General features: G+C 40.6%; 4 protein-coding genes and 1 long non-coding RNA gene across 7 annotated transcripts; 4 read left to right on the forward strand and 1 right to left on the reverse strand.

Moving 5' to 3' along the window:
* The first annotated feature begins 2,407 nt into the window (after positions 1-2,407).
* Positions 2,408-21,432, forward strand: spon2a (spondin 2a, extracellular matrix protein). The gene is made up of 6 exons (XM_023277642.3): positions 2,408-2,566; positions 6,704-6,932; positions 9,029-9,249; positions 18,343-18,534; positions 18,902-19,073; positions 19,485-21,432. The coding sequence occupies exons 2-6, from the start codon at positions 6,704-6,706 to the stop codon at positions 19,670-19,672; spliced, it is 1,002 nt and encodes a 333-aa protein (XP_023133410.2). The 5' UTR covers positions 2,408-2,566; the 3' UTR covers positions 19,673-21,432.
* A 14,223-nt stretch (positions 21,433-35,655) lies between these two features.
* Positions 35,656-65,073, forward strand: kdm3b (lysine (K)-specific demethylase 3B). Of its 3 annotated transcripts, none has more exons than XM_023277596.3 (25): positions 35,656-36,164; positions 47,853-48,017; positions 49,225-49,338; positions 49,744-49,849; positions 51,165-51,289; positions 51,374-51,433; positions 51,535-52,227; positions 52,347-53,544; positions 53,631-53,847; positions 53,977-54,191; positions 54,322-54,474; positions 54,671-54,778; positions 54,895-55,022; positions 55,113-55,413; positions 55,510-55,763; positions 57,260-57,532; positions 57,690-57,861; positions 57,995-58,085; positions 58,921-59,051; positions 60,322-60,441; positions 60,916-60,939; positions 63,060-63,199; positions 63,436-63,612; positions 63,742-63,876; positions 64,144-65,073. In XM_023277596.3, the coding sequence occupies exons 1-25, from the start codon at positions 35,955-35,957 to the stop codon at positions 64,222-64,224; spliced, it is 5,391 nt and encodes a 1,796-aa protein (XP_023133364.2). In that variant the 5' UTR covers positions 35,656-35,954; the 3' UTR covers positions 64,225-65,073. The 3 variants fall into 3 exon arrangements, with proteins under 3 accessions (XP_023133364.2, XP_023133365.2, XP_023133366.2); XM_023277597.3 differs by having other exon boundaries at positions 55,116-55,413; XM_023277598.3 differs by lacking the exon at positions 60,916-60,939.
* A 5,230-nt stretch (positions 65,074-70,303) lies between these two features.
* reep2 (receptor accessory protein 2) lies at positions 70,304-88,977 on the forward strand. The gene is made up of 8 exons (XM_023277601.3): positions 70,304-70,572; positions 72,539-72,611; positions 77,027-77,103; positions 78,663-78,783; positions 78,958-79,071; positions 82,831-83,011; positions 85,080-85,246; positions 86,605-88,977. Exons 1-8 carry the CDS (start codon positions 70,541-70,543, stop codon positions 86,674-86,676), a joined length of 837 nt encoding a protein of 278 aa, XP_023133369.1. The 5' UTR covers positions 70,304-70,540; the 3' UTR covers positions 86,677-88,977.
* Positions 88,978-89,294: 317 nt separating this feature from the next.
* LOC111573438 (uncharacterized) lies at positions 89,295-92,827 on the reverse strand. Its single transcript, XM_023277599.3, has 5 exons — positions 92,574-92,827; positions 91,357-91,451; positions 91,077-91,214; positions 90,745-90,852; positions 89,295-90,472 (listed from the first exon to the last, which is right to left on the reverse strand). Exons 1-5 carry the CDS (start codon positions 92,634-92,636, stop codon positions 89,401-89,403), a joined length of 1,476 nt encoding a protein of 491 aa, XP_023133367.2. The 5' UTR covers positions 92,637-92,827; the 3' UTR covers positions 89,295-89,400.
* Positions 92,828-100,324: 7,497 nt separating this feature from the next.
* Positions 100,325-105,146, forward strand: LOC118470813 (uncharacterized). The gene is made up of 3 exons (XR_004847966.2): positions 100,325-100,695; positions 103,400-103,775; positions 104,353-105,146. It is a non-coding gene; the product is annotated as an uncharacterized LOC118470813 (long non-coding RNA).
* The last annotated feature ends 39,033 nt before the right edge of the window (positions 105,147-144,179 follow it).

The following is a 144,179-nucleotide window of genomic DNA, read 5'->3' on the forward strand; positions in this document are numbered from 1 at the left end:
CATTTATTAGGAATTAGTCAGATTCACTGGACCTAGTTGCGGGTATAAGTCTCCCACTCTTCCACTATTTATGGGTAACTGTTTTCTTCGCTATGGGAAACAACCGCAGCAACCACTGGGCAGCAAACTACACCAATGAAAATTAAACTGAAACAAAAGTTTTGCAGAGGATTTCGTACATTCATTCAGCTCTGCATGATTTTTGCGGTGGATTATCCATTTTAATCACAGTGCTCATCTCTCTGCATGCAAATGTTCCACCACAACAATTCAACTTGTCATTGTTCTGCTGCATTGCTCCCTTAGCTCTGCCCACAATGACTGTGATTGTTGTAAAGAAATGCAAACAGTATTTTTTCCCCCTTAGAGCAGGATGATAGTGAGATACAGCCAGACCATTGTGTTCTACAGAAGTGAGATTAATTAGTAATAGCATTGAGCTGAGTGCCACATATGAAGTAAAGAAGTCTGCAGGTGCTGAGAGATGGTCTTAGTCGGTATTATCCATCTGTTCCTAATGCTGCTCTTTCCTCCTGTCTGTCTGTTGTCGGGGCCTCGAGTATTTGTGGTGGTGAGGCTGAGACACCGGAGCTACTTTGGCCCCGGCATAAAGCTCTGTGATTAGCTCATGGTTTTCCTCTCATTGCTTCACTCACTTGGCTCAAGTAACATTGACGTGAGCGAGTGATTGACAGGAAGAAAACTTTCAGCTATCTTGGAGGTTTGCGTCAGTCAGGCTGCCGTATCTGGTGTCCTGATGCTAACCTCTGTGTGTGTGCTGTGGCTCGACTCTGACCTACTGGTGTGCGGGTGTGTGTTATAGTAATCAAAGTAATTGTCGGTTCCCGCAGGCACATGTGTGGGTCTTAACGTCCACTGGCATACCTGCTCATGTGAGTCACGTTTTAGGAGACTTTGTGTGTGCAGGGCGCACTCGCACATGTGCACACCTGTGTTGTTGATAGAGTGTCAGTGACGTTTCACATTAACGTGAGTCAGTCTGGATGCTGAGCTCACTGTCATTAATCAGCGGGTAGCAGCAGGGGAGTCGGGTTTTTCCCGTAACCTACTTTCAACAGCAAAAAAGACATAGATAGATAGATAGATAGATAGATAGATAGATAGATAGATAGATAGATAGATAGATAGATAGATAGATAGATAGATAGATAGATAGATAGATAGATAGATAGATAGATAGATAGATAGATAGATAGATAGATAGAGAGTGAGTGAGTGAGTGAGTGAGTGAAAAGAGATGAGAGGATCGAAGGAATAAAGCAAGAAACAGATGGAGAGGGGATGTAATTGTTTGCTTGATTGTTTATGACTGCAGAACACAAAGTCCAAAACTGTTACCTGATCCACATCTTGCCCTCTTCCTCTGTCTGCTCCTCTTCATCACTTCTCATTCCTGGAAGGTTTACAGGCGAGCCATATAGTGACGTGGCCGACTCTGTTTCAAAGGACTGGCGATCTCCAGTTACAGAGTTGTCTTCTTGATCTGGTTGATGTTTGCCAGATCAAGCAGATAATACAGATCTAATGGTGCCTTAATCCACACGGCCTTGACCAGGATGTATGTGTGTGAAGTAGGAGGATTGATGAAATATAGGCTTTGTTGCATTACAGTCGCGGATATGTATCAGATAGGTTCCTTGAGGTTTTTACACATGCTCTCCCTCCCCTTATTTAGTCTGAGCTTTGACACATTGATAAGTGTGTGGCGGCTGGTAACAGAAACCTCCATGGTTGTCCATGTGCGTACCAGCTGTGGGAACTGGTGACCACTCGGCTCGCTCTCACACACTGACCCGAGGAAATGGAGTTCCTCGGCTGAGATCACAGCTGGATCTGCCACAGCACAGAAGAACTATTGGAAAGATGGCAACAATTTCAAACCCTTTGATTGTCCACAACATCCAATCAGTGAATTAACTGCAGAAGACTCTTCTGTCCAGACTGCACTGATTTGTTTTCCAGGGTTGGGCGCCTGTGTTTAAAGCCCTATTTTTCTCATTTCTCTCTCTATTTTACTGCCATTGTTCAGCACCTCTACACCTCTGCAGTCTGCCGGCATACGCTGAAGAACAGGGGCAAGAAAACACAATGCTGAGCGGTGTATGTTAAGACAGGCCAATGTGGTGTTGATTACCTTGTCAGCAATGAGGTTGCTGAGTTTACACAGCCACTGAAAGACTGGGGAAAGAAAGATAGAGGGAGAGAAGAGAGGTACAGTGGAGGAGAGGAGTGAGGAGTTTAACTGCCTTTCCATACATGGAGAGGTAGGGGGAGAAAAGAGGAGGAGGGGGAGGAGAAAGCAAGAGAAAGAGAGAGAGAATGAGGAGGGTAATATGAGGAGATACAATGAGAGGGAGAGAGAGAGAGAGAGAAGAGGGGAGGAGAGAAATTTGGAAAGAGATAAAGACAGGCGATAGAGGGATAAAGGCTGATAAGGCTGCAGCAGACAACCGGTTACAGCAGAGAGAAAAGAGAGAAGAGTGATTCTAGCTGTCTCCTCTCTGCTGCAGCTTCTCTCTGTCACTGACCGACTGATCCAACACAGGTAGGGAACACACACCGAGGCTTCATTCATTCTCCGCACACAAAGTCTGGTAGAGTTTTATTATTTTTTTAAAGTGCCAGCCAGCTTGTTTCTTTAGTTTGACAAAATGTTGCACTTTTGCGTAGATGCACGCAGTGGCAGAAGTAGTTTTCAGATTCTTTACTAGTCCACAATCTAAAAAAAGCTAGTTGGAAGTAAATTGTTGCTTGAATAAATACACATTGCTGAAAGTGTATTAAGTATTGCTACAAAATAAACACAATCTGTAAAATGAAGGATGCGCTAAAGCAGATTAGCGACTGTTGGGGTTCGTATGTGTAATATTATTGCATTATTATGACTTTACTGATATATATTGAAAAAAGTCAGGGTAATGTAAATTTAAACTAAACAGTAAACGGCTGGGAGGTGACATGTCAAATCTTCATCTGTGTACTAAGTGAAGTACAGTATATCTGTCTCTAGTAGCAGGACTGGTAAAAAGCAACATATATTCCTCTGGCATCTAGAAGATTGGAGGTCTAAACTAAGGTAGCATTGAATGGAAAACATTCAAGTAAAGTACAAGTCTCTCGAAGAGATAAATGTATTTTCCACAGCTGAATTTATGTTGTGTTTCTTCTCATGCAAGATTAATGTGCACAGATGTCTTTTTTTCCCCATCATTTCTCTGAGGACAACAAATATATTGCAACCAAATTTCAACAACCTTTGCAACTGTTTGCATGTTTGAACTGGTAGATATGCATCTCCATCAGCAACAATTTAGACATAATATCGAGGTATGTGCATGTACTGTGCATCCTCAAGGGTCCTTCTGTTGAGAACTTGGCTTTAGTGAAAAGTGCACTCACTTTTCTTTGTGTCTGAACTGCCTGCGCTGTCATGATTCCCCCTCCGACTGCATGAGAAACAGTCAAGTCTCTGATCTCCTGTTGTGATGCAGACCTGAGCGAGTGTCTGTATTTCTGTGTATGTGCATGAATGAAAGAAATTGTGGGAACAGATATGCACACAGTTTGCAGAAGTGTATTAAAAAGGGTAATTCAAGACAGACTGATGCACCTCTTTTTTTTCCAGCTATTGCCCAGTAAAAGGTTCTTGAGAAAAATCTCAGGGAAAACTGCAAATTACCTCCCTGACATCTCCTTGTTAAAAATGAACATACCTCCAGCTGTGCACACGAATCTGTGCTTGTGTGTAAATACCTGAACGCCTGTGTATATGAGCAGAGGTGAACATGTGTATTATCTCTGCATGAAGCTGCTCTAATTACACAGTGTCGGTGCCCATGAGGCGGCAACCGCAACGTTTGGCTCTGTGCCACATCCCCTTGTTTTACTGTCTTGTGCCTGACAGAAAAACTGCTGTGTGTGTGTTTATGTTGACTGACGAGAGCAGTTCTGGGGTGTAAAGTGCATGTATGTGCAATAGTGTCCACAGAAAATTAGCGTGTGCCTTAGTGTGCATGAAAAGAAGACCATATGGGCCTTTATTATTGCTGTATGTGTTTTCAGCAGCCGCAGACATCAGCTGGTTTTGGGTCTGTATGTTGACTGATAAAGCTCAGTGTGTCAGTGTGGGAGTTCATGAAATGTCTCTATTGTCTCTATTGCGTGTTGGCATGTTATAGTGTCCATGTGACAAGTTCAGAGGGAAAGTAAAAGAGTCCACTCAGCATAGAATAGAGTCATCTGATTAAAGGTTATAATTGCAGCAGAGATCATAAGACAGTCAGCCTCAAAGTATCCTCCAAGTTTTTAGATTAAAAGATCATGTTCTGGCAAATTGCTTGCTGTGTGTATCCAGATATATTTTTTTTAAATTTCCTTCTTCGGAATGTGTGTGTACAGTACATGCATGTGAAAGACAGAAAACGGGTAAATCTTTGCAACAGCATGTGACACGACTGACCTCTTTTTCTGTACCAAACATAGTGGAGAGAGCAGACAGGACAGTAGCAGTTAAGTTCACATGCAGATGTGAAAAGCTTCCAAATCCGGGTCGTGAGTTTCCATCAACACCAGCACACAGTGCTCGACTGCAATAATATTTTTGTTTTGTTAAGGAAAAGTTGGAGTTACTTTTTGGAACAGACTTAAGCATCTCAACCTGGAGCTTCATCTGCCTCCAGCAGTGCAGCAACAGTGCAGCCAGCGACGTGATCAGATGACTGGGCAGTAAGATCAAAGCTGGGCTCTGTGTGTCTCCGTAGTCTGAGCATTTTTATGGCTGGCTGTTAAGCTGTGCTGTGGTCAATATACATTTAATGGAGACGGGGAATTGATAAAACACTCAGCGACATATAAGGCTGCGGTCAGAAAAGTGTCAGAGTTGGAGTTTTGCAGCTATATTGGCAGAGTAATACTATCTAACCTCTGGAAATAGACTTCAGGGACAATGTGCAGCAGGACATGAGTGCTGTGTGCGTTGATGGCGTGTGAGTGTGTGTGACTGTGTGCATGCGTGTTTGCGTGCGTGTGTGTGCATGTGTGGCTGACTTGCCCAAATTTAACTGTCTGCATTCTGCAGCTGCTTGGAGTTTTAGTTGTAGTGTAGTAACCCATGGAAACGTCGCTGTCCCTTTCTGTAACAGGCAAACAGAGAAACTCAAATGTCATCTCAGAGTTAAAACTGATGTTTTAAAGTAAATCAGGATACATGTAAATGACATCACTCGCTGCCTTTTTTTGTTAATGTTCAACATTTTGAATGCATCCTTGAGAACGAAACGATATGCAATAATTATGATTACAAGAAGATTCATTTTGCAGTCATTTTTGACAGATGTTGTAATATGAGTCACATTTTTAGTGGGAATGTAATGGGAATTTTCTCATTTATTTTCCACTGGAAAAAAACTATGATGTGATTTTCGCTGCAATCTGTATCAAACAGGCATGTCCCTTTGTGTCTGGAGATCATGATTTGTAGGTCAGAGCATATCTGTAACACCATGTGCTTCATTTATAATGTGACACATTTTACCCGAAAAACTGCAGTTCAACTCCATTGAACTTCCCCAGAGGGGGATCAGTAGAGTTTATCTTTATCTGCGATCTGGATGTTGCGCTCTGCCGTATTGCAATTATATTTCAAGTAACAGTTCAGCCCGTAATCTTGCGTGAATTCACGTAGAGAGTGAATGCACATTATCACACACAGTACTGCAGGGTAATTTCATCTGGCTGTTCAGAATTAGACACAGAAGGGTTGGAAGCAGGGATGGCAAGAGAAAGTAGACGAAGGAGAGAGGAGGATGACATGGAAGAATGTGTGTTTAGAGGTAATGAGTGGAAAGTGGGCTGGTGCAGAAACAACACAAGTGGCATGACTGTAATTCACACTTATCATCAGGAATTAAAATCAATTTTAAAAACACACCCAGGTGCATATATACGAAGAAATAAAAACACACATGGCTTCTTTCTGTTACATGTGAAGCTTAAATGTGTTTTGAGCAGTTATCATGCACGTGCCCTTTTTCCCTGTCTGCCTCCTAATAGAGTGCGAGTCTGACTCAGCAGCTGGTGGTCAGTGGATGGTCAGTCAGTGAGATCAGTAGAGCAGCACAGCAGACAGAATCCCCAGAAATGTCACTTGCGTTGTTTTATTTTAGGGTGGCTTGTGTAGCAGACATTACCGCGAATGTTAACCGTTTTGGCCGGCAGCCAGAGACTGGCTCTGGATCAACACACACTGGGAACAGCCCTGACAGAAAGAATAGGAGGATTTCTTTAAGCGAAGGCTTAAGGGTCAGTGGGTTCAGTAATCTTTGTTCTTAGATAAAAGGGTTGTGTTGTGATATGAGGGAAGGAAATGTGGAATTTCCCACCTTGTGCTGATTTTAGAGGACTGTCTGGGTTTGGTTTCCTAAATGCTTGTGCCTTTCATTTGCTTGATGATGCACAAATATTACATGCCACAGAGACTTCTTTCTTCAGCAGCTTTTGATTTTAAATGTACCACAGATTTTGTAGCATTCAGGGAAAATCTTTTTTTTTCTTTTTTTTTTTCTTTTTTTTTTTTTTACAGTGAACATAATCTGTGTTTGTGAACTGATCCAAACCATGTGCAAACCTGATACATCTCTACCAGGAATACTTGCACAGCCATTTTTCATTCTGTGTCTTTCAGATGATGTCATCAGAACACCTGACCTGTGGTTGGCTGCAGCAGCTCCTTGTCATACTTGTGAAGCTTTGCCTCACTTTTGCTGGACCTTTGCGGCCTCTGAATGGGACAGAATGCACAGCCAAGAGTCCTGCTTCCTACATCCTGGTCTTTACAGGTCACTGGAGCCCACAGGCCTTCCCCAAGCAGTATCCACTGTTCCGGCCCCCTGCACAGTGGTCCAAACTCATAGGTGAGAGAGACTGCTTGGAACAAAGATGTGGATTATTGGAAAATTAGCCATTTGTTATGGAAAATTTAACCTGTCACACTGCTGAATGTGACTATTATTTCAGACTTGCTACAACAGCAAGGAGTCAGGGGATGTTACTTGACCTGCAGTTCACAGATACAAAGATTTTGTATTCACAGGGAGCCAATCAAAAGACAGGATTGGTGATCACAGTGAAATATAGGGATGCCAACCTCTGCTTCACCTTTGTCCTAGAGCCTCATTGTCAGTATGCACACACATACAAAGAGATGTTAATGAACAAAGCAGCGAGAGGCAGAGAGCAATAAGTAAAACAGTCTAAATGCTACCAGATGCTGTTAGTCTTTGTTTCTTTAACTTCTGTCCAACTATAGCTTTAATATTTCTCTATCTCTTGAATTCAATCCTACACTGCTTCCCACATTTCCGCTGGTTTACCACAGTGTTGGCAGCAGAGGCTGCATTGGTGATTTTCGGGGCTGATGAAGGTGGGTGATGATGTCTGGGGTGTGGTGGGGTCAGACCACTCACCTCAGAGCCAGGAGGAGGAGAAGACAAAGTGATTCAGACCCCTCCATTCTCCTTTTTTTCCCAAGCACAGGAGAATGGGATGGATGGCAGATGTTTGCACGTGTGTACATGTATGTGTGCCTCTTGGAGGGCTCTATGGCAGCTGTGGGTTTGTCTGGTTTCCAGCTCTCCCAGTGCTGCCCTGCTGCCCTGCCAGGGGATGATGCCCTACTTACTCCATACAGAGACAGGCACCGGAGATTCTGACACACCCATAATGACTTTTGATGTCTCAGGGTAATGGGCATCGGTGGACGTGCGGCGAATGGAATGGGTTTTGTCCCAAGAGAAGAAAAACACAAAGGCTTCACAATGTGCTGCAGGGGACGAAAAGAGTGTCAGAGATGGAGTTTGTCACAGAATTAAAGAAAACACTACCTGTCAAGGGGTTTAGGGGCCTTCTGCGGTTTTGTGTTGCTTCATTTTGAAGATGTGGGGGCAAAGGACCAAGGACAGTGCCAGAAGGAAGAAGGACTGGAGTTTGTCAAGGCCAAAAAATACACAAGCAATTTAGGAAGGGTGGGAAGTGGGCTTTAAAGTTTTGGTGGGGCTTAAACGTGATGCGTTATCAGGTTTCAAGGTCTTGACGCTTGTGGGAAATTTGTTAGGATGGAAATGTAATTAAGTGTATAAGTAACAGCAGTTTGGGGAGAAACAAGATAGTGTGTGAAGTGTGCTGGGCAGGTTGTGTGTGTGGCTCGGTGTGTGTTAATACATGTGTCAAGAGTATTTAAGTTGAACTGCATGCTTGTGTGTGTGTGTGTGTGTGTGTGTGTGTGTGTGTGTGTGTGTGTGTGTGTGTGTGTGTGTGTGTGTGTGTGTGTGTGTGTGTGTGTGTGTGTGTGTGTGTGTGTGTGTGTGTGTGTGTGTGTGTGTGCAGCTCTGAAAAGTGAGGTAAGGCAGAACCATCAGAGCATTTGTCAGCGTGTTTCTGGCTAACCTTACTCTGCCCCTAAAACCACTGGCCCAGGCCAGCGGCTCTGTGGGTTTCAACATGGAGCTTCAGAACTTGTGGTACAAACCGTTTAACCTAAATCAGTGTGTTGATTCTTCACAGATTTCATAGATAACCAAAACTAAATATAAGAATGTGAGGCAAATGGCTCAGCTGGCTCAAAATGGAAGAAAAAGGCATCAGGAAGGGTTTTCAAAATAATCTTGATTTTTTTTTTGCCTACCATCTGGCTGTCAATTCCAAGATCCTGACCTACCTCCTAGCAGCTCCAGCCTGTATTGTGGTTTCATCAGTGATAAATGGAGAAAAGAGGTAACTATAACCTTGCAATAATGCCAAATACGTACATATGGGCAATTCCTTCAGAATTATCTGTTTAAGTGCAGGAAGTAGGAGGCAGCCGTAGAAATACATACAGGCTCCATGGTGGAAATGATCTCACCGTCTGGCTGAGGCTCTGTGGTGCTTCATTGACATTGATATGCATTCCACTGAATAAGCATCTTACTCCTGTCATCTCCTCTTTCTTGAATTTCTTGTCTCTCTTTAGCGGTCAGCCATAATCGCCATTTTCAACTATGGGAGGAGAGCGCTCCAGCCAGTGCAGGGGTGCAGAACTTTGCTGAACTCGGGGTGACAGTGGAGCTCATGAAGGAAGCCAAGGAGGCCAGGAGGAAGCGCGTGGTCGGCGCCATGTACCGAACGGCTGGCATCCCCAACGGCATCGGGCACAGCTCCACAGAGATGCTCATGCAGCCACGGAGCTCACTGGTAGGCACAAATAAACTTTAATGAAAAGCATTTTTTAAAAAAGGCACATACATCAGACGCAGTAAGTCACAGAAGCCATCTGTTTGACTAAATCTACTCAGTCATCTGGTGACCTTTGCCTCCCCATAACGTCGTCCGTCCGCTCTGACCAGATACTTCACCATTTCTTTCCACTATCCAATCAGACTATGTTTAGCCTAAGTGCCTCAGCCCTGCAGCCACAAACGCCCACATCCATCCTGCGCGGTCTGCACTCTGCCGCCCGTCCCACTGAACTCTGTGAGCTCAGGAGAGAGGGGCCCAGGATGACGTGTTGCAAAGGGAGTTGCTCGACATTTTGGCAAACACTTTTATTTGTTTTCTTACCATTGATAAGAAGACTGATAAAACACTCATGTTTGGATGATAAATATGACTGCAGCCACTTAGCTTAGCATAAAGACTGCAAACAGGGGGAAACAGCGAGCCTGTCTCTGTCTGATGGAGAAAAAAATCTGCCTCACAGCACCTTTAAACAAGCTCATGCTACGTGTTAAATATGTACAAAAACCAACTTAACTTCTAAACTGCAGCTCACTGGTTGTACATTTTACCAGCTGTAGATGCAACATATGCAAATACATAAATTGCACATGTTGCACTGCTATTTACAGGGCATTTTAATATTTTTACTGTAGTGTATTTGTGCATTTTCACTTCATGGTGCATTTTGAAATTTAATAATTTATTTATTTATGTGTATTATGGTAGTGGTCGCTTTACTCTTTCTGCTTGCTACTGGAACAACAGACTTTCCCCTTGGGGATCCAAAAATATTTCTATTCTATTCTATTCTATTCTATTCTATTCTATTCTATTCTATTCTATTCTATTCTATTCTATTCTATTCTATTCTATTCTATTCTATTCTATTCTATTCTGTATTTTGCACACATATAAAAATGGCATTGATTTTTCATATTTCACTATCAGCAATTAGGTAAATCAGTGTATTTAAAATGTCAAATTATTCATTTGCAGGAAAAATATTTGTTTGAAATATCAAGACTTTCTCACAGAGTTGAGATCAGATGTAATCAGTCTGACTCACCTTATGAGTCCTAAAACGAACTCTGGCGGGCAGAATTGTCAGGACTTGTATTGTGGAAAGCTAATATGAGGCTTCAGCCTTCTATCTTAGCCAAATCTTGAGGCAAAATGAGTTTCTCCTACTGCAGCTAACTCAGGAAACATTGAAGCATGAGGACAAAATGTTTACACTAAAGCTGTCCAACCTATACTGCTGAAGTTCCATGCTGGCCCATATTTAAGGTTGTGCCTTTGCTCATCGCTGGACCACAGGACACCTCTGCTGCTGAATGGCGAGTAAGTCCAGGAGCAAAGGTCATGGTTGGACTCTTTTTTGAGGCTTGGGCTAAATCTGGGGCCAGGGCTTAAACAAAGGCAAAGGATTTGAGGTATGGCACAGTGGAAAAATGTGTCATACTATTCACAGAGTTGGAAAATAAAGAATCCCCTTTGTGTCAAGCATATGTAGCTGATGAATGAGAAGGAAAAAGGTGAAAAGGAAGGGTGGAGATTTACTGGAGCTTTGAGAAATAGGTGTGTGTCTGCCTGAAAGTCTGGTGACCTACATTTGTTTATTGGTTGTTCCACCGCTTGAACCCGAGGGCCCTTAAAAATCATAAACAACCATGCCTGAGGGCATCTTTGGTAAGCACTAGTCAGAGACAGCAGCTTAGCAGCTTGTCATCTACAGTAGGTACATGATGGCTGTGGCTGCTTTTAAATGGGTCTGTCTGTTTTTAGATCAGTGGGCAGAACAGCAAACAAAAAAAGAGGCATGACTATTGTGTGTTTCTGTTGAACGTGACTCGTGATGTGAATCTGTTGACAGCTTACTCTGTTATTCTGTTTTTCTCTCTTGCACGCTCATTTATGAATGCCATCCCTTTCCTCTTCTACGCAGCCAAAACACTCATACACAATGCCCCAGAAATCCCAAACACATATGATTCCTATCTCCATATTCATGAGCTGTCTGCCATTGTTGTTGTCAAATGTGAAATTCAAAGCAGACAGGTAACACCAAATAAGTACCATGCTGAGGTTCAGTGTTTTGCATGCACATGACCAGAAAAGGGCACAACAGCAGCTGAGCACTGATGTGACTCGGTCACTGGCCTGCATGCTTTCTAGTATGACAAGTTCTCTCCGAGGCTCTGCGGAAGATTTGCTGTGATTGAGAAAACGTGAGTGGGATCATGGGAGCTTTGAGTAACTGTCTGTGCTCCAGAGATGCTTCCTGCTCTGTATATTGCAAACCACTGTGGACTGATGAAGCCAGTGGCGAGGAAGACCTCTGAGAAGGCACCCTTGCTGAGTGGAGCAATGGATATAGCAGGATGGCTTCTTGGAAAAGCCTCTGTTTCAGAAGAGGCTAAAAAAGGACAAGAGGAGGGAGTGATGTTAGCAGAAAAGGGAGGATGGAAGGAGGGGATCAGTGCAGGATTCTGAGAAGCCACAGAGCTTTTTCTGATATGGTTTGGTGCTGTGCGTCACCAGTTAAGAAGCAGATCCTGTGTGTTATGCTGACACTACCTGCACTCTTCCATCGATCGCTCTATCCAAAGCCAGGCTGGCCTTTCCTATCCATCTGAAGCTGTCCAAGCCCACCCATCCCACCCGGAGACTTGGCAGCTCAGCACAGGTCCTCACATATCAGTCAAATGAGGAGGCGTTTTCAAATGTGCTGTTTTCTGGTCATCTGCCACCTCAGTGTGTGCTGACCCCCAGGCCACTTCCTGAATGAGGTCACCAGCTCTCAGGAAACATCCATCACACAGGAGACACAGTCTAACACTGCATGAGAAACCTGAATGGGCGCATGCACGAGCACACACACAGGTCCCGATTGCTGCATGTATAAGTTACAGCATTATGAATCCTGACATCGACTGTGTTTTCGTGCATGATGTCATGCTTGATGCATTTACTGTCTGGGCTATTGTACTAGGATGACTTAATTTATTCTACACACAACATGCAGTCTACACCACAAGTATGTGGATAGTAATGCATTCTTCTTTTCTTCAGGGTCTGTGTTTCAGCACATTCAGTTTAGATAAAATAATGGATGCTAAAGTCTCAGCTTTCATTTGAATTGGTTTACATGAATACAGAAAGAACTGTGGAGATATTTTAACCCATAGTGTCCAATATTTAGGAGCAATTTCACAGCTACATGTGAAGTCAGACAAAATCATGATATTTATTTTATCTGTCCTCCATGTCATGGTACTCTTATGAGCTTCAGTAAAAAGTAACTGAACTTTTCTATTTGGTTCTTGACGATGTTTCACAACTCATCTAAGATGTTTCCTCAGTTCTGAGGCAAAATGTCTTCAAGAAAGTAAAGTTCAGGTACTTTTTATTGAAGCTATAAGGACAAAATTTTTAAGATATTTTGGAGAGATCTGCAGCCAATGACTACCTGAAGCTTTTAAACATTACCGAAGACTTTGTGTCTTGTCTGGTGATGCTCTGGTGGGATATTACTCAGGATATTACACCTCATCACCCTGAAAATCTCCTTGCTTTCTTAGAGTTTGGGATCCCTGCACTGCTGAATGATGACATTTTGTCCGATGAGTTTAGATTTATTTGCCTGAATGTGATCCCCCAGAATGCACCTGTACACTTCTGCATTCATCTTGTCAACAGCGAAGTCATCAATTAATGTCCCATCTTGATTGGCAGTCATATTTGTTACAGCAGACCCTTCACCAATGTTACAAAGTTCAGGGTGGCTCAGGTGTAAGAAATGAACAGACGGTCTTTGAATGCAACACAGATTTATTTACAAAGGTTTTTAGGACTACAAGCGGAAACTAGGATTTCAACAGGAAACGGAAATAGAGAGCAAAAGGCTCTGGATCGTACAGCGGCACCTAGGGGCCGGGCGGAACTGTAACAAGACAAAATAATAACTAACTCGCGGTAGGTAACACCTAGGCGAGAAAGGCCAATCTCAAGAATACTAAAACTAAACATGAGGCTATCTTTACGAGGATAGCGAGAGGTAACTACAAAAGAAGTCTTCTCAAAATACGGTGCTTCTTTAACGAGAGCTATAACTATGACTGGACTTCAAACTCACGAATTATACTAGGAATGCTCAGAACTGGTTCACAGTGGTGGCAGCCAGGGTTTGGAGCAGCGTGCTTTGGGCCAGATGGTGGACGGCGTGAAGCAGCAACAGGTTAGTGGGGAAGGACGCCAGAAGGAGGGAGTCGGCTCAGGTGAGTGTTTCCTTTTCTCTTAGGTGATAACCAGGGTCCAGTGTTGACGGCAGAACAGCAAGAACAGGTGGGTCTGGAACTGGAACAAAGGAGGACAACGGTGGTTAACAGGTTTGTAGAGCAACAAACAGAATGGCTGGCAATTCAGGCTGTGAACTATTACGAGATGTGTCACGATCCGGCTTTGAGAGCTGGGTGGCATCTGGTTATATTGCAGACTGGGTGAAGCTTGATTGGTTGCACTCCACCTGTTCATGAGCTGGCTAATTGTGGCAGATAGGGAACACCTGTTGCTTCTTCTGCACTGCTGGGCTGCCCTAAAAGGAAAGAGAATGGAGAGGGGAGGGGGAGAGCACTAACTAGGCCTGGCAGCAGCCAGCCTGACAGTACCCCCCCCCTCCCCCTCCCCTCTACGGGCACCTCTTAGTGCCCGAACAGGATGATCTGGATGACAGTGGAAGAAATCCGCGATCAGAGTCCTGTCGAGGATTCGTGAACGGGGCACCCAACTTCTTTCCTCCAAACCATAACCCCCCCAGTCAACCAGGAACTGAAGGCCCCTGCCCCAGCAGCGAGCATCCAACAGCCGCCTCACTGAATAGGCCGGCGCTCCATCAATGACCCTGGGAGGAGGAGGGGAACGGACAGGGAGGGACAGAAACAAAAGTCCAAGAAGAGTCGCGCGGGCGGAGTGGGTGTGGATGGAGGGACTAAAACAAAGTGTCCAGAACAGTCTGGGGTGGCACTAAGGCACGCTAAAACAAACAAGTCCAAAACCAAATCAGACCAGAGGTCAGTTCAAAAAGGCTGGTCAAAAACAAAACATTACAAGGCAGGCAGGCAAGGCACACAAGGCCGTTCCGGAGGACAGCCCGGGTGCTGGACGGGCAGACGGAGCCACTCGGGAGGCCGGCGGCGGAGGAGGCGGAGCCACTCGGGAGACTGGCGGCGGAGGAGGCGGAGCCACTCGGGAGGCTGGCGGAGGCGGACGAGACGAAGACCCTCAGGAGGCCGGGCTGGGGACCGACGAAGGCGGGACCCCTCTGGAGGCCGGGCTGGGGACCGACGAAGGCGGGACCCCTCTGGAGGCCGGGCTGGGGACCGACGAAGGCGGGACCCCTCTGGAGGCCGGGCTGGAGGCCGGGCTGGGGACCGACGAAGGCGGGACCCCTCTGGAGGCCGGGCTGGGGACCGACGAAGGCGGGACCCCTCTGGAGGCCGGGCTGGGGTGGCCACTGCAGACGGAGACTCAGGAGCAGGAGTGGCCACTGCAGACGGAGACTCAGGAGCAGGAGTGGCCACTGCAGACGGAGACTCAGGAGCAGGAGTGGCCACTGCAGACGGACACTCAAGAGCAGGGGGTTTGTCAGCCAACTGAGGCTGAACAGTCTCTGGGCCGGGGATGCTGTCAGCTGACATGGGTTCAACAGTCTCTGGGCCGGGGATGCTGTCAGCTGACACGGGTTCAACAGTCTCTGGGCTGGGAATGCTGTCAGCTGACACGGGCTCAACAGTCTCTGGGCCGGGGATGCTGTCAGCTGACACGGGTTCAACAGTCTCTGGGCCGGGGATGCTGTCAGCTGAGACGGGCTCAACGGTCTCTCGGCCAGGGGATGCTGTCAGCTGACACGGGCTCAACGGTCTCTGGGCCAGGGGATTGGTCAGCTGACGCCAGCACAATTTCTCTGATGGGGGAATCATCAGCTGGCCCTGGCTGGACTGAGGCGGAGGTGGCGTCGATGACGTCGACCCGCTCGGGAACTGAGGCGGAGTCGAGCCGCTCGGGAACTGAGGCGGAGTCGACCCGCTCGGGAACTGAGGCGGAGGCGGCGTCGACCCGCTCGGGAACTGAGGCGGAGTCGACGGCGTTGACCCACTCGGGAACTGAGGCGGCGGAGGTAGCGTCGACCCCCTCGGAGACGGGTGAGGCGGTGGCGACGTCGACCCCCTCGGAGACGGGTGAGGCGGCGGCATCGACGGCGTCGACCCCCTCGGAGACGGGTGAGGCGGCGGCATCGACCCCCTCGGAGACGGGTGAGGCGGCGGCATCGACGGCGTCGACCCCCTCGGAGACGGGTGAGGCGGCGGCATCGACCCCCTCGGAGACGAGTGAGGCGGCATCGATGGCGTCGACCCCCTCGGGAACGGAGACGGGCGAGGCGGCGGCGTCGACCCCCTCGGAGACGGGCGAGGTGGTGGCGACAGCGTCGACCCCCTCGGAGACGGTCGAGGCGGCGGCGACAGCGTCGACCCCCTCGGAGACGGGCGAGGCGGCGGCGACAGCGTCGACCCCTTTGGAGACGGGCGAGGCGGCGGCGACAGCGTCGACCCCCTCGGAGATGGTCAGAATGCAACACAGATTTATTTACAAAGGTTTTTAGGACTACAAGCGGAAACTAGGATTTCAACAGGAAACGGAAATAGATAGCAAAAGGCTCTGGATCTTACAGCGGCACCTAGGGGCCGGGCGGAACTGTAACAAGACAAAATAATAACTAACTCGCGGTAGGTAACACCTAGGCGAGAAAGGCCAATCTCAAGAATACTAAAACTATTTTATTTATTTTTATTTATTTTATTTATTTAAGATGGGACAGTGCATATTAATCAACATGAGTCAAGAAATGTCCACATGTAAATATGCCAGATTTAGCCTCGAGGGCTAATTTTCATCTGTAGTCCCAGGGCAGGTAGATGTTAAAATGACACAGGACAAGGCCACACAACAGAAAAGTTAAAAGGTTAAAAAGCAAAGACAGTGTAGACAGTAGATTGAAAAGAAAAAAAAACTTACATGCAGATAGCAAAGATAGGACATAATCAAACAATACACAGACCTTAATAAAAAGTAATACTAATAATAGGAAAAAAAAAAAAGAGAAAAAAAAACACATAGGTATTAGTAACATTAGATTAATACACTACATGTCTTCGCTATGGCTGCAGGTTTGATTGTCCAGGAGCCACAGTTTGAGAGCTGTACTGAAGGATTTGAGAGTTGATAAGTTCCTAATGTTTGATGGAACAGTGTTCCATGTTTCAGCTGCCCTCACAGAGAGGCTCAACTTACCAATACTGGAGTCTCTATAGGGGATGTTACAGTCTCCTCTGATTTGAGAACGTGTTGCTCTACCTGTTTTTAGATGGATAAATTGCCACAGAGGAGGCGGCGCTAGATAATTAATTATTTTATAGACAGATACTATGTCATAGAATTTTACCAACTAAACACGAGGCTATCTTTACGAGGATAGCGAGAGGTAACTACAAAAGAAGTCTTCTCAAAATACGGGGCTTCTTAACGAGAGCTATAACTATGACTGGACTACAAACTCACGAATTATACTAGGAATGCTCAGAACTGGTTCACAGTGGTGGCAGCCAGGGTTTGGAGCAGCGTGCTTTGGGCCAGATGGTGGACGGCGTGAAGCAGCAACAGGTGAGTGGGAAAGGATGCCAGAAGGAGGGAGTTGGCTCAGGTGAGTGTTTCCTTTTCTCTTAGGTGATAACCAGGGTCCAGTGTTGACGGCAGAACAGCAAGAACAGGTGGGTCCGGAACTGGAACAAAGGAGGACAACGGTGGTTAACAGGTTTGTAGAGCAACAAACAGAATGGCTGGCAATTCAGGCTGTGAACTATTACGAGATGTGTCACGATCCGGCACTGAGAGCTGTGTGGTATCTGGTTATATTGCAGACTGGGTGAAGCTTGATTGGTTGCACTCCACCTGTTCATGAGCTGGCTAATTGTGGCATATAGGGAACACCTGTTGCTTCTTCTGCACTGCTGGGCTGCCCTAAAAGGAAAGAGAATGGAGAGGGGAGGGGGAGAGCACTAACTAGGCCTGGCAGCAGCCAGCCTGACAACCAAGATAAAGTGACATGCTTTGGGCCATGAATTTCACACCATCTTTTTGATTAAAGTTTACTTTTGTTTCATCAGTTCATACAATTACGCTTCAGGATTACACTTACAATTTGTAATTGACCTCATACTTACAATGTGGACTGTATTTCGACAGACAAGCGGCAGCATGTCAATATGATAGTGTAATTAAATTTAGTTTTTTTCTTTTTGCATTGAGGGTGATGTAGTCAGACTTTCAATTTGAACCACAGAAGTAGTCACAGAGGATTTAGTCCAACTTTTGTCTTCTTGTGACTATTAGCTTGATTAACGTAACTGCATTTTCTACATTTACTGTAGTCACAGGTGTCATGTCAACAATGTTCACCATCTTAGTTCAGCAGAAATTTTCGAGAATTACTACCAAACACAAATTACTGCTGAGGCTGATGGGAATCATGTTAGTTTTGCAGGTATCTAGACATAAACCACTACTGAACAAAATTATTTTGTGACAAAGTAATGAAAGCATGACCAAAGCTGTTCATCATGAGAGGGACATCAATGTGTGAAGCAAATGTCAAGGCAATTCATCCAAAGGTTGTTGAGATATGTTGCTGAAAGCTGCAAATGTCAACCACGTGGTGGCACTAAAGGAAAAGTCAGGAGATCACCTAAGTCCTCAGGATCATGGAAGCCTGAACGGAAAAGAACAAAAACTCTGGACCAAAGTGGACTGAGTGACAGACAGACTGACACTGGCATTTCTAGAGACGCGCCGCTAGCATGACTACGTAGACATTCATCTTCTTAATTTAAAGCACTAACTGGCCTTATTTCTCAGTATGGGTACATGATTTTGGGTACATATGCAGTGAACTGTAACCAAATGTCCCTTTGGACACTAAAGTCTAAAGCAATTGCATTGTCTCTGTTGGACTGACAGTTGTCCCTGATGGTGAAGATGATCCCCAGCCCTGATTGGTTTGTTGGTGTGAATAGCATAAATCTTTGCGAGGGCAACCAGTGGAAACAAGAAGTGACCATTGACCTCCAGCCTTACGATGCAGGGACAGACAGTGGATTCACTTTCTCCTCTCCAAACTTCCCCACCAGCCCCCAGGAAAACATCACTAAGGTAGGAGCTCTTGCAATGTTCACAAGCACAAAATTCTCCATCTACTCACACAGTGACACCTTTGTTTGCTGCATTAATTCTATGGTAAGACAAAACAAGGTAGATGGCCCTTGTCTTATTCTTAGAATAAGTTACCAGCTTGGGAATGGGACATTATTCTTAGCTGTCTCCACTGAAATGATTGCTTGGCAGCCCTCATGCCTGACCTGAAGTGATTTGAGTAAAAAGGGCCCCCCTTACATAATAGACCATCTATCCTTTCCCGGCATGTGTTTTAAAGTGGGCTATTGTGTATTTGAAGTTCTGTTGAGAATCTGCTGGCTGTTCTGATGAATTATGCCTGGCTGTTCTTTGCCGACTTGTTCAGATCACGTCTCAGATGCCAAACCACCCGGCCAACTCCTTCTACTACCCACGCTTAAAAGATCTTCCACCGATCGCCAGCATAAAGATCACTCGACAGAGCAGATCACCTGAGCGTCAAACCCAAATGTCGAATCATATTCTGCCGAACTCCATCAGTCCCCAGCGCTTCTCAGGTAAGACCACAGGACTCCCTTCATCAGTGGTATGTGGACATTTTACCTCTAAAGGGCAAAAGGATTGAGCAAGCTAAAGACAATAAGAAAACATGGTATGATGTTTATTCTACTGAAGTTTAATTCTAATAAAGATTTACACACATTTTATTGGCTTTGACATATCAAACTCACTTGACACATGGTGAGGAAATGCTTTCACGAATGGGGAGACATGCGTTTAAGAGTTCTACCATCACTTACCATAACTCAAATGCTATAGTGTTAATGTTGTGCCCCTTTCTGCGGGAAACCTTCAAATGCCAAAAGACAGAATACAAACAGAGCTTCTTTCTACAGTGAATTACCTCGGTACCTTGGTACCTCGTGACTCATATATATTTTCCCCATCTCTCTCCCAACTCGATGTAGCGACACCACTGGACTGTGAGGTGTCTCTCTGGTCGTCTTGGGGTTTATGTCTGGGTCCCTGCTCAAGAGGCGGCGTTCGCCACCGCACACGTTACATCCTCTTGCGGCCGGCCAATGCTGGCACCCCCTGCCCTGAGCTGGAGGAGCAGGCTGAGTGTGTACCATACAGCTGTATGAAACTCCAGTAACCCACAGAGTGCACAAACACAAATACTGCCAGTATTCAACACTGGGACTTTCATGTTGTTACTGCTGGACTGAGAAATGTTGCTGAGCATCTCTTTGCTGAGGACTTGTTTTTGTCTTTGCTGCAGCCAAACTGTGGAAGTTTAAGATGTGCTGCATTTAACGGTGATGGTCGTTAGCTTTAGAAGAAATACTCCTCTGGGTGTATTACAATGGCAGTAAAGTTTGACTCTAAAGGAGGGTTGGTCTCAAATTGTGCCCCTTTATTAGGAAGTTAATCAAAATCTCACATGTAGCTACAGTTTTCTTGTTTAGTTTTTGAGCTCAGAATACGACAAAGATGGTTAATTTCACCATGACCGTGGCTGCGTTCCAAATCCCATAGTTTTTCTTTTTACTTAAATACGTCATACAGCTGCCCTCACAAAATAAATACCATTTCATGCAGTATGCATACAATTGGGACATACTACTTTGTCATAAAAATGCACCTTAAACTTTAACTGTCACAGTCTGCAGTACTCAGGCGAGACACCAAGACATATGTAACATAACTTCACAGAGGATTGTGGGTCAGAATGGCCAGATGAGTATGCTGGCTTGTTGTAGGACATCTGGGTATTTTTAGCTACTTCATTTGACATATTATGTATTGGGGCATACTAAATCTTTTTCTGCCATACTATATAATATGGTAGTATAGATATTGGAACACAGCCTACATGAATGGTTTTAGGGCTACTGTAAAGGTGCTGCTGTTTTCGGCTCTTTCAGGAAGTGCTGCTGTCTGTGTCTGTGATTGAAAGTGCAGTGCTGAAGCAAAGGACTTCATTTTTAAGGCTTAATGCATAACTTTTGGGGATAAAAGTGATTTCTATAAAATTTTCTATTCAATTCAATTCAATTCAATTCAATTCAGTTTTATTTATATAGCGCCAATTACAGTCAAATTGTCTCAAGACGCTTTACAGAACCCATATGCCTGACCCCCAGAGCAAGCCAAAAGGCGACAGTGGCAAGGAAAACACCCTTTTAACAGGGAAAAAAACCTCGAGCAGAACCTGGCTCTTTATGTGGGGGGACCCATCTGCCTGCTGGCTGATGCAGAATATAAATGGATCCCCTCAAAGATCTCTACAAGACTATTTTATGGTTGTTTCATTATCTGCAGCATTTGCATTTGAACTGTGTGCTGACAGAGACAAACCAAAGTCACAAATGTGCATCTTCAAAACATGCTCACACTCTTATATGTGTGTACATGCAAACCTTCACACACAGGTCTTTGCACATGCTGCGCGCCTTTGCAGGCGTGGAGTTTACATAGATAACCTATACATGCTTGGCAGATAAAGACCTTTCAAAATAACTTCACACCCCGATTTATGAATATCACCTCTCATAAGAAACACCTAAGAGCTGACTTGAAGCTTAGAGCCAGTCCAAAGATGATGGCCTATTTTATAGCAAAATGCAGTTTTGTTTTTGTTTGTTTTTTATAAATAAAGATAAATATTTGTATTATCTCTTTTGATATTTCAGTCTTGAGATTTTGTACATACCGTATGATGTATCGTATCTTGTATAACTCATGTATAAATATGGAGGTGTGTTTTTCAAATAGGAAACATCTGTGTTATTTTGTTCCCCTACCTGTTTCTCCAGTTGGATGGCATTTTTTCCTCTTTGTTTCTGTAAAGGTGGCAATGTAAAACATTTAAAACTTTTGTGTGACCAAACAACAATGTTGATTTGCACTGTTTCAGTATGAAGTCAACTTACTTATGTGTGCCAGGGCAGAATTTTACCACACCTCTTTATTTGCGTCCAAAGAACTCGCAGCCTAAATACAAAAATACACAGCCATAAATATCACAGTATGAAAAGGTTATGATGCCTTGTATTTGCCAAAATAGAAGTCATGAATCTACATATTTATAGCTAAAAATTCTACATATTAAACTGTCTCTCCTAAACTTTGACATATCTGTGCTGTTTGGCCAGGGGTTACTTTAATTGTATTTGCTTTGGCAGGAGTTCCCTACAAAAAACCCCTAAACAAAACACCTTACTCTTCTTCTTCTTTGACGTTTTACTGCAGCTGGCATCTGTGTAGTTGCATTACTGCCATCTTCTGGATTTAATTACAACTGAGAATCTTCCAATTCTCTGTAAGAATACAGTCTTCACAAGAAAATCAAACTGGCATCTTCATCTTTGCCCCCCTTTTCACCACAATCCAGTATGAGTTCCAGATCTGCTTCTCTTGGCTGTAATCTCAGCATCATCTCTGATTAAATACTAACGGCTGCACTTTGATGGAGAGTTTGTGACAAAGTAGCATCTCCTAGTGGTCACAATAACAACACCACTACTAACCCTCCTACTGCAGCAACGACTACTAATTAGATTAATCTAATAATTATGAGATACAGTTGAGATCAGTATCACTCACAATCACAGTGGAATAACAGAGAGTGATCAAATGCCCAATAGTACGTTCAGTTCCTCTCAATATTTGGGAGATTTCTCTCAAAACCTCTTACTGGTCTTTTCCAGCAAATTGTGGCACTTCTGTCTAGTCAGTTTCAAAAGGAGCCTTGAACCAGTGGCCCTCTGGACTGAACTATCGATGTTAAAAATCATATTAATTAACTACTGAGCTGCAAAAGCTCTGACATGATAACTAGTCAAACATTAATTCATCCAAAGTACTGCTTTTGGTTTTATAAGTTTCTTCCACATAAACAGTAGCCCACTTTTTAATGACCAAGTTACAGCTTCAAAGGTTTATTCCACTCAAAATACTACTTTCAGTCCAAGTACTTCTGGTTTCAATGGCTTATTCCACCCAAATAGTACTGTCTACCGAACAAGTTGTGGGTTTAAAGGTTTGTTTCACCCAAAATGTTACTTTCTGTCCAAATACTTACAGTTTTAAAGGATTGCTCCACTGAAAATAAAACTTATGGTTTAAAATATTAGTTTCATCCCCAATCCTACTTTCTGTTCAAGTACTTAAAGTTTTAAAGTGTATTCAACCTAAAAATGCTTTCTAACTTACAATTTACATATTTAAAGATTTATTCTACCCTAAAAAAAAGCCTAGAGTTTTAAAGGTTTACTCCATCCAAAATACTTACTCCAAATATCTACGAAATACATCTTGTGTTTTTAAATACAGGTTTCACCCAAAAACACTACTTTTTTTTCCAAGCATTTATCTTTTTTAAAAATTTATTCTACCTGTAACACTATCTCTCCATACACATAGTTTTAAAGTTTCGCCCAAATAGCGCTTTGAAAAGAACAAGTTATGGTTGTAAAGGTTTATTCAACTCAAAATATGACCTATAGTTTTAAAGGTTTATTGCATCCAAAATACTACTCCACATAATAACAGTTTAAAAACTTGGCGCTACACAAAATACAGCTTATCATCACTATTGAAAGTGCTGATTAAATGTGAGCATGTGAAAATAATAACCACCCACCCTCTAATAGTCCAGTTTCAGTAAACTGCACAGGATGGTAATATGTATTTACAGTGTAACATCTCAGCCTCTGGGTCTGCAGCTTGTACAGCTCTGTCAGTCTGTGACCTCCATCTTCCATAAGATTCAGCTGAATTATTGACCATCAGTCATTCCACTCATCCTGAATCACACATGGAGATATGATATTCAGATCTGTGCCTATTGCTCCCTCTGGTGGTCATATTTAAAAAGTGTTGAAAGTGACCTCCAATGATCTCCCGATTTTAAATACACACCTGCACTGTGAGCCAGTGATGGAATAAGTACTCACCAAAGCAACAGCAGGAATACCACAATTTGAAGAAAAAAAAAGTGAAGTCATTGCAGAAAGCCAGTCAGTTAATTAAAAATATAAGATGGAAAAATATGTGACTGAATAAGAATTCACTCCCTTTAAAGTGACTCACAGTTACTAAAATGAAGATCATGTGATTGTGGTGTAAAGACACCTGTATCTAGAAGGTCCAGTCACTGGTGGACCAGTACTCCTGGCTATAAAAGCACCCTGAAGACTAATTAACACCCCAATCAACTTCATGTAAAGGTTATTGAAAAGCATAAGTCAGAGAATCAGTTTAAGAAAGTTTTCAGGTCACTGAATGTCCATTGGAGTGCAGTTATATCCATTAAAAAGAAGGAATATGGCACATGTGTAAGACACCTATGAGTCCTCTGAAGAAGTTACAAGCGACAGCAGCTTCAATGAGGCTCTAAATACAGCAACAGTTGGCCGTTCTTCAGCAGTCAAAGCTTTACTGGAGAGCGGCAAAGAGAAAATCGCTGCTGAAAAAAGCTTATATTAAACCTTGATAAGAATTAACCAGAAGGCGGGTGAGTAAATCAGTAAGTCAGCTGGAAGAAGGTTTATTGGTCTGATGAAACCAAATTCGAGCTTTTTGGACATCAGAATAGATGCTATGTTTGTTGGGCCACAAGTTCTGCACATCATCACAAGCACACCTCGTCCACTGTGAAGCATGGTGGTGGCAGCATTCTGGTGTGGGGAAGCTTCTTGATAGCAGGCCCTAGAGGGTAAAATGAATACAGTGAAGTATGGGGAGATCTAGGAGGACAATGTGATGCAGTCTGCAAGACGACTGCCAGATCCACACAAAAGCGGTTGAAAGACAAGAAGAACATTCTGTAGTGGTCGAGTCAGAGCTTTGACCACTATATAACTGAGAATTTGTGGTTGGACTCGTAACAGGCTGTTACCTCATGATCCCTGTAACATGACAGAGTTTGAGCAGTTTTGCAAAGAAGAAAGGAAAAAGAGGTCAAATTAAAGTGATAAAAGGGGAAAATGTCCAAGGGGAGTGAAAAGTTATGATAGGTGCTGAATTATTCATTATATCCTGATAGGACCTTGTATGCTATGAAGTAACTAATGCTATCAGATTAATGTAGTGGAAAGCAGAATATTTCGATCTCGAATATAGTGCTGTCAAAGTAGAAATATTCACATACAAGCCACTTCAAACTGCATTTAAGGACAGTAATTGAGTACATTTGTTTAGTTACTTTATACCACTCCTTCTGATATGTCAGACAATTCTCTAATAGCTGTACTTTTACTGATTTTACAAACAGTGAGTCCCTGAAAGAGTCCAGTTGTGTTTGGTACTGGGATGGTAGATCCTGTGATCAAAATAAAATCAGTCTTTTAACAGCTTCTTTGTCAAAATGCAATAGAGAACATGTGAATAAATGTGAAGTCATCTGGAAGAGAGTTCATGACAACACAGACTTCTAGTCTTTAATCAGGCAGGTGACAGAATATATGTGACAGAGAACTTCTATGTTGGATGATTCCATCATCTCCATGGTCACCACAAAAACATAATTCTGGCATTTTTTGATGTACCCGGTGAGCCTATATAAAGGCTGCAACATTCTGAAACATCAGAAAACCACTTTTTCACCTGCTCTTGGACTCAGATTGACCTGTTCGAAGATCAACTGCAGAAAGCAAAGACTTGAGGACAAAACTTTTGGAAAGCAAAGATCTGAAGAGGAAACTTTTGGAGAACGAAGACTTGAAGAGGAAACTCTCGGACTCTCAAACAGAAGACCCGAAGAGGACACTTCTGGAAACCGAAGACCTGAAGAGGAAGCTTCTGGAAACCGAAGACCTGAAGAGGAAACCTTCGGCCAAAAAAGACCTGAAGAAGAAGATGTTTTGAAACTGACTCTTGTTGGATCCTTGAATCAGTGTTGGATCCCTGAAGACCTGGAAATGGACCCCAGACTTGTGGCCTTCGAGGGATATGTGGGAGATGCCGTGGAGGTGCACTACGATGCTGCTGGTAAGATTATTATTATTATTATTATTATTATTATTATTATTATTATTATTATTATTATTATTATTATTAGATTATTCATAATGTAGCTTTTTATTGATGGAATTGTGTTATTTGTCCCTCTGAAATCTTTAAAACTGTGTCAGTGTAGAAATCAATGTGATTTTCTAAATTTTAACTGTTGGTAAAAACACTGATTTAGTGATTAACAGTTATTGGATGATTTTTTCCATGTAAAATGATTATTTGATGCATAAAATCAATGCATTTTTTTCGGAAGAGGGTGAATCTAATTTATTAATCATTGGCATAGTGATTTGGAAACTCTGTTATTTTTGATTTAAGGGCATCACTTTTGATAAAATTTTACATGATTTTTTTGGAAAAGAAAACAAAATGATAGCAACTGGACCAGAAATGATAAAATGCCAGATATATGTTTTTGCGGTGACCATGGAGATGATGGAGTCTTAGAACTCAGCAGGCATCTCTGCTATGGAACTCTGAGTCTCAGTTGCTCAACCTGAACTTTGTGTCTGACTGTTTATGAACCTTCAGCATGAACTGTTGTTTTTATTCATCACAAAATTTGTGTTTGTTGAATTTTGTTGAAGACTGAAAAAATTATTCTTTTACACATTTATATAAGGCTGCAGGTGCTCCACCATCTCCATTCAGTCACCATGATTTAAACTGATACATGTGGCGAATAACTTGTTCTGATCTGCTAGTTTCATACTCTTTTTTGTTTGTGTTGTTTTATTTGTAAAGAGTCTCTGTTGCTGGTTGGTTCATTCAATTAAATAGAATTCAAAGAAAAGTAGGAAGAGTCGTGCATAAAAGCGCGCAGAGGAGCCATAAGGGGATCTCAGGACCTGTAGTTTGCTGTTGTAGTTTTGAGGCTGGTTAAAAACTGACAGCATGAGAGTTAAGACATTACCTAGCCATTAACTTTGGTTTCTACAGCTGATGTGTCTAATTGTCTGATGCACACAGACTTAAACAGGTGCAGTTAACATGCTGCTTATCTGAGTGAGGACACTTAAAAACAGTCCAGAGGAAGAGACATTGCTGTGTTTGAGGAGAAAAGTTCACTTAGTGGAAAACATTCAGTTTATTTAGGATTTCATGAATGTGTGATGATGAACTGATCCAGCTGCAGTCATAATAATTAGTCATAAAATGTGACTTCATTGTTGCCTGTTGCCATGTTTTGGTTGTAACATTAATGATTAGAGAGACAAAGTACTTTTGTTGTGTTGTGTTATATTGTGCTGTGTTTTGTTATTCAGTGTTGTGCTGTGTAGTATTAAATTATATTGTGTATATCTGTGTTATACTGTGTTGTGTTGTGTTGCTCTGAGTTGTATTTTGCTGTGTTGTGGCATGTTGTGTTGTATTACATTGATTTGTGGTACACTGCATGATGGTGGGCTGTGTGGTTCTCTGTTATGTTTTTTGTGTAATCCTGTGTATTGATGCTGTCCTGTGTTGTACTGTCTTTTGTTGTACTGTGAGTATTGCTTCGTTTTGTGTTGTACTGCATTGTGTGGTACTGTGTTGTGTTGCGTTGTATTAAATTATACTGTGCATCATTGTGTTGTGTTGTGTCATGCTGCACTGTGCTGCGTAGTGTTGTGTTGTTTTGTGTTCTGTTGTGCCCTGTTGCATTGTACTATGTTGCGTTATCTGTGCTGTGTTATTCGGAATTGTGTTGTAGTGCGTAGTGTCAAATTGTACTATGTTGTGTTGTAGTGTGTTGTGCTTCCCTGCCTTGTGTTGAACTGTGTTGTGTTGCATTGTGGTGTGTTGTGTTCAGCTGTGTTGTGTTGTATTACGTTGTGTAGTGTTGTGTTGTATTGCATTACAGTGCATCATTTACACATTTTTAATCAATAAAACACTATGAATGTGAACATATTCGTCATCTGAATTGTCAGAACTAAAGTTTTTCCAAGTGACCAAAGTAGAGTAAATAATTCTTTTCATAAAGTCTCATACGAAAGAACAGACTGCAGAATCATTGATGTGTTTGTGGCTTTGACACAGTTGTTGGATGGTTATAGTGAACTGTTTGTAACTTCAGTTGTGACTGTAGTTGATTTAGTTCTGACATCTAACAATGTTAGACGTACTAACATATTTAATAATAACAATGTTTAATAACATTTTAATAGTAATAACCTTTCTCACCGTGAAGGCGTGGAACATAGTTCAAAAACTGGAAGGGCGATCTCAACTGAACTCATTATTTACACCTCTGTGTGATAATCCCCTTTTTCCAACTGGAACAACAGACTCTGGATTTTGTGTTTGGGCATCTAAAGGGATCTCTATTCTGTCAAATTTAATAGATGGACCCTCTATGTTGTCCTTTGATCAAATGATTGATAAACATCACATAAAGAGACAGGATTTTTTCCGCTATTTACAAGTGAGAGATTATGTTCAAAGAAAAACAACATTACTTTCGGATCAATCTATCTCTGATTTTGAAAAACAAATATTTTTGCCCAAAGCCAAAACCACTATTAAGTCATCTTATAATTTACTTAGAGAATATCCAACCACCAACAATTCCCATTTGCGAGGACTATGGGAAAAAGAATTGGGAATAGAAATCAGCAATGAGGATTGGGACAATGCATGGAGTAATGCTAATTCCCTAAGTGTTTGTAACCAGGTAAAAGCTCTAAAACTTAAAATTTTACATTGTGCGCATATTTCTCCATCTCAGCGCCATAAATTTAATTCTGACCTTTCTCCGTTATGTCCCAAGTGTAAAATTGAGCTGGGCACCCTTACACATTGTTATTGGTCATGTGAAAAAATAAAATATTTCTGGTATGATGTACAATGCGAATTAGGTAAAATATTCTCACTTTCTGATGTTACAGTGTGTAATCCATTGACTATGCTACTTGGAATAACTGATGTCACCATCACTGGTACATATGAAAGACGACTTTATAGAATGCTTACATTTTGTGCGAGGAAATGTGTCCTTGTAAACTGGATTTCGGATAAAGTACCATGTAAAAATCAGTGGCATCGGACAATATTAGAATATGTATCTTTGGACTATCTAACCTGCAAACTGCATGGTAAAGATGATCATTTTCATAAAATCTGGGACCCTTTTATGTCATACATTGGTATGGACATCTCAGCACTTCTTTATAGAGGCTTTTCGTAAACCTCTACTGTATGTCTATTTGTATATTCCCTATATTCTATTTGTCTAGATTTCCTGTCTGTCAAAACTGTGCCGGAATGTTGTGTTTTGTTTTTCTTTGTAACAAAAACTAAAATCCAATAAATATATTTGGGGAAAAAAGAAAAAAAAATAGTAATAACCTTGTTTTGTCTCAGGGTTTGTGGACTACATTGTGGAGCGTCCCCCTGCTGTTGGCTTCCCGGAGCTTATTTGGATCTTTGATGATGACAACCATGCCGTCAATGTTCCGGATGAGGCTTCTGAGGATGAAGAAGACCCCAAGGATGAAGACCCCGAGGATGAAGACTTTGAGGAAGAAGACTTTGGGGAAAAAGACTTCGAAAGGAACTGGTCCAACCGGTACATCAGTGAAGACTCCGGCTACGGCAGCCTGGACGAGGACGAAGTAGACCTGGAGGATGGCGAAGAAGAGGACGTCCGACTGCCTTCCTCCCTGGTTCAAACATTATGAAAATGTATATTTACGTTTTTGTTAGTTTGTTGAGTGTAATCTAATGGGAAAAATATTAATGTCTAATGTGACAAGTTTTAGATAAACTTTCAAAATATTTTTGATAGGATCCAAATAAAGCCTGACATCAGTAACTTAGTTTAATAGAAAAGCTTAAAAACTGTTATTGTTTATTCTAACACAAGACCGTATAAGACAAACTTTGCAAAATGAACTATTTATTTTGTTTATGTCTAAAATACACTATATTGCCAAAAGTATTCGCTCACCTGCCTTGACTCGCATATCAATGTAAGTGACATCCCATTCCTAATCCATAGGGTTCAATATGACGTCGGTCCACCCTTTATAGCTATAACAGCTTCAACTATTCTGGGAAGGCTGTCCACAAGGTTAAGGAGTGTGTTTATGGGAATTTTTGACCATTCTTCCAGAAGTGCATTTGTGAGGTTACACACTGATGTTGGACCAGAAGGCCTGGCTCTCGGTCTCCTCTCTAATTCATCCCAAAGGTGTTCTATCGGGTTGAAGTCAGGACTCTGTGCAGGCCAGTCAAGTTCATCCACACCAGACTCTGTCATCCATGTCTTTATGGACCTTGCTTTGTGCACTGGTGCACAGTCATGTTGGAAGAGGAAGGGGCCAGCTCCAAACTGTTCCCACAAAGTTGGGAGCATGGAATTGTCCAAAATGTCTTGGTATGCTGAAGCATTCAGAGTTCCTTTCACTGGAACTAAGGGGCCAAGCCCAGCTCCTGAAAAACAACCCCACACCATAATCCCCCCTCCACCAAACTTTACACTTGACACAATGCAGTCCGACAAGTATTGTTCTCCTGGCAACCGCCAAACCCAGACTGGTCCATCAGATTGCCAGATGGAGAAGCGCAATTCGTCACTTCAGAGAAAGCGTCTCCACTGCTCTAGAGTCCAGTGGCGGCCTGCTTTACACCACTGCATCCCAAGCTTTGCATTGCACTTGGTGATGTATGGCTTGGATGCAGCTGCTCGGCCATGGAAACCCATTCCATGAAGCTCTCTGCTGAAGCACTGTTCTTGAGCTAATCTGAAGGCCACATGAAGTTTGAAGGTCTGTAGCGATTGACTCTGCAGAAAGTTGGCAACCTCTTGGCACTATGCACCTCAGCATCCGCTGACCCCGCTCCGTCAGTTTACGTGGCCTACCACTTCGTGGCTGAGTTGCTGTCGTTCCCACACACTTCCACTTTCTTATAATACAGCTGACAGTTGACTGTGGAATATTTAGGAGCGAGGAAATGTCACGACTGGATTTGTTGCACAGGTGGCATCCTATCACAGTTCCACGCTGGAATTCACTGAGCTCCTGAGAGTGACCCATTCTTTCACAAATGTTTGTAAAAACAGTCTGCATGCCTAGGTGCTTCATTTTATACACCTGTGGCCATGGAAGTGATTGGAACACCTGATTCTGATTATTTGGATGGGTGAGCGAATACTTTTGGCAATATAGTGTATATTTAAAACTGTTCATATTTATTGCAAATAAAATTGAAATGTGCTTTTAACATATTTTATATATTATTCATAATTATTAGCATAACATTAAACTTATAAAATAAATATTGTAAAAATATAAAAACTGTGTTATTGTAACGAAGATACACTTTAAAAAACATCTGAACTTTTTAGTATGATCTCATGTTTAAGTATGACATTGAAATATTGTCAATAGTAAGGTATATTTTATGGAAAACATGTTTAAAATGTGTATTGAAAATAAAAGTACCCTTTAGTAACATTTTTGTTATCATCTTGCTGTATTAATACCTGCTGAGTGGACAAAACACAAACTTCTGGACACTTTGTTATGATCCTGCTCCAGCCCCTGCCCTGTTTTCCCCTTCTTCCTCTTTTTCCTCCTTTCTCCCTTGAGTCCTGATCTGTTTCTGCTTTGACCTGTCTCTCTCTGGCTCCCTCTGTCTGTCATCTCTCCCTCATGTCTCTCTCTCTCCCTGTCACTCGCCCTCCTGCTCTCCCTGTTTCACCTGCCTGCATTCTGCTACCTGCTGATTGCTGCAATGAGTTTCAGCTGCAGTAATCAGCTCACTCAGGACACCTGCTCACAACCACCTCTTGCAGTATAAAGCTCAGCTCATTCAGCTACACCTTGCTGGATCATAAAGACTCACTCCCTGCCTTGCACTCTGCTCTCTGACTCTTGAACTCAGTTTTTCCCCCTGGATTTTCACCACCTGGACTCTGTTCTTCTCAGGATTTCCATCTGCCCCGTTTCCAGTCTCCAGCCTGCCATAGCCCCACCTGGACCCTTGTCACCCTCATTCCAGGATAACTGCTGGTCTCCTCTGTCTTTAGCTCTCTGTCTGCCTGTCTTGTTTCCCCACCAACTTCCAGATTCCCCGTGTCTGCCTACCTTGCCCCATTAGTCCTGTCCCACACTGATTTTGTAAGTACTTTGTTTGTTGTGTAGTTTAGTTTATCCCAGTTTGGTTTTGGTAGTTTAGCAGTGGGTTTTTGTAGGTTTTGGAATGTAGTTTATTCTAGAATTAGATTTGGTTTAGTTTCTCCTAGTTGTTTCTCTTTCCTGTATTGATTTAGTTTTTTGTTTGGGCTAAATAAAGACCTGTTTCTGTTGCCACCTGTCTGCCATATCTGTGCCTGGGTTCTCAAACCAACCCCGTGACACACTTACTCAGAACCTTGTAAAATCATTGGATGTAAAGTGTTTGGTGTGAATACCCCAGTTTTAATTTTGAAGAAGGGGAAGGAGAAGCGTTGTGCATTCATATATACATTTTGTCACTGGACATAAAATTACATACATACATACACTGGCAGCCTGCACAAAATACAGCTTTCAAATGTGTAAGTAAGTTAATCAAAACAAACACAAATTTACTATAAATGCACTTTTACTGCCAAAAAAATTTATTGCCATACAATGTGAAGATGACAAACCACTTCCAGTTACCAGATGGACTAATGGGTTAGCATCATATTTACCAAATGAAAAGATCATGTACAACATAAAGGGGAAGCCTGGTTGTTTTTCTACCATTTCTGATCGAAGTTAGCCTTCTGGCCAGACTGAGTAAGCAACAAGAATCTAACAGCCCTATTAAAACCGCTACAGAAGTCCTCTGCACAGAAGGAAGAACCTGCTGTAAGGACAGTCATCCCAGAAGAACTTTCTCAATCTGTTTTTTTTATGGCAGAGCTGAAGTCACTCTTGGGCAAAGACATATGGCAGCCTATGTGGAGTTTGTCAAACTACATTTAAAATACACAAGCAGGACAGTTGTTTGGTTTGATGAGTCAAAAACTGATCTCTCTGATCAGAACTCCAAGCACTGTGTGTGGTGAAAATCAGACACTGCTCATCACCTGCTAATAGCATCCCTAAGTAAAGCATGGTGGTGGAAGCATCATGCTATGGCTGTGTTTCTCAGCAGATGGGGAGGATGGTCAGGGGCAGTGAAGGATAATACAGAAATAAACAAAAAACAGCTTGTGATGATGCTTTACCTTTACAATAACCCAAAGCATACAGTCCAGACAAAAATGTTACTTCATAGAAAAAAAAAACTTTAATAGTCATGTTAACATATTTATAAACATAAGTCACATACAAATCAGATGGTACAACACAAATATTATGATGACTAAGAAATATCCTTGCATACAACAATACCTGTATGGAAAAAAAGAACCACAGCCATGACCAGCTGGTACACAGCTATGTGATGAAACAAATCTAATCTTCACTGTCTTTACAAATGACGTTGTTGAGCCAAAAGTGTAAAGTTCCTTTAAAAACAATTGCAAATGTAATAACTTTATGTATTTTTTAGTTAGTCTGTTTGACATTTAAATGACACACAGACTTGAGTTCCATATGAAACAGCTGGAAAGTCAAACCCAGGGAGTGGTTGTGCTCTGTGGATATGGCATACATTCTTAGAGAGAAGCAGAGACTGAAGCTCAAATCACTGTAAACACCTTGCTGTTGCTAAATGGCTTGATCTTGGTTCACGTACATTCATGACAGGCAACACTTAACCAGCACAACAGCTTGTGTTTTTCTTTGCTCAGATGGTTTAGCTGCTCAGTGGCACTCAAGAAATTCAAGCATGGTTGCCGACCAGCTTAAATGACTGATGTGAGCTATTGATAATGTGGATATTTAAAAAAAATACTTTGCCAAACATCATAATGCACTACTCAGTACATTGCAGGGATGACTGGCACACTTTTCTTAAGCTGTCTCATTTATATATACTATGGCCAATGCAGAAATTATTTACTTATACACCGTCCAATTCAAATCAACTAATACGCTGATGATAGAATTTGCACTTTAAGTTTTAATTTTGATTTAATCTATCTCTTGTCAATTGAAAAAGTAATGTTTCATGGATCCAGTTGTTTAGATCCTACATTTTTCAGTACTTGTGATAAATTGCAAAGGCAAACTCTATTCAAACTACAACATAACGTATGGGTGTAGCATACACGATCAATACGTGATCAATAGTATGCTGGATCAGTTCCACAAAATAATAAACCTCACAGAAGAACATAAAAATGACCAAACAAACTCTGGAACATGAAGCACATCAATATCTTTGTTTGGGCGGCTGATCACACACTTTACAGTGGATTTTTCTTTTAGTGCTGCCTCAACAGCAGATGTTTATGAGGTGACAGCACAAGCTATTTTTTTTGAAGATTAATCATTATTGAATACGGCAGAGAAAATGTTGAGGAGAAAACTCAAAATGTTGTGTGGCTAGTCCGAGATTTCCGGAAGTTCGATTGGTCACCAGAGACAAACTCAAATTTTGCCTTTTCTCAAATAGTTAGGAGATAGCTCAAGATTATTTTCCATTAAAAAAAAATTGCAACAAAATACTAAGAATTTCTGAATGGTACTAAATGTAAATAACAATAAGCATTTTTAACTCCTTACGCTTTAAATATAAGGAAATATGTGTACAGTATCCCGTGTAGACAATTTGTGCTTATAATGTGTCAAAAAATCAAAATGGAAGAGATTCATTGTGGTGGATTTCCCTGAGGGGAGAAACATCAACAAGTATCCTAAAGATTAATCAAACATTACAGACCAGACAGAAGAAGGTTGCCTGAAACAGCTCTGGAAGTCAGCTCGTTAAGGTACATTTTAACAGACAAACGAGGTAGTATGAACTAAAACGTAAGACATGAAACAGTGTGCTGATGTTGTGGCTCTGAAATCAAAACTGTGGGATATATTACCTTTGATGTAAAATTGTTAAACTGATTAAAATGGGGATTTTATTGCCATTTTCACTGCATATGCTAGTGCCATTTCTGGTGCTTTTAATGTGTATATTTTTGATGCCGGTTATACAAATCAAATCTCCAAAAAGCCACTAAAAATCATTCAGTTATAAATACATATCAGTCTGACCTTCAAGTTTGATGTTCAAACAAACACGTGCAAACTTGAATTTACATCAATAAATAATCTTAACAAAAAAATTTGACAAAGCACACAGTCAAAGTAAGTTAAGTATTTATTCTACCTATGATACTACTTTCTCTCCAGGCACTTACAGTTTACATCCAAAATACTACTTTCTGTTCAAGTATTTATAGTTATGAATATGTATTCCACCAGAACTGTTCTCTCTGACAAAGTATTATAGCTTTAAAGATTTATTCTACCCAGACCTTTCTGTCCAAAATACTACTTTCTTTTCAAGTACTTATAATTTTGAGTTTTGTTTCACTCAAATATGGGTTTAAAGGTTTATTTTACCCAAATACTTAGATAGATAGATAGATAGATAGATAGATAGATAGATAGATAGATAGATAGATAGATAGATAGATAGATAGATAGATAGATAGATAGATAGATAGATAGATAGATAGATAGATACTTTATTAATCCTGAGGGAAATTCAAGTGTTCAGCAGCTTACATACAACATAAAATAACAAAAAGGCAGGGTAGTAACATTAACATTACTTCTCAAAGTAAATGCATTTAAATGGTTCGCTGTGCCAAAAATACACTTTTTATAAAATATTTCATCCAAGTTATTACTTTCTGTCCACGTTATGAATAGTTATTGCGCCAAAATGGCTCTCTCTGACAAACAAGTTATGGGTTTAAAGGTTTATTCCATCCAATCCTGTACACTTTTGTTTTTGCTTGTTTTTTACCAATGTCTGTGAGCTAAAAGAGTGGACTCGTGTTTACAGTAAACAAGTGGTCACCGTGTTGTCTGGCCCAATAAACAGGTGATGTAAATTAAGAGTCCAAGAAATGTGGTCTTGAACATGCAGTGCTGCAGACACACGCTGGTCGGTCCACTTCTGGTTCACACTGCGGAAAAAGGTGGTCCCCGGGTCCGCCACTGGAGGCCGCTGTTTCTGCGCACTTGTCCGCGTCTCCGCAGTGCTGCCTGTCTACGAGGAGTGCGTTTGATTGTTGCAGGGCTCAATGGCGGACAGAGCAGGATAGTGGCGTTAACACCGAGGACAATAACGTTTCGACTGGGTGATTCCTGGCGTGACTCGGTCCGCCGGCTGCGTGTCCCCGGGCTGCAGTCGTTCAAACCAGCTCTCTTGCTAACCAGCGTCAAATCCGAAGTAGCCGCCGCTATTTTCTGCTCGTCTGCTAACGTTAGCTTTGAGTTACCATCCCGAGCGGAGAAGTTACACTGTTCATGGTGGCTCACTAGAGGTAGCTAGCGTATGAGCAAACCATGGGAGACTCTCTCGAACTGATAGGGAAGCGTCTGCTTTTGCTCCTCGACGACAGCAGGCCCGCGAACGGATCCGAGCCGGAACAGGCTCCCTGGGCCCGGGACTGGCTTCGGGGGACGGTGCGGGCAGTGAGCGTCATCGGCCTGGCCGCCCCGGAGGTTAGCGGAGGGGAGGCGACGACAACAACAACCACTGGTGCAGGGTTGACGGTCAGTGTTTACATTGAAGTAGTGCCGTTCTGTGTAGCTAAATAACCACCACCAAAAGTGTTTGAACCGCGTACTAGCTGCGAAGTGTGGTTTTCTCCTAATTTACCTTGTTTGCGTTTTTGTTGTACCGCCAGTGCGGCTCCATTTCTTGGCAGTTAACGTTAGCCCGTACGGATGTTAGCTAGCTACAAGTCGCAGGCAGTGAGGCGAAGCTAAACTCGAGGCCGGGGCTTTTCTGGCCTTTGCTTTGTTCGCGTTTTAGCTTCATGACATTTCGATCCAGCTGTACTTAACCTAACCTTGTAGCATCTAACCGCAAAGCTCAAATGCATTAGAGCCATCTAAGTGTTCACGACAATAAAGAAAATTGCCGACAAGTAGTGAATTACAGTGATACCTGATTAGTTCCCATCGTTAGCTAATGGTAGTCTAGGTAAAGGCCGCATAAGTTCAAATAGGGGCGAGCCATGAATATATTCGACTTTGTTGTGGGGTCCAGACTGTTCAATGTTCGGACTGTTGCACGAGTTGTCAGCCTGATAAACACTTGAATGAATGAAACTAATCTTTCCAAGCCATGTTGAGTCCACACTGTGCAAGGCGGCTTCGTCGTGTACAATTGGGTATTTGTTGTAAATGGGAGGTGGTGGCTGACCTACATGACAGTTACAATTAATAGCCAAAATACAGGCTATTAGAATAGGTGGTAGTTATTCAGTTCAACAAATGTTTATTTAACAAACTAACACCAGCACTTCTTTTTGTTGCAGAACTTTTTAAAAAAGCGATTTCAGGACTTAAGCAGAGTAAATAAGACAGTAATTTATCAGTATTGTGTTCAGTTGAATTGTAAATCCGTTTACTGAAAAGCATGTAGAATGAGGATTACATTATTGTTGAATCTCTGTTTTGCTGTAAAATAACCAGCAGTCGAATCCAAATGTACTTTTTAATTAGTTGGAAATTGCAAATTTAAGCAGACCTTTTAAACTTAGTTTCCATTTTTGTTAAATATAATATGTAACATAGTTGCTTTGTATTTTGAATGGCAAGGCTTGTTCTCTCTTCTTATGTGTGCATTCACTAAAATAAATGCTTTCTGTTCGGTTACATTAATATGACTTGAGTGTAGAGTTGAAGTGTCTTTTGACCTGTGTTAGAAATTGGAAATCTTGACAAAATGGTCAGTGTTTTTATATGGATCTTTAAAGGAAGGGAGTCAAAAACAGATTCCCCCAAGCTATCATCGTACCAACAAAACCTATTGCAACTATAGCAAACAGAACAAGTCAAAGACATGTAGGACTATGCACCAGGTCAATACAGTCATCATTTTATTACCTTGCTTTACGTAGCATGTCATGGGTCACCAGAAGGTGCTCCAGTTGGAATGGGTTTTTTGGGGTTTTTTACTTTTCTGACTCCCAACACCCAACTGACATGTGGACAGATTTCAAGCACTCATTGCATGAGCTTCAAATCAAATGAAGTTATTTCTATAGCAAGCTTTAAAACAACCAGAGATGACCAAAGTACTGTCCATATTATGTGACAGCAACAGTAAAATTGTTTGCAAGACAAATAACTAATGTGACAACTCAGATCAGTCAAAAAATATATACAATAGACGTGTTCATATGCTAAAATTCTTAAAGAACCTTTGCTGAAAGGCATATTCAGTGATCTTGTGAAAAATATGGCAGTGGGGATTTAATGTGTGAGGTGTCATGTAAAGTTTTGCTTCCCAGCATTTTTGAAGTTTCACCTCATGTACATTTTGATACTAGTTTTCCTCACACACACATCAGTGCAAAAGGTCAATACCAGAGCCTTTTCATGATAAAATAATTTTTGTTTAGCATGTTCACATTGAAGTGAAATAAAATTGAAGAATATAAAACAAACAAAATATTAGAATTTGCTCAGAGTAGGGGCAGCGCTAGCTTAACTGTTGTGTACTTTATGCCATTAAAGTATTCACTATTTCAAAGAAAGTCTAAACATTTCTTAAGTAACTGCTGTTCCAGCTCATCTTGTGTCAGAAACTCGTCTCTTGGCTGGGTGGGCACCAAACTAATATGAACAAGTGCTCCAAGCAAGACAAAAATTCACTGCAGGCAACAGCCGAACACCCATTGTTTATGGGACAGAGCATAAACATTGATCAAAGATAACAAAGGCACACTGGATTTACGAAAAATCAATTTATGCTTCAGGCAAACTAACACTGCTCTGCTCTATCTCCAATCACTCGCTTTCTCTGTTTGGGAGTCTATTGATAAGATTTACTTATGGTGAAGTTTTTTACTTTACAGAAAGAGTCATTAAATTTATTTTCATTGAATATTGTTCTGAACGCTTTATATTGAAATATGAGTTAAGAATAGCAGGATATTTAATTTTGTCAATATTACCCAGCCCTAGACTTAGATCTCTGCAGCCACCTTGTTGTACCTCAAATCCCTCAGGTAAACTGTTGATGGTTTCTGAGTTGATCTGTTTATTTTACTGGCTAGACACCACTGATGGCCATTTAGTGTTAGATATATTTATATAAAGGAAAATTCGGGTTTATTTCAACTTGACGCTTTTCCAGTTAATGTGGTGATTGTGACTCTTTGGGTCAGGCTTGCTTTGTGTACTCTTCACTCCATTGTAGAGATTGAGAAATGGCAGAGGCAGAGTTGAAGAATATGTACAGTTACATGCAATTCTGTTTTGTAGCTGGCAACACGTATTGTTATCCTGCATGTAGGATAACGTGAACCTGTAGCAGATTTTACTTGCTGCTTGGAGAACCATTCAGTCCTGTGGGTCTTAGATTTTTTTTTCTAGTTTATTTGAGGAGGGAAAACACAATTTTCTTGATGATAGTGTTTGTAGTTCACTCTCATCCATGGAGATATTGAGATTTTCGAGGGATGACATTAACTTTTCCCACTCTTCAAAAGTTTTCCACAAAGGTCGGCAGCAGAGCAGTCACTGTATGATTGTGATGTAGCTCCTCTGCACTCCAGTTTAGACTTAAATGACTGACTGTTGTCTTCTGATTGGCCATGGGGTTGTGAGCCATTGTATTTAACTGCTGAGTTTCCTCAGAATACAGTATCATGACAGTGAAGGTCAGACTTACATGTAAACAAACTGATGTACACGGATGATTATTGGTTGTGATTAGATACCGTTGGATGGAAATTCATAAATGCAGTTTGCAGAACGACCATTCCTGTCATCTAATTTCTATGTTTACCTTTGGTCAGACATTTAAAATGATTCATGAAAAAGTCCTCTTTTGTAAAGCTGCAGGGACCATACTGATATTTTTTAACAGACACACTCTAACATTGCTTAATTTTAATGTTTTTGGTCTCTTCAGTTGTTTAACGCATAAAGCAAAGTGCAGAGATACCAGGTGGAGTTAAGAGAGACTGAATTTGATTTGTTGTTGAATTTGAATGACCATTCATTGCTCAAAGAAACATAAATGGTGAAGTTTGAAGGATTATAGAAATCTAATATCACTTACTTTTTATTCATACTTTCCATATCTGTTGGAGACATGCAGTTATTGTTGTGTGATTTGTTTTACCAAGAACAGGAATTTTTAGTTGCCTGGGTCATTCCATACGAAATCAACAGATTTTAAGAAAATTTCCCACCTGATCCTCTCAGATTTTTCTAAAATTTTACATACTTATAGAACATTATATATGATGGAAAAATCCAAAATTGCAAGGCTTAATTGTAAAGAGTTCCAAAGTTATGACCATTTGAAATAGGTAGGGGGTACCCTACAATTGTTGTTAGAGTGAATGACCTTGTGTCTGAAGAAACTGTGGGAGATTTGTTGCAGCATGATTTGCATCCTGGCCAGTATGTTGCAGCTGTTTTTGATAATTACTGGTACTTGGGAAATGTTGTGGAAGTGTCAACTGAGCAGGCAGATGTGTTCCTAGACTTCATGAAACCGAAAGGCCCTGCCAGATCATTTTCTTGGCCCAAAAGGAAGGACCAGTGTTGGGTGCCAACAGACCATATCCTTACTCAAATTGCGGACTTGAAGACAGCAACGGGTCGTCAGTATAAACTTAGCCAGGATGCAGAAAAAAAGGTTTCTGAACTGTTTAAAAAAATTCTGAAAAGACATAACTGAATCAACTTTGCAAACTATTCTTGAAAATTTGCAAGTAAGTACCAGTAATTATCATAAACGGCTACAACATACTGGCCAGGATGCAGATCATGCTGCAACAAATCTGCCACAGTTTCTTCAGACACAAGGTCATTCACTCTAACAGTTGATGTATAAATTTGTAAGTACTTAATAACATCTTCTTTACTCAGAAATACATACATTTGAACACTTGAAAATCACTAAGTTTTGTTTTATATATGGCTAAAATATGGGGTGAAAACGTGTATATTTAATTTGAACTTTTAACATAGAAGGATTTATAGAAGCAAGTTGTGCTTGGTGTCAAAATTTAGGGCAATTCCTGTACTTTCACATGGTGTCTTCTATTTTGTGATACTACCTATCCCACATGCTGATATTGACCTTTGAATCCGAAGGTCAGACAGATATTTTTGATTTTTAGCTATTCATATATCATACATAACATAACATAGGACCTTTATTTTACAGAGATCCATTCCCTAGGTAGCCAAGATACAGCACATAAAATTTCTAATGAATAGGATGATTAGTTTTTGTGTAACAGGTGGCCAAAAGTAGCATTTTAGAAGTTTGCGATGGATAAAATCTCAACTTTGTCATTCTCTGTAACATGCAATCCTACATTTTAAGTAAATATTTTCACATTTCTTAGTACTATGGATTCCTATGAAATAGGGTTGTCAAGGTTAACCGGTTTTACAATAACCACGATTATAAATAGATATTCGTCACATTTTTCACAACCACGATTATCCGTAGAAAAGCCTCGCGAGAGGTGCAATGCAAGAAGCGTGAGCTGCGCTGAGTGGAGAGTGGAGAGAGAGTGGCTCCTTGGCCTGTGCGTGCGCTCCTGTCTAATCGGCATCACTGCGCGCGCACACACACACACAGAGAGAGAGAATTATATGATCAGTTATGACAGATTCTTTACTCGAAGTGTCCCTAATATCGTGGCCGCTGTGCGCAATGAGGTTGCCAAGATGGGACTGTCCGCCGCACGCGCGGTAACTGTCGGTTCCGAAGTCAGCGGTCCGGCGGCCGGGCCGCCCCGCCCCGAGGACCCCCCGTGCCCCGAGTTTCCTCCCGGAGCCAAAACAACTGGCGGGTCGGGAGCTCCGGTTACCTCCTGCGCTCCCGTTCCCCGCCCGTCGCAGCCGGGCTGCTTCCCTGCGCCCGCAGGCGAGGGGAAGGCGGCGGGCCGTGGCGGGTGGGGAATGGGAGCGCAGGAGGGAACCGGAGCTCCCGACCCGCCGGTTGTTTTGGCTCCGGAAGCCCGTGCCCTCCTCCGAAGATGCTGTCGGCCCGGTCCCCTCAGCAGGGAGTGTGGTCCGGGAAGCCCCGCTGCCCGCTGACAGTGGTAGTGGAGGAGACAGTAACCTCCAGGACAGGGAGGCTGTCTGTCTGCCTGGACCTCCTGTCAGACTCTAGAGTTTTCCCTGGGAAATGATCCGGGTGTTTTGATTAATTGTTGTAAAATTAGTGGTGGGGGGTTTGGTGGGGACTGGGGTGGGCGGGGTTAGGGTTTGGGTGGCGGGTGGGTCCTCGTGCCCCGGGCCACCTGGGTCGGTCTGGGCGCGCAGGGGGTGTCAGTAGCTGCTCCCTCTTGTTCTCCGGGTTCGCGTCGTTCACGGTGGCCCCGGTGGCTCTCTGGGGGTGCCGCCCTGTGGCTCCTACGGCCCGGGGGGAGGGATGCCCTGTTGACTTGGCCCTGCCTTGCCGTGACTGCTGTTCTGGGCTTCGGGGTTCTTCACACTTGCATGTTTGATCAGGTCTTGCCAGCTACTGCCGAGTCCCATTTCAGCGATTGATGGGTCCCGCCAGAATGTGCTGAGAATTTCTCCAGTCTCTACCCTAAACTCATTCTCTCTCGCACTAGTATCCTTTTCTGGCCTATTCTATTCTATTCTATACTATCAAGACACCCACAATTATGGTGCTCAGTACCATTTGTTCATTTATTATTGAATCTCTTTTTCTTTTGTGTTGGTTTGGTTTTCTTTTCTTTTTTCAAATTTTTATTTTTTTTTATTTTTTTTTTTTATTGATGGGCAATTAGTAGTTGGGCATAACACACCACCTTACAATCTTTAATTGCAATAGCAACGCCTGTTATTTTCTATCCCTGTTCATCCTGTTCGTCCTGTTCGTCCTGTCCAGTCTTTGTTTCCCCCACACATCACTGAGGTGTAGCACTGCCCTCCCTGGCTCATAATAGGGAATTCTAATAAAGAATATCTGCTTAGCTTTCAGGGAGGGCCGGTGATGGTCACACACATGCACTAAATATTAAAATATTTGGCTGCAAGACTAAAATATGCATCAATCTCATATAATGTTGACTCCCCTTTTGTGGAGTTAAACAATGAGAACAAATGCAGACAAAAAAAGACAAAAAAAAAAAAAAAAAAAAAATTAGTGGTGAATTGTTTATATAAACGTTTTAGTAAAAATAAATAAGACTCCCATTTATCCTTTTTTCTGTAGTTATATTGTCTAAAATTGTGGAGGATATTTAAAGCTTAAAATGAAGTGTTTTTAGAATCTTTAAATGTATTCTTTTTATGTCTTTTTGTTTTGTTTGATTTACAAAGTAAACACTACGTTATCAACCATACATTAAATTGCAACATTCCATAATACATAAAAGTCTCAAAGAGGCACTTCACTAGAACCAATAAATACATATTGAACATAAATAAGTAGTAATTATACATCATTTACAAGATTCCCAGACTGAATAGTTGCTGTAATGTGCCTGCCAGTTTTTGTAAGCATATTTTTGTCTAAATTAAGGCAGTATTTGCTCATTTTTTTCCTACATCATATAAGCAGCAGCACTCATATATAAATAGAGCATTTAAATCAAATCCATGTGATCAGTATCGGTAATCGGCATTCAAGGATGATCGGTATCGGTGATCAGCAGCAAAAAACCTGATCGGCACATCCCTAATTATTATTAATATTATAGAGAAAACAGCACAGTTTTTAATGCCAATCTTATAATTTTATTTTGTTTTAATGATGGCAGCTAAAGAAGCCTTTAAGTTCCTCAAGTTAATGACTGTTTTGTAATGCAATTTGCACTTTTATTTACTACAAAGACGTGTTGGAACAATTTATTTTATTTTATAAGAACAGTAAATGTTTAAAAGTTTAAGTATTATTAAAGAGTTTATTTAAATACAAACACTGGGTTTTTTTCTTTCATAATGTCGATAATCGTGAATAATCGTAAAATCGCAATATTTCCTTCCACAATAATCGTGGCTCAAAAAATTGAAATCGTGACAACCCTACTATGAAATGATCCTGAAAATTTCAGACCTCTAGCTCTTTTTTGTTCAGAAGTTATAGAAGCTTGAAAATAGCCGAAAATTTCAAGTCTTAATTTTGGCCGCAATTTTAGGGTACCCCCTACCTACTTCAAATAGTCAGAACTTTGGAACTCTTTACAATTAAGCCTTGCAAATTTGGATTTTTCCATCATATATAATGTTCTATAAGTATGTAAAAATTTAGAAAAATCTGAGGGGGTCAGGTGGGGACCACTTGATGAAATGATATGTAATGACCCGACCGTTTGTTTAAAATAAGTCAGGAGAACCCACTTATACGGTTGGTGCAGTTCAGTACCTGCAGGTTAAACAGTTACTTTGATACACTATATTGCCAAAAGTATTTGCTCACCCATCCATATAATCAGTCAGGTGTTCCAATCACTTCCATGGCCACAGGTGTATAAAATCAAGCACCTAGGCATGCAGAGTACTTTTACAAACATTTGTGAAAGAATGGGTCGCTCTCAGGAGCTCAGTGAATTCCAGCGTGGAACTGTGATAGGATGCCACCTGTGCAACAAATCCAGTCGTGACATTTTCTCGCTCCTAAATATTGCACAGTCAGCTGTATTATAAGAAAGTGGAAGTGTGTGGGAACGACAGCAACTCGGCCACAAAGTGGTAGGCCACGTAAACTGACGGAGCGGGGTCAGCGGATGCTGAGGCGTATAGTGCGAAGAAATCGGCAACTTTCTGCAGAGTCAATTGCTACAGACCTTCAAACTTCATGTGGCCTTCAGATTAGCTCAAGAACAGTGCTTCAGCAGAGAGCTTCATGGATTGGGTTTCCATGGCCGAGCAGCTGCATCCAAGCCATACATCACCAGTGGAATGCAAGGCGTCGGATGCAGTGGTGTAAAGCAGGCCGCCACTGGACTCTAGAGCAGTGGAGATGCATTCTCTGGAGTGACGAATCGTGCTTCTCCATCTGGGAATCTGATGGACCAGTCTGGGTTTGGCGGTTGCCAGGAGAACGATACTTGTCGGACTGCATTGTGTCAAGTGTAAAGTAGGGCTGCCACAAACGACGCGTCGACGAATCGCCTGAGCACGATACGTCATCAAAAGCGGAAGTGAGCGCGCAATGCAACAGAAATCACCGTCCGAGTGGAGCGCGGAACACGCATGGACATCCGCGCTGTATCGTGCATATATAGTATATGCACGATGCGGCGCGGATGTCCGTGCTGTATCGTAAACGCGGATGTCCACGCTGTATTGTGCATATATAATATATGCATATACTATATATGCACGATACAGCGCAGATGTCCATGCGTGTTCCGCGCTCCACTCGGACGGTGATTTCTGTTGCATTGCGCGCTCACGTCCGCTTTTGATGACGTATCGTGCTCAGGCGATTCGTCGACGCGTCGTTTGTGGCAGCCCTAGTGTAAAGTTTGGTGGAGGGGGATTATGGTGTGGGGTTGTTTTTCAGGAGCTGGCCTTGGCCCCTTAGTTCCAGTGAAAGGAACTCTGAAGGCTTCAGCATCCCAAGACATTTTGGACAATTCCATGCTCCCAACTTTGTGGGAACAGTTTGGAGCTGGCCCCTTCCTCTTCCAACATGACTGTGCACCAGTGCACAAAGCAAGGTCCATAAAGACATGGATGACAGAGTCTGGTGTGGATGAACTTGACTGGCCTGCACAGAGTCCTGACTTCAACCCGATAGAACACCTTTGGGATGAATTAGAGCGGAGACTGAGAGCCAGGCCTTCTTGTCCAACATCAGTGTGTGACCTCACAAATGCACTTCTGGAAGAATGGTCAAAAATTCCCATAAACACACTCCTGAACCTTGTGGACAGCCTTCCCAGAAGAGTTGAAGCTGTTATAGCTGCAAAGGGTGGACTGACGTCATATTGAACCCTATGGATTAGGAATAGGATGTCACTTACGTTCATATGCGAGTCAAGGCAGGTGAGCGAATACTTTTGGCAATATAGTGTAGTTCAGTCATGCTTTTGACAGACAAATTTTTGCCAGTTGTCTGCAAGGACTTAAGTTGACACCTGTCAATATGGCTAGATTTTTAATTTTGTGAATCAAGCTCGGAAGGGTGTCTGCTACACTGGCAACTAAATGTACAGAAAAGTTTCATAACAAAAAACTGCTGAGAGTCTCTTCTGTATTTTGGTGTAATTCACGGGTGCCTTTTTTCTGTTGTCTGTGACAGAGTTGAACCCACACAGCATTATCTTTTTTTCACAGAATATAGGTAACTTGTCAGTACAGAGGGAGGAGTCTGATTAAGGTCATTAAAATGATTAAGCTTCCAACAGGTTAGCAAAACCGTCAAATCAACTTTTATATTTGATCCTTAAATGCATTTAATATTGAATGCATTCAGTAGAATTTTAAGGTCAAGACTTAAGTTGTATTCAAGCTTGAATTGAATGACCATTGATAAGTATATTAAATAATTTTACTTCAAGTTTTACTCTCACCTCTTCATAGGTTTGTGTTTTGCACAGTGCATTATTATGGCCATTAAATGTACTGAAACAAATTAATAAGTGTGTAGTTCCTTATTTTGACTTGGTCTTTGGAGTTTCTCATTTACCAGTCCCATTGGCCAGTGAGTAGTGCTTGTTTTAAAGTTCGATAAAAATAAGTACCGTCTAAATGTAATTTCCACCTTCAACGTAGCATATCTCTCTTACTCACTTAATCTCCCAGTTCTTTTTTTTTTGCCTTGTAATGTTAAGAAGACGGGTCATTTGTTGATGAGTTGCATAGGTGGTGTTAATAACGTGATGAAATTCTCACCCTGATCTTAAGCAAATATGATTTAACCAGAATGGGAGCAACAGCAGGATTCAGGCGGACTGATAACAGTCCAGTTAAAAGTTGTCACGAGCTTTGAGAAGACAAAAAAATAAGACAAACACTGACTCTAGAGTCCTGTATGATAATGTATGATCACTTTCAAAAACCTTGGTATGAACGTACAGGGTTAAGAAGACGGCTTTCTTTGTTCCAGTATAATGTGTTAAATGTATGCAATTTTCTTTCGATCAAAAATAATGGACCGTTCAATCTGAAGTCAGGAGACAAATGTTGAATTTTAAGGTTGTGCCTTTCATGAGCAAATTGATCATCTACTTTTTTCTTTGAACCAACATAGCCAGACAACAAATGATTGACAGGCACTCTTTCTGCAATCTGGATAGAGGAACTACTAACGTGAGTCAGTCAGTAACATCTTGTATGCAAAATGAAATGCATTGTTCAAACCTTTGTCTTGAAGTACTGGGTCACACTGAACTTTGAGTTGGATTAAATGTGTACAATAAAAGCTCTGTGTGATCATATCGCAGTAGTGACACATGCAAATTTAATGTAGATGAAAATAATTGTTATAAATTGCATGACGTAAATTTACAAACTAAGCAATGACAATGTCAACTGGAAATATTCCTTATCTGGTAGTATATGTGAGAGTAAACAAGTATGAGTTTTACTATTATAGTTCAGACTTGCTCTTACAGAGGGGGTTTCTGGTGCTCACAGGCATTGCTCCGCTAGTTGACTGAATTTTGAGAACTTGTTTAATGAGCTCTTGGTCGTTAAGGAGGATCGATGCCACTGTCTTAATTGGCAATTAGTAGCCTAGTAGCTAAAACAGTGAAGCACATAAAGATTAATAGACTTCAGTTCAAGTTAGTTTTATTTATTAAAGTAACAAATCACAACATAAGTCATCTCAAGGCTCTTTACATGCTAAGGTCTTCACCTCAAAATATCATAAAGACAAACCTAATGATTCCCTTTAAGCAAGCACATGGTGACAGTGGAGAGAAACTCTAACTTAGTGGGAGAAAAAAAATCCTTTTAAAAAGGCTGCAATACCAAAAAAAAGCTGAATTAATTTTAAAAAAAGACTAATGATAGAGCCCCAGCAAGACTGTATTATGGGTTAAATGTACACTGTACAAGGCACAGTGACAGTACTGTACTATATTCAATAACTGGAATTACTTCCATCTTGTACTGCCTTTTTAGTTAATTGAATTTATTATGATTGCTTAATCTTCATATTTTTTGTAAAAGTCTGTGAGCAGTCGAGCACAGTGCGTTTACCTGTCTTACATCACTTCACTGACAGTCTGACAGACGTACTCACTGTATTCTTATCTTCTGGTTCTCTCTGTTCACCGACTGTAGGTATTTGTGGAGTTTGAGAATGCTTCGCAGCGGTGTTCTTGGGTGCAGGTGTATGATGAGGGGGTGAAAGCTGTGCTGGTAGAAGACTCCATCGTTTGGGCCCGCCGTGGTGATGGTACCGGGACAACTGGAGCTCCAGAATCAGCCACAGTTTGGCCAGCTCTGGTGAGTGCTCAGGTGGCAGTGGGAGCAAGCAAAACCTTCTGGTTCATGCGCAGAAAGTGATCACATAAACAATTTAGGCAACTTCTGGAAATGGGGAGCTAGCACAGGTAATCACTATTTGGCAATGTGGTACACGTTTTGGATCAAAGTTATGCATGAATCTAAACTTCCTGAGCCACCAAGACACAGTTTAAAATAAGATCTGCACCTGGGGTCTCCTAATGGACAAAAGAGGTTCAGTGCTAGTTAGCTGTGATGTGGACTCTAGGCCTCACAGCTCCACTTTCTACATCTGCACTGGGCCTAAATCCTTATTTAAACTTCAGCTGCAGTTTGAGCTTTAATTACTTTGCATGGCCTTTGAAATGATGCTTTGGCTCTGTTTGTAGGTTAAGTCTGAAATCAATGAATGCGTTTCTGCCGATGTTGTGAGCACAGTTAGGGCCAGATTTTGGCACTGATCTCCCAAGATTGATTTTTTAGCCACAAAATTACTTAATTTTAAGTGAGTTTGATTCAGTTATTGAGTTCTTCGTTACATTAGATAAATGTGAAGTGGGTAGAACATCTCAGAATTTTTCCTGGAAACGGTACTTTCTTCAAAATTAAACAAGTGAGCAACACTTGTTTTCTAATACACTATGTATGAAAAAATGTTTTTCCTGGGTTTCAAACTGTTGGCCTGTAATTTTTTTTTCTTGGGCAAATGGAAAAGCACTATAACATGGCATATATACATTCTTAAACATATAGATGCAAAACATTTAGCATGAATAAAAAAGACCTGTTCCACATGCAAGAAAATAATATTTTGCATATTTAAAACAATTGGTGTCCAATACACTTATGTTGTCAGTACAAGAATCCACTTTATTAGTGACTTTGACCACAGACCGTGCAGAGACTAGAAGTCTGCATACTCATTTACCCGCACTGTTTGTGTTAAAAAGAAATCAGAAACAAACTTGCTGGCATTAGCTATATGACTGAATAAAGTCCACATGTTGTTGGCTCAACTTCCACAACTTCATACCTATCCTTAACAATATTGCTTTTGTTTCTTTATTGGGCCCCATCTAAAATCCAATTAAATGCATACCTTAAAAGAATTAAAATCAATGTTTTCTTGGTTCTCCTTTGTTGAGCTGAATATTATAATTACTTTCCCAACGTTCAAATATTTACATGATGTTGTCTTTTTCTGCAGGCTTTCCGCTCACTAGTGGACAGAGTGGGTTTAGGATCCTTGGTTCCTGTAGAGTATTTTGGAAACAAAAATTTTGAGTTTCTGCCTGATAACAAAACTGTCCAGAGGTTTGAGGTGTGTATGTTTGTTTTGTGGTCTTAGAGTGCTTAGTTTATTGACCAGTTGATTGACAGAAACCTGCTCATTTTATAATAAAAATAGTATATTTAGAATATTTACTGAACAGTACCAGCAACTTTTTTCTTGAGTAGCATCTCATATGTAATTTCCTTGCAGTTTTCTGCTCTGTGTGATTGTAAATTGAATACTTATATATTTCTCACTATTGATCAGACAAGGATTTTGGTGTTACCTTTGACATTTTGACAACAGCAAAATTAAATAAGCAACATCTGTTAGCTGCAGTACCTGTATATTTTTGAGTAATACTTTAGGGTGAAGTTGCATACATGTGATTTCTACATTGCTGCTTCACATCTTGCACTATTTCAGTATGGTATGATTTGTGTTCTTGTGCAGGTTGATAAAGATATAAGACACCCTTTGCTGTTGGAGCAACCCTCTCTGCAGGCTGCCATCTCCAGCTGGCGCACTGACTTTGAACTGCAGGAAATCTTCAGGAAGGGTAAGTGTCAACCTTCATATGTTATTATGTTGTTCTCCTTCGCTTGTTCTCTGAGGTATTTGTCTTAACACCGTCTCCGACATGATTTAAGTTGAAAGAAGCTCTTCTTTTGGGCACGTTTAAATTGGAGACCCAGGAATGACCCTCAAAAATTCAGTTGAAAGGTTTAAGATTGGCATTTGTAATCAGTATTGTTGAAAGTTGATGTTTAGCAGGGAAAGAATGATGCAGATGACCTAAAAGTTGCTGTGTGTGCAAATCTTTGCATTTCGAGTGTGAAAATGTTAATGTTGAATGTTGTTACTGCACAAGGGTGCACCACAAGATATGCATTTTTAGTAAGCCTCATATAGTACAGACAGACTAGGCTGCAGTTCACCAAAATATTGAAAAATATACTGATACAGTTGCAGAACAAATTTCTACATTGTGATGAAACAAAAATCGACTTCAAACAGCTGATGACCCAAAGCATACCATGTAATTTGTTAACACTGCAGTGATTCTGTTATAGCCTTATTATGTATGGCTGCCAAGGCTTACATTAAATAATGATGCATCAATACTCATTAAACAACGTTTTATGATTAAATGGGACAGCTGTCCTAGATATGCGATCAGAGCAACCAAAGAGGTTTTAAAATCAGTTCTTAAAGAATTGTTAGGCAGTGTCTCACTCTTTTTTTTACTTGTTGAAGTTAGAAGTCTTGTAGCTGCATTCTGTACTATCTGGACTCTGAATGATTTCTGGTTTGTGCCTCATAAAAAAGACTGCATCTGTTCTCCTAGATGTGGTGAGACAGAGTCATGTAGAACAGTTTTTGTGTCTTTAATACAGAAATGTTGAATCTTAGGATTATTATTTCAATGATAAATACAGGACTGTTAAGATCTATTTGTTGATTCTGTTGAGTGCGGTATTTAAAAAAAAAAAAAAACAGACACCTACATTTTTTTAAGCACAGGTGTGATATTTTTAGTGTTGGCACAGACAAATGGCTGAATCCACCCATGCAGGCATTGTCTGCCATCAACAAAAATCAAATTTTTCTCAAAATTTAACTAGAGCAAATTGTCAGACATCCAGGCTTTCACATCTGCTTAACTTTTAACCAGACGGGAGAGATAATTTGGTCTTTGTGGGGAGATATGTCTGGGTTATATTCATGTAGTAATAAATAGCAACACAGTGTCTGCATATGATGTAACCAAGGTGAAGCATGCAATGACAAGTGTGCTATTCATTCTTCATCCCGTGTGTCATTTAAATCTGCCAGAATATAACTTGTCCTTTTCTCATTGTTCCTGTGTTCAGGTTCATACACTGTTCAAGGACGCAGAGTTCGTGTCTACCAGCCAGAGTTTGAAGAGTGCTGGGCCTCAGGACTGGTCTCACAGCACGATCCTATCTCACACATCATGGAGATCACCTTGGATAAGGTAAATGACAAAGTTTTTCCTAGTTATGTTTTGGTGGTCATGGTCTCAAAGGCTGCTACTTAAAGACAACAATTTTTGCTGCAGGGAGAAGAAAATCAGGTGGTAGATCCACGTGTGATACATGTCATGCTGACAGAAGAGGAGGTAAGACTGTCTTATTATATTATAAACCTGTCTAATTGGTTGTATTATGCTGAAGCTTTAGATTTTTAACAAAATTGTTCCTCAATATTTTCCCATTTTAGCTTGGCAAGAATGGGCGGCGGAGGAAGGACAGCGACACAATGAAGGGGGATAGCGGACGCAGGCGTAGGACCGCCTCAGAGGGTGAGGATGACTTGAACATGAAACGTTTTAAAGGAGCAGCAGATACGGGAGCAGACGCACAAAACTGTGGTGACTCCAACAAAACTCAAGTGGAAGGGATGGGAATCTGGGCCGGAGACTCTGGTGAAAGAGTCAGCAGCACAACAAAAAACGGAAGCTCTTCAGAGGGAACCTTTCCTCAGGGCAGAGTGTCGTCCCCCAGCAACAGTTCCTCACTACAGATGGACCAGTCAAACGCTACTCCTCGTTTTCCTGGCCACATCAAAGAAAATGGTCGCACTCTCCCTACACAAGGGGCAGCAGACTCCACTACCACTATTACCCCCACTCCTCCTCCCCTTAAACCAGCCCCTTCCCCTTTCTCCACCACATCTTTTCCCTCACTAGGCCAGATGCCAATCCTGGTCCCTGGAGCTCCAGCCCCTAAGGCCTCCCCATCCCCCCAGCCAGACCGAGAGGAGTCCTGCCAGTCAGCTTATTCCAAAACAGCTGCTCTTGTTTCCCCGGGACCTGTCACCATTTCTTGGTCGCAGGACAGCGGCCCTAGTGTGGCACTTTCTGCTTCTGTGGGTTTTAGCTCGAAAGCACCTACCTGGGGAAGCCAGACTGAGGTAAAAGAGTCCATATATTCGGTACTGTCAATACCATGATATTATGCCTTTTCAAGTAATCACAGGTTTGTTTCTCTTATTAATATCCTTTTGCTTCACCTTATTGTTTTGTTTCTCAGGGCTCCAAAACAGCCTCAGGTTGTCGTTTGTCCCAGCCTGTGCCCTCTGCTCCGGTTTTTGGCGATGTTACCTCTCAGACTAATGGCGCTCCTACTACTACTACAGCCTCCCAGGACACTCCCAGGCCTTTTGGATTTGGTTTTGGTGGAGCAAAGAATGAGGCCCAATCTCAGCAAGACCAAAACCTGTTTTTCCAATGCATGACCCAGAATTCTGGCTCCAGCCCAAGCCTAACTGCTGGTCAGACCCAGTCCAAGGACACCAACTACTTCACTGCAGTGTCTGAGAGCCTGAGTAAAGAGCCCCCAAGCCTTTTTAAGCCAGCAACCTCTACTGAAGGGCTGAAAATGCCCGAGCAGCCCAAAGTGCCTGAGGCCCATCCAACGGGAAATGGTGTGTTCAACAAATCATCATCGGCCTTCCAGGGCTTGGGTGGCTCTGCAGGAGGACGAAGCTCCGGCTTAAGTATTGGTGGTCTTTCTGTGGCCTCTGGAGCTCAAAGTGCTTCTAAGAAGAATAGTAATAATGAAACTTCTGTAGGGGGCTTAGGGCTGCAGTCTGGTTTTAATTCTTCAGATAGCCATCAGAACCTTTTTCTACAGGCTTCCAAAGAGCCTGCTAATCCATTTCTGGCGTATGGGGATAAAACCTCCCACACATCTTTTGCTGGTCTCACTGGGACTGAACCACAGACTCTGGGTCCGACCTTGGACAGCAAGCCAAACCTGTTCACTATGGCAGAGCCACCCAAAGGAATTCTGTCTTCCCCTTTCCAATCACACTCAACAGTTGCTTCAGCCAGCTCTTCCTCCTCTCCAGGACCAGCCTCCTCTCAGAGGTTACAGAGTGAAGGGACTGTGACAAAGGAGGAGCAAGAAGTGGGGGAGATGCCTACATCCACCTCAGGCTGCCCTATGTTTGGAAGCACTGGCCCTGGTGCAATGGAGGATGTGCTTTTGTCCTTTGACCAGAGCCAGTCTCAGAAGTTTAACCTGGAAGAAAGAGGCCAGTTGTCCAAACGTGACTCTGACTCCAGCAGCAACAGTGACTTGTCAGACCTGAGTGAGAATGAGGAGGCCCTGGAGAAAGGCCAGATTCCAGGAGGACTTCCTCATCCTGCCAAGGATGGGGCTATACTGCAGAAAACTAAAGTCCAAGGGGCTGCTAAGAGTCGTCCACGTAACAAGCCTTTCAAAGGTAAGTCATGTCCACCTTAAGGTACTCAGAATTTTTTATGGTCATCTAGATTAGCAATAACATTAACACCAAGTCATCTTTTCCAGTGGGCCAGTCTGTACTGAAAGACCAAAGCAAGGTACGCCGTCTGAAGCAGTCTGGTGAGTCCTTTCTCCAAGATGGTTCGTGCATCAATGTAGCCCCTCACTTGCATAAGTGCCGCGAGTGCCGCCTGGAGCGTTATCGTAAATATCGAAGTACAGACGACGACAGTGATGATGACGACGACCCGAATGTGGCCTGTCGTTTCTTCCACTTCAGAAGGTAGAAATTCTATCCTTTGGGGCACATAGCTCCAATGGTTTCTTGGTTTTACTGTTCAAGTGTCAAAACTTAAGAAGCAAATAATACTTTGTTACTAATTTATACTTTTTTTTTTTTGTCTCCAACCAGGTTGGCCTTCACTCGTAAAGGTGTACTGCGTGTGGAAGGCTTTTTAAGTCCTCAGCAGAGTGATTCAATGGCAATGGGTCTGTGGCTACCAGCACCAGCTGTCCAAGAGGGCCTCGATCTCGATACATCCAAGTACATCTTGGCTAATGTGGGAGACCAGTTCTGTCAGCTGGTCATGTCTGAGAAGGAGGCCATGATGATGGTGGAACCTCACCGTGAGTATAAACACATCTCACTGATATCACCTGAGCCTTGTTTTTTCTCATTTTGTCTTGTATCTTCACTCTTACTATCAACCTGTTGTTGCCATGTATATAATCCTGTTATTTTTGGACTGTCTTGCAGAGAAAGTGGCATGGAAACGAGCTGTGCGAGGTGTCAGAGAAATGTGTGATGTATGTGAGACCACCCTGTTCAACATCCACTGGGTGTGTCGCAAGTGTGGCTTTGGAGTGTGTCTGGACTGCTATCGGCTCCGCAGGAACAGGCCGCGAGAGGGTGAGTCATTACAGTGACATTTAGGGAACCTCAGAGCTAGCCGACATGTTTACTGCAATGTTACTTTGTTACCCTAACTTTTTTTGTTTTATTGCATATTTTTCTGCATAGAAATGTGTTGACAGGGTTACTTATTGAGATTCTTTTGAAGTTAAGTGTGTTTGAAATGCACAAGTCAGTGTGTTCTTTCCTTCAGATGTAGATGAAGCTCCAGAGGATGAGGTTTTCTCTTGGTTGAAGTGTGCCAAAGGTCAACCTCATGAGCCACAGAACCTCATGCCTACGCAAATTATACCTGGGACAGGTAACCTACGTGATTGAATTACAGACCTAACTCATGAATATCAAATTTTAAATACGATCTTGTATTGGTACAGATGACAGCTACATGATCATTGATTCATTGCTTTTCTCTTTCAGCTCTTTACAACATAGGTGACATGGTGCACTCAGCAAGAGGCAAGTGGGGTATTAAAGCCAATTGTCCCTGTACCAGTCGACACACTAAGCCTTTAGTGCGCCCTACTGCCCCCAATGGAATTTCACAGGTACTGTTGTGCTATGTCATTCTTTTATTAACTCTGCATTTTGGAAATTGTTTAACTTAAGGCTCTGCTGTGTGATCATGCTTGTCTCAGCAGTCTACAACAAGCAGTGGGAGTGGTCTCATAGCTGCAGCCTCTGGTATTGGCACCACTCCAAAAGCAGAAGGAGAAACATCAGCGATCAAAACAGAACCTTCGCAAACAGCAGCGCCATCAGACAGTGGGGGTGGGGAAAGTGGGGGCAGCACCAGTAACTCCACCAGTGGTACATCCTCCCCCTGTAACCTCATCCAGTCTTCTGCCAAGGAGTCGCGCTCATCAGGAGAAGGCAATAGCTCTGCTCTGCATTGGCTGGCAGACCTGGCCACGCAGAAACCCAAGGATGACACAAAGGGTAAGTAGGAAATGGAAAATGGTGACTTATTAATTTTGATACACAAAAAGTCTAAATCAATGTCAGATTTAAAGTGACTTCACCATCCTCTTCTAGAATCCGGTTCACTTCGCTCCATGATGAGTCGAGACAGTCGGCCTCCCTTCGGCCTGGACTCACTCAGTGCCCTGTCGAAGCCTTCTGCTTCCAGCCCAAAGCTATTTAACAGTTTATTACTGGGCTCCACCATGGCCCAGTCTAAACCTGAGGGGTCCAGTCTCCGGGACCTGCTCAACTCAGGACCAGGCAAACTGCCCCAGGGCCCTGGAGAGAGTGGGGTACCATTCCCCTCTGTTTTTACCTCATCAGGCGTACGTATAAAGTCTTCATTATTTTGTGTAGCTTTATGAAGTCTTTAAAATACACACATCTGTATTAAAAATAGACAATATCAGTCTCTGAATTAACAAAGCAACAAAGCCCATGTCTATACAAATCTGTAGGGGTCATTTTAATTGTAAAAACATATTAAAATTAGGAACAACCGAATTGATTACCAAATTGTATTACTGCCATCTACTAGTGTAGTAATGGATGACTTGTATGCTGTAGACACCAAGATATGAACTAAATGGTAACAAAAAATTTGTGGCGGGACGCGATTAAAAAATGTAATCTAATTAATTACAGGCTTTGCAATTAATTAATCGCAATAATTGCAGTTTTGTCAAATAGCAATATTTGACACAATAAGTGAAGTTTTTCAATTCAAATAAAATTGTGGCTGACAGTTGAATCAATGAATAGACTTAATAGTTTTTATAATTTAAAATTTATTTTAAAAAAGGAAAATGGGACATATAGAAAACAGTGATTTCGATGACTTAAAGCCTGAATTTGTTTTTTTCCACTGTATAGCACATAAAATCAGCATAAGTAGTTCAAGGAGCTTCAGAACAGTGAAAATCCAGAGATTCATTCTGTTTTCATCTTTTCTGGGTCTGATAAATGGTGTAATTTTGATGGTTCTTTTTATAGGAATACCAATTTTTATTTATGTAATTTTTTATAAACAAAAAGTTTATAATTAAGTTATTAAAAGAGATATTTTTGTTGTTTAGGTTATTCCTCCTCCAAGGAGGCAGAGCCTCGATGGAGTAAAAACTTAAACCACAAAAATGTTTCATTTCTATTTATCTGCATTTTTCATCTGTCTGCTACATTCACAGATTACTGCAAATCTAAGTACAATTATAGCGATTTTATTCAACATTTTAAGACTTTCTGTAAACTCAATCACTGTCTAGAAAAGTGGTCTATTATGGGATGGCTACACCGTTAGCCGTTAGCATGACTCGTAGCTAACTTTAGCTCTGGTGCTAACAGCAACATGTTTTGCATTGAGGTGATACCGTCGACTTGGAGTGACGCAGTGATCAGAAAACTCTTTGTTGTACAATTTGCACACAACCAGGATTTTATCCAAGCTGCCATCGGGAAGATTTTTAAGAGAAAACTTTCTGCCCAACAAGCTCAATCTCGTCTTCCTTCACTGTTCACCAGTGCCTGACTTCACTCAGTGCTTCCTGTGCTGCTTCTTCATGGCTACAGACAGACTTTAGGTTCATTACCGCCACCTATTGGGCTGGAGTGTTCATCAGAGATACCGGTGTGCCAGAAATGAGGGAACTGAGGAGGGTGCAATTAATAGCGTTATTAATTTTTAACGCGTTATTTTCACTGTAATTAATTAATCGAAATTAACGCGTTAAAGTCCCAGCCCTACTAAAAATTTAATACATCCTCCATGAAAGGAAAGATGAAGGTTCATAAGTCAGTAACACAAAACTCCTCTTTGATCTGTCAGAGTGACAAGCTGAAGAGCAGCCTTCCAAACTTCCTGGATCATATAATCGCCTCGGTTGTGGAGACCAAGAAGGCAGAAGGCCGTCGTACTGGAGCCTCTGAAGGTGGCGAACTCAGTGTGTTGGGGGGTCGCAAAGATGGAGTAATGGGCCTTAGTGTTTTGGAACCACATACCTCACATTCCTGGCTCTGTGATGGGCGACTCCTTTGTCTACAGGATCCCAGCAACAGCAACAACTGGAAGATTTTCAGAGAGTGCTGGAAGCAGGGACAGGTAAGAATCACAATTAGCATAATTGTTTTTTTTCCATTAATGTATTGGAATATAGCAGAGCAAGAAAGATGGCTGTCAGTTAAAGATGTGTTGAAATTTTACTGCACTGACTTGTGTTATTCTGTCATGCATCTAATCTCTTCTTCTTTGTGCCCAGCCTGTGTTGGTGTCAGGGATACATAAACGCCTGAAAGCTAATTTGTGGCGGCCTGAGGCCTTCAGTGCAGAGTTTGGAGATCAGGATGTAGACCTGGTCAACTGTAGAAATTGTGCTATTATCTCTGATGTGAAGGTGCGAGACTTCTGGGACGGCTTTCAGGTCATTTCCAGTGAGTATATACACCATTTTTCCTAAATAATTAGTATTTACTGTTCAGATTCATGCACACAACAATTGTTATTCAGTCCATGTTCCTCCCTGATGGAACCTGAATGTGGCTAATGTGTTTTCTGTGAATGCAGAACGACTGCAAGACAGTGATGGGCAGCCCATGGTGTTAAAATTAAAGGATTGGCCTCCAGGTGAAGACTTCAGGGACATGATGCCCACACGGTGAGGAATTTTTTTGTGTCTTGCAGGCTGTCTAAACAGGACGTTCAGCCTCATTTTTCAGTTGTACTGTCTCACATGCGATTATCCAGGTTTCTACACAGGCAACTACAATTTATAAATTACAACTTATAATTTATTTACACTATATCCCGGTAAACACACCTCAAAGTGTACATTCAAGCTTTAAGTCTGCTTTCCTGCTTTTGACGCGTATAAATACAGCTCAAAATGCTTCCAACACACAGGTAACACACAACTCAAAACTGTGTCTGAATATCTCCTGTATAGACACTGATGTGGAGCTATGTGCTGCTTGCACTACACCTTATATGTAGATTTGGTTTCGTAAACCAATTTGTTTCCACAGAGAATATTTACAAATGTACAATAAACTAATTATGTGTAGGTCATGTGATACATATGGCCTTTGGAATATTTGTTCTTCGATTTGTGAGAAATTTTTTGCCGTCATCAATAGGTCAGTTTGCTTTTTACAAGATTTTCAATGTTTGCATTTTTCCATCTTTTTGATTTCATGATGTGTGCCTCATTTTCTTGTCTTGATATGTACACATACATTTTTTAAAATGTGGTATAACCACCATATTTTGGCCATGATAACTTGTACAAATGTTTCAGAAATTTCACACATGCAATAAATATAAAAGGGTTTTTGTGAATCAATTTTTCCCCCCTGTAAGATTGAAAAACAAATCTAGCTTCAGGATTTTTTTTTTGTGAAACCAAATATTAATTTTATAAGGTATAAAACATTTTCTCCAGTCTTTCTTTTATAAGGTCAGTCATTTATTTGATGAAGTTGTACTTTTTCCAGGTTTGATGATTTGATGGATAACCTCCCCTTACCTGAGTACACAAAAAGAGATGGTCGTCTCAACCTTGCGGCACGCCTGCCCAACTTTTTTGTGCGTCCTGACCTTGGACCTAAGATGTACAACGCCTATGGTAAGAATGATTGTCTGATTCAGACTTTTTACTTTCCCTCCCTCCTTCCACTATATATGGGTCATTACATATCATTTCATCAAGTGGTCCCCACCTGACCCCCTCAGATTTTTCTAAATGTTTACATACTTATAGAACATTATATATGATGGAAAAATCCAAAAGGCAAAAAAAATTCAAGGCTTGATTGTAAAGAGTTCCAAAGTTTTGACCATTTGAAGTAGGTAGGGGGTACCCTAAAATTGCGACCAAAATTAAGACTTGAAATTTTTGGCTATTTTCAGGCTTCTATAACTTCTGAACAAAAAGAGCTAGATGTCTGAAATTTTCAGGATCATTTCATAGGAATCCATAGTACTAAGAAATGTGAAAAGGTCATTCACTAACAACAGTTGATGTATAAATTTGTAAGTACTTAATAATATCTTCTTTACTCTGCAATACATGCATTTGAACACTTGAAAATCACTAAATTTTGTTTTATATATGGCTAAAATATGGGGTGGAAAATGTGCATATTTAATTTGAACATTTAACATAGAAGGATTTATAGAAGCAAGTTGTGCTTGGTGTCAAAATTTAGGGCAATTCCTGTACTTTCACATGGTGTCTTTTATTTTGTGATACTACCTATCCCACATGCTGATATTGACCTTTGAATCCAAAGGTCGGACAGATATTTTGGATTTTTAGTTGTTTATATATCATACATAAATAACATAGGACCTTTATTTTACAGAGATCCATTCCCTAGGTAACCAAGATACAGCACATAAAATTTCTAATGAATAGGATGATTAGTTTTTGTGTAACAGGTGGCCAAAAGTAGCATTTTAGAAGTTCACAATGGATAAAATCTCAACTTTGTCATTCTCTGTAACATGCAATCCTAAGTTTTAAGTAAATATTTTCACATTTCTTAGGACTATGGATTCCTATGAAATGATCCTGAAAATTTCAGACCTCTAGCTCTTTTTTTTCAGAAGTTATAGAAGCCTGAAAATAGCCGAAAATTTCAAGTCTTAATTTTGGTCACAATTTTAGGGTACCCCCTACCTACTTCAAATGGTCATAACTTTGGATCTCTTTACAATTAAGCCTTGCAATTTTGGATTTTTCCATCATATATAATGTTCTATAAGTATGTAAAAAATTAGAAAAATCTGAGAGGGTCAGGTGGGAAATCTGTTGATTTCATATGGAATGACCCATATGTGTCTGTAACTTCTCTCTCTCTCTCTCTCACTGTCTCACTGTCTTTTGCCCTCAGGCTTAATCTCAACTGAAGACAGGAAGGTGGGAACCACGAACCTCCATCTGGATGTGTCTGATGCTGTTAATGTCATGGTCTATGTTGGCATCCCTCAAGGGGAGGGAAATCAGGAGCAAGGTCAGTAGATTTAAACTCACTCTTTGTCTCTCTTCCCTTCTCTGTCACACTTTCTCTCTCATTCATGCACTCTCTCACACATTTAAGATGCATTTATTCCAACAGACCCACAATTAAATGAGCAACTAAATGTTATTAAAATCAGGACTTTCTCCCCAAAACACAAAATTTGTTAAATGTAAATTACTATCAATATTACATAGATGTTTATCCACCCTGCCAAATCCAAAGCATTATGTACAGCATAACTACGATGTAAATGGAGGAACTTACATCAAACGCCTGATTATCATTCACTCGTCATTGATGTAGCTCCTCGTGAACAATCTTGTGTATATTTTGCACATCTTTGTCACGAACATCATGACTAGACTGTCGTAGTTGTTCCAGTCTTGATTGACCTGGATAGGACCCTGAAAAGACCCTTAAGTGGGTCTCACTCATTTACATTGTGGCAAAATTTCTCATTCACAGAGGCAGACATCTCTGGACGCAAAGGTCTGTAGACTTTCAGTTGTATCACTTGAGTAGCATGCCCTTCTTCTTGACTAACTCCCCTTCTTCACTCCTCCGCTCCATCCTTCTGTTATTATCGTGCAGTAGGGGCCAGAGCATTAGGACCGCTTCCTTAGCTTCGACTGTTGCATGTTTTATACCTCATTCTAGATATCTATTTGAATGCAACCTTTATTGAGCTTAAGCTGGCATTGAATTTACCATTGTTGGCCTGTGGAGATTCCCGCTTTCTTCTTCTATGTAGATTTCAGGGTAGGGTTGAAAAATGTGTCACATTTGCAGCAATGTGAATTCAGTGATTTGACATGGAGTTCACATTCCATATAGCTACTGTACTGGGAGTACTGTATCTTCTGTTCCTGTTAGTTTTGGGTGCACTGTGCTCTGGTCCTTACGCTGTGGGAGAAAAGTTTGAATGAAGGGCATTTAGAGTTGACATCCCTATTCCCTTGCAGATTCCTTTTAGCTCATCACAGTTTCTCTGGCACATACAGAACTATGGATGGGTATCGTTAGGATTTTATCAAGACAGGTGCTGTTTAAACTTTAATGATATATTGGGATTGAAATTCATAAATTGCACCGGAATTGTGTTGGGTTTAATCTTGAGCTGGTGCTGTAACTTCCTAAACTTGGTAATGTTGAAGTTTGTACATCTACTAATATATTCTGCCTTGAATTGACTTGACTGGTTGGATTAAATAAATAATCACTCTGCAACTTGACCCAGTGGAAGTGGATTGGCTGGAGAATCAAAGCACTTTGTCCAAAGTGTAGGCATACCGTGTATTATTCCAGTAGTGTGCCAGCTTTTTACCTACTTTACTACAAATGCTTACACAGAGTTGGTTCAGGAGCTTCTTTCGCTTTGTTACATTTAATCCTTGAGCTTACCAGTGCTACACTTCTAACCTGTCGTTTACCAGTTTAACACTAATCCTCGGTACCCATTCCTACACATAGCAGTATAAATGTAGGACCAGGGATTTTACACACACATCAAAATACATATGTGCACTGTTTTCGCCTGGCAACTAAACTTTTAACTGTGAATTAATCATTTCTGAGTAACAGGAATGACGTACACACATGCAGATAAATAGGTATAAGTAGGTTACTGGTCACATGGTTGGGTTGCGAAGACAAACTCAGCCTTGGAGTGGTGGAAGTCAGATGTCCACTGGAGCTTACATATATTAGTTATAAATGTTTTTATTTCCACTAATCTTTTTGAATCACTGAGCAATCACTACTAAAGTAAGAGATCACTGGACCTCACAACAGTAGTTTTAGCTGCTTTATAAAGCAACAGGCTGTGGATGTGAACGTTGTGCCAGTAAATGTGATTGTGAAGTCTGTAACTTGTCCTTTTCTTTTCCCGAATGGTTCTCAACTGGTCTGGCCATGGGATTCACACTTAGTAACAATTACATACATTTTTATATCCTTGATTTGTTGAAATCAACATTTAAATAATCCATGCTGTGTTTTTGCACTAGAAATTGTACTTCTGCTATGGCATTTTTGTGCTTTGCCAAAGGCTTTTTTAATTAGTCACATTTGTTTGGAGAAATCCATGAATACAATGCACTGATACTTCAGGTGCTTGTGTATTGACATCCACATTGTGCAGTTGCAAATAGTATTTTAAGAGAAGCACTTGAAAATGTATGCACTTCAAAATAAAACCATTGCAGCCCACAATCCTGCAGTCCAACTAGGATGGACTTGCAACCCACTACTGGGTCATGAGCCACCAGTTGAGAACTACAGCTCTGCTCCATTTTTGTCAAACAGTATGATGGATGTACATTATTGTACTTGTTCAAGAATTATGCTGTGTATTATGGGAAATGTATATTTAACAGTCTTGATCACTGTCCCTGAGACTGAGGCAGGATTTATTTAGTCATTCATGAAAATGGAATATAGAAAAGACTTGTACGTTCCAGTAATGTTAAATCTATCACAGCTTAAAAAGTAATTTCCGAGGCCATTTAAACAAGAAACTTGACTGAAATATGGTGTTGTCATGGAAACACTGCTGATGACTGGTTGGTGCCCTGTATGTGTCTGCCTTGTTGCTTATGTTCGGACTCCAGAGGTTATGACCACCATCGAGGAGGGCGATGTGGATGAAATGACGAAGAGGAGGGTGTACGAAGGGAAGGAGAAACCTGGAGCTCTCTGGCACATCTATGCTGCCAAGGATGCTGAGAAGATCAGAGAATTGCTCCGCAAGGTCAGCAGCCAGTAGATTGCTGTTAGATGTCTCAAGCTGCACTATCATGAGCTCCATGTACTGTGAGACTGTCCTGCACAGATAGTAGAATTATCATTTGTAAATAGAAAAGGGGGTAGAAGCTTCAGTAGGATGTTAGCACGAACAAAAATCAGCTGTGCCTGGTTTGAATCCAGCTGGGGATCTGAGTTACATGTAATCCTTTCTATGCCATGGCCTATTCTTACCTGTGTCAGGTGGGAGAAGAGCAAGGCCAAGAGAACCCTCCAGACCACGACCCCATTCATGACCAGAGCTGGTACCTGGACCAGGTGCTCCGCCGCAGGCTCTATGAAGAATATGGCGTCCAGGGCTGGGCCATTGTACAGTTCTTAGGTGATGCTGTATTTATCCCTGCTGGAGCGCCTCACCAGGTCAGACTTTTTATACAAGTAGATTTTCTGTACATATCCCTTCTGAATACCACATGATTCAAGATACATTGTCTATTATCCTCTTCTTTCATGAACAAAGGTGCTCTTTCTGTGCTTTTCCCCTCTCAGGTGCACAACCTGTACAGCTGTATCAAGGTGGCAGAGGACTTTGTGTCTCCAGAACATGTGAGGCACTGTTTCAGACTGACCCAGGAATTCAGACACCTGTCCACTACTCACACGAACCACGAAGACAAGCTACAGGTTGGCTCTCTTAACAAGTGTTCATAAATACGGAATGATCTCTGTTTAGTGTTGTTTCTACACAGTATTTTACAGTTTATGTAACTCTGTGTTCAGTGTTTTTTAATCTGCTTAGTATTATACACCGATCAGGCATAATTGTTTCGCTATCGTACACCATCTTGGGCACTAATGCTGAAAGAAGTTCAGACAGTACCGAGCTGTAGTCTGTGATAGTTTGTCTGTCTTTGGTTGTTTTACCAGACTCACCTTGTTGTTGTTCCTCAGGTGAAGAACATCATCTATCACGCAGTGAAGGACGCTGTCGGGACACTGAAGGCCCATGAACCTAAACTAGCACGCCCTTAGTTCCTGTCTCCAAACAACCAGCCTCTGAAGACCACTCCGCTACGCACACACAGCATAGATCACTTACCTACATACACAAGTACAAGCTGCAGAGTACAGAGGTAGTGTAGGTTTTTGGGGCAGTGACGGTCTGGGGAATGAGAACATTTGATTTGGGGAGGGATTAGACGGGGAGGGACAAATCAGCGCTTCGATGAAATTCTTCATCGCTGTTACACGTACGCTCAAACTTGTCTAGTTGTTTTTCAATTTTTTTTTCTTTTTTGATTAACTCTGTATTTAAGGTCAGTGTGTTTGTTCTGTTGTTTTCATTGTATATGTAAGATGTGAGAGTAAGGGAGGTAAAAGCTGCCGTGCCTTTGGAGCAGAGGTTCAGCTACAATATAAGCAACTGACAAAATGTGAGTACTGGGCTAACTTTCCTATTTTGATGACATTGATATTATTTTCTTCGATAGGAGCAAGGTTAACCTGTTTTTGTAGATTTTTTTGTTGAAGTTTTTAAACAGCTGATTGTTTCTGCCCTCTGTGGCTGAAATGGATTTGTGAAGCAGCCAGTCAAGGGAAGCAGACCAAAGTTTTGTATTTTTAGTTTTCTTATTTCACTTTTAGAGTAACAAGTCGTTTCTTTTTATACACCACAAGGTAATGATGAGGAGAGATTCAGAGGGCAGTTTTTTTTTCCACCTGTCTTTGTCCTGTGGGCTGAATTAACTACAGACTTCCAACAACGTTGTTCAAGATTCACAACTGCAGCTGAACAGAACTACTGGCCATTAACATTGTATCAATATATATATTGATCTTAGCAGTCTGTTTGATTTTTCACAATAAAGTTTACAAAAACTACTGTTTATTTAATGCTTTTTAACAAAAAAACCTACAAAGCCTCTTTGCATGCACGCCAGCGTGTCTATAAAGTGTGGATGTGTATTGAGATGCTTGGGTTAGGCCTGACAGTTCTTGTCATTAATAATGAATCTGTTGATATTTTTTAGGATTATGCTTCTACAGCCTGATTGCTTATTTTGTGCAGCAATTCAAAATAAGAGATTCAGTTGACAAATACAGAAAACTGAAACTCGGCAAATCATATCTTGAGAACCACATATTTTGAATTCTTTCTTAATAAATGACTCTTGATTATTAAAATAAATGACAGTTTTCTATTGAAGTTCAATCTGCTAACCAAATGAATCTTTAAGCTGTCTGGATACAGTCAAGTGTGTTTTCATCTTCAAGAACCCATCTTAGAAAATTATTTCTTTTAAAAGGCAACATAAGTGGTCTGCTGAGTGGAATTTAGGAGTCGACTGAATAACAGCTGAGTATCGAAGCCAATATTCAGCATTTTACCGATTATCTGTAATGTTTTTCTTTTTAACTGCTTCACAATAAAAGTAATTTTGAAATGAGCCTCTTTTGGCTCTAATGCAGCAGTTTCTCTGTCAGTAGTCAACATTCTGGTATTGAGCTTCATTGTCCCGCCCATGAGACAAATAACAACCAATCAGCACTGAAGGATAAAAGTTTAAAAGTTCTCTTTAATTAAACATAAATGAAACAAAGGTTTTTATTACTGACAATGGGTTTTGTTTTCAAATATTGGTTATTGGTCTCCTTGATTATTAATCAACATCGGCTCCGTAAAAACCATACTGGATAAACCCTGTTGCATTTTCATTCAGTCTATCTTAAAATTGTCATCAATGTTTTAATGATGACAGAAGTGTGATTATTTGCCTGTAAGGCCCTGTTTTCACTCCTCTTGTTTGAATTGGAGATTAAATTACAGAAGTGAGGCTGTTTACACTGTGTACTGTAACATCACGTCACAAAGAAGGAGGCATGAATTCTTTTCCTTTTGTAGCACAAATAAGGTCCCATTTACTGTCTTTAATACAGTCACATGTAGTTGTATCAGTGCAGCGGTGGAGCCAAGGGATGACCAGGGTACACCACACCTACTACAGACAACTAATAGTGAAGCTCACATACTTGAGGTAATTAATTTTTTTTGAACCATTTCTCCACAGCCATTGTACCCATACAGATGCATTTTACTGGCTCAACTACTCTCATCCAACCAGAAAGTTGATTTTTTTGTAATTCAGTGATTTTGTGTTACTGTCACTAGGTGTAAAAAATGCACTTTTTAAATACCATATGTAAATAAATAATCTGTGCTAGTTTTAATTAGCTAATGTATGCATGATTTAAGTTTAGCTGTGGATTTATACGCAAGAATTGAAATACAGGATGTAACATTTACTTAAATTCTTTCCATTCTTTTTAAAATAGGGGACTAAGTGTTGCTTAGAAAACAGATGTTTCTATTGGTTAAAGTGTATATGATTTATGCTCATCTGTGGTTTCAGATGTTCTTGAGGCCTCATATTACAGATTTGTTTTTATGCACAACATTTTTTATTGTTTCTGTATTGTGATATATTAAAGGTAGAACGTTTTTTTGAAGGAACACATTAAGGAAGATTCTTTCTTTTGAAAGAGGGATGTTCTCAAAGCAACATTTACTTCCAAGCTCAGATGACAGGATGCTTTTTATAAGATGTTATTGTACTGAGATGTTGTTGGAGGAACATACTGTAGAATTTGTCAAATGTTCCCTCAATAACAAAGGAAGAATGTTTTTATTGTAACATTCGGTTTTGAGAACATAGTGTCATCACCAAATGTGTTTTGTTGTAAGAAGATTCTGGGAATTAAAAGAAAGCTTTCTGCTCAGTAGAACTTGATCAAAATGTTTTTTGGAATAAATTCCAACTGGGATATCTACTGGTTTCCTCAGACCAGTGGAGTGATTTCAATACTATTTAACGACTAGTAAGGTCACTATCACAGAACAGATCAGTGTTGTGCCAAAAAACGATCATCTGCAAAAACTGATAGCTATAGGAGCGATTATCTTCATGTATCTGCATTATTATACCTGCTCTGTGCTTGCAATATAACTAAATCTACTTGTTTTTACCTGTTAAAATAGCTTTTAAAGATCAATTCGGCTCATACAGTTTTTCGCCTGCCAGAAAAGATTTGCAGCCTCTACACTGTGACTGAAATGTTATCAATGCGTCAAAATGACTTCATGATTTCAGTCGTGAGGGTTATATTTTAAATGGTATATTCCATAGAAAAACTGCCAAAGAGCTAATTTCTTTATTATATGTATAAAATTCATTTGTAAATCATGTTAATCCCAGTCTCCAGATAAAAACAAGGATATTGGACATACCAAAACCCAAATAGCCTAAACATCAGAGACAATATAGCTCTGACAAAATCATACAAACGTTTCTTTGGTCACAATTATTTGGTGACAAGACAGAAGATAATATAAAAAAATTACATGTAACCGCATCTTGGCACAGATGAAGCCTGGAAGAAGCAGGGCAAAAATTACAAAAATCCAATAATGCTAAAAATATGAATATAATGAAGGTTTAACATGTTGAATTTAAATATGGATATGTAGTGATATGACATAATGGATAACAGTACACATGTTAATAAGTAAAGCATTTAAAATTTTATTTTATTTACATTTATAGTGAGGTTGGGTCATGTAGATAATTTTTTTGCACCAATCTGTGGGTCAATGTTTGAAGTGCCATAACTTGAGAATTAATGTAGCTGAAGTCCTGAAATTTTGCAGGTTCATTGATATGTACAAGAGGTATTCAATAGTGCAACCCTGATTTGATAGAATAATACAAACCAGTTGTATGATGGTGCAAATTGGTCAAAAAATGTCAATGTTTCTGTCTACTCTAATACTCCACCAACCATAAAACTTTTATTTTTCACCCAAAGAGTTGGTGAAAAATGTACCAAAATGTACCAGTTGGAGCTTTAAAATTGTAGAGTATGGTACCACTCCAATTGTGGTCCCAGCGGGAAGAAAAGATAGTATTGTTCCTGGTCTGATTGTACCATTGAAGATCTTATGGGTCATTCCACAATTGGAGGACACTTGGGCTTAAAAATTTTTGAAAAATGGACCATCACTTTTACAATTTTCTGCTCCATATTCATCAATAATATGTAATAAACTATCAAAGGCTTGAGTGGTTCAGCTTACATATCAGTGGTACAATTTTTATTCCATGTTTTATTTGTTGTTTGCTAACCCTACTCTAATCATAGTAACAGGGTTGCTAATCCATGTTAATGTTAGCTTCATCTCAGGAGTAGAAGCTAGATATTTAACTACAGTGGCATGAAAAAGTATCTGAACCCTTTGGAATTTCTCACATTTCTGCATAACATCACCACCAAATGTGATCTCATCTTTGTTGAAATCACACAAATGAAAAAACAGTGTCTGCTTTAACTAAAACCACCCAAACATTTATAGGTTTTCATATTTTTAATGAGGATGACATGCAAACAATGACAGAAGGGGGAGGAATAAGTAACTGAACCTTCTGCCTAAGGAGACTTTGAGAGCAATTAATACCAATTTTTACCAAATAATTTAAGTCAGGGGTGTGTCCAATCACTGAGGAGTGGCTTAAAACTGCCCTGCCCACTATAAAACACACACCTGGTAATGACTGTGTCTTGATGAGAAGCACTGTCTGATGTGCACCACGGCTCGCTCAAAAGAGCTCTCTGAAGACCTGCGATCAAGAATTGTTGATTTGTATAAAGCTGGGAAAGGTTACAAAACCATCTCTAAAAGTCTGGATGTTCATCAATCCACAGAGAAATTGTCTACAAATGGAGAAAGTTTGGCACTGTTGCTTCTCTCCCAAGGAGTGGCCGTCCACCAAAAATGACAAGAGTTCAGTGCAGAATGCTCAGAGAGCTTAAAAAGAACCTTAGAATGTCTGCTAAAGACTTACAGAAATCACTGGCACAGTCCAATATCTCTGTGCATACATCGACAATATGTAAAACACTGGCCAAGAATGGTGTTCATGGGAGGACTCCACGGAGGAAGCCACTGCTGTCTAAAAAAAACATTGCTGCACGTTTAATGGTCGCAAAAAGGCACTTGGACACTCCACAGAACTTCTGGCAAAATATTTTGTGGACTGATGAAACGAAAGTTGAATTGTTTGGGAGGAACACACAACATCATGTATGGAGGAAAAATGGAACAGCTCACCAACATCAACACCTCATCCCCACCGTGAAGCATGGTGGAAGGAGCATCATGGTTTGGGGCTGTTTTGCTGCCTCAGGGCCTGGACAACTTGCAATCATTAATGGAAAAATGAATTCAAAAGTTTATCAGGATGTTTTGCAGGAAAAGCTGAGGCAGTCTGTCAGACAGTTGAAGCTAAAAAGAGGATGGATGCTGCAACAGGACAATGACCCAAAACACAGAAGCAAATCAAGAAGAACAAAATACACATTCTGGAGTCACCAAGTCAAAGTCCTGACTTGAACCCCATTGAGATGCTGTGGCATGACCTCAAGAGAGCGATTCATGCCAGACATCCCAGGAATCTGACTGAACTGCAGCAGTTTTGTAAAGAGGAATGGTCCAAGATTGATCCTGATCGATGTGCCAGACTGATCTGCAACTACAGGAAACGTCTGGTTGAAGTTATTGCTGCCAAAGGGGGGGCAACCAGATATTAAATACAAAGGTTCAGTTACTTATTCCTCCCCCTTCTGTCATTGTTTATTGTTATTATTGTCATTTGTTATCCTCATTAAAATTATGAAAACCTATAAATGTTTGGGTGGTTTTAGTTAAAGCAGACAGTTTTTTTCATTTGTGTGATTTTGACATATATATATATATATATATATATATATATATATATATATATATATATATATATATAAAAGCAACCCTGCACAGTTTCAGGACTCTAGCTGCATTATTTCTCACGCTATGGTACTTCAGATATTGATCCACCTTCTGTAAGAAAATCTAACTGAAAAACTAATTATTTCAGGATGTTATTGCATATGAAGAGCGGTAAGAAAACATTTAGTTGTTTTTGGGAGAACAACTGATGCTGTCACAGCATCACGAGACATTTTTTTTTTTTTTTTATCTCCCCCCAAGATAAAATGACACATTAGACGGGCTGACCGTGGCCCTTTAAGAGCCAGTGTTTCCAGCAGCAGAGAGCGGAGCAGCCCGGAGCCTCACACTGCAGAAAACATCCACAGCTGCCGGTACCTGACAGCTCCGCTCGGCTTGGCTCGGCAGACAGGCAGCACCGGGCCGGCTCACCTTACAACACAACGGCGTCCTGCAAGGGGGGAATGGGGGGCACCTAGCCCGTTTGCTAGTCGACTTACATTCTCTAGAAGCGGAGAAGGCTCCAGCAAGATGGTATCCTGGATCATTTCGAGGATAGTCGTGTGAGTAACGGCTGCTCAGACGTTAGCCTCCATTCATCAGCTGTCCGACTAGCCAAGCTGTCATCCATCTTCCGTCCGCGTACAGCCACACTTCGCTAATGTAGAAGCATACTGTGGTTAACCTGGTATTTAAGCAGGTGTACACACAAAACCGTGGCTCTGTTTCTCCAATTAACAGTGATGCAGCACAATCTGCATCCAGCGCTTGCTAGCTGCTGGTAGCTAACATATGCTGGCTAGCTAGTAACTGTATCCACCTGACGGACGGACACTGTGTTGGCACCTTTAGCTAACCACATTATTCAGCCTGCTTAATATGCCTGCCTCGCTTGCAGACAAGAGAACAGACTCCAACTGCCTGCCGTGGCTTTTTAAAATGTCACAGCTGCTCACGGAGCATTTCAGCACCACATGGTAACAGGAGAGGGTAAAATGTGGTGAAGGATGTGTGTCGCTTCATCCATGGCAGATGAGTGATAATAATGATGGTGTAAATGAGAGACAGATCTCTTGCTGTGATCAAACGGGCAATATACAGGCCCCAGCTTCCACCTGTACACACCACATCTCAGCAGTGACTCAACCAAAGCCAGCAGCTGTCATCATCCCTGTCCTGTATGCAGACACTTTGCTGCATCAGAGCTGTCCCATGTCAAGGGATGGATTCCTTTTCATCATTATGTTGTGTCACCTGACCGCTGGATGCACCTGTTTGTCAATGATGCTGTCAATTTACCCAGACTGCACTTATTCCTCAGACAGAGCTATCATGGTCTGAATCAGGTGTAGAAATGTAGCTGGTGTTTCATCCCTATAAATACGCTGAGTGCATGGATTACATAAGCAGGGGATAACACTGACAAACTGTTACTTTTAGTGGCTTCCAGCTGGCTCTTCCACTTCACTACACCTCAGGTAGTCATGCGTCATTTGGAGGCAAACAATGTGACTGGATATACATCATAATGGCGGCTGCATCTTAAACATGAGGCACTTTGAACATGCAGCTGCTTCCTAATTAGCGTGTTTTTGTTTTGTTTTTTAATTTTCCAGAAAATGATTGGTCCTGACCTGAAAATATGAATAAGCAGCATAATTGCAATCACTATATGTCAATCAATCCATATCTCCAAATCTATATGAGAGGACTGGATGGCTTCAAACTCTGTGGAAAACTTGAGATATGGGTACGAAGAGGCACAGGGCGTCTGTTGAGGAAGCCTACAGGCCTCAAGGCCTGCTACAAGTCAGCTCAGCTTACTGTACAGAGCTGAGAGGCACCTGCACACATGACTGAGCAGTTCAGACATTTACTGGGACAGAGGACCTGCTTAAACACTGAGAAAATAATAGATATTCTCAGGCTACCAGGATCTGGGAGCACAAGTCTTACAGGGAGTCTCCGTGTTATAAACAGCCCAACCTTAACTTTAGATCAAATGCTGCACTTATTTACCCTGTAAGCATGCATTCAGACTGATTTTCTGAACTGTATTCTCCCTGCTATCCTCTCACTCAGCAGTCAGTATCCTGTCAGATCAGCACAAATCAGCACAGTGGCAGAGGATGGAACCAAATGCACATCAGAAACACAGCTGTGTGCTTAGTGTCCCAATCTGCATGAGGACTGAGCACATGGTGACCCACCCCGGGCAGACTTTTGTGTGTTTTTCCACTTTATCTTGCTGCAGTCTTCCTGACTACATGACTATCAGTCCACTGTGTTTTGACAAGTCACTGCCCATCAGTTCTCTTTTGTGGCATCACCACCAAAACCATGTAGAGACTGAATCGGTTTAAGTATAATTAGTTTGACAATACAGAACTTGTATCTTTGTGTTTACATAAGTTCAGGGCAAGCATGGCTAATCTGCAGGAGGTGTCGGAGTGAAGGCCCAGAGGCCATTTTCTCTAGCTGAATCTCCTTCGTCAGACCCAAACCTCTCTGCTTCTCTGCTTTTTGCAGCCTTGCCTTTGGGACGCTCTACCCGGCATACTCCTCATACAAGGCTGTCAAAACGAAGAATGTGAAGGAATATGTGAGTATCACCTCTAGTTACTAAATATCAGCAGACTGTTTTTGACCCCTGTCTGCTCTGTATGACTTTTGGGATTTTTTGCTCAGGGCTTATGGCAGCAGCTATTTTTACTCTAAATGTGTTAAGTTTTAAATTTGAGGAGGACAGTAATGTGAGGCACACTCAAATGTAGGTCAGAGAAACGCCTGACATTGTTTTGTCGGTCGACACACATTAATTTCAGAGACTAATTTCTGTTTTTATGATGGCAGCATTGATTGTTTTTGTTTCTTTGAACATAGTCATTTGGCAAGTTTGATAATGATCCAAGTCTCCCAGACAAGAGTAGAAGCATGGCCGGGCCATTTAATTAGGACAGCTGAAGAAGCATAACAACACTAATGCCGCTTTTTCACTAGCACCAGTTCGGCTCGACTCTACTCAGTTTGTGAGGTTTTCCATTAGGACGAAGTACCTGGTACCAGGTTCTATTTTAGTACCTACTCAGCTGGGGTTCCAAGCGAGCTGAGTTGAGCCGATAATGTGACGTCTATAGAGTGCAGGCCACTGATTGGACAGGGAGTGACGACACACGAGAGCGACTCCTTCACGAAAACCAAACTCGCCATTGTTACAAATAACTGGCAACATCGACGGTGCGCATTGCTCTTCCTAGAACTTGGCAAAATTAGACCAACCGTAGACCAAGCAGCTGGTATACCATTGTCTCGATGTCCTCCATTGTTGTGCTGCATTTGTGTCACACACAAATGACGTTAAGGGACTTCCGGGCCGCTGTGCTATGACGACTCCACCCACAATGAGGTGGTACTCAATTGTGGAAAACGACCTAAACCGAGTAGAGGCGAGTTGAACCGAGTAGGTGCTAGAGGAAAAGCACCTTAAAACGTGAAATAATACCTGCATATCATCTGGGTTCTAATTCTTCCTAGTTGTTCTTTATTCTACATACATAGGCATGACAGGGTTTTAAAACTGAAATATTGTCATGAAACAAGACAGTAGTGAATCTCCTTTCATTTGTTTGAGCAGATCATTTTTATCCACCACCTGCAAAGAGTATAAAAATGTGCATGCATGCACCTTCTAATGACTGAATGCTCATACCGTGCTGCAGACTGCAAAAACCCAACTACGTCATCTCGGTCCAAGGTGTCTTGGATGTGATTTAACACTGTAAGATTAGAGGGGGAGAGGAAAGAAAGGGGGGAAAAAAAAACCAGGACACAGACGTACCAAAAGTCTGAGACCAATACTGGAGCTGGTTCTATTTTTTGCATTTGTTTTGAATTGAATTGTGACAGTATGAGCTCAATAATTTAAGTGAAAAGTTGAAAAATATCTGCCCCCCTTTGCTTCATTATCAGCAGCACTGGAGCTGCATAGATTCTACAAGTTGGTGCAAAACCTGATAACCCAGCAACATCTTGAAATGTTTGTTCTCAGTTTTCAAGTATCTCTGTACATGTTCAATGGAGTCGAGTTCAGATGACTGTAAAGGAAAGTCCATGACAAATTAGCAGTCACTGACCTTTAAGTATTTCTTGCAGAGCTTTGTGTTTGGGCTCATTATTAACCTGCTGAAGTATAAATCATTCTCCCCAAAGATGCAAATCAGAAGTTGGAGCATCTCTAAAGAATAGAGCGCTACTTCTCCCCGGTCAGGTTGGCGTCTATTCAGTGCAGGTGTCCAAATCCACTAGTAGAGTTGGCAAAACACTTACAAATTGAAGATTCCTCAGGCTTGATACACTCTGTTTCTGTTCTCTCTCCTGATTATCTCCTTAATTCTAAAATCATCAGTAAAAAGCAACCAGACATTTACCTCTCATCCCCAAGGCTTCTGACTTCTTTAGTCCCGTTGGTTTTTACTTAAACTTTTCCATGACCTGGATGACTGATCATCTGCTCAGACATATGTATGGCCTTACATACACAATTCAGTTACTGCCATAAATGTCACATCTGGATTTATCAGTAAATAGGACTGTTTCCAAGTTATCCACTGTGAAATGCTGGTATCAGTGATGAAATTTCATTTCTGTCATTGAGCTAAGCTTGATGGTGTGGTCACTTTAGTTCTGTTTCCTCATGCTTCGGATAGAACTAATCTAGTTTTCATAAAGCCGTTTAAAAAGCCATGCCCTGCCTCCTTCAGAATTTTCAATCTAGTCATAAATTAATGCTGAGAAAGCTTCTTTTTGCTTGGAATAACTATTTGTCTTGTGATGCTTTCCAGTCCCACACTGCTACTTAGTGAGCAATATTGTGGAGTTACGGATGGACAATGGCTGCTGGTTGATTTCCTCAAACGTCTCTGATGAATAGATCAAATCCTGTGTCATCTGCACGCTGCTTCAATGGAAGGATATAACTCAAAGAAATCTGATTTGTTTATTCACGGTCAGCGCCGCAAATGTACTTAAATTTGAATGCTGCCCCAGAAATAGTGCAAAATCTTTTTCTTGGATTTAAAGTGGTTCTAAATCCTCAAACTCTCTAATTATTTCCATTTTTAATGAAGATATGACAGATTTTCAGTGTGCTTGCAGACTTTTGGACTCTACTGTGTTTCTTTAGTACAAAATGCTCATAAGTCTCTTTTGAAATGGTAAATTTTTTTTAACGAGTTCAGGCAGTTAAGAACCATTTAAAAAGTGGAAATCACTTTGTTTGAACCACATGTGACTCAAAGACATGTTAATATATGATGTGGCATTGCTTTGTTTGAAAGGAAACAAACCAATAGGTTGGGAACCAATAAACCGATCTTGTGGGCATTTGGGCCAAAACTAACATCCAAAGCAAGGTCAACTCTCTGAACCCTAAGCATTTTTTGAGCATTTTTTGCTACTGTTCAATTTTTACTCACTGTGTCCTCATTTTTCACTGCAATGTAACGTCCTGCACCTCTAAGGAAACAGAACAACTATTATTAGATGTAGAAAGAAATTAAAAATGTATTTTATGCAGTAAAACTGAAAAAAATGAAAGTTTTTCTTAATTATTTATTTTACAAAAATGGAAAAACAAACTGAAATTGACATGCACAACATTTTCTCAAGTGCTCACAGATGGTACCAACACTGGGAAGAAATGGTGTCTCTACACACTGTAGATATTTTACTATTTACATTATTAATTTGATTTGATCTTTCTCCTCTCAACCCTGTAAATACAGCCTGCAGTTCTGTCCAGTTCAGCTGAAAAGTCTCTACATTTTTGTCATGTGACTGTTGGTCGTTACTGAGTCACTCATGGCTTCATAGTTGCACCAAGGATGACAGATTTGTTTACAATTTACAGGATCTGGTTTGAATAAAGGGTGTATTTTTGGTGAATTTTTAAAATGAGACACATGATTTCTTTATGACATTTGTAGATTCTCTCTGTTCTCATAATTTCTGGTTCCAATGAATGGTGTTATTTTGGTGTTGCATGAAACTATTGTAGTTCAAATGTCGTGCTTATAAACCTTAAATACCCTTTTTGTTTGCTGTTGGTGTTTTAAAAAAGTCCACGCTAAGGTGGGAGAACAGCTAGAAGAAACGAGCTGTGAAGGGGAAACATCTTTAAATAACAGCAAATAAAGTGGTCATCAGTTTAAGATGCGGTAGCCAGCGTTGCTAGTGGAAACCAGTGTAAAAAAAAAAACAAAACAGCAGGTTCCCACTCTAACTTTGGCTGAGAATCTGATCAGCTAAACGGGATCCTTCCTGCTTACCTCATCAGTGCATGGTATGAGCAAGAAAGAGAGAGCAAGGGGCTCCAGGAGGAGGAGGAGACAGCAGCACTCTGGAACTCAGCCTAGATTTGCACTGGAGAACAGTCTCCAGGTTACCATGGCAACCCACCCTCTCAATCGCTGCTCGAGCAGACGGCCACAGAAGGAGCGAATAAGGGGAGGAGGGAAAGAGAAGGAGAGAGTGGGGGGGGGGGGGGGGGGGTTGTTCCATTTTTAGAGCTGATGTTTTCATTACCCCCTTTTCGTCTTGTTTGGCTCCTTTTCTAATGAGTTGAAATATTCAGTATCATGCACGTCCATGCAGCTGTTAGTGGCCTGTTAATGCCTTGAGATGCACATTACCACACATAAATGCTTTTCTTACATTCCATGTTAGATTTTTTTTTTATGTCTCTACTAAATCTGTGGTGTTTGATATTGGTTCCAATGTTAATTTCCCCCCCAAGTGCCGAGTTTGTGGTATATTTAGACGACGCCCCACATTTTGCTCCGTCCCAGAGATTTAACCATGCATACTGATGTGATGTGAATGGACTGAAACATATGCTTCATGTCTGTGTGCGGAGCTGCTGATTAGCTCCACGTGTCTCTGCACGTGTGCACAGGATGCTGTGGGTTTTCCTGTGCTATTTTTATAATTTTCTCTTTCTTCACCTCTGTGTGTGTTCAGGTAAAGTGGATGATGTACTGGATAGTATTTGCGTTGTTCACTACAGCAGAGACAGCCACAGACCTTCTCCTATCTTGGTGAGTCAGGAGCTGCTCATCATGATGACCCTCGTGACCAACTGTCTTGTGATTAAAAAAAAAAACAAAACAAAAAACAGCTTTTATAAAATCAATAGATGCATTCATGTGTGTGTCCAAGTGCTGTTATTTTTAATACAATGATCTCTTTAAGTATCATGTTTTTACCTTAGAATTACAAAATGCAATTCAGACACGTATATCCTGTCCTTTCTTTTGTGCGTTTCTGTTTATGACTCAGCTGTGTACACCTTCCTTAACCCTTAGATGCATGAGTGATTGGATCCCACACTCTACTATAAGTGGATCAAAAATGACCCGTAGAAGAATCAATGTATTTTTATGCAATTTTTGTCATTTTGGTGAAGAATAATCATTTGTATATTGTTTGTATTATATGTTGGCCCAAACAAAAATGATTTCATGTTTGAAATATGTTTATTTTTCACTTTATAACAGAAAATGAACATTTTGATAATTGAAAAAGAAGATTACACAGAACAGCAATAGAAGAATGTCTATTTTGTCGACATTTTTCCACTCTTTTTTCTCCAGTTATAACCGCTCTCTGTCCCTGCAAGATTGTATACTTCATCCCCTCTTGTATGATATTCTCTGTGATAAAGAGCTCCCATGCATGTTTTAGAGAGACAGTGGTGGTAAGGCCCAGTGCAGGCCCTGACTGACTTCTCAGGATAGTATGGCTTGGTGTTGGTGTTGTACTCTGAGTGGGAGGTAACTCTCTCCAGTAAAAGTCCTTACGACTCATTTTATCGGACGTGGTTTGGACTTCACTCTTAAGAGAACTCTTCAGAGGAATCTTCTGTGTCTGACTGAGTCTGTTCACTTAGGCAAATTGGACTTCCAGCTGGACGATAATCTGGGTCCTCATCAATGAGATGTCGGAGTTTTCAGATTCTGAGTCCAAACCCATAACTGCCTCTCCATAATCCAGCATCTGGATGACCATTTCTCTTGTAAACCTAGCAGTCGTGACACCGTAGATGAGGAAACATAAAAGGAACAATGTTTTGAATGACACACAAACCTGTCAATCAATATGTAACTATATACTATATATACCAACTATAAAGTAGGCTAATTTGATGATGCATAATAACACGAGTCATGAATATCTAAGTATGTTGAAAATATCAATTTGATGACATCAGTTTTTTTCTGAAGTAAAAAAATGTAGATAATACTTACATTTATCAGGTCTTGCTGTGTAAAATAATCTTCCTGATAGGTGACACTTCTGACATAGTGTGTGTGGTCCACAGTAAATATATTCTTGACAGTCACAATTCATAAGAATCCCAGGTTTCCATGAGATTCTATCGGAAAAGCATATGGGTCATTTTTGACCCACTTATGGAAACTTGGGGTGGTAATACAAACATTATAATTTAAATATAAAAGGTAATTCAAAAAATTAAATGGAATGATATCAGAAACATTTTTTTGAGGAGTACCTTTTGACCCACTTATGCATCTAAGAGTTAAAGTCTTTATGTTTCCTTTTCCTCGCTCCTGATTGTATATCTCTGATTCCACAGGTTTCCATTTTACTTTGAGCTAAAGATTGCATTTGTGATCTGGCTCCTGTCCCCATACACCAAGGGTTCCAGCGTCCTGTACCGCAAGTTTGTCCACCCAACCTTGTCCAACAAAGAGAAGGTAAGAATTGTGACTGTTTTAATGACAGTCATCTTGCAATTGTAAAGTGGTGTGCACGTCCACGTTAAGATAGGCCAGTTTGTCCTTTTCTTCCAATTATCAATTTGTTCTTTGTTCTGATATCATATATTGTTGTCCTTCACTCCCCTCCTCAACTGTCCTTGTGTGCCACAGGAGATAGATGAGTACATAGCACAGGCCAAAGACAGGAGTTATGAGACCATGATGAGGTTTGGGAAACGGGGTCTCAACTTGGCTGCTAATGCTGCCGTCACTGCAGCTACCAAGGTAAGCTATGTGCTCTGTGATACCAAGATGATGCAATGTACAGTTTCATATATTTTGGTCATATTGGGCTCTACTGCAATAGGTTTACAGGATGTACTGGTAATGTTAAAAAACGCCTTATTTTTCTTAGACTGTACATTTTTGCAGCACTTTGCTCTTTCTCTGAAATGCCCCGAGCTGAAAACCTCCTAGCTCTTGTAGCTCCCCATTGGAAAAATATAGTCTGCTCTGATTGATTAGGTGGCTCAACAAAAGTTGGTTACGCCCTGTATCCCCAAATTTATATGAAACTCTGAGAGTTCACCAGAATCTTACCCAGAACAAGGGAGGCCAGCTGCAAAAGTGATCATGTTTTACAATGCACAGTGTTTTCATGCAATGTCATCCCTCAGTTCTACAATTTTGACGTAGCTCTGACCTAAGCTAACACAACATGCTAGCACTAAGGATTTTCCCATGTTGTGGACCCATTGCCATGAAAAATACAAGTAATCCACTGGATCTTCAGTTCTTTAGAAGCTGAGTGTGCATGAAGACTCTTGTGTTCACTCTTGCAGCCAACAGCACAACATTTGGTGCATTTGCTTGTGACTTGTGACTGAACTATAGGGAAGGTGCTCATTCTTTCTAACTAGGCAGGCCTTATTAAAAGGTGCTGCATAGTATGAGAAGCTTTCACCAATCAAAATCATTGCCATTTTTGCTTGAAAAATACCTTTCATGATAATTTTATTATATAAATAAATTCCAGATTTTGTTGGTAAATTAATCAGATTGTTGCAGCTCTAATCAACTGAGAAGTTTGCTATGCTCAACACACAACATTAATGAAGTAGCACTGTTCAGTCGAAAATACTTGGTAATAATTCTCTATTACATTTACACACAATTAATTGTGGTTAAGTGCTTCCAGAGTCCCAGAAGGTCATCAGTGAGTTTGATATTGACTCACAAAATCGAAAATGGCCTCACACGGACGCATCGTGAAAATAATATGAAGCGTAAGTAACCTCATACATGGAGCCATAACTATAATGTAGTGAAAATGTATAAATTGTGTAGTAGGAATGTAGTCTCACATGGGAGCAGCAAATACTAAGATATGGCGTGACAAATAAAAGAATATGTAAAATGTGTGGCCTCGTGACCACACCACTTATGTTGAAACTACACTTTGTGATTAAAATTGCTATCGTTTATCAGGGACACCACTCAGACCTTTATCAAGAATATTTCATGTTGAATAATCAGAAATTTTTCAAATCCACTTGTATTGGTCAGTCTCATTATTAAAGTCATAAACTCTGATTTCATTGACCTCCAGTTCCCAAACAAAGAAATACACATTAGAAGCAACGATAACTATACACAAACATTTATTAACTTGTACTACGAACAAACAATAAGCAACAATGACGTGACAAACAGCAGAGAGTGAATGAATGAATGCAGGTGATCGTCACTGGAAGCAGTTGGTAGAAAGATGATGAATTTAGAATCACTCTGGAATTGGAAAGCCAATTATAATTTGTAAATTCACCTGTTTAGCAGAAGGAAAATGAAACTTGCGTAGCCTTTATAGTAGTGAGAAGGAGACCGCTGCAGGATGTGGAGCTGTGATGATCTGCTGGATGAGTTGGTTCAGGAACACAGAGACAAAGAGGGACTTTGGCAGGTTTGCATTGCAAAAGTGTGCCGAAGTAAAAAACACTAAGAGTGAAAGCTCATAGTTATAAAGAAAATGTTTGCACAGTTGCATTGTAAATATAATTTAAGATGTCCAACTTGAAGTAAAACATAGAAAAACAAAGCCAAACTTAAATTGTAGAAAAAGATCTTTAGCAAGTCGTCAGAATGCACGTAAAAATAAAAAACATTTTAAGCCATCATAAAAGAACCCAGTTTTCAGCTATTTAAAATTAAGCCCCCAAGTTAGTTTTTTTTAAGCCCCAATTTCATTCCAGTGACTTTCTTTTATAAAGACAGTTCTGGAGTTAAATTAAAATCAGCTTCTAATCAGTTGTGGATGTGTTCCTCCCAAGGGGTGTTGGTGACCTTCACTGTCCAGGAGAGGTTAGAGGCCAAATACCTTCAGAACTTATTTTTAGGTCATTTCTTAAACGTACAAATCCAATTATTGAATGTCTATGATGATGAAGCTTCTAATATAACTAAGAACACAGGCATATATATTCAATAGCAAGAAAAATAAGACTTAAGAAGTCTATATGTTTAAGATAAAATCTCTCTTTGTCTTTTATTGCAGTGACAGAGAAGAAGGAGGTGTTTGTGTGTCGTTTTTGTGCTTCTCCACAAACACTTCAGATTCGATGTGTTCTTCTTCAGTATTAGTACTTATCAACCTGGTGTCATAGATTGAGTCCAGATCATCATTCCAGTGATGCTGAATTTCTTTATTTTGGATTTAAAACCTTTCAGTCAATTGTTGTATAGAAATTCCTGGGTGTTAGGGGGAGAGAAGGGTCAGGAGGTCACCGTAAAGAATGCAATCTACTCCAGAGATGTGGTTTTCCTCACAGTTGGCACTTTATGACCCTTATCAGATTCTGGTGGAAGTAGGAGACGTCCCGTTGTCTCCAAGAGGGCCGTGAGTAGTAATTCTGATGTAAACATCCAATATGCAGATGTTCCATTATAGATGTGGGTTTTGGGTGAGCTGTCTCCTGAAATGGTTTCCTACCAAATTTCCAGCTTTGAGAAAAGGTCTCTGGATCTCTGTATGTTGCCTTGGAATGTTCTGCTCCTCAGTCTGCTACACACAACTGTGTTTACAGGTGTGTATTTGACATGATTGTATTCCTGAAGGAGCTTTTTAATGCGTTGTGTTAATATGAACAGACCCATATACCAGCTGTCTGTAAATTGTCAAAGATTAGATGCATGCGTGAAAATGAAAAGTGTAAGAAACTCAAGATGAAACCTGAAGGTGCAACAAGTTGTTCTTCAAAACCTGGTAAAATGTGCTCTGCCTAATCGATGTATGTACTATCAGTCAAATAGCCGCAGCCAGTCTAAGTGTATGGTTATGATGTTTAATGGAAGACTTGACTGAAGCCATTGTTTCCAAAATCACACATTACTTCTGCACTGTTCAGTACTGACATACAAGACTGACTGTACAAGACTGATACAAGACTGTATCACTTGATTAAATAGCTCTCAATTTCATGTTTGGTACAGACCACTGAATCCTTTTTTTGTTGCTAAATTATGAAACAAATATTTCAGTGTAGATGCTTATTACTTATTAATGACTGCAGAACTACAATTAGCATTTTTTCCCATTACTTATTATTTTTCCAATAAATTTAGTAATTGAAGTTTTTTTTTTTTTTTTTTTTAACAAACAGTCCAAGATCTGCATATATTTAGTTTAAAGTTATGTACAAAAGAAAAATAACTCAAATCCTTACATTATGCATCAATGTTTTTTTCAAGTTTTACTTGATACCGATGAGAGTTTCATTTAAGTGGTTGTGAGTAACTAGTAAATAGGACATTTATGTTTACATCAAGGGGTTCCCAATAGAACACCACTGATTTTCATAAAACTCTCCTATTTTGTCAGCCTTTTGTAGATAAATCAGTCAGTGCTTCATTTAATAAGAACTGCCAGTAAAACATGAATTTTTGGATGACCCCTCCTCCTAAAGCCTGAGTGATGATAAGGTCAAGGATGATCTTGTTATGCTGTCACATTTATAACGTGTCAACGTTTGGTTTTGCCGTGTTGACCAGGGGCAGGGTGTTTTGTCAGACAAGCTGCGGAGTTTCAGCATGCAGGACCTAACTCTCATCAACGCCGAGGACGACCTGGCCCTGCACACTTCAGATGCCCGCATGAGACGGGACCCCATGGACGAGATGAGCTCAGGGTCCAGCACGCTGCCACGTGCCAAGAGCACTGCTGCACGCCAGAGTAAGGCCACGCAGCACGCACATCCAACACTGCTTCATTAGCAGCTTCACTCTGAGAAACATACAGAAATGTATAAATACATACATACTGTGTCTGCACTTCACTAATTGAGCCAGAACAACGACTTCCTTTATTTAACTTGACTTTTGTCAGATAGATAGTGGGACAATTCGGGCCGAGTGGAGTCGTGTGATGAAAAGGACTGCAGGATGGCAGGGGAGAGGAGGGTGATGAGGGAAGGGATGAAAACAGGGTCCAGGGGGGGGGGGGGGGGGGGGGGGGGGGGTGAAAAGCATGTGATTCCAGTGGGAGGTGATTCTTGAAGGAGGACTCTTTGTGTATCGCTACACCGCTGGCTGGCTGACTGTGTGGGCCTGACAAGTTGCAGAGTGAATACAGAGAGAGGCACTTAAACAATGAACGGGCAGGGAAAAGTGGCACATTTTAATTTATACTGCTAAAGTTCCTGAACCCAGTGTGACAGAAAGCCAGAACAAGATGCTGAAGTCAGAGTTCAAATGAAATGTTTTCACTGATTTGATCATGAATGCTCCACAGATGAGTGGAGTTCTGTGTTTACTGAAGAGAGTCTTTGTTTTAACTGTTTGTGGTTAATTTCAGCATTTCGTGTGTTGAATGAATCTGACTGCAAGTAAATGCAGAAATTGGCTTTATCAAACTAACATTTTGCTGTTCTCTGTACCAAAATGTGACCTGAATAATGATTTACTGATAATTGATCACAGGAAAAAAATTTGGGCAGTTTCAGCCCTGCACTGCTCTTAAAGGTGCCCTGTGGAGTTTGCTAGTTATGCGAACCAAAACACACTGTCCACCTATGAGGTTTAGCAAATAATTGCATTTTCTACAGACAGTTTTGTGAACCACTGTGAAACCATTTTGACAGTGCATGTTACACTACAAACAGTTGTTTGCAATTTTTGGGACTTGTGTCATGTCTACTTGTGACCTGCTGCTACAATTCAGTGTGTATTAAACTCTGAGTGATTTGCCTTTTTTATGGGTTGGTTTAATTGTTTTTAAGAAGCCTAAACACAAGGGACTCCAAGCCCTAGTAAAACAGGCTTACTTGTTTTAGGAATATGTGCAGCAGCTGCAGAGTTCCAGAGCGCCACGTTACTGAAGGCAAATTCATGCTTTCCACGTCTTTTTAACAGTTTTAGACTTCAACAGCGGGCAGTAGACATGCAATGCAGTTATGTTCATACTACAATAGTACTGCTGCAGAGGTTGGCTTTATCTCTGAAAGGCAGGATGTAACTTTGCCCTGTTTACAGGAAATAGCAGCTACCTCATAGATTGGGCTGTAACATCGTGTCAATGTGAATAAACCCAAGGTATGTCGAGCACAGTGGAGAATCTGGAACTTCAAAATGTGTTTGGGCACCATCAATGGAAAGCATGGACAAGGGTTTAAAGCACATCTAAAGTCTGGCAGTGATTACTTTCATCACAGCTCTTTACATGAAGAATTATTAAGGTGTATAAGATGGAGAATCTTCTTTCACAACCATAACAAGCATTTATTTTAAGCAGCATTTGTTTTCCTGGTGCTTGTGTAGTCGTCAAGCTTGCAGTGCCGACAGTTAACAGACCCTCATGGATGTGGAAAGTGTGACTTTGTGACCACAGTTCTTTCTGCTAGTCATGTCGCTTGTAGTTACTGCACTGAGTCTAATGATTAAAAATTATATTAATCCTGCAAATTTTGTCACCAGTATGCTATGATAATGACTTGACTGAAGAGACTTTTATCTAGTGTGATTTTAGCAATAGCAAGCTTCCAGTTTGAAAATTGGTGCAGACAAAAGCGGTATTTTAAAATCTGGCCACTGGGTGGTGTGGCTGTGAATGCGGTGATGCTGTGGTCTGCATCGACGGCTGTTTGAACAGCTGCTTCAGTGATATTGCCTTTCTGATAAATCTGATGATTGAATTAGTTCAGTTGCAAGAAAAAACAGAAGTCTTGAACCTGTTGATGCGGTTAAATTTGGCGTCCGTCTGATTTCTCTTATTGACTGACCATCAATCTTTGTCCAATCTGCAGCTCGCTCTTCAACAGCCGCAGCCCTTGCTGATGACACGTCGTCCCAACACAGCTCTGATCTGTCAGACACAAGGACTGAACACTCTGATGAAGATGTGGGAGACAAAGCCCCCAAGCGCAGTACCAACACCAAGGCAACCAAGAAACCTGCTGCTGCTAAGACAGAGGTAGGACCAGTGAAGACACACACACGATTTTCACATAAGGTGGTACAGTCATGCCTAAAATTTCTGTTACAGTATTGGCCCCGTTGGCATCTTGTCACTATTGATTATTTTCTGATTTTCCTAAATTATCTTCAGTAATATAGTTATTACAATAGCAATCTCCAAAAAATGTTTTTGTTTTTAAAGTTGTACAAACTCTTTTGCACTGTTAGAAAATATTTAACTGGAGAAAAGAGTATGGATGTTAATAATACATCCAAAAATCTCACAGTAGTTCCATTTTTGTGTATGCATTACCAGAGTTTACAGTCATGCTAAAAGCTCTGAGGGTGCACTCCATACTACATACTAACTGTATATACATGAGTATATAGTGTACACTTACTGTATACTGATTTTATATTTAATATATATTTTTTTAAAAATCTACATACATAACTCTTTTATTCTGCATTTGTAATTCTAGTGAGCATGTGAAGCATGTCAAACTGATGACTGATGTATTTGTGGCTGCAAAACTTCAGTAACACTTCAGATGTTTTTCTAGGTTTTAAAAACTTTTTCCTCAACTTTATTACAGCTCTCCTCAACTTGTTTGAATTTTTTGCAGCTATCTGGTTTCCTTTGTGCGCTCAATTTAAAGATGATATTTGTCCGTTAACAGTACAGTCAAAATAAAAAAATTTTACTGCGCTTTAAGAATAATTTATTTTCTCAGTTTCAATAAAAACCATTGGGGTAGGATGGAATTAGAAGACAGTCAATGACAGTGCTAGCATGCTGCTTTTTATGACATTTACTAAGGTTACTGTTTTAGTTTTGCATGCTGACAGTTGCTAAGTTGGGTGTAATAAAGAGGAAATAGGAGCTGTCTGAGTTCAACAGTCTGATTTCATGGTGCTAGAGGAAAAGGGATCACCAAATGTATTTCAGTTCATCCTGATGGGGGCATTAATGTTGTCACTCAGTATTATACCCTCTAAAGCTGCCGTCATTAGACCCATAATCAATGATGATTTAAATAGGCAGCAGGTGATACAATAACCGAGCAGAGATCAGTAAAAAATGAAGATATTTGTCCTCCTACAATAATATTAATGACAAAAAAGTGACTTGTCCAAAAAAACATAATCATTAAAAGAAAATCAATGTAATTTGTTGATAATTTAAGGAAATGACTTAATGGATTATGTGATGCCAAATATGTCTGTGTCGCTATATATACAGATATGTCTATATCTATGTTTATTGGTGTAGTGAGTCTGGGGGAACCAAAAGAAATTAAGGTGAGGCATCCTCTGGGAGTTTATGTGAGTAGTCAGCTGTATTATTCACTCTTTACTTTCTGCGTCTTCTAGGCCCAAACCAAGACGGTGAAGAAGCCGGCCAAGAAAAAGACGACGGCTAATAATGCAGAGACGCCACCATGAGTCCTGCTCTCCACATCCACCAACCTACACTCGCTCCACCTACAGCCTGCAGTCTCTTCTTCCTGTTTGGTCTCCACACAAACGCATATACACTATATACACATATGTCAAGCACCGAAACTGTCAATCTTGCTGGTTTAGGTCAGGAACTGTTCTTTTACATTTGCTGCCTTGCTGGATTTTTGTCTCACTTTTTAAGGTGAGTGTATCAGAGACTTAACTGTTGGGGATGTTCTCTTAGACATTTATATTTAGTTTGGAGAGTAGTCTAATTGAAAGTGCTCCCTTTTACACATAGAATCTGAATCTCATGTTTCGTTAGTGTTTCTGATGCGCGTCGTGTCGTGGCTGCACTTGACCGAGGCTGTCTTTGGGTGAAGTATTGGCAATAAAATAAGACATAGACGTCTTTATTTGGATCTCCTCTGGGCTATTCCCACATGGTTCCAGTCGCTCATACAGGCCACAAGTCTTCATCTTGACTTGGTCATCGTGGAAGAAATCCTCAGAAAGTCTTTTCTTTGGAGTCCAGACAACCACAACAGTTGTCTTTAGACATATTGCTTTTAACCAAGTACCAGGAAGGGGACAAGATCAGCCTTTGAGGCCTGCATCCACCAGTGGCTGTAAACATCCTGAACACTGTTTTAGATGCTGTCATTCCCACTTACCTGTACCTCAGCTCAGAACAGCACTATTTGTGACCTAACCTGTTTTGATTTAAGTTTAATTTTAAACTCTTGGAACTGATTTTATTTATTTTTTTGCCTCAGTTTAAATTCAGCTTCTCCTAAGTTAGTCTGAATAGCTGAGTGAGTGGGGCTCTGCTACTTTCAGATTTCACTTTCAGCAACTTGCATCCTCACTGGTTTAGTGTGACTTTGAAGTAACATACAATGCTGGAGTGAGGGAGTGGTTTGTTTAGTGCTGGCTTAGGTATCCTTCATCTAGACACTGCTTTTTAGTTGTATTAATCTACAATCATTAATTTATTAGGCTTTGGTTTTATCCACCTCTTTGAGTCATGTATAATTAGTAATAAGTATGATCAGCTGGGTCTCTTAAGTCAATTCTGTAACTGAGTACCGGTAACTCTAACTGATAGCTCTCTCCCAAATAAAAAAAGTAGTCATAGACAAGTTGCCAGTGTTTGTGAGGTAACGTATCTGCTGTCACCACAGTAGTGATATGTTTATGATTTGTGTATTTGTGTTCAACACTGTAAGGTAATGGAGTAGCTCTGCACCTTCTTTCACTCCTTTTACCCAACTTTCTGCATCTTACAAGCCAGGATGAAGCAAAGCTATATGGAAATGATGAAAGAAACAAAACCAACATCAGCAGACTGAGAGGAATAATTTTCTCATCCACGTGTTGCAGTTCCAGATGCGGAGGGAGAGTCAGAGCAGGCTGTGGGTGTTTCTAAACACACTGGACTTCTGGTTACCAGCCACTGCATTGGGCATGGTTTCGTCTGAATGCACTGAAATGGGAAATTTAAAAGCATGAAGCTACGTCTACGCTCATCACAGCTGTCTGCAGTGTGACACTAGTTTAAACCAGTAGAGGGAGACAAACCACAACCTCAACTGTTGGCAAAGTTACTTAACATTATGTAAACCTGATGTAAATAGTTACCTTGACTGTATATACAATATGAGCTTGCTTGCCTTATTCATTCTCTGGGCTTAAATAGATCTTTTTTTTTCTTCTCTTAAATCATTTGTGTGCTTTTTTTGAATCTTAGTCTTGACAAATCACATGTTCTGAGACCAGAGGACCTTGGGACTTTTCAGTATAGACTTCTGGTGTTGGAAGTAATTTTTGTATTTTAAATTAACATGGCGACTATTCTTTCTCTGTCTTTTCTGTTAAGACATTTTAACTTTTCTCCGTCACAGTAGGGACTGCAAATCCTGAATTGAGGCTTGTACATTCACAACCTGCTATCTTCTCTACTCAGACTGGTGGCAAAATACTTTCGGGCCAAAAGTTAGAAACCAGCCTGTTTTCTTTTTCTTAATTTAATGTTTGCACTGTATAAAAAGAAGACGTCACATAACAGGCATTTCATCTTATTAAGATCCAACTCTGCTTTGTTCTTGTGTCATTTTTGGATATTTATTGTTGATTATTTTCTGTTTGAAATCAGTGTTGTATACAGGGACGTTCATTTGTATATTGTTTGTGCCAATTCTCAAAGATCCATATCAAAAGGATAAGAGTGTGTGTGCTGGCACAGTGGTACCTAACAAGGTCATGTATCAGTAAATAAACTACTAATAAAGGACATTAAATCTGTTGCTGTGTTTCCGTTCGTGGCTTCACACACTGAGCAGTCCCACTGAAGAATCACAGACTGATTTTACAGTTTTTTTTCCCCAACACAAGCTGTATTTTCAGTAATGGAATATTCCATTTATATGTATTAGAGTAAGGTCTGCCCTGTCTGGTCGCTGATACTGAAAGCTCACTTTATCACCTGGTTAAGTTTATTAATGGATTCTGTTCTTCATCTACTAACACGTCCTCTTTTATCAACAGACACACACAGCTGTAGAACAACATGTGTAACCACAGATTCATTTTGGTTACTGAGGAAACAAAGCACACACAGGTTCAGATTTGTTTTTATTCTTTTAATCACAAATATTCAGTTACAGTAATTATTGATCTAATCACAAATGATATCAAAAGTTTGGAAGTTTTTGGATCAAAGATAGTTTAATCACTAATAACAGTTTCACGACCATCTGGACTACGAAGGTTTTTGTCATCCAAAGAGTGTAAGTCAGACTGTAACATGTTGGTTGATAAGTGTTGTTTCTCTATTAAAACAAATTGTAGGAAGTCATCTCCGGAAGAAAAATTCTGATGTTTCAGAAAAGATGTGACAAATTTCTCGTTATAATCTGCTTTGAATTTTTCCTTTATAAGTTCCAACCTCTTGTTTTCAACCGCTTCTTCCCAGATCGTACACAAAGTTTTACAAATCGAATCCTTGACTGCTGAGTCAAACCCAGATGACTTAATTTCCCTTACACATTTTAAATGTTGATTTAATGTCAACTCAGACTTTGCTAAATTACAGAGATTTTCCAGACATTTTTTAAAATCTGTGATCTCCTGAAACATCTTTTCTTTGTTCATGGCATAAATTTTCTTTTTTATTTCTTCCCAGTTTAGTTTGGTTCGGTCATTGTCAGATTTTTCAGTGTATGCATGGAAAACACTATTGGTTCTCAAGATTTCCAATTTGGGGATTTTGTCTAAAATACGTGAACTAAGTGGTCCAAAATAATGTGTAAATCCCACATGTGTGTGATAGTTGTATTTTTTTTTCCATAGAGCCGCGTTTTCTAAAAGCAGAAAGAAACAAGGCTTAATAGTTTCCTTCTCTCTTTTAAAACATGGACTCTTGGGTATATAAATCAGAATTTTCTTCCCCCCACCCTTTGGGGCTCCATTATGTGACTCTTGTGAGATTTTTAAATAGGCACCAATTTGTCCAATTAATAATTCCTCATAGTGAATATTGTTTTGTTTTGTTTTTTTTTTATAAAGTGGCATCGCTACATAAAAACATTTACATAAATCTCCATCTATAAATAAACAAGCAATTGCGCCTCTGATTTCCTTCCTCCCCTGTAATTGACTGTATTCCTTCCTCTTCTGCAATAGAAGCTGCCATTCTTTACTATTACAATCTATATCATTAAGGTTATGTAGCTGATAATTTGGAACTACATTCTCCACTAGATGAAATATAGGATCTTCCTGCTGCTGGTCCTCTTTCCTGAATGAGAAAAGAAGAAACATTATGTTGTTCAAGTGTTCAGCTGTGAGAGTCCTGATGGGCTGGATACAGCACAAACAGATGCATAGTTTAAAACTCTTCATAAACTGTATGGGCAATTATTAATCAGGGACTTGGCAGAATTTTTAGAACTCTAATTAGTGACATAAATTCATGTCTTGTCTACTGAATGTTTGTCTCACAGCTGCTACATGTCTATGTGTTTGATGAGTTCTTCAGAATGGGGAACAGATCTTCTGTTTAATACTTACAGCGTGTTTGGTTTGCAGATAAAGTGAGTAAAACCAAGTTCAGCAGATTTTCTGTCCAGCTTCACATCCAAGACTAAACAGATCTGTTTGTAGAAGGTTCCAACTAAACTGGATGACAAAAAGGAGTAAAATATTAGACTGTGGTGACTTTAATTTTCATGTTTTACAGTATTTGCTTGTAATGTCTATATTTAAAACTTATTTAGGTCAATTGAAGAAAAATAGTGTTGGATATGTTAAACTGATTTAGTTGACAACTGTTAAAGTACAGTAATATTAAATAAAGCCACCAAAAACCCAGAGGATGAACAGATTTCTTCTTCAATACTTACAGTCTACTGTTGATGACTTTTGTGTGACTAAAGCCGGTGGAATAGAAATTTCCGGGTGGTTTTCTGGGGCATTCATACAGGAGCTCTTTGTGTTCTTTAGAGATGTTTATCAGACTTCCAGAGAAGGTCCTATTAAAGCTGGATGGGAATAAGGAGTAAAATATATTATATTTGTGATTTGTTAATTTAATCAGCATATTTTACATGATGTGTTTGTATTTAAGACTTATTTAAGCTGCCATGACTACAGCATTTTATTTCATTTCTTTTCTTACAGTACCTTTGGAGGGACATGAACTGTTGGTCGGTGAAGCTGGTTGAAGACATGTCTTCTCCCTCAAGTACTTCTCGACCTTGTTGTCGGCTTTTGTTCAACTAAACAAGGAAAAGGATCAATGATTTGTAACTCACTAAGCAGCAGAACAAGTTTATCACCAGGCACATTTCAAAACAGCACAGAGGCCCTTCCTCATAGCTGTAATTTGGCAGACCATTTGACAGCTAGCGCAAAACTTTTCACCCAAATGGAACACGAAAATCGGATGTCTAAATCAAAATAACGACTCCAGACCCTGAAGATAACCACACCTCTGGAGGAGAGGAAACTACATTCTTTGATTTCATACTTTGACCTCCAGACTGTTCTCTCCTCCTAACACCCAGAACTTTCTATACAAGAATGAACTGAACACCTTTAAATCCTACAGTTAAAGAACTCTAACGTCACTAGAGTGATGACCCCATTATCTGGACTTACATAGTCCAGGTCATCTGGACCAGTATTGGAGAGAACACCTCATATTGAAATGTTTGTGGAGGATTAGATTGGACTGGAATTAGATTTATACATTTTTAAAAACTTACTTTGACAATACTATTAATTCATGTGTTTACTTTCTGTTGTTTGTTACATCATTGTTGTCTTATTGTTTGTTTCTAGTAGTAGTTAATGGATGTTTTGTGTATAATTATAGTCAGTTCTGTTGTGTACCTCTTTGTTTGGGAACTGGAGGTCAATGCAATCAGAATTCACAACTTCTGATTATAAGATTAATCAATACAAATAGATTTAATAACTGATTAATATTTAATCCTAAATATTGATAGTCAATTATCAGATTATATCCAGTGGAGCCCTGATTGTAAGTGAGTGCAACATTTTAATCATAAAGTGCAGTTTACCCTAGGTATCTATGGTGAGCTACAGTATTTACCATCTTCTACAAAGTGCACATATGATCTCAGAAATACAACTACAAAGTTATGTTGTGAAACTAAGAAATAACCAGCTGCCTGCATGATCAGGAGGCGCAGACACTATGTTATGTTTTATCAACAAATAAATCATTCAAACAGCAAAGGACCTCACTGACTGAAATATACAATTTAAGGTTAAGTCTTTAAATGCCCAAACTGGTTCAGTACCAGTTTGGGCATTTAAAGATGCCCAATAAAACATCATAAAGTATGAAAAAAAATAACAATTGTTGAACTTACTTGATGTTGTTTCCCCCCGGGATCATCCTGGAGTAGGCAAAGTTCACCTACCACGTTATTCATTAAAACTGTTGTTATTATATAATATTATATATTTATATATAATATTATATTAAACAGCAAGTGCAACAATAACAACAGTGAATTTAACAAAATAGTAAGAGTAAGTCTTTATCCTGGTAAGATTTCCAACAATAAAGGTTTGTAAGTTTTTTTTTTGTAGATCGGTGCCGTTTGCCTACTCGAGGTTGTGCTTTACTGCATGGATTGCCTTTTTATACAAGGGAAGGATCTGACTAACATCAGATCCCTCCACTGGCCAATCATTTTGGATCATCTCTCATTGCGTTGCTGAGTTGTATTACAGGAAACTGATATGCTGACTGTCAGGAATAAAGGGTGCGGCAAAGAGACTGGCGTTTGTAGGTGTGGAGAGTCATGCTACCAAACACTGCACAGAAAAGCTTTATTTTTTTAAGAGCTGGTGGCAATGGCTGCAGTACAACAATACCTTTGATGTGTTTGCAGTTTAAAGAAGCCTCAACAACAAGTCTCCTATGGAAGGCCTCAACTTCAGTCTGAGCATCTGATCTGATTACAGATAAACTGCTCATAATATTAAACAAAGCCATCAACAACAAGAGGATGGACAGATCTGTTTAATATTTCTAGTGCTTTGTGGATGGTGCTGACTTCTCTGTGAGGACTGAAGCCGGTGATATAGAAATTTGTGGCTAATTCACTGAGGCAGTTATAAAGGAACTGTGTTTTTCAGAGATGTTCTTTAGAAGTCCCGGGAAGGCTCAATAAAAACTAGATGGGAAAATGAGTAAAATCTAATCTAGTTGTGAATTGTTAATTTAACTAACTTATTTAAGCTACCGAGGGAGGAAAAAATCATGTTGGAGATGCATTGTTTAAAACTCTTAATATACTGTGCTGCTACTTATTAATCAGGGACAGAATTTTTAGAGCTGTAATTAGTGACATAAATTCATGTCTTGTCTACTGAATGTTTGTCTCACAGCTGCTACCTATCTATGTGTTTGATGAGTCCTTCAGAATGGGGAACAGATCTTCTGTTTAATACTTACAGCATGTTTTGTTTGCAGATAAAGTGACTAAAACCAGGTTCAACAGATTTTCTGTCCATCTCTTCGTAGAAGATTTCGACTAAACTGGATTTTTGTCCTGAATGAATGTAAGCGGAGATGTAATACTGACAATTTTTGGTGGAGCAAACAGTTTAATACTCGAATTTTCACAAAATGGAGACACTAAAGTTGTGTCAGTGGTGTAGGTGTGGTCCACAAATACAAATCTACATGTAAAATGTAAAAACAGGACGTAGCTTGTGATAAAAAGAAAGTGGTGAGACATATATAAAGACACATTTACCACCACATTAAATACTTGTACCCTCTTACAGTTAAACCCATAACTGTTCATACCTATGACAAGTTTGAATTCACAGTGAACTTTTATGTGACCAGTAAGTTTCTTCTGGCCGGAAATTAAATAAACAAGTGATAAAAGATGGTAGCACAGATGCCGATGAAACATTTTAATTATTTCAGTTTTTTGTTCATTACATTTTAACTAGAAAATGGTATGTGCGAACTATTTATACCCTTTGAAATGGTTTCATTTTTGTAGAAAACTCAACCTTCCTTATCATTTCAACTGGTAATATCGACCATGGTCTAGAGAATTCTAATACACTGTAATCTGAGAACAGATTATGACGTAGATTCAGGTCTGTTACTAGTCATTTGTAAGTCAAACTGTGGTTTCATTTCCTCTTGTCACCACGATAGTGAAATTAAGGCAACACACCTGAGCGTTCACTGAGCATCAGAAAAATATTTTAGCTGCATGCTGGCCTGCTCTCAACTTCCTGATCGCTCTCACACACCTTATTTCTGCCCTCAGGTTTCAAAGTTCAATGATATGTTAAACTCACAGGCCAACGATGAACATTATCGATACTGTTTTAAAATGTGTTTGTTTGAAGTTGTTGTCCTGCTGTTTGTGTTTAGAGAAGTACTCTATGAATAAAGTAAACTAATATATTGAAATAATATACTGAAACATTCAAAGGGTGAGTTAATTGTTGTAGCTTAACCAGTGCTCAGTTTACATTAATTATGGGCTCATTTCAAGTGTTATGTTGCCAAATGATGCCACCACTGAATGTAGAAGACTAACACTATCTAGGACGCTTTGAGAATATATCAGAGTAACACAATATTAACAGAAACAGAAACAGAAATAGCTCTAGTCAGAAAAGGCTGAACATGTTCAAAACTGAACAAAAAATAAATAAACCATCATGTCATTAAATTAATATTTAGTAGTCCTGCCACTAGAGCTCTAATCCTGACTGGCATGTTCCCCACGAGCCTTTCACACTGTTGAGGGATAATCTTGCCCCATTCTTCTTGAATTACTGCTTTTAATTCTTCTAAATTCTTTGGTTTATGCTTTGAAACGGACGTTTTGATAGTCCACCACAGATTTTCAATCATGTCCAGGGATTGAGCTGGTCACTCTAAGACCTGGATACTGAGCTCCTGCAGCCAAGTTCTACTGACCCTGGATTTCTGACAGGGACATTATCTTGTTGAAACATCCAGTTTTGACCTCAACAGAACAGTGCAAGTGCAGAAGGGAGCATGTGATGTTCTCTGCAATTTTTGCACTGTTTTTCTTATTTATTCTTGTACTGCCTTTATACTTTTTCTTTTGAAGCTGCTGTAATGGTGAACTTTCCCCACTGTGGGATCAATAAAGTTTACCTTATCTTATCTTATGTGGGTTTGGAGAATGGCATGTAAATGACACTGTTAGGCACAAAATGATACAGATATAATCTTGTCTTAGATTATCAAGTAATCACACCAAGGAACCGTGATTTTGTTTTGGTGTTTGTTTTTAAATTACCTCTCATTACTGTTTTGTTCTTTGTTTCATCATTAGATCTCACCTTTCTTTTTCACTTTACAGAAGTCTCCTAGTATGTGATGCTTACCACTCTGCCAATCACACACACACACACACGCAAACACGCGTAAAGGCTTGCAACCAAGATAGAACGGTGAAAACACCTTTGTACCATTCCGTGGGTGTGTAACAATGGGTCAAGTCTTTCAGGTTTCACTGCACGAATGCCGTCAGACCTGAATGACAGAGTTGATGTGAGGATTTACAAGAAGCGCAGCAGAAATGATTTCAAGGAAATCACGTGATAAAAAGGGTTGGGATTAGAAAAAAATGAATAAATAAAAAGCCAACAAATCCCTACTTACATGTGCATGTACCTAGTCATGTTCCTCATCTTAAGACCCCCTTGTTCACCCTGGCCTTTGGCTGAGCAGAGTCACCTTTAATGGATCTTTTATCTGTTTTATTTTACTTTTTTATTGTTTTACTTTTATTGTTCTCATATTGTTGATGATTTATTTTACTATAAAGCACTTTGGTTGGCCATAGGCTCTAAAAGTGCTATATAAATAAATCTGACATTGACATTGACAATCTGACATGTACAAAGTAAACGCACATATCTGCAGTGGTTATTAGGTTCTAAATGTATGGGGAAGTGTTTAGATTAAATTGAAATTAGAATGAAAAAGTACACCTGACTACGTCTTGTTTGTCTTCTTCTCTCATCTGTCAGTTTTTATTCAAAACGTGAAACTTGATACACTTGTAAAGTTTGAGGCCCTGAACTTATTGTAATAAATGTAGCCATCGCAGACATTTTACTTTCCGTCATAACCAAATTATATATTTTGCACCATTTAGCCAGAACCAACCATGACAGCTCTTAAATCATTTGTGTGCTTTTTTTGAATCTTAGTCTTGACAAATCACATGTTCTGAGACCAGAGAACCTTGGGACTTTTCAGTATAGACTTCTGGTGTTGGAAGTAATTTTTGTATTTTAAATTAACATGGCGACTATTCTTTCTCTGTCTTTTCTGTTAAGACATTTTAACTTTTCTCCGTCACAGTAGGGACTGCAAATCCTGAATTGAGGCTTGTACATTCACAACCTGCTATCTTCTCTACTCAGACTGGTGGCAAAATACTTTCAGGCCAAAAGTTAGAAACCAGCCTGTTTTCTTTTTCTTAATTTAATGTTTGCATTGTATAAAAAGAAGACGTCACATAACAGGCATTTCATCTTATTAAGATCCAACTCTGCTTTGTTCTTGTGTCATTTTTGGATATTTATTGTTGATTATTTTCTGTTTGAAATCAGTGGACGTTCATTTGTATATTGTTTGTGCCAATTCTCAAAGATCCATATCAAAAGGATAAGAGTGTGTGTGCTGGCACAGTGGTACCTAACAAGGTCATGTATCAGTAAATAAACTACTAATAAAGGACATTAAAACTGTTGTTGTGTTTCCATTCGCGGCCTCACACACTGAGCAGTCCCACTGAAGAATCACAGACTGATTTTACTGTTTTTTTTTCCAATACAAGCTGCATTTTCAGTAATGGAATATTCCATCAATGTGTGTTATGTAGAGTAAGGTCTGCCCTCACTGGTTGCTAACACTGAAAGCTCACATTATCACCTGGTTAAGCTTATTGATGGATTCTGTTCTTCATCTTCATCTACTACACAGCTGTAGAACAACATGTGTAACCACAGATGCGTTTTGGTTAATGAGGAAACAAAGCACACACAGGTTCAGTATTTACATTTTTTATTGTCAAATTTTTATATCAGTGGAGACAACAAATGTTCAGTTACAGCAATTTGCAGTCTAATTTCAAATGATACCAAAAGTTCAGAAGTTCAAAATCATGATCAAAAATGAATAGTTTGAGCACTAACACAGTTACACAACTCTCAGGACTACAAAGTTTTTTATTATCCAAAGAGTGGACTTTAACGTGTTGGTTAAGTGTTGTTTCTCTATTAAACAAAATTGTAAAAAGAAATTTCAGAAAATAGTTTTCTGCAGTTTTAGAAAAAGGAATATGGGCAAATTTGTTGTTCAAATCTGCTGTGAATTTTTCCCAAGCACACCCAACGTACTCAAGAGTGGCACATTTTCTATTACGTCTGTCTATTACTGGCCAGTGCCACTGCTTTATTTCTTTTTTTCTTTTTTCTTTTTTTTTTTGCATTTATTCTCATTGTTTAACTCCACAAAAGGGGTGACAACATTATATGAGATTGATGCATACTTTAGTCTTGCAGCCAAATATTTTAATATTTAGTGCATGTGTGTGACCATCACCAGCCCTCCCTGAAAGCTAAGCAGATATTCTTTATTAGAATTCCCTATGATGAGCCAGGGAGGGCAGTGCTACACCTCAGTGATGTGCAGGGGAAACAAAGACTGGACAGGACGAAACAGGACGAACAGGGATAGGAACTAACAGGCGGTGCTATTGCAATTAAAGAGTGTGAGGTGGTGTGTTATTCCCAACTACTAACTGCCCATCAATAAAACAGAAAAAAAAACAAAAAGACAACAACAAAAAAAAACACACAAAAAAGAGATTCAATAAATAAATAAAGAAATAAAGAAACGGTATTGAACACCATAATTGTGGATGTCTTGACAGTATAGAATAGAATAGACTAGGCCGAAAGAGAATAGTAGTGAAAAAGAGAATGAGTTTAGGGTAGAGACTCTGGAGAGATTCTCAGCACATTCTGGTGGGTCCGATCATTCGCTGTCAATGGGACTCGGCAGGAGCTGGCGAAACCTGATCGAACATGCAAGTGTGAAGGACCCCGAAGCCCAGAACAGCAATCACGGCAAGGCAGGGCCAAGCCAACAGGGCGCCCCTCCCCCCCGGGCCGTAGGAGCCACAGGGCGGCGCCCCCAGAGAGCCACCGGGGCCACCGTGAACCACGCGGACCCAGAGAACAAGAGGGAGCAGCTACCGACACCCCCAGCGCGCCAAGACCGACCCAGGCGGCCCGGGGCACGAGGACCCACCCGCCACCCAAACCCCAACCCCGCCCACCGCAGCCCCCACCAGAACCCCCCCGCCCACCCACCCCTTCTGTTTATTTTGGTAACTTGCATTTACGGATGGATGGTATCAGAAAGCTGTTTGCTGCCCCCTTGAGGTCCCTTTTTATGTTATGACGGTTGTGCATTTATGTGAGTAATGCATGAGTATTTCAATTTTTCTGGGAATTTTCTGGCAATTGTCCAGGAATTTTTGGGCATTCTTCTGGGAATTTTTCTGAAATTTTATGGGAATTTTAGGGCAATTTTCTGGGAGTTTCGCGGAGATTTTATGACAATTATCCTGCAATTTTCCTACAATTTCATGAGATTTTTAAAAAAATTTCATGGCATTTTCCAGGGAATTTTCCTGCAATTTTCTGGGAATTTTCCCGCGAATTTATGGGTATTTTCCTGTAATTTATTGGGCGCTTTCTGAGATCTTTCCTGCAATTTTCTGGAAAATTTTATGGAAATTTTTCTTAAACTTTACAGGAATTTTCCAGAATATGACTACATCTTTGTAATGAGATACTACATTTAGGCAATTACTGGCATGTTTTTTCTTGCATGAAATAATGTACAAATACAACCCATCAGGGGCCACAAAGAGAAACGTCTGAGGTTAGAATAACATGTAATGTAGATTTGTTCTTACCTGACAAGCCGAGACATTTCTCTGGGCTCTCTAGTGAGGAAGGTTTTTTCTTGCCAATGTACACAAGGTTGCTGAACTTCAAACCTGCTCTGTATTTTTTCTTCGCTGTAGACAAGAAGAGAAAAAGAGCAAATTGTGACATGATTTTAAAAAAAAAGTTTTTGTTTTTAAATCCCAGTGAGCATGTGTTCAGGCCAGCTCGATCAAAGACACAAAAAAACAAAACCTTATGGGAGTGTCTCACCATCTTTATTTTCTGAAATTTCAGCATGGCTGTCTCTGTTGCAGAAGCCACTGAGTATCTCTCACTCAGCTCCCACTGTGTGTTCCTATCTACATTTTAATCACGTTAATTGCATATCTATCAGAAATACAAATAGGGAAACTTTTCCATAAACAAATGCCTTACTAAAAACATCATGTCTTGGAGAGTCAGACACACAGTGTTGGGAGTCACAGTTTTCATCTGGGTTGGGACTGATCTCTTGAATAACTTAAAGAGCAACAGAAAAGAGAAAAATAAAGAAAGAGCAATAAAGAAGTATGTAACTTTCATATGATCACAGGATTGTTTAAAAATGCCTAAATGTAATCAGCTGTGAATTTATCACCTTCAGCCGCTGCTCAGTCTGTTCTTTGCTCTTCAGGCCCAGTACAATGGCCTCCCTTCCTAATGGGATGATCTTCAGCTTGTGCTCTTTTCTCTTTTGCTGCTGTTCTTTATAGACCACACTGCAGCTCAGCAGACTCACATCCAGCAGAGGTGTCTGCTCCTTGGAGCACTTGTAGCACTGAGACGGTCAAAACCCACGTGTTAATTTAGTGATCCAACAACAGGCCTCAGCTGAGCAGTTTAACATGTACTGTACTTTACAGAATCAAATTTATTCCAAAACTCATGCTGTTCTGTCATAATAGAATCTTTATTATTAGTACTATTCATAGTGTTTTTAAAAATACCTCATAATCTATGTATTATTCACTAGGTAGCAGATAATAGCTTTCTTTATCACAGAGAGAAAATATGTCAACCAGATCCTCATGTGATTTTTTAAAGTGATTGTAGTGGCTAAAAATGGAGTAGCTTATTGAAAATATAATTTAATATGATTTGAGTTTCATTTTTATATGATGAAGTTTGATTATGTGTGTACATGTTGATGAAAAAGGCGTAGTTGCCCTTTAATGTCTCAAGCGTAGATGCAGATGTTTGTTTACGTTTCGTTTTACGACAGTTCTGTCTGTGCTTGATAGAGAAGCATACAGTTTTCTTACCTGCGTCCAGCAAGAATTACAAGTATCTTAGCCAGCCGCATTTTTCCTGTCTGTGGAATTATATTTTGGAGAACAAAATAAACTGGAGAGTTTATATTTTTTCTTTAATCATGACGTGTCCGGAGTGGATTTGTGGGATCGTGTAGCTGAGCTAACTGCGAGCATTGCATGTGGAAATACTTTCTTGCTAACGAGACTCAGTGTAAGTCAATGCAGATTCTCACGGAAGATAAACCTCTTCAGTGATGTATTCAAGAGAAAGATGAGAAGTCTGATAATACAGTATTTACTTTACCTTTGGTGATCAGAGATGTCGGTTCAGTGGGCCACTTCTCAAACCAGTGGGTCTCCAGTTACTGGTAAATCGATTTTTTTTTTTTTTTTTTTATGGAGACGCAAACCAATCAAATCATAGTCAGTCAGAAATAAGTTAAAAGTTATCATACGTTTCCTGGTCTGAATCCAGAACAATCCGCTATTTGATCAAGTAAGAAAACCACAGGTGTAATTAAACATTAAAAGAACAGTACAACATTAGAAGAACTGGAAAGCATCACTTAATTTGAGAGCATTACAATACTGATACCGCTCACATGTCTGCTATTTGCAAATTAACTGAAACAGAAATGTAAAAACAACAAGTTACAGTCTGAGAGAGAGTTATGAGTTGTTCCCAGCCTATTTCTCAACAAACAGCTGATAAAATCATGTAGCATCTCTGCTAACTATTTGTCTAGGCGAACTATCTGTTGCCTCACAGCTAGAAGATCCCCGGTTCACGTCCTGACCTGGGCCTGGGATCTTTCTGCATGGAGTTTCCATGTTCTCCGTGTTGCATGTGTGGGTTTTCACCAGGTACTCCGGCTTCCTCCCACAATCCAAAAGCATGCTGAGGTTAACTGATAATTCTAAATTGTCCAAAGGTGTGTATGTGAGTGTGATTGTTTGCCTGTATATGTAGCCTTGTGATGGACTGGTGACCTGTCCAGTCAGCTGGGATAGACTCCAGCCCCCCCAACGACCTTAATGAGGATTAAACGTTGTATAGACAATGGATTAATGGATGGTTTAAATAGTTATGGCACATACAGTAACTGCTCCTAAAACCACAAATTGTTGCTTTACATTAAGTCCCGCCCATTGTATGAGTTGCCCGATATCATGAATATCTGTCATGGATACATCAGTATCGCTGTACATGTGGTCCAATATATGATGATATGAAAATATAAAAATTTTCTTTTACAGTGCATGATACATTAGAAAAAGATGCCTGGGGTAATATAGGAATGGTGTCATCTTATAGTTCGTCCAACAGAACTGGTCAGACTTCTTTATTTATAACACTTTAAGCACTCTATAAATACAGACTAATATTCTGAAATGTTGAAAGGGTGTCGTGTAATGATTGGTCAGTTTGCATTAATTATGTCCTCATTTTGAGGAACGTTCTGTAATAAAATTATGTTTTTAGTTCAACAAACTTAAACATAATAAGTGAAGTCGTAGATTTGTAGGGTTAAAGCTTTATGCCTGTCTTGCATAAATGTAACCGTTAGGATTCATGTCACTAACATGAGCAGGAATGTGTGAGCCAGCATTCTCAAGGTGACAATCATTTCATTTCATTTGTGTGAGAGGGAGCCTGTGTTCCTTTGATTATTTCATTTCTGACTTTGAGCTAATTTTCACTGCATTATCCACATTTATATACACAAGGAAAGAATATACAAGGCTAAGTATCTAAGATGAATTTTGAATGGTTGATCTTCAAAACATTGATTCACCACAGCAAAGGCATGTGAACAGTGTTGCATATTTACATGGACTAAAGTAATTCTTCTTTACATCCTTCCATGATGTTTATGTCTACTGGGGTATTTTTTTAAGTGTTGAGTTTTGACCTTCACATTATCTTTGGATATTTATCCAAAGATAATGTGAAGGTCCCTGTTAAAAGGGTGTTTTCCTTGCCACTGTCGCCTTTTGGCTTGCTCTGGGGGTCAGGCATTTGGGTTCTGTAAAGTGTCTCGAGACAATTTGACTGTAATTGGCGCTATATAAATAAAACTGAATTGAAATTGAATTGAATTGAGATGTGGAGACTGCAATAAGTCATTATGTTTATGGATGACTGACTATTCTCTGGTGTCTGCTGCCACCATGTGGCAACAACAAAACCCTGTTCATGTAGTTCTGGATCAAAACTTGTGTTAAATGGTTTCAGAGTAACAGATAAAATGTAAAGAAAAATAAACCAAAATGAGGGAGAAAAGCTTCTAAATTAATATGTTTATAAGTTGTTTTTATATGCTAGAATGGCATTAAAAATGCTCAAGCCTATTATAGCAGTAATGGGGATGAGCATTTTAAAGCTAAAACTGCAGTCTGAAAAACACGGATTCAGAATTTTGCAGTTCGATACAAAACAAATTAAATGAACCAGCCCTGTCAACGAGCAGAGTGTGACTTTCTGATTTGTTGCTTTTCTTCAGAACCATTTTCATATGGCCTGATAACTCCAATATTACAACTTGTCACTGTGTAGTATAGTGTAGTGCTACAGTGTTTGAGCAGAGTTGTGGGTGAGCTGACGCGCTCGACCTGCAGCTGGAGAGGAGGGGTAGGTGTAGTTAGAGGCTGGGACTTCATAAATCCAATACAATCCCGAGGCAATGATGGTGTAGTGTTACATCTGAGTCAATTGAGGGCACGCAGAGAATATTTTCATGCAAGAAACTTTTAAATCAATACGCAGAGATGAGTTTTTAGGGGTTTAATCAATGACCAGAGAGGGACTTTAAAAGAAACAGTCAATGATAGATTTAAGACACTCAGGTCAGAGGTTGCTTTCCTGATGCTCAAAACATTTCTCCATTCATTTTCTTCCACATATCTGGGTTCAGGTTGTGAAGGAAGCAGGTGGTTCCACATGTCCATCTCCCCACCAATACTTTCCAGTTCCATCTGTCAGATCCCAAGGCGATCCCAGGTCAGATGAGATCTGCAATCAGGCAACTGAGTTCTGGGTCTACGACGGAGTTTCCTTCCAGCTAGATGTACCGAACTACCCAGGCTGTTTACTTTGGACGTGAAGGAGCAGCAACTCTACTCTGAGCTCCCTTCTGATGTCCAAGTTCCACACCCAACCTCTACGACTGAGTCAGACTATAGTCTAATGACGAGACCACTGTAGGACACAGTCAGCCAGAACAGAAAGCAGCTGATCTGAAGATGTGGTGCCAAGACAAAGGAAATCAGCTTCAGCTTCAGCAGCTTCAGGTATGTTGCATGTCCAACTGTTCCTGCTTCTCCTGGTCCTTCAGTAAAGACTGTTCTTCTGAGAAAGACTAGTAGATGCTTCACAGTCTGGTTGGGTAAAATGACTGCTAAGGATGTGAGCAACTGTCTATGCTAACATCATTGGTGCAGATCTCCCTTCACCTCAGAAAATCTAGTCTTCCTGCTCCTCCTCCCCAGACTCCTATCCCTGCTGCCCTCTGGTCGATGCTAAAAGAGGATCTCCACCTGAACAACCAGTTTTCTAGGTTGACAATCAAAACTCTGCATCTCTGATCAACTGCTGCACTTTAAACTCATTTGCACAACTCGGATTTTGCACATTTTGAATTTGAAACTGCTTTTCACAACCCTTTACCTCCATATACATTTTCTATTTTTTATTATGTCAAAATTTTTGCTGGTTTTGAAACGTTCCTATTTCTATTTGTACTGTCTTTATTTTTAAAAATGTCTTGCTTTTTAAACCCTGAGCTTGAACCTCTGGTACAGTGAAAATGTGTTTCATAATTTCATAATCATTTTATGCAAATTAAACAATTACATGTTTACCTTGCAGGACAGACGCAACACACGCACTCGACACATGGCGGAGCTGTCTGACCAACAAAGGAAACGAGGAGAGGCTGGTGAGGAATAACCTGCATGTGGCAGCGCAAAACACCAGAGACATGTTTGAGCTGAAGGGGGCAGTCACATGGTGCAGAGGATTTGACCTAATGTGATACACGTTTTAATTGAAAACGTAGGAAAAAATGATCAGAGGTTTGCAAGAAACTGACAAATTACTCTAAGTAACCATTTATTAGAGTCCAAACTGATCATCAAATTCAGCCTTTTTCAGGGACAAAGTCAGATTGCTTTGCAATGTTCACAACACACACTTTATCCTCCTCCCAGGTATAACAAGGTGATGTCTTTTAACCCAAACATGGCCCCATAAACTGACCTGTCAAAGGCTGCTTGGCCACATCTCCACTGAGGTGTAAGGAGGCTACTGTTCCTACTGCACTCCACCTCTGAGAAATATAGTTTTCGACAGCTTATGTAACATGTCAGCTAAACAGGGGAGACATTTCACTGTGTGTATGTGCACGCGTTTGTTTGAGGACATACAGTATCAGTGTTTTAGGGTTGAAGGTGTTGGCAGGGGTGAGGAGTCAGGTCGGAGTGTCAGGACCTATCTGTCGTATCTGTGCTTGTGTGAGACTGTCTGCGTGGTGTTACACATCCACCTGAGTGTTTGTGTGTGCACAAATGTACTGTATCTAGTGTGTGTGGAGGTGAAAGTCGTTGCTCAGTGTTGTGGCAGGGGGTCAGTATGTCAGATCCTACAAAAGAGTTGCCCTTAGAAACGCCCACACAAGCTCCTGGCGTGGAGCTCCAGAGGTGAAAATGTCAGGAATAGGATATCTGATGTTTAAAATAGCAGATAACTGCAAAACAATAATAAATATGTTTGTGGTGTTGTTCTCCTGTTGTCCCTGTGTTGGTAATTCTTCCCATTAGATTTTTTAAGCTAATGTGTGTGCTTGGCAACTGATTTTGTTGGAATGACTGTTTTTCAACTGTCATTCCTAGACAGCTGGGGTTGTTGTTAAAGTGCGTCTCTGACAATGTGGCCGACGCACACAGAATCAACCACCCCCTAGAACAAAACACAGTTTCTACTTCCTTTGCCTTTGTAGAGCTTTTGTTTGCTTTCTCCCTATTTCTTGTTTCTGCTCTTGTTTTCTCCTCTCATCTCTTTTATCTATTTCTATCTTCCTTTTCTCGGTTTTTCCAGCACAGTGATGGAGAGGATTGCAGGTATCCATAGCAACATGTTTGCGTGTGTGTTGTGAGAGTGTGTGTGTGTGATCTGTGTGTGTGGAGGCTCTTGTCCGAGACACAATGTGGTAATTACCGGAGCTTACCTCGGCGCTAATTAACCGTCGCCGTGATAATTGGAAGGGTCAAGTGAGCAGGACGATTGGCTCACCTTCCTGCATCATCTGCCACCCTCTCCTCCACCATCCCCTTGCTCCTTTTCTCCTCTGCTGACAACTTCGCTACTCCACCTTCACCCCTGTATATCACCCTCTTTCTCTCCTGTCGTCCTCCCCTCTTCCCTCCTCTCCTTTGCCCTTTCTTTTCCTCATACCCTCCTCTCATTCTCCTCACCACTGCGCTCATCTCTCTGTTTTTTCTTTTTTCTCCCCCCGTGTTGTTGTTTTGGACCAGAGAATTATCGCAAGATCTTGGCTACCATCCCTCAAAAAGTTTCCCCTACCTCACCTGCTCCACCTGATTGGGCAGACTGACAGCTGGCTGCCAACCAGAGGTGGAGCTTTTGACCTTCAAAGCCTCCAGGTGTCCACAGCAGCATCTGATTAACTTATCTGGAAATGTTCGCAGACACCTAGAAGATTCAGATGGCAGTGATAAACAGGAGTGTTTGTACTTGAACAGGAAAATACTGCTGAAATAGCTGCTGTAAAATCTAAATGTCTTGCTGTTGAGTTAAACAAGCTGAATTTACAAACAAAGTGCTGGTGATTTATAAAAAGCTATAAAGACTATAGCTGATGTTTTAATTATAATAATGTGTCTAATACCAATGTAAAAACTTTGTGGATTGGGTTGCTCAAAGTCACGAACCTACAGAGAATTATCACATGAAGTTCAGCTTTACTGCAAGTTTCAGCTCCTAGTTTAGCTGTCTGGATCACAACTTTACTGTTTTGATTTTTCCTCCACAGCTCCCAATAACATCATCTTGTTTACAGCAAAATAGCTCTAAAACCCCACGTTATGCTACTTTCAATACCAAATAGCAGACAGACACAGCTCCAACAAAGTGGAGCATTTAGTAACTGAAGAGCTAGATATTTTCTGCAGTATACAGAGTGAATACTGGACTCACATTAATCAGGTGCACAGAAACATGACTCCAAATTTGAAGATTTTAACATACAAAGTATAAATCTCTCTTAAAGTTTTACATCTGGTTTTCTGTGGTGAAATTCCCACCCTGATACAGCAGTAGCGATGCATTTTACCAGCAATGATGAGTCTGACAGAGCTGAAGAGAGGGGAAAAGAAGAAGAAAAGTTACTGATGCTTCAGATATAAAAAGGAAACTCATTCAGAGGAAAGATTACAGTCTTAAAAAAAAGCAATCTATGGTGAGGAATGCACTGATGGTGTAACTTGTCTGATGGGGAGAGAAAAGTTTTGGTTTTAAAGATGATTGTGTTCACAGCATAGACTGTAAAATAAAGATCTTTCACGTACACTATCTTTATTATACAGTCTATGGTTCACAGCTTTTCTTCACTGCCCCCTAGTGGCCAGAAGCTCAAATAATATTCATTCATTCATTTATTTATTTTTAAAAGGGGACAATTGGTATTAATGTACATTTCGATGGAAATACGAGAGATTGTCGCCATACGGCTAATTTCCATCTCAATCCCATTGGCAGATCAAAAATAGAAAACAACATAAGACCATAACTAAATAAAGACATATATATATTAAAAAAAAACAAACAAAAAAAAACAAAAAAACAAACGATAACACTTAGTGGACATAACACACAAAAGCTGAGATATCGAGGCAGCTACCAAGCAATAATTAATTAACATTTACACATGATTATATTGCAAATATCTCTTTGTTGCTATTGCACATATCCCTCTACATTATTGCACATTGTCATACTACACTTATCCCTCTGTCACTATAACATAAGGGTCCACTATATATATCCCTCTGACACAATTACATTTAATTGTATTGCACATTTCCCATTGCCACTATTGCAGGTTTTAAAATGTTTGTTGCCACTACAACTATGGATCAGACATTGCAGCATCGCAATCTGCAAAATTAAAGCCAAAGAATCGATATATTCAACTTCGTTGCAAATTTTTTGGTGTTGTTTTTTGTATGCATACATAAATTACAGTGTAGTGTTTGTGCAATATAGCTAACCAAACGGAGGCTATCTATGTAGACGTTTAGCCCGCAGTTATTGGCATAAGATCTTCCAAAATTTCATTGTTAAATATCTTTTTGATCAAGTCAAATGTGCTACGCATTTTGCAGCAGTTACACTTTTAAGTTATTGTGTGTGAATATTTAATTAACCCCTAGTGTGAGTGGTGCAATTGTTTTTTTTAATGCAATATAGTGATGTGCAGATCTCCACTTAGTAAACACTTGTGTTATAACCTGCCTATATTTGAGCATATCCTGAACACTGGCCCTTCTAAATTTGAGGTGACATAACGTCAAGACACTTTAGGTGACTCAGGGACAAACCTAATACTTTAATCACGTGTCCACTGACAGCAGGACTGGAATGACTTAGTCTCTCACCTCTGGAACTACATCTGCCACTTTCAGGTTTGGATTTAATCCCGTAAGAGCTTTCTGTCCTCTGCCTTTACAACGTTCCTCTGTACTTAAGATAAGAAACACAAATGGGGTCATATTATTTTAAAACATCTATTAAAACACAACAGTTGACCGAAAGGGAAAGAAAGAAATACCAATAAGCAATATCCACATGGGTCATCAGTGTCCCTCTTGTTGTGTTTTGATACCCTGACATACAGGTTTCACTGAATATATCTTACAATAAATACTTTACACGCCCATGTCTTGTCTCCATTCTGGCTAAGAGATGAAGGTTGCTGAAGTGTCTGCTACCTTCTGCACATCACCTACTTCTTGTATTTTTATCCCATGTATTGCTCCTCGGGGTTTCAAATTCTCCTCATCTTTCTTGTTCTCCAGGCTCATGAAAAGAAATCCATCTGCCCTTTAGGGGGAAGAGTAAAAAATAGTCCTGCAGCTCAAATCAGACAGAAGAATGGATAGAGGTCTTTAGGAAAGAAGAAAAAGGTGGATAGTGGAAACTAAAGTGTTCACTGGAGCACTGAGGTGAAGGAACATTGAAATGCTCGGTGATGGGAAAGAGTGAGTCATTGACTCTACGTATGGACAGAAGGAATAAAGGAAGGAAGGCAAGCAAGAATGACAGAGAAGAGAACTGAAAGTCAAAAGTGCAGTGAAAGAGAGGTGAGCAGAGAGTGTCAGACTCACAGACTGGAGAGAATGGAGCAGGAGAGGAAAAATAAGCACAGATTGATGAGGAAGAGGATGGACGGAGTGAGTGATGAGAGAGATGGAAGAGGGGAGATAAGGTGAGACGTGGGTTTGACATCATTACCATCAGCTGGGCTTGTGTTTACCGCTCTGCTCCTGTTAACTGAGGAACTCATACTGAGAGGACACCTGGTGAGCTGTCAGCACACACACACACACACACACGCACACGCACACGCACACGCACACGCACACGCACACGCACACACACACACACACACACACACACACACACACACAGAGCAGTCGTCACAGTGGTGCTCTCCATGGTACTGATCCCAACATGAAGGAACCCGGTGCGGAGCAGAACAGGGTAGGCCTCCTCCTCTGCTCTCCATATGGAGAGGCTCCTGTCAGAAGGGGAGAACCGGGGGGAGGGAGGCGTGGAGGGAGAGAGGATCTATATTTAACCATTTTCCTGTTGTTTATTAATGAGCGGGTGTTTAGTCAGACCCCGGGTGCTGTTTAATGTATGATGACAACGTCGTTCTCTGGGGACCTTTTCCATACTCCTCGCCCCACGTTTTACATAACTGACACAGATTTTGGGGGGAGCAGGAGGGTGAGTTGGAGGGGAGGCTGGGCACGTTGGCCACGGGTGAGGTGCGGCGTATAATTTAATGTGTGTGCGCAGACAAGAGGATATCCTCTCCCTTGCTGCTGAGCAGTGCACACATGGGGAGGTTTAACAAGGGGCCACGCTGAGGTTCCCATTCCTTTCTATGCCGGGAGCAATCTGGCAATGCAGCTGAGAAGCAGCTCTCTTCGTTTGATATGATATGGAGCCACATATTTAATAACAAAACTAACTTAATATTATGTGCAGCATCGTGGCACACACTGGCATATCTAGTGGCAGAGCTACAGACTTGGCTCACTGTTCCATTCCTCAGCCCATCGCTGCAAGAATGCTGGTGTTACATTACATTGGTCTGGTTTATGGTTTCTTGGGAACAGCTCTAAGATTAGACCATTTCTTTCTCTTGAAAACCTGGAAACGGATATTTATGCATTTGTTACTTTCTATCTTGACTACTGTAGTGTCACTCTTACTGGCATTTGTAGAGCATTTTATTTTCTCTCATCTGCAACTTGTTCACAATTCAACAGCCAGGATTCAACCAAGAAACCTGATCATATTTCACAGATTCCTGGGTCCCTACATTTGAATAGTGATTGCTTTTAATGTATTTTGAATAATTTAGTAAAGGTAATAACAGACCATTTGCTTAATCATATCACATCATACTATGTTCTCCTGCTGCCTAAGTTCTGAGTATGCTTTCCTCTGGTTGTTCCAAGGTCAACATTTGATAATTGAGCCTCTGTGATCAATACTCCTGAACTCTATACCTGTACACCTGCCTGTAGAGAGTAGAGCAGCAAAAACTGTTTGGAACTTTTAGGTTTAAATCTTTACAAAACCTCTTTCTCCAAAGAAGTCTTTAAATTCACTGCTTTTAACATAACATAACATAACATAACATAACATAACATAACATAACATAACATAACATAACATAACATAACATAACATAACATAACATAACATAACATAACATAACATAACATAACATAACATAACACAAGAAAAGCACTCAGAGAGCGCAGTACTCCACCAAGGCTGACACTGTCAGAAATGCAGCATTTTTAAAATTTTTTTTTGAAATGCAGCATTTGTTTATTAGTTATTAACGTTCAGAAATCATGGCAACATAGAATGTGGACATTTAATATAGATGTACCCACAAATGAAATGACCTTGTGCAGAGCAGAGACGTGTGTTATGCATGTGTTTGTCATGTACACGGATACCGAATCGCGTGACCTAAATATGTCGCAGGCGACGGGACTTGATGGGACTCGGAAATGCCCCACAGTTTAATCTATTGGTCCTTGTATCACTTCTGACGGATAAGTCCAGATAAGTCTGCAACGGTCGATTTGTAGTAAGATTGCAATCATGTGATCATCAGCAGGCAGATGACATAGTGTTCACTTGTTGTCATAGTTACAGTGACGCTGTGCCGCTATTTGGCAATGGAACAGAAATCTTTAATAAATCCATGGATCCATCACTGCCTGAAAATTTCATCCAAATCCATTAGTCCGTTTTTGCATAATGTTGTGCACAGATGGAATAACAGACAGACAAACGTTTGCAGATCATCATATGACTCCGCTGCAGTCCTTGGTGGAAAAACACAACACAACACAACACAACATAAAATAACATAACATAACATAACATAACATAAAACAAGCATTTTCAAATGTTTTATATCTATTGGTTCATGGTAATTAAATTATTTTTAATTTATCCTGACTGTTTTAAAGGCTTGAAGGCACCAGCAAAAGATAACATGCAACCTCTGTTGAGGAAGCTGAATGAGGAAGCAATAACTGTACAAGAAGAGGCCTCATAGCTATGTAAGGTGTAATGTGGAGGGAGTTCTTACAACACACCTATGACTGTGGAGGTTCTGGAGTTAACCAGCCATAAAAAGCTTCTGTAACACTCCACGCTGGAGACACAAGGAGTCTGGCAGAGCTTAGAAACAGTGTTTTGGCCCTTTCAGAGACTCGGTGGATACCTGTGTCATAGCGGCTCTCTGGTGTGTGTCTGTGGGGAAGTGTCAGTTACATTTCCGCAGACCTGGTTACTATTATCTGCCTGAATATCTTGTTAACCCCTGAATGCAGCACAGTTATCAGCGGGTCCGTGCATTGCACTTCCCGTCACTGCAGAGGAATAAATGTAGTTCATGTACAACATCACTTCAGGGTGCTTTAAACTGCTAACTTTACTGCAGATATGTGTTCGAGGCACACAGTGACTGTGGTTAAACTGTGATCTGGTTCTTAAATTTGGCAGAGCAGCTGCTGCTTGACACTCAGGGGCTCATCGTTTACAAAATGGATCTTGGAGTCCTAAACATTAGGGCCTTCTGAAATCAGCTGAACAAAACTGTTAAACTGAAGTTAAACAAATAATAATAATTCTGTTGAAAAAAAAAATGCCTTCAGCAATTCAGCATGCCAACAATTATCTACGTGATCAACACAAAAAACAACAACTTAACATGCAGTTCTTCTGTTGACAGGAATGGTAGAGTTTATATTGTTTTGACCTAATGTATTTATTTGCCTTTAAAATGGATGATAATGATCATGAGGGTCAGAAGGTCAAAGTCTGATCATGTACAAACAGCAGGACAAACAGTAATAAAGACAATGTGTTTCCAAAACATATTTTCATGTTTTTTTTATTTATTTTAAAGTGTGGCATTGGAAAATGAAAACAGTGAAATAAAAAAATAAAATCAGAAAGTCCTTAGTTCGCCTAAAAAGTTCAAATACTCACAGTTTGAGTTTTCAAAAACAAATCAGTGTGCATTAAGGAAGGTGGAAATACTTTGTTTGATTAAGTCCTTGAAGTAGCAAACATTTGATTCACATTGACTGGTCTGCTGGTTCCACTTCTTTTGTCTTCGTCTCCAGACAGCCAAAATTTTCAACAATACCAGATTACATGACAGAACAATTACAACTTGCCCAAATGAAAACAACTCCTGAAGACTTCTTTACATTTTTCTAGATATAGATGGCTACAGTTTGTTGACTTTCTTTTTGATCTTCAGGGTTTTTGGTGATTGGAAAATAAATGGTTTTGTTTGAGTTTCTTCTACTCCATTTTTTATTACAACCATGTGTAACATAGCCTATATCACCACCTGCTCCCCTACAGTTAAAAGAAATTAGCCTAATTTTCTTTTATTCAATGTTTCTGCAGCTTTTCCAAAGACTTGAAAACTGTAGAAGTCTTTAGGTTGCAGAGATTAGAACTGAATGAGTGTGGACCAAACCGTAAGTTCACTTACAAATACGTTTCAGATAACAACTGCTGCAGTGGATGCAGATTTAAGTTGAAATACATCAAAAATTTTGCAGTAGCATACTTCATTGATTCATAAAGACAAAAAAGATGACATGAAATGCTGAATGAGAGATTACACTGAACTAACTTTGACTTTCTGTTTGGTGATATTTAAACCAGCAACACTTAACAACAAAATAATTCCACTAACAGTGTGTAGCTTTTGTTTGAAAAGAGCTACATAAATAAAATCCATTACCATGTCTTATAGTGAAGATACTGTGTCTGTATTATTTCACTCTTAGCTGTTTCTTCTCTGAAATCTACGACAGAATAATTTGTAAATTGCAATATTTCACGACCAATGTTGGTGTAAATCAAATTTTTAACCTGGTTAGCATGTCCAGATAGAGTTTATTATATCTCACATAGAAGACATAGAGAGAAAGAAGCAGTCAATGCAACTGTCGAGTACTGTCACCTTAAATCTGCATATGACAGTCTCAAAAACACACACAAAGTCAGATCTTGGAGTGGAACTTTCTGTGTTATTAATCTTCTTTAGAATTGATTTCCGGTTTGAACATGTTTGGTTGAACTACAAGATTACCCCTCACTGGTGTGTAACACAAAGTAGTTTTACAGAGCAGAGGCATACATGAGCAGATATGCTGAATGCTGAAGAGATAGTGAAGACATTTCTGTACCATCTAATGTAGGGGTGACAAACATGAGGCTCGCAGGCCAAAACCGGCCCACCAGAGGGTCCAATCCGGCCCACGAGATGACTTTGTAAAGTGTAAAAATTACAGAGAAGACATTAACTGCAGATTGGAAATTTGTGAAACTATAAATTTAAAATAATTTCTCGACCATGACAAGTTGTTTTGATCATAAAATAAAATACAAGATTGCTCACTGGTCTTTTGTCATTTTGTGTCTCATTGTTGTAATATTTTGTCTTGTTTTTGTTGTTTTTTTGTCTGAATTTTGTCATTTTGTTTCTGGTTTTTGTCGTTTCGTGTTTCTTTTTGTCTCGGTGTTTTTTGTCTTATTTTTGTCATTTTGTCTTTTGCTTTTTTCATTGTTTTGTGTATTGTCGTTTTGCATTTTTTCTGTCGTTTGTGTTATTTGTCGACTTTTTTGTCTTGTTTTGTCATTTTTTGACACGTTTTTGTCATTTGTCCATGTTTTTGTCATTTTGTAATTTTTTTGTTTAATTTTTGTCTCTTTTTTGTTTTGTTTTGTGTTGTCTCATTTTTTTTCATTTTGCATCTCATTTTTGTCATACTTTGTCTTTTTTTTGGTTTTTTGTCTGACTGTTGTCATTTTGATTATAAAGTAAAATACTATATCATTTCAGTTCCAGATACCTGTGACTAAATATTTTGTGTCTTTGTCAACACTGTGATCTGTAAGTTGTAATGTGTACATGATACACTGAGGCATAATATTGTTGAAACTGAATTTATTTTTCTTAAAAAATTTAAGTTTGTTCGTAATGTTTTGTAAAAAGATAGTTCCTTAAATGTGAACATTTTCAGAATGTACTTTCTTGCACTAAAACAAAGGGAAACATTTGGAGTTGTCGGTATTTATCGGTTATTATGCTGTGATTTTACTGGTCCGGTCCACTTGAGATCAAACTGGGCTGAATGTGGCCCCTGAACTAAGATGAGTTTGACATCACTGATCTAAAGGAAGCAACAATGTGCAGTTACAGTTCAGCCATTTTCACCCTGGAAGGAGGTTTTAAAAACTTCTAAATATGTAATTTTAATAAACAGAGACAGGTTTTTAGGGCTTTTTAGTGCACATTCCACAGCTGCTCTCCCTCACAAACTGACATTCACACACACACACACACACACACACACACGCACGCACACCCACGTGCACGCACGCACGCACACACGCACGCACGCACACACACACACACACACACACACAAAATGCAAACACTGCGCAGAGATGCAGTTGAGCTCTGGACATGCTAGTTGTTTTCCCACATTACACACTGAATGAGGAAATCCTGCTGAGGTGTGCATGACTGACACAGGATCATCCTGACAAGGTGCCTAGAAGACCTCTCTGGGTGTGGAGCAGAGGAGTGAAAACAAACCAATTTGTTTCTCCATGCCAGGCCAATGAGCGTGCATACACACACACACACACACACACACACACACACACACACACACACACACACACACACACACACACTCGCATAAACAAACACATGCAGGCACACAGGAGGGGTGAGTCACGAGAACTCGGGGCATTCGAGCCTTAATGTGCTGAACAGACAGGAATGAAAGAAACAGGAAGAGGGAGGGAAGAAGGGCTGGAGATGGCAGAGAAAAACAGAAGGTTAAGAAATGAAGGAGTGGTGACAGTCAGGCTGGCGAGGTGGCTCGTAATTACAGAGGCAAACAGAGACATATACTGTGGCTTGATCGTAGCATAAATACATATTAATGTAACATTAAGCAGGATTTAATTAACATTCAAAATAATCTGTGCTTTAATAAGGCTGTTATTACTACAGGGACGTTTAATTTGCATGTTAAGGCTGGCGCATACACCCAGTAAGCGTGATTTGCAGTGCACCACAAACTAAGAAAGTACTGCAGTGTTCATCAATAATGAACAGAGAATTTCAAAGACAACAGAACAAATGAATCATGCTGGTTCAGAGAACAGAGCAGACAAATGGCAGCATTAACACCTGCCTGTGTGTGTACGTGTGAGTGTGTGTGTATTCACAGAAAACCAACAAAGTGACAAAACTGTAACAGATGAGGATCGGGGAACAGTGGACCACGTTGACACTGAGAAGCGAATTCCAAAAATAATGCACACGTCCAGCATAGCATTCGATCGGGTGAAATTAAAGCGAGTTGTCTTTGCAAAATGAGTTTCATCTTATGTTAGAATCCAAGATTGCCAAAGTTACAAAGACAAAAAGTAAGTAAGAGCAAGCTAATATTAACTAAACTTCATCTGCTGCTGCACTGAAAGTATTACATGATATTCACAACAAATATTATTGAACTATAATGCTATCAAGTACTTTGATTTTAATTTGATTTCATTGTCATTTAACTTGATCATTTGACAGCAACAGGTTGAAGTTTTATCTAAAATTTGAATGGAGGGAACTTTTCTTCCTTTTTCTTCCCATATTTATATATATTTTATTATTTGCTGGGGAGCTCTATTGCAAAAACTCTAACCGATTATATTTTTATAGCAACATTGTATGATATAGCAATGTAAAACAATGTAATGTTGTAAATAGAATAGACATATTTTGTTGTTGCACTAGCAAGCAGATAGAGTAAAGTCACCACCATCATCACAATACAAATAAATAAGAAAAATATACTAAAGCACAAAATGCAAATTAATGTGTAAAATACACTTTGATTAAAAAATGACCAAATAGAAAAATGCATCGTGACAAGATTCAAATGCTAAATATAAAAATATACAATGAATGAGTAAAGTCCTGTTTTTATGAAGCTTTAGGGTGAGTTTCAGGTCACTGTTTACTTCTCTCACTCAAACAGCACCACAGCACCATTGCACACTATCAGCTGAAGCATCAAGCAGCAGATACATGAAGTTACCAACTAGCTGGTGAAGGTAGTTTAGTAGTTATCAGCTTAAGATCCATGTATATCCCTCAGGAGCTGGTAGGGTCCAAAAAAGAAATATTGGACTAAAAAGCTTCCTGGAAACGAGTGGATGCCAACCACTGAAGTTATCCTGAATAAATTAAGTGTAAAAGAAATGCTATGTTTACAAATTGTTACTGCTGCCTCTGAGTGGCTGAAAAAAATAGTTACCAATAGTTACAGAACAATGCGATTGCAAATTACAGTGCTTTTATGTGTAGGGTATTTCTTTTTCAAAAATATAGATTCACATCATAAAATATTCTTCAGGAAGGACATCTTTCTTGTATTTAAAAGATGAAGAGGTATTCTACTTGACAGTGATTTCTTCCAGGAAGATTTAGGCCTTGTCCACACGTAGCCGGGTATCTCACAAAACGAAGATATTTTTCTACGATTCAGCCTATCATCCACACGAAAACGCAGATTTATGTCATCAAAAACGATTCTTTTTAAAAACTCCGACCAAAGTGAAGATTTGCGAATTCTCCGTTTTATGCGTCTGCATGTGGACATCACTAAACGGGGTTTTGCGTTTCGAAACGTCACCGCCTGCGACAAAATATGTTCTCACGTCACATATGCGACCTGTGTTTACATTCGGTAACAGTATGGATGCTCTCACAAGGTTTTGGGCGCTGTTTCTTGTACAGGCGCTTTTTACTTGCTTGTTTTTACAAGCCCAGATACTGCTCCACATTCAACAACACAGGCGAAGGACGACGTTAAGGACGGTTATTCTCCACCACCTTGCTAGGATTTGGGGAACTACTACCACCTAAAGGTCCGGCATGCTTATGAATGTGCTGAAAAACGCACTTATGCGGTTAGGTGTGGATGAAGTTTTTTTCTAAAAACGAGGTGGTGTGTACGTGCGTTTTTTTCTAGACGGAGGGGGCAGGATATTCGGTTTTACAAAAACCCTGCTACGTGTGGACAAGGCCTTAAGCATGATGTCAGATTTCAGTGTTCAAACCGTGGAGAGTGTCTTCATCCTGCTGCTCGGTTGTAGTCCACAGTAACTGCAGCTCAACGTGTTCAACGCCGTTCATCCTTTCAATGTCTCCAGTTCTCAGCTCATGTATCTGTAGGAAAGTCTCTCTGCAGCTCAGGGCTCCAAGTTTCTGTGCTGCTCGCCTGCACGGTGTTGTGATTAAAGACCTTGTGAAGCTGCTGACATGCAGCTTCTGTTGCGAGTGTGTCACACAGGTGTTAGTCTGCTGTAAATTTTAAAGGTTGGAGTGATTATCTTTCTGGAAAATGTCTGTCCTTCATAGCAGATAGGATTCAAGCTGTGACAACATAATATTTTTTGGGAGCTCATTGCATAATTTTCGTATACCTACATTTAGGGCAACAACTCTTTAGCCTGTTTGTGACGAACCTTAACCTATATCGTTGACATTTGATAGCAGTTAAACACTTTAAAAGTCACTGGTTCAGCCTATAGTTTTACGTTTTTTCCTAAAGTGACCCAAAATACACTTAAAGAAAATTATTTTGAAAGATTATACAATAATAAAGGTGCTACAAGTATCTGACCATTGAGACTGCTCTGGGTCAAATGTGACCTGTATCTATTGAAATGGATTTAAAGTCCTTCAGTGTGGGCCAAATCAAGGAAATCTAGGGGAATCTAAACCAGTGAAAGAGTAAAAGAAGCATAGCAATGATCATATACAGTGGTGGAAAAAAGTTTTTGGACACCCCATGCATTTGTGAAATATTGCATTAAGAATCACTCTTAGGTTTTCAGGTGCAATTTCTTTTAGTCCAGTCACAACCAAAACACTAAACAAATCCTAAAAAAGTAATTAAAAACTTAAAACTGATTGGTTTCATAAAAATACACAAACATTTTTGAATATTGGATCATTTGGTACCAGTAATGAAGGTCGTGCTTTTTATTAAAGACACCGTTTTTGTTGCCATGCTTTGTGTCTATATAAAGCCAGCACATTTGAAAGTTCTTCAGAGACAAAAATGGCTAAAACAAAGCACCTAATGCAGGAAACATGCCCGAAGATACAGATTGTCAGCCAGGAAGGGTACAGCTGCTGCCAGATAGCCAGGAAGTGCAGATGCAGTCCTTCAGCAGGTGGATAAACTGCAGAAATGCAGACGAACCGACAGCTTAGAAGACAAACCAGGACCTGGGTGTCCAAGGGTTTCTTCAACAAGAAATGACTGCATCCTGATCGCATGTGCAGGGAAAAACATTGAATGACATCACAGGAACATCAGCAGCAGTGGTAAAACCAAACTGGTGTCCAGTGTTCCACCCGCACTGCACGTGGCCGAATTCTCCATTTTCATGACTTAAGGTCCTTCAAGGCTGTCAAGAAGCCCCTGATCAATGAGAGACAGAGGTTAACCCGGTGTCGCCCAGACACACAAGAACTGGACAGCCAGCAACTGGAAGAAGATTCTGTGGTCAGATGAGTCCAGTTTTCAGCTTTATCTTCCTCCTGCTAATATGAGGGTACGCAGAAGGTCAGGTGAAGCATTATCTCCAGCATGTACAGTACCTACTGTCAAGCATGGTGGAGGAGATTTTGAACAGATTTTCTGTTATTTGTTGACCTTGATACCGACAATTTTGAGAACTGACATAGTGTAACTGTCAAGAATTTAGTTTTGTTTTTCTTGTAAACAACAAACAAAAAAATTAAAAAATGTGTTTGTGTCTGTCTAATGCAGCTACAACTTTGGAAACACAAAAAAGATTTCCCCCCAAATATTTCATGCAAATTTTTGAGATTGTGTAAAATTTTAAGGGTGTCCGAAAACTTTTTTCCAGCACTGTATTTTACACATGGACAGAAGTCATACAGTGGATGTGAGAGCTACATGTGCAATATAGCAAAATGTTCTAAAAATGCACAAATTAGAAATCATTCATTCTGAGTTACTTAAGGTCATAACAGAGTTCAAAGGAGGAGTTGAGGGGTCATAAAATGATGACCTGAGTGGCCATTTTGGTGACTGAGGTTGCGAGAGGCCGTTGATCTGATCTTCCAATCTGAAGAAGCAGACAGTAGTTTAGATTAGGATGTGTCCGACATGAAGAAAAACTCTGATGAAGATAACTCAGAAAAAAGAAGCAGGTAATTATGTACAGTAACACAATCATCTAGTCCTCACCTCCACATCAGGTTACTGGCAGAATGGCAGCAGAAAACATCATTCAAAGGACTCCAGGACGCACAATACTGGCTGCTTTCAGTGCTATTTTCATTTTAAATAAATATAGTTAAATCATTACAGCTGATATGTTTTTGTTGTTTTTTTGTGTGTTTTTTTTTTTAGCTCTTTGGTAAAATAGAATGTAATATTGTGTGATAGTAGATGTCTTTCTCCAAAAACAAATGATGTAAAATCTAAAAAAATACACTCTAGCTGCTCTCTGAAACATTAAGGATTACTCATCCCCTTATTAATGCCAGGTAGGTTAGTTATACATTCTAAATAGATTTGTACTTTGTATATGAACAGTATGAAAGGGTCAAGGCTTGTACATAGAATTCAGTGGCCAACTTAACAGTTCTGTGGCATTTGAAGTCAACTTCCTCTTGTACGTTAATTTGCTCACAGTGCATTCTTTGTTTGCTCATCGATATATGTGTGTCTCATCCCACTCTGCAGTATTTAAGGCGGGAATTTCATTATTTGCCTTTATGTAACAGTTGCCCTGAGCAGCTGACATGCATCCAGATTGTGTGTGTGTGTAGGTGTATGCTGTACAGTAAAGCTCCTCTGAGTCCATGTTTACATAAGAGTAGCAGGCATTTCACTGCTCCATGGCATTGGGAAAGCCCTTTTCCACCCACATCTGCTCCTGCAGTCTGTTAGCGAGAGTCGAGTCCACACATACACACACACACACTACAACTGCCGCCTTGAATAATGAACACGACCCTCTTGATATGGCTTCATAAATATTACATCAGTAATCTGACATTAATGGGTTTTCCTTCCATGTAATCCTGCCTTCTTATTTGTTCAAAGCAGCCACACAAACAACAGAAACTCATGAGAAGAGACTCGCTAGTAGCTCCTTGTTCAACACGTAAGGCCAATTTATTCATTAAAACACAATATATTTGGAGCGGTGGGGCCAGTAAATGATACATGTTGTAGGTTTTACCTGCTGTCTGCCACCTATAGGTTTTGTTGGATCACAGGCCTCACAGGTGTTGCATCATGGCGGAAGCCCTGTGTACATTTAGGTGTGTGTGTTTACTTTGGTAATGAGGCCGCTGGTTTCTGGGGAAAGCCCAAGGGCTAACCTCCACCCACTCACTGTTTCTGGATACCTGTTTGCACATCGCTGTCTCCCTCTCCATGGCTCTGTGTGTGTGGTTTTGGGGGTTATGCACATCTTTTGCAAAGACATCAGCCTCTGGATTTCTCAAATGCTTCTCTTGTCTTTTTCTTTTTCTCTGTCTCTTTCTTCCTCTCTCTCCCTCTCTGCCCTTTCTTAAAAATTTCTATCAGCTTTATGTTTTCCTCTCTCTTTTCTATAACCCAAGGGCACAGATGAGGCTCGAGTTCTGTCGTCTTGCTGTGCAGCTTGAGTATTATGGGAGAGAGTCGAGGTGTTAGTGTAGTGTGGGAGAACCGAGTCTGAGGCGTCACTAAAACACCCAAGGAGCCATAAACAGAAAGTTTTACATACAAATCACATTTTCATCCCCTTATTTTCCACTGCAGGTAAGCTGTTAAAAACCTGATAGAGGCCTGAGCCACAAATTAGTACAGCAGGCAGTGAGTGTTCAAGGCCAAACGAAGGTTTCATCCACTCCGTAAAATGGTTAATGCATTGATGTGGGGATGCCTCTGGACAGCAGGCTCCAGAAGGCTTGTAAAGGTAGAGAGTTAAATGTCTGTAGCATAGAGAAATCCTAGAAGTCAACCTGAATGCAGTCTGTAGAAGTGCTCCCTGCTTGCTCCACTCTGATGTTTCTGCCTCTTCACTACTGTCCTCATCATCACCTGCGCACACTTTAACAAGTCTGTTATGTTTTAACACCAGTGTATTAAAACAGCCAGCAAAACCTTTTTATTTTTTCTGTTTGCACCCCTTCTCTGTTCTGCTGTACATAGATTTGCTAGATATTTTCAGTTGTGATGGCAACTGCTGCCTGCTTTTACAGATTTCATCAGTCATGTTGCAGCTTACATGACCTACAAGGATACCTGTCTGTAAGGAGCACATTATAGGAGTTGACAAAAAGACATTGCCTCAAAACACCTGAACATTTCCACTAATGCCACCATAAAATCTAACTGTCACTTATGTTAACCTCAAAGAGGTTAGCACACTAAACTGAGATTTTAATAGTACACCAGTGTAAAACAATGTAAATCTGGCAGCTAGAGTGGCAAAGAAATAACATAAAAAAAGACATATAAGCACACACACACACACACACACACACACACACACACACACACACACACACACATATATATATAAAATAAACAATGAGTAGTTTTACAGTGACACATTGAGGAAGAACAAATTCATATTTGAAAAACTACAGATTTTTGACATGGACAATGAACACAGTTCTGGCCAATTTCATTTAGTTTTTTTTTTTTTCCGTCATAATGTAAATGTACATTTTTCTTCTGTAATTTTACTACCTGTAATTTACCAAATGAAATGTAAAAAAATTAGAATGTAAAAAATTACTTTCATTTTTTCTTTCAAATAATGGTAATGTCTGTAAAATAATGACACTAATTGTAAAAATTTCATTTTTATGGTCAAATATTGTACAAGATTAATAGTAAAAATGCATATTTTTTAATTCAGACATTTAGAGTTTTAGTCTTTTTTGTTTGTTTGCATTTACAGTGAAAACGTAAATTAACACTTTCTGTCTGTGATTTTGCTAGGTACTACCTGTAAATGACCAAAACATCTGTAAAAATAATCTAAATGTAAATTTTTTAATTTTTCAATTAAATTCACAGAATTTTTCTTTCAAATAATGGTAAATATCTAAAAAAAAATATATCTAAAACAGTGTTAAATTGTTCAAAAAAATACTACAGTTAAACACGATTACCGTAATTTCTGGACTATAAGCCAAGCTGTGAACCTTGTGGCTTAGACAACGATGCGACTAATGTATAGATTTTATGGGCTAACGAGCTTCATGCCGTCAATACGTTTAGCCTCATCACATCAGACCAATGAAATTACCGAACAGGTCACTGGACCAATGAAACTTCGAATTAAACCAAACGCACTCACACTAAATTCTTCAGATGAGTCATTTTACGCTTCATGCACACACCCTCATCATGGAAAACACACAAAGAAATGCATATGATGCAGCTTTTAAGTTAAAGGTAATCGATCTGCCTGTTGAAAAAGGACATAGAGCTGCTGCACGTTAGCTTGGCATCAATGAATGATGGTTAGACGTTGGAGGCGGCAGCGTGAACAGCTTGTTTTATGCATGCCTCATCCCCGAGGTCCGTGTGGCTCTGTGCGGACGAATTACGTCATTTTAGTGGAACATTTTCGTGTCGTGCACCTCCAAATTTTTCTAACTACGCGGACGGAGACACGCGGAAAACTGGTGGAAGACCAGGAGCTCCTAGCAGCAGAAGTTCAGAAATACTGCCCTGTTACAGGCACTGTTCAGAAAAAAGCATTTATGTAATTAAACGTTTAAAAAAAATCTCTGTGTAAATATCTTATATTACAACGTGGAGACCTGTGGCTTTTAGTCAGGTGCGGCTTATATATGTACAATTTTTTTTCTTTTTAAATTTAGTGGGTGCACTCAATAGTCCGGAAATTATGGTAAAAGTATTTTACATTTTTTATATTGTACAGGAATAGTATTTAGAAAAGTTCACCGGCTACATTGAAAAACAACAACAAGCTCTGCCCTCATTAGCAGGTAGGAAATATTTTCGCATTGCCTGGATTGCATGAATGTCTGTGAGCAGGTTTATAGCCTGGTTTCTTTACAAGTAGCAGACACTCATAACAAAATTAACTTTAAAAAGACCACAAAATGATAGATGAGAAGTACTTTATTAATTAAGGAGATGCAAAAGAACAGGAGGGATGACAAGGGGTGTGAGGATGTGATGAGAGGAGTCGAGGGGGAGGAAAGAAGGAGCCGTCCAATGTGTGTAACCAAAATCATTTAAGTTCTTACATCAACAGCTATGGCATTGTACCTCCAAAAACAGTGCTTTTAGGCATTCCATGTTTTCTTTTCTGTATGTTTTAGTCACATGATACACACAGGAGTTAGTACTTTATAACATAACCATTGTTTCTGATGACTGCAGCCATGTGTCTTGGCATGCTCTCCACCAGCTTCTGACATTGTTCTGCTGTCACAGCAGCCCATTCCTGTTGTACAAATTCAAACAAATTTGCTTTGTTTTGGGACTTGTGGTTCTCCATTTTGCGTTTGATGATTTTCCACAGGTTTTCAATTGGATTTAGATCTGGTGATTAAGCAGGACAAGGCATGGTTCCAATGTTCTGGTTCTCCCTCCAGGTTTTAACTGACCTTTCCATGTGGCAAGGGGCATTGTCTTGTTGGAAAATCACGTCATTGGAGGCAGGAAAGAGTTTTCCAGCAGATGGAAGAAGACTGTTTTCAAGAGTAGCCCTGTACATGACCTGGTTTATTCACCCTTCATACAATTGCATTTGCCCTGTTCCATCCATACTGAAACAACCCCAGATCATCACTTATCCACCCCCATGTTTTACTGTAGGGGCAAGACAGTCTGGTTTGTAGACTTCTCCAGGCTTCCTCCTAACCAGTAAGCTGGCTGGAGTCGACATTAGCTGAAATTGGATTCATCACTGAAGAGAACCTTAGCCCAATCATCAACAGTCCAGTCCTTGTGATCCCCAGCAAAGAGTAAACAGACTTTCCTCTGCCTTTTGTTGATGAAGGGCTTCTTCTGTGCCCTGTGTGACTTCAGACCAGCTTCAAGAAGTCGGTTTCCAACTGTCCTTGCCGAACAAGTCACATTTCTCCACACTGCCCACTCATTTTTAAGGTCCTTGGAGGTCTGACTATGATTCCCACACAGGAACGGATGAGTGACGGTCATCTCGTGATGTAGAAAGACGTTTCCTGCCGCGACCAGCTAGCACTTTGGTAGTACCATGTTTGGCTTGTTTTTCCTTGGTGTAATGAACGGCTGTCTCGGAGATCTACAGTTTTTTCACTACCTGTCTCTCACTCATGCCAATTTCCAGCAGTGCCAAGAATACTGCCTTTGTGGTTTCACATAATTCTTTAGTTTTAGGCATTATGTGAGAGCTGACAACTTCTGAGTTGTGCTACGGCTTGTATGTAAACAGGAAACCACTCAAGGTCTTTACATGTGCAGTGCTGCTTATGACATGAAATGGCCTCTTATATATCCTGGGAATACAATTAAGCTTAAGCATGTCAAATAGGACATAAAGTATTTTCGAATCAGTTGCATTTTGTGTCGTGTTCATTGTATTCTTCAGGTTATATACCTTTAGTGGTACCAGGCATTGAAATGAACAAGAAATTGAAGAAAATTGTAGATTAATACTGAAGACATCAAAACTATAAAAGAGTACACATGAAACTAGAAAAGCACTCAGAGCACAGTACTTCGTCAAGGCTGTTCGGTTGACGTACCATTTCCGACGGATCAAATCTTTAATAAAAAAATGACCTTGCGCTGAGCACAAGCATGTGTTATGCATGTGCATGTTATGTATGAATACCAAATTGCGTGTAAATTACTCTTATAAAAGTCTGTTGATCAGTTCATCACTTTTGGCAAGCCTTTGTTTTGCTACTGTTAAAATAACCGTTCCTTCCATGCTTTTATTTTGAAGACGTATTTTTAATGTTTTGGGCTTTTATTTTGTCAGCACAGCACACAGCACAGGAAATGATTCTCTAAGAAGCGGTTTCTTGACATGATGAAGACGCTGCCAAAAAGTCAGAAAATTCAAATAAAGATGAAAGACAACAGTTCCACGCTGTTGCTGTCTAGCAAAGGATGTGTATAAACTTAGAAGCACCTAGCTGCAATGGGGACAAGCTCTTACTGTGAAGGAATGAGTGAAGGACAGAAAGGTGAATTTGTGTTCAAAATAAGGCTGATGGCTGAACTCAACGTGTCTGGCTGGGGTTTGCTACATTGCGTGACCTAAATATGTAGCAGGCGGCAGGAATTGATGGGACTCAGAAACACCCCATAGTTTAATCATTTGTTCCTTGTATGATTTCCAACTGATAAATCACAGTCAATTTGTAGTAGGATTGCAATCATGTGATCGTCAGCAGGTAACTGACACAGTGTTCACATCATGGTTACAGCGACGCCGTGCAGGCTGCTGTATCTCCCAATGGGAAATCTTTAACAAAGCTGAGGATCCAGACTATAAGCCGCATCACTGCCAAATTCTAATCACTTGGTCCTTGTGTCATTTCTGACCTTCTCTGAAAATTTCATCCAAATGTGTTGCTCCGTTTTTGAGTAATGTTTCACACAGACAGACAAATTCACAGATTCACAGACAAACTTACGCCGATCGTCACATAACTCCACCGTTTCTTGGCGGAGTAATTATGTGGTAAACAAACAAGAGTTAGTCTTCAGTATTAATCTACAATTTAGGAAATAATACAAAATAAATAAAAAAAACATTGAAGAAGAATTGAGAAGGTGAGTCCAAACTTTTGTTTGTGTCTGTCTAATGCAGCCACACCTTTTGAAAAAAAAAAAAAAAAAGACTTTTCCTGATATTATTTTCCCAATATTTCATGAAAACAGGCTGGGATGGCCCTGGGGGAATTTTTTCCCCCACCACTGTATATAGGGGAGGTGTATTTTGCCCTTTTCATACTTGAACCCTCTGAACCCCAAACAATTTCTGGGAACTTTTTTTTGTTCCTGGCACATTTTTTTTCTCACTTCCTGACAAATTTTTTCACTGCAATATAAAGAGTCTTGGCACCTCTATGGAAACAACAGCCATGGCTAGATGTACAGAGAACTCTAAAATGTCTTCTCTGCAGTATAACAAAATGATAATGCCACAAATCATAAAAAAGCAAAAGAAAACATGCCATTTGAGCCCGCTGGCAGGGTTAATATCATTGCCATGGAACATTATCACCAACACTGTTGCATGGCAATAATAGTAATAATAAAGTAGCAAGTATCAAATGTTCATGTACCTATCTGTTCACAGCACAAGTATTATCAACACTTATTAATAGCTGCAGTGTTGCATAATCCTGTTTATCTTGATCTCAACCAGCATGTGAGTCTGTTCTGATGTCCAGCGTGCTTAAAATAACACAACTCCATTGTCATCCTGCCTGCATCAATAATCACAAAAACATGAAACAAGAATTAACATGTCAATGTGACACCGGCTCTGTGAAACACCAGAGGAAACCCCGTAGAACAGCCATACACCTCCATGTCATATGACAGTGTTTGCACCATTTGCTTGTCAATTCATTCTCACCATTATTGACTAATCAGCTATCTGCCTGTGTGTGGAGTGATACAGGGAGTGATGTGTGTGTGGGTGAGGTAATAAGTAGAGCCTTTAAGTAGAGTGTGGTGGGAGGAAAGGTGCTGGCTGTTACTGGATGCAGAGTGGGAGGGAGGCAGGCAGAAGCAGGGCTCCCCTGGTTACTGTTGCTCTGTGGGTGGCTACCAGCAGCAAGGCTCTCCTCTCTCCTCATGACAGTGTCGCTGGGCTGAGGGGGCGATGGACGGGACTACCGCTCTCCCTCTCTGCCTCTCCAGCTCTAGCTCCACGCCCCCTTTCCTGTGCCTGCTGTCCTTTCCTCTGTATTTTTTCTTTCTCCACCTACGCATATCTTTCACTTTTCTTTTGACATCAGTCCCCTCATCTTGCGCTCCTTCAACTCTTTTATGGGTTTTCCTCTGTCTCTCTCCCACACTGACCCCCCACCCTCCACTCTTAAATGGAGGTTTCCGAACTCTGCGGTAGTCTAAGGAAAGACCTTTTCTCCACCATCCCAGCCTTTTCCACCCACCTGCTTGTAACCCCTGCTCTCCTTTATCTGTCACTATTTACTTCAGCTTTCTCTTTCGTATGGGCCGTACCCCACACAAGCAGCCACAGTTCACGTATACCTCAGAATAAAGTGTAATATCACTAACTTTTCTTTGGTTATCAGAGATTTTGCTTCCTTGCTTTTGTCCAACACTTTGTGCGTCACTGCTTTATGCCTGTTTTCACTGAGTTTTGTGTTTCTGTCTTTATTGCTGTGTCTGTGTGTGTGAGGTCAGCTGTTCTTACTGCTACACAGCTGATGTCAGATTGGATAGTCTCAAAGCAATAAGGCAGTAATCTCTTAAAGGCCCAAAGGCTTTTAAGTCCACACGTTCTCTCATCTCTCCTTGTCCTCTTTTACCTCCCTCCCTCTTCCTCACCTTTAGAGAAAGAAAGATCATATTACCTCTAAATGGATCTTTTGGTGTGGTGATGCCTTCCAAACTCTCACACACATACCGATGCATACATGAGTGCTTACACACTCACACGAAGTGAATGTACGCACGCACCTCAGGTTGTTGCTCTGCACCCAGCATCTTTATGAAGCTGAGAATTATCCCACCATAGGTAATCATAACTTGCTATACCTGGGACTCATACAAATACACCTCGGCCCCTTCTCTCTAATAATGTGTATACAATAGTGTAATATAGAGGCTACATGGCAGGGCTTGATAGTCTTGAAACCGGTGGGAATATCCAGTGACCCATCGCTCTTTTCAGTCTCTTGACTGTGTCACATTTTAGTGGTAGACGTGAGCAGCACGGGAGGAACAGTGCACCTCTAGTATATTTTCCTCATCTTTCTCTGTGTTTACACTGAGGAATCGCTTCAGCGCACAGAAGCATTAAAACCATGTCTTCACAGCAGTGTGCACAGAAATAGAAGCACGCTATGTCGTTTGATACAAAATATGCGCTTAGGGTGAGTATGAACGCAGGACTGGAAGACAGACAAGAGAGCGAGATGCCCCCAAGCTAACACTTATATAACGATATGTCTAGGATATATAGCACACAAAGGATCCATAGTTTTGCTGGTCAACAGTAGAGTCATTTAATACAGGCCTGTAGGAGCCTGATGTGCTGATGTGCATATGCATCCCACAATATTTTCCACTGCCTCAAAGTTTAGAAGAAACTTCTGCCGATAGCACTTCTGTGAAAGTTTACACTTAAACAGTAGAACTGCACCAGCCTGAACAGGCCCGAGTTGCTACTTAGACTTTCTTTGGCTCCTGAGCTGTCTCTATAGCAACCACTGTAGGCAGTTGCTGTGGTAATCACTCGCTGTTCCTGCCCATGGCATCATTAAGTGTTTGAAGTTTTCCCAGAGGTGCTCCGCTGAAAGGGTTAACTCCACCACTCCCCTGATAGGCGTGTTCATCGGCATGCTTATTTGTCTCTTTGATGTTTCCCACTGAAGGGGTTATCTGGCATCTGGATCTATCTGGAGGTGTTTGGTTGGAACAAGCGGCAGGCCACAGTCTGACATTGATGCTAAAGCCAAAAGAATAGGTCAATGTGTCTGCTGGTTTGTAGATGCACTACACAAATGAGATGCCCACCACTCAGCACAGCGTGGCGCCCAGGGCTGCAGGAGTGTCAGAAGCCGTTAGCCAAAGAGAGTCAACGGGCGCTGACACCAGTCAGAATGGCAGATGTCCACACGACTAGGCACGGTGGCACATGAGGGCACGGGACGGGCCAGGGCTGGCTTGTAGAGGCTTGTCCCCCCTGGACATGGCAGGAAGCAGACAGAGGCGTTTCTATCATGGGCAGCAAGCTGAACCCACCACAGCTCGACCTCTCATAAACTCAGATCCACATTAAAGGCTGACAAAATTGATTATGAGCTGATAATGACGGTGGTCAGAAGGAACTGCGTATGTTACCTTATACTTCCATCTTCGTGAGGAGTTTTAGCTCTTCAGAGCAGAACATTCCTGTTAAGTGAAGTCATCCCTCACTTACTGATGTGAGAGTTGAGGTCTAGTGTCAAGGTAAGAATAGGTTGGTTTATTTTAGGTTATTGCTGCAGTTAAACTGAGTGAGTGAATGTAGCAAAAAGGAAGGTCCTTATTAGGAAGAGTGAGTGACAGATGTGCATTAAAGTGCATCCACAGACCTGCCAAAACTGTACAAAGTCTTTACCAAATAAGTTGAGCAATATAGATACAAAACACTTTTCTTTCTTTTTAAGCTTAAGTTCATTAAACTACATGTTTAATTCTTCCATATCACTGTGTAATTGTTGTCATGACATCCATCGTTTTTGGCTCCAGTCAGTGGTCAGCTGTATTCAGTGCTACAGTTAATGGCAGTTCAACTTGGTTAAGTGTGAAAGACTCCAAAAACTCAAGGCTTTGAGAGTATGGAAGGACTTCGCACTGTCACAGAACAAAAAGGTGGTTCGTACACTTTGCGGAGTTTCTATGGCACATCACAGCAGCACCTGTGCAATGCATGGGCACCTGAAGAGAAACACATGTACGCTGAGGCACTTAACATCTGTTTGCTTCTTGCTGTGGTCACATATAGCCTACTGTTTCTGTTGTGAGACAACAGAACAGATATGCAACAGTGAATGAAATCCATTAAGACTACATGCTAACCAAGCTGCTGCTCTGCACCGCTGAACTCCTGATTTTATAACCGAGACATTGCCTGACAAACTCGCCGTACACAGAAGAGAAAGACAAGATATTTGAAGCTACAACCAAAGTCAGAGAGCAGTTGCACAACAAGGAGAAAAGGAGCTGCTTTAGCTGGTGACTGGAAAATATCTTTGGGTTCATGTTGCATTTTCCCTTTGTTAAGGTGTTTAATCGAACTTTGGATTTGTTTTGAAGTTGCACTAGTGAGTTACACAATAAGTTTAAAGTTTTGGCAAATTAAGCTTTCCATTTTAACCCAACAGTTTTGCACTTTAATATGTAAAGATTTCCTTATACTGGGACTTACAGTTTGTCAAACTTCAATGACCTTAAATAAAATAGTAATTTCGCTTTTTGTACAAAAATGTATCTTTTAGATTAATTTAGAAATCGGGAAAACAGTCGATTAATTAAATTAAAGAAAGATCATCGTTAGTGGCAGCTGTAATCACATTACTATCAATCTCAGTTCCACACCAACGCCACCTAGTGGGTGAAATCTTTGACCTGATCAGGATGCTTTGAAATCAATCCTTTCTACATGTGTATCTTCTTTTGTAGAGTCTTTTGTCAGGAGATTTCACTTATCCACACACAGCACCTTTACAGAAACAACTATGTATGTTTACAACATCTGTCACAAATTTAGCATGAACATTCAAGAAAGAAATTTGTCCATGAAATGAAATTTAATGTTTTTCTGTGGGCAGTCTAGTATTTTGGCAGAGCACAGGAAGCTAAAGATCCTGCTTTAACCTACTGAGACTGAAGAGCTCACTTCTCATCCACTTACGGTTTTTGACATCGACTATTATGTAAAAAAATCAGATACTGCACATGAAAATGCAGTAGTTATTTTATCCATTTTATTGCTTTTATTATTACATCTTTCCCTATGCAGTGTCTGTTTGTTTTATGGTTTGCATCTGTACTGCGCGATTATCAGCTTGTCAGTTATCTGTAAAGTATTTGAAATGCACTAACCTAATTGACAGCTAAATTATTAGAATCCACTAAAAGCTATTACTGGTTTATTGGTTGATCCTTTTACTGACTGTGGATGACTTGACTTCCATCAAACTCAACATCCTTGTGTGGATGTAACCTGTTTCTAGAAACAGTCAGATGTTGGGCAAAGTGGAATGATCAGGGATGGAAAAGATATGGCAGGTTTCTTGTGTGTCCGAACGATCAGGGATGGTTATTTGCAGGAATTTTGTACTCCTATGAGACAGCTTTGCATTTAATTAGGCACAGAAAGCAGAGCACTAAATGGAAACCCTCAGTTGTCCGTGGCCCAAGAGTGCGAAAGGTGAATTTCAGGATTTTTAGCTACTCACTCGTATGAGCTCTGATCTCATGTGCTGGCAGACCCTCTCTGCATATTCTCCACACTCCTCATCGCCTCTCTTCTCCTCCCAGAGATTACCTCGATTACTCTGGCAAGACATCAGAAGGAAATCAGTAAACAGGGAGAAAGAATTACTGTTGCATGACTGAAAGTGCAGCTTTATCATAGCTAGCGGGCAACTGCCATCTTACAGAGTGGAACACACTTTGGTCAAACAAAAGATTCAGGCTTTTTCCCCATTTTTACCCCAATTTTTCCTTTAAGATAGCAGATACATGTGAGCGCTAAGGACAGGACTGACAGCTATATGTGTGCAAATGGCAGTTTAGCTGTGCAGTTCATGAATAAAGTATCTGTTTAAGATCAAACGTACAGCAAACCTCAATTCAGCTGACAGTCTCTTTAGAAGACGGAGTCGAAGCAGATGCATCACTGCAAAGCTGCGTCTCAGCAGATGACAACGTTCCATATTGTTTTCCATCTTTAATTATAAATCTAAAGGTGAACCGAACCCCCCTTTTTTGTCCTGCTGTGTTGTTTTGCGTTTACACACACCAGCGCATCATTCGGAGTGATTGGCTCATAAAACATGTCTAATCTGCTAATGCTGAATGAAGAAAGCCCATCATCTCGCCAAGACTTAAGACAAGCCTTCCTCTCCCTCCTCCTTTGTTTTCATCCCTGATGGAAATAGCAACACATGGGCTACTGTGTTTGTCTTTAAGATGGCACACAGCTAATCCTGTGTGAAGCTGGAGGGATCTCTTCAGCTACTCTTGTCAGCGTTGATTTGTCAACAACAATCTTTTCATTTCCTCTGTAAGCTGACACCATCATGTCTGTGCGATAATGTGATAGAGACGACGCTGGATTGAATCTGAGCAGGGTGCGTTCGAAAAGCCAGGCTGCCACTCTGCCACCAAACAAGTGGAGTCTTTGTGGGCTTGTGCACTGTGGCTTTAAAAATAAAAGCTCAACAGTTTAACAAACAAGCCGAGCAACAAAAAATTGTTGACTTAACTGTGCTGTTTTTGAGGACACAAAGTAGAAAGCATATACATGCAGCAGAGCACCCATTTAATCATGCAATTGTTTGAAATAAGGGGACAAGTATTGAAGGTAATTAAAGATTCCAACCATGGCCGCCTGGCTGCTGAATGGTGGAGCTATGAGCAAAAGAAGCAAACAACAATTAAAAAACCTCAATAGGAACACCCAGCTTAAAGCGAGCAATCATGTCCGAGATGTTGGGCCTAAATGAGGATGTTGTTTTCTCTTTTCTGTTCTGTCAATCTCTGCCAGAAAGCGATTTCCTCCTGAAGAGTGGCGGCCAGGGCTAAAAGCATGTTTTAATAAGCGCACTGACACATCCATCTTTGTTTCTGAGAGATAAGTCACAACGAGCGCAGAGCAAAGCATCCGGGGCTCGCTGGAAGGATGCCCATTGCTGCGTATCAGTTGAATGTGCTTAGGCACAACAAAAACACACAAACATGCACTTAGATTCAAGCACACATGCATACCCATACATACAGAAGAGCTGTCACCCCAACTTAAATCCTATTTATCACCAAACCAATGGAATTTTTTCCTTGGAGCCGAAGGTGGTTGGCATGTTCACTTTATGCCTCCTCGGAGATTAGTGAATTCAGCCCTGCTCTGTTCCCACTGTGTCTCCTTTTAAGTTTTTCTCTCTTATACTCCCCCTTCCTCTTCCTCTTCACATCATTGCACTGCATTAAATGTGCTTTTATTTACTTATTTATTTATTTGTTGTTTTTCATCTGGGGGTGAAACAGAGTGAAGTCTTAGATACCTGGGACTTATGGCTGGCTGGAGCTGGCAGCTGTGCGTGTGATTGAGGAGCGTGACAGAAATGTCCTCATTAGGTCTCCACAAATGCTGCGAAGAGAGAGGCTTGCTGCACATGGGAGGGAGAGAGGAGAGGAGAGGAGAGGAGAGGAGAGGAGAGGAGAGGAGAGGAGAGGAGAGGAGAGGAGAGGAGAGGAGAGGAGAGGAGAGGAGAGGTAGTGGGCAAGGAGAGAGGAGAGAAAAGTTTGCGATCTTTTGACACTTGGAGCGTTTTATCTGTGCGGCATCTCAAGGTTTAAAGTTATGTGAGCTCTAAAAGATATTCATGCACAGGCACGAGTTCATTCTCTCTCTCTTTCTAACGCACAGCACCCCCCCCCCCCCCCCCCCCCACACACACACACACACACACACAATGAGTCACAAAGTGCACTGGAGTAACTCTATGTCATTATTATACACTATTAATTAAAGAGGAATAATAGAATCCAGATGAACCTCTGTTCAGCCTAATTATCATGTCTTTGATACCAAATTGTGCAGAAAAAGAGAGTGAGTCAGAAGCAGCGAGCAATGGGGAGGTTCAGACTGGGACTTGGGACTTGGGGAGTAAAACTTGTTGAGTCTTATAAGATCTTATATTGCATCCCAATATGGCACCCATAACCCTTCCTTGAAATCAAAGCCCAATCTCTTAATTACAGAATGAACTGAGACACACACACAGATATAGAGGAGGCTGGGAAATAAAAGATAGAGACGGACTACAGGGATGATAAAGGGTTGGAAGAACAGGGTAACGGTAGGGGGTAAAGGGGTAGAGGGAACTGTTGCTCAGGGGAAAAACGGCAACAACAAACAAACAACAATCATCTGTTTTATCTCACTGCCTTTCCTCCACATCTCGTCCTCCGTGTGCATCTAGTGATCTCTGAACCCAGCGCTTCCACGCCAACTCCCCTGTTGCCTTGTTTACATGCTGCTGCTGCTGCTGTGCTCGCAGTACGTTGATCATTAACATCATTATATGTCTATGATGCCGCATGTCGAGTCACAAATCAACTTTCCTTCCATCCTTCCTGCTGGTCTAATGATCAGACTAACTTTGCAACCCCTTCTTTTCGTCGGAATGTCTCTGTCATTAACGGGCCATGGAAACACACCTGCTTGTTGTCGATGTTGTGGGACCGAGATGCTACCAGCAGCTCTGCCGAGACGAGATTCGGTGTAGTGAGAGCGAGAGGCAGGCAGAGCGATGTTGGATGCAACAGGAGTGACAACAGGGCCATCAGCAGCTACTTTCAGGAAAGGTATTCAGCAATCAATAAAATGTGAATAAGTCAAATAGGGGGAAGACGGGGAGATGGAGATGTAGCGGGAGAAAGAGGAAAAGTCAAAGAGATAGGGGAGAGGGAGAGAGGAAGAGGGAAGGAGAAAGTGGTGGCACAGCTGAGGTTGACACTAATGAGGAGCCTTTGTGATGGGTCCTGACAGAGGAGAAGAAAGCAGAATCCCCCGACACCGCTGCTCCACAACACTCCTCTGCTTAATTGGGAGAGCCAGAGCCCACAACGAGGGTGTGTGTTTCAGAAAGCTGTGTATCTGTTTTAGGAGGAGTAAGTGAATGTAAGACAAAGTAGACTTATATATGCTCGCCTAATGAAGCCTACATTTTTGTATATCGTCATATAAATGTATGTAATGGAGCTAATGTAGGTATTCACAGCTCGCTCTGTGTTCTTGGTGGATTTTCACACTTTTTGGTCCAGAATTTCAGGCTTTTAGTTGATGCTGGCAAGATTCGCAGCTTTGAGCATTAAATGCACACTGATGGCTTTGAGGTTCACACGTCGGATATTTGCCATCTTCTCACATTCTTTAAAAGTGTCTGGAATCCGATGTCAAACCCAGCCTTTCGTCTTGCATTACCAACAAATTTACATGCATACTGTACTCGCACATTGTCTCCAGCGGCAGTGCTTACATGCTTGGGTGAGCTCCAAGGAGCACGGCGCAACACACTGCAACTCACTTGTAACGTGCACTTGTATGCGGACACACGTGGGGACACTCACTCGCTCCCTGCATGTAGTTTCCATCTTTGACTCTGAATCAATCATTTTTAATTTATCAGAGGGGATTTGTGTCATGAAGGCTGATGCCAACTCCAATAAGAGAGGAAGAAAAAAAACAACACAACAGCAGTGAAAAAGCCAGAGCAAATCCCTGCTCTGATGCGATTATACACACAACCAAATCAGGGCTGACTTGAATAGACACAGAACACAAAATCATATTAAGGGAAATTCGATGTGCATGGCATTACATTGCTCTCAATCTCCCCCTTTTTCTTTCTGCTCTTCTCTCCCTCATTCTGTCTTTGACTTTCTTACTCCATTTCTTCCCTGTCCCTCTTCTGTCATCATCACTGTTGCCTCTTGATTTTTCAACGCTAGTGACCTGAAAAATTCCCTGCCAGTGACTTATACGGTCCCTTCCTCTTCTCTGGGTTTATCCTCTGTTTTCTGCTACCAGTGGTGACTGTGCCAGGGACAAACTCTCTTAGCTCCTCATGTCACAAGTAGCACCGAGGCTTCACAGCAACAGACTGAAGCCAGATAGCATATCATTTTCAACAATACCGCAAATATACGGTAACATATGAAAGGCAGACTCCAAAACACTGCTGAAATGTGGCCACAGCAAAAGCTCTCGTACAATGATGTTTGATTATAATGGCAAAATAGCTGTGCAGCAAGCAGGTAAAGGAAGAAAAAAAAAACAGCTTTGCGCTCAGCAAGAGAGGTGAGTCAGGGAGAGAAACTGCGAGGTATAGAGGAGGGTGGGCAGGATACAGTAGAGAGCGAGAACGAGAGAGAAGAAGCTGAAGAGATAGATAGAGTAGGGTTGTTATGTCAGAGGCAGTCGAGCTGCTCTCATCTTGCCATTATCTCAAGCACCCTCACATTACCATAATAATGGCTTTTAACCAAATGTAGCACTCTCCAAAGCAACACAGGCAGAATCTGTTTTAACCAAATGTAAAACACTCATTGGCAGGCGGAATCAGAGGGGCTTAACGTTAACATCACCATAGACTGACGAGTGCTGCGTGGAAAAGATGTGTGGGTTTGAGTGGGAGTTTCAAGCTGGATATAGTCTACTGATGTAGTCTTGATTATACATATAATGTGCAAAGAGCATTTTGTGTGTCATATAGTCACCCACAGATATACATCTCTGTTTGACAGTTGTAAATGTTCTTCAACTACACATATCTGTGTGTGTGTGTTCATGTATGCACTCGTAACCATGTGTCTCTTCTTAATCGTGCTACATTTGCTGTATGTGTATATACATGTGTCGGCGTATGAGTACGTGTGTGCATGATTGTGTGAGTCAGAGTTGAGCTCCAGGTCTGGCCAGGTACTCTGCATGTGTTTCCCCCGTCCAGATGGCCTCTCGGCAGGCCTGGGCTGGGGCGCAGGGTGTCCTCCTGCCCTCCCATCCAGCCACCGCAGAAGGTCGACTCGACCGTGCCGCCCGCCTGCCCTGCAATATCGGCGTCCAGACCAACAGCTCCTTGCCAGAGAGAAAAAAAAACAGAAGAGCCAAAAAAATGGTACTGAAAGCCAGTTTGTGCCATCTATGCCATTAAGGAGGTGCATATACAATAATGACCTTCTGGTAAACTCGTCGGATAATATCCCTTTTTTCAACTCTAGTTCTTGTCCACTCTACCATGCTCACATTCATATCTTCTCCCTTAAGATGCTCTAAATAATTACTCCTTATCCCTTTTTTTGTTTGTTTTTTTCAGTGTCTCTTTGCTAAAAGAATGCTGTTATTGTACGTGTGTGTGTGCATGTGTGCGTGCGTGTGTGTGTGAGGTGTGAGGTGCCAGGAGGGTGTGGAGACCCACAGATGGTCGGGGTGGTTCCCACTCAGTGAGATCTGGGTCAGAGCCCGCTCTCAGATTAGTGGGCCTCACTCGTGAAGCACCACCCACAGGTTTCTGGGCAGGCCTGGCTCTGACACAGAGGTTTTGTTTTGTTATGGAGTGACACTCATTTACGGTATTGTTTCTTATGTCTTTTAAAAAACAGGGATGTCACCTTTGTGTGCATCCAGTTGCTGGGTTGATTTGTAGTGTGAGTGGATTTTAATTACATTTTTCTCTGTGAGTCTTTCAAGATAGCAGCTTTAATTGTATGCCCAAAATGTTCATTTAAGTATACATTTACACTGCTCTACAGTGGAGTGCTAAAACTTCTTGTGTGTAGTGAATATCTCACTGTGGAGGTCTGTGTAGGCCCGCAGAGCTCAAAAACAATGCAGTCCCTTGACAATTCTTTTTAGTGTCTCCTATGGCAGCAAAACTACGATGCAAACCAAAGACAACTCTCCAGCCACCATGATGAAAACAACAAACAACTATGCATATATGGATAAGCAGAACCACCCAGAGGTTCCTGAACTTTAAATAAAAAAATATCAAAAACTGTGAATATAAAGTTGTATGTGCTTTTGGCTCAGCCTTAATGCATGTACAGGGTCAGAGTGGAGATGTAACTAGTACCTGTCTGGATTTTGTCACTCAAGGACACTTCAGTAAGGTGAATGCTTTCCAACAGTAGCTTATTCAGGAAGTTCACATCCTTGAGTTCAAGTTAATTGCACAATTAAGACTTTTTTTCCCCCTCAGACAGACGACAGCTTCTTGTGCAAGAATGCAGCCTCAATGGCTCAGGAGGTGCAGCGGCTGCTTCACCAAACACAAGGTTTATGGTTAGATACCCAGAGTCCTGCCCACATGATGCATTCTTGAGCAAGATATTGAAACCCCATGATTAAAAAACAAATTGTACAGCACTTTGAATGAAAGTCTTGCAGAGATGTGGGCAGTTAAAATCATTTATTTAAATTCACCTTGGCTACAGAATACAGACAATTGAACCAAAAATGAAAAACCGAGAAAATGGACCATTGTCGCTGTTTTGTCCAATCAAATATATACAATTCCTACTGTATTTATAATGTGGACACTGTATTTATACTGTTTACAGCATAGTTGTTGACAATAACTGCTGCAATTTTAAGTTAGACAGAGAATCATGCTGCCTTCAAATTCAGAACCTCTTTGATACCTGAAGCAACTTGCCCATAACAGCACAGGAGCGGGGCTGGGCTTTGTGCAAAAATAACGACAGGACATTATGCTGTAAAATTTGATCATGCTTAAGATAATAAAACAAAACAAAACTGAGTTTTCAACCAAAGCCCAACCAGACCACTGCTCTTAGTGGAAAATTCTCGGTAGATGTTTTATAGCTGACCAGTCAGTAGACCAAGACACATAAGTGGGCATGACAGGACTTACAGAGGGGTAATAGTGTCACAGTGTGTTCAGTAGCATCCCATTGGTTTAACCCACAGCATGCCATCACAGATGCTGTCAACTCTCATTTTTTAAAAAATAAAACATTCCCATGTCCTTCACACACACGTGTTCATGCACACATGTGTGGTATATACTGGTACATGCACTACCATGTGCACAGACCCACAAACACACATTCCCAGTCAGCCTAATGAATTAATTACAATCGCAGCCAGTGGGTTTGTGTGTATGGGCAGCTAATAGGAAGTGACAGTGGCTGCGGCGATGTACTCATCACTCCAGGCTTCCTGCCTTTCCCCACCCTGCCCCTCCGCTTCCCAATCACCCAGTTGAGATTGACATCTCTATCTTTATAGTGTGGTCACCTGTCATTCTTTGAGTTGCCTGTTAGCTCATCACTTGTACTGACAAACACACACACACACACACACACACACACACACACACACACACACACACACACACACACACACACACACACACACACACACACACACACACACACACACAGATATACACACATATATACATGGACTGCATGCTTGTCTGCTCTCACCTAGCAATTACAAGTATATAAAGTGAACAAAAAAACAAAACAAAAACAAAGCGAAGGTGGAACATGGCCTGACATTGGTGTGTGCGTGTGCCTGAGTTGTGTTCATTCATTACATTGCAGAGGGAAAAATCCGTTTATGTTGTCACATGTGAGGACAAAATCCAGTCTCGACAAGGTTAGTGGCTGGTTTTAAGGTTTTTAAATGTTAGAATTATGGTTTGGGCTATTATAGGCCTCTACAGAATGAAAGCCAATACAGTGTCCTAGCAAATATAGCAGGACACGATTGTGTGCATGAAGGTGCTGAGTTCAGAAGCTCCAGCATAGAGCAGAATAAAATGAATAAAGCCTCTACAGCAAATATGTGGCTTCTCACCTCATTCATTATGTAATGGGAGTAACAGCCCTCCTCCCTCTCCTCTTCTCTCCTCTCTCCTCGCCTCCCTCTCTCCACCCCGTCCTCCCCTCAGCCTTCACCTTCTGTTCACCACCTGTACGGGAACAGATTCTCTCCTCTCTCCGCATGACACTTCAATCTGTTCTCCAGCAGATAGAAGGGTAGAGTGTTGGCATTTTACTTTCATTTTTTATGTCTTATTTTTTCCCCCCATCTTGTCTCTTGCACGTGGCAACCCAGCGACTGACATGCCTGGACGCCACCTCAGGTCAAATTCGAAAGGTTAAAAGGTCTGACATTTGAACACAGAGCCAGAAGGGTTGATCTTCACATACACGTAATGTTGTCCATCCACATGCACACAAGCAGGCGGAAGACATTTCTGCATGAGTGTAAATACTTGTGCATGTCTGTGACCTTAAATAAATGGCTCACCCTACTTGTGCTCTTCCATATTTGACATGTGAGCTTGACAAGCTTTGTAGCTTTTACTCTTACAGTCAATTCTCATATTCGTCATTAGGTTTGCAGCAACGTTTTATCAGTATTACACAAAGACTGATAATCTAAATGCTAAAAATGTCAAAAGAAAGAAAGACAGTTATGAATGACATGAGACGAGTGGCAAAAAAATGTGAGGCAGTTATGATTCAGACAGATGCAGGAAGAATGAACGTCAGGTGGAAGGAGAAATCATTTACATACTCGTTGTCACATACAAATGCAGGTTATGGAGAGGTGGCAACAGAGGACTGATGGTTGTTTCTCATTGCTAAAGATACAACTCATGACAATTCCATTAATCCTGTCAGTCCTCTGCCTCCATCTCTCTCAATCCCCTCTTTTTCTCAGTCCTTTTATAGATGAAAGGCTTCCACTTTTTCTGTCAATGGCCCGCAGTCATCTGAATTAAACATTGATTTTATCGGAAGTTTAGTCACCGAGTCCGTGACGACTCGCTGCCTCCTCAAAAACCATGTGCGAGCGTCTCATTGCAGAGGAGCGCAGAGCCGAGGAGGAAAGGATGAAGGAGATGAGAGACGGAGCGGAGAGAGTTAGAACGAATGAGGCGAGGAGGGGGGAAAAAGATTTTAGGAGAAAATGAAAGGAAGGAGACAGACGGGGACAGGGGGAGCTGCAGAGGGAGACAAGGAGAACACAGGGGGGATGAGAAGAAAGAACAAGGGATTCAGCAAGCAGCAATTAAGAGAGGAAGGAGGGAGAGGAAGAAAGACTCAGCGGTGGATGAGGCAGGGCTCACACAGAATAGAAAGGGGAAAGAGTTTTTTGAAGTACGATGTTCAAATCTCTCTTTTGTTCCCGTCATTGTCCAACACCTGCCACAACTCATCTCTGTAAAACTCCCTCCCTTTTCCTCTCGTTCCCATCCTCTCTCACTCCCACCATCAACAAAGAGATATCACAGCTAGCTGGGCTACCATCACACGGGCCCACTTTCTTCTCCTTCTTCTGAAATATTAAATACAGTTTCAACATTTTCTTCTTCCAGGCAGATGCTGTTGCTCGCAGCTAAAGGATCGGCGATAAAATAAAGACAATTGTGCTTTTGACTTCCACACAAAACCTTCTCTGTTTCACGTATATAACCTCTGTAAAGAGAGGGGGGAAAAAAGATGATGCTGACACCCTGTTTTCGAGCACGCCAGCCAAACAACGATAAACAGAACAGGTTGACCTCTAGCTGGGAATGCTCAAGCTTTGCTGTCATCCCTCCTCCAGCCAAAACTTCCTCCTTCTTCTTGTTCTTCCTCTATGCTTCTTTCCTCTTCTTTCTCCATCAGTGGTTTGTTGTTGGGCACCCTGAGGAGAGGGGGAGATGAAAGGGAGCTGGTCTCAGGGGAGCACCAGAGTTGAACGGGGAGGCCCTGCGTTCTCTGAGCACTCATCCCCACAGTGGCACGTCATCTCTGGGATGAGGTTTCTCCGGGGTAGGATGGCAGGATTTGGGTACTTTGGTTCACATTCACCCCTCTTCTTAAGTGCATTGTACACACACATTCGCACAGATACACACACACACACACACCTCGGAGGATACGGTCCCGAGTGAACATTACCGATAAAACTTCCAGTCTCTGCTGCATTCGTGCTCACAGGGTGTGGTGGACTCGAGGGAAAGTGAAAAATGAATCCAACATAGATAACTGCAAAAGCACGTTAAGGAAGCAGAATAAAACTAATGGGTGAGTTTTCATAGAATTCATGAATATCTCTCTCCTCTCCCTCTCAATTTCTCTCTGCGGTCTTCTGGCAGCTCATGGTGGAGTTCCCTCACACCCATGGCCCCAGGGTGGCACAGCTTTGGCTCCCAGAGTGCACTTCTGCACTAGGAATACCTCCCCATTTGGGTCAATCCCTCTCTCTTTATCATTCTCTCTTTCTTTCTTTCTTTCCCCTGTGTCTCTCTCTCCCTCACTCGCTCTCTTTTTTGCTGCAGTAGGTATGAATAATTAAACCTGCGTTTCCTCTCCTCTCATGTCATGTCTCTGTCTGCCACCCCTCCTCCCGCCCTCTCTGCTGTGTCTCTCACTCGGGCTGAAGCGTTATAACAGAAGTGAGTCATTTAGAAGAGGGAAAAGGCTGCAGATCAAGGAGAGTTGAGTTCAGTTTGGAACTTGGCATGTTACATAAGCTGTCACTGTGTGTTATTGACTGATACAGAGAATGAGAGAGATGGAGAAGGGAAATAGAAACTGAAAAAGAGTGAGAGAGAGTAAAGGTGAGACTGTGATAATGGTGTACAGAAAGTGAGAGTGAGATGGAGAGCAGAGGATCATGGGTGAGTTATGTAGAGTGATGTTGCAACAGAGGTGATAAAGTTGCATTTTTGTCATACTGTGTTGTGAGCTGCCTTTCATGGGTAAAGAGCAAGTCACAGCTTGTGAAAAGGACGTAAAAAGAATGAAACATCCATTGTTGCATGTATGACAGATTGATAGACTTTGCAGTGGGATATTAAATGACTTTATGCCTGTAAAAAATGACGCTATATATTGTTCATGCAAGCAGCTTACCACAACCCAGCATAATACATCTATAGTGAAAACGTTCTCTCATGGCCACAGTAATTATGACAGGAGTAAATGAGAAAGTGATTTGACATAGTTGCAGTGCTACAAAATTGGCATATGAAGGAGGGTGAGGTGGTTGGATGGGCAGATTTCACACAAGAGATTGCTTCTGTTGCCCATTTTAAACCATTACACATGGTTCTTATTAATGGTAATCTAAACTGCATTTATTATTATGTCCTTCTGGCCTATCACTAAGCATAACCAAATTGTTTTCATGCATACCTGTAACGAAAAAGATAAAAAGTAGTTCTATTTTGTATTTCCTGCTGCTGGCACTAAGTTCAGAACATACTCCTGTGAGTGGTACTCACGGGGTAGGGGCAAATATACTACAACTTTACAACCACTTTTCCAATAATGCATAATTTCCTCTTGTGATGAAATGTTGGGAGCAGATCCTTTGAATTTTGTGGGCTGTCATTTGTGTTGTTATCTTGGACATATGGAGGCCAGGTCAACGGCTTGGGCTCTTTGTCAATTTCCTTGCGCCATTCCTGAGCAGTGTTTGCTATGTGGTGAATTGCATTACCCCATTGGAGGAGGTTGCTGGTGTCTGACAGTGCCGTTGCCTTTGTTTGGTGTGTGGTACATGTCGGTGTAATATCCTCGATTGTCAGGGCTCAAGGTTTCCCAGCAATGTCAACCTCACTGGAAACAAGGGACAGAACTCCCATTTAGGACATAGCTGTATACTATAAAGCCTTATATCCACAACCCCTAACCCTACTCTAACCCAAACCCTAACTCTACTAACCCTAACCTTAAACACAAAAAACTAAAATGTTTGTTGTCATTTCTTTGCAGTGACACAGTTTCCTCTGGAAATCAGTAGGTGAGAGGGAAAGCTAAAAAATGGACAAGAAAGAAGCCAGCACTGTGCTCAAGTATCTGCATTAAAAGGGAATGACCCGGAAAGGAAATTCACAGAGACATGATCAACACACTTGGTGAGGACTCTCTTTGCTGTTCAACCATAAAAGGAGATGTCTGCTGATTTTCACAAACTCACTATGAAAATTCTCAACTAAGAAAAGAAGGGGAAAACCTGCAAACTAACCCAGAATTAACTAAACTACCAGAAGGGGTACTCACAGGGATTGGGAATTGATACAAAGGGGGAAGACAGGTTTAGGGAATCCAGGGGCTGATGGAGATGAGATAGGAACGACAGGCTGGAGACAGAAACAGGGCTGGCGAGAATCCGGGAGAAGAACAGAGCCCATGTGGTGAAATCCAGAGGGGAAAAACTGAGTCCAAGAGTGGGGGATCTGAGTCTATGGTCCGGCGGTGAGTGAGTGAATGAACGGAGCTGGAGGT

Source organism: Amphiprion ocellaris, chromosome 13 (assembly GCF_022539595.1).
Source record: "Amphiprion ocellaris isolate individual 3 ecotype Okinawa chromosome 13, ASM2253959v1, whole genome shotgun sequence".
In the NCBI taxonomy this organism is placed as follows: domain Eukaryota; kingdom Metazoa; phylum Chordata; class Actinopteri; family Pomacentridae; genus Amphiprion; species Amphiprion ocellaris.

Coding starts and splice junctions, on each gene's coding strand:
- spon2a (XM_023277642.3), top strand. CDS start 6,704: ATGATGTCATCAGAACACCTGACCTGTGGTTGGCTGCAGCAGCTCCTT. Junction 9,250..18,342: donor TGCAGCCACGGAGCTCACTG/GTAGGCACAAAT, acceptor TTGGACTGACAG/TTGTCCCTGATGGTGAAGAT. Junction 19,074..19,484: donor CAGTCCCCAGCGCTTCTCAG/GTAAGACCACAG, acceptor AACTCGATGTAG/CGACACCACTGGACTGTGAG.
- kdm3b (XM_023277596.3), top strand. CDS start 35,955: ATGGGAGACTCTCTCGAACTGATAGGGAAGCGTCTGCTTTTGCTCCTC. Junction 54,779..54,894: donor GCAAATTATACCTGGGACAG/GTAACCTACGTG, acceptor TTTCTCTTTCAG/CTCTTTACAACATAGGTGAC. Junction 55,764..57,259: donor CTGTTTTTACCTCATCAGGC/GTACGTATAAAG, acceptor TTGATCTGTCAG/AGTGACAAGCTGAAGAGCAG.
- reep2 (XM_023277601.3), top strand. CDS start 70,541: ATGGTATCCTGGATCATTTCGAGGATAGTCGT. Junction 72,612..77,026: donor CGAAGAATGTGAAGGAATAT/GTGAGTATCACC, acceptor GTGTGTGTTCAG/GTAAAGTGGATGATGTACTG. Junction 85,247..86,604: donor CTGCTGCTGCTAAGACAGAG/GTAGGACCAGTG, acceptor TGCGTCTTCTAG/GCCCAAACCAAGACGGTGAA.
- LOC111573438 (XM_023277599.3), bottom strand. CDS start 92,636: ATGAATAACGTGGTAGGTGAACTTTGCCTACTCCAGGATGATCCCGGG. Junction 91,452..92,573: donor CCGGGGGGAAACAACATCAA/GTAAGTTCAACA, acceptor TTCCTTGTTTAG/TTGAACAAAAGCCGACAACA. Junction 90,853..91,076: donor AAAGTCATCAACAGTAGACT/GTAAGTATTGAA, acceptor TTTGTCATCCAG/TTTAGTTGGAACCTTCTACA.